This window comes from Somniosus microcephalus, chromosome 6, assembly GCF_052327205.1.
Source record: "Somniosus microcephalus isolate GS21.2 chromosome 6, FLI_Smic_1.0, whole genome shotgun sequence".
In the NCBI taxonomy this organism is placed as follows: domain Eukaryota; kingdom Metazoa; phylum Chordata; class Chondrichthyes; order Squaliformes; family Somniosidae; genus Somniosus; species Somniosus microcephalus.
In genome coordinates this window covers 282,328,141-282,437,533 of record NC_140992.1, presented here as the reverse complement: position 1 = coordinate 282,437,533, position 109,393 = coordinate 282,328,141, and the positions used below count along the sequence as shown (strand labels likewise).

General features: G+C 48.3%; 1 protein-coding gene across 2 annotated transcripts; it reads left to right on the top strand.

The window, feature by feature from the left end:
• Window positions 1–7,055: 7,055 nt before the first annotated feature.
• Window positions 7,056–73,733, top strand: LOC147116787 (aldo-keto reductase family 1 member B1). 2 transcript variants are annotated; one of them, XM_085991973.1, is made up of 10 exons: window positions 7,057–7,226; window positions 44,312–44,479; window positions 46,101–46,217; window positions 62,438–62,515; window positions 66,053–66,169; window positions 67,951–68,063; window positions 70,482–70,569; window positions 71,844–71,927; window positions 72,764–72,846; window positions 73,398–73,733. In XM_085991973.1, the coding sequence occupies exons 1-10, from the start codon at window positions 7,152–7,154 to the stop codon at window positions 73,435–73,437; spliced, it is 963 nt and encodes a 320-aa protein (XP_085848099.1). In that variant the 5' UTR covers window positions 7,057–7,151; the 3' UTR covers window positions 73,438–73,733. The 2 variants fall into 2 exon arrangements, with proteins under 2 accessions (XP_085848101.1, XP_085848099.1); XM_085991975.1 differs by lacking the exon at window positions 62,438–62,515 and having other exon boundaries at window positions 7,056–7,226.
• The last annotated feature ends 35,660 nt before the right edge of the window (window positions 73,734–109,393 follow it).

Below are 109,393 nucleotides of genomic sequence, written 5' to 3'. Positions count from 1 at the left end.
CCGTGAACACACAAGGGATCCCATATCCCACATCACAGGCTTCAACTATTCCCCATACTAAAAATCAACTGTTTTTGCTTAAAAATTTAATAAAATCAAACACAACTTAATGGGTTAACCCTTCAAATATCATTATAGGCCAATGACACCTCCAGGCTGAACTCTCAGGGTATACTCCACTCTCTCCTGGTCTTTCTCACCCTGCGGGCCTTGCGTGGATGGACTAATCACGCACCCGTAAGATCAAACATATACTTAACTTACACAGTAGCCCAACAGGAAAAAACATTCAATCAGAGACAGCAAATCAATGCGCTTTTGTAAGTAATTAATTAAGTTATTACTGAAAAAGAAAGACTTGCATCTATATAGCGCCTTTCACAACCACCATACGTCTCAAAGCACTTTACAGCCAATGAAGTACTTTTTGAAGCGTGGTCACTGTTGTAATGTAGAAAACGCGGCAGCCAATTTGCGCACAGCAAGCTCCCACAAACAGCAATGTGATAATGACCAGATAATCTGTTTTGTTATGTTGGTTGAGGGATAAATATTGGGCAGGACACTGGGGATAACTCCCTTGTTCTTCTTCGAAATAGCGCCATGGGATCTTTTATGTCCACCTGAGAGCGCAGACGGGGGTCTCGGTTTAACGTCTTATCTGAAAGACGGCACCTCCGACAGTGCAGCACTCCCTCAGCACGACACTGGGAGTGTCAGCCTAGATTTTTGTGCTCAAGTCCCTGGAGTGGGACTTGAACCCACAACCTTCTGACTCAGAGGCGAATGTGCTACCCACTGAGTCACAGCTGACATAGTGCCTCAAACTAGCCACAGGTAAGGGAGCAAATTAACAAGTTAAACAGTCACTGGTATTGAACAGATAAAACTAAACCAGTTTAATTCAAAATACAATAAAATGAACATCAACAACTCGTATTTATATAGTGCCTTTAACGTAGTAAAACGTCCCAAGGCGCTGCACAGGAATATTTTAAGACAAAAAAAATTGACACCGATCCACAAGAATAAATTAGGGTAGGTGACCAAAAGCTTGGTCAAAGAGGTAGGTTTTAAGGAGCATCTTAAAGGAGGAAAGAGAGGTAGCGAGGCGAACAGGTTTAGGCAGGGAATTCCAGAGCTTAGGGCCCAGGCAACAGAAGGCACGGCCACCAAAGGTTGAATGATTATAAATAGGGATCCTCAAGAGGGCAGAATTAGAGGAGCGCAGATATCTCGGAGGGTTGTGGGGCTGGAGGAGATTACAGAGATAGGAAGGGACAAGGCCATGGAGGGATTTGAAAACAAGGATGAGAATTTTTAAATGGTGCAAATAGGTACAAATGTCAGTACTCATGCTTCAATCACTGCCACTGAGGCTTAAACTCCACACTTTCCTGCTCTTCAACCCTCCACTGCCCCTCACGGCTCAAGATCTAATCTTTAGCTAAAGGCAAGGGAAATGGATGGTACCTGTGGAACGGGAACAGTTACCAAAGTTCGCTGGCATTTAACCAGGACGAGTACTCGCCTTATCCAAGGTCGGGTGGGGAGATCTGCAGAACACAAAATGGGCCTGATGGAACACTTGAGTTTGGAGGGGGAAGGGGGAAATGGGGATAGCGAGGAGGAGACGGGGAGAGCGAGGGGAGACGGGGCGAGCGAGGGGGAGACGGGGAGAGCGGGGGGGGAGACGGGGAGAGAGAGGGGGAGACGGGGAGAGCGAGGGGGGAGACGGGGAGAGCGAGGGGGGAGACGGGGAGAGCGAGGGGGGAGACGGGGAGAGCGAGGGGGGAGACGGGGAGAGCGAGGGGGGAGACGAGGGGAGACGGGGAGAGCGAGGGGGGAGACGGGGAGAGCGAGGGGGGAGACGGGGAGAGCGAGGGGGGAGACGGGGGGAGCGAGGGGCAGACGGGGAGAGCGAGGGGGGAGACGGGGGAGCGAGGGGGGAGCGAGGGGGAGACGGGGAAGCCGGGGAGAGCGAGGGGGAGACGGGGAGAGCGGGGGGGAGACGGGGAGAGCGGGGGGGAGACGGGGAGAGCGGGGGGGAGACGGGGAGAGCGGGGGGGAGACGGGGAGAGCGGGGGGGAGACGGGGAGAGCGAGGGGGAGACGGGGAGAGCGAGGGGGAGACGGGGAGAGCGAGGGGGGAGACGGGGGAGCGAGGGGGAGACGGGGGGGAGCGAGGGGGAGACGGGGGGAGCGAGGGGGAGACGGGGAGCGAGGGGGAGACGGGGGAGCGAGGGGGAGACGGGGGAGCGAGGGGGAGACGGGGGGAGCGAGGGGGAGACGGGGGGAGCGAGGGGGAGACGGGGGGAGCGAGGGGGAGACGGGGAGAGCGAGGGGAGTCAGGGAGAGCGAGGGGGGAGACGGGGAGAGCGAGGGGAGACAGGGAGAGCGAGGGGGGAGACAGGGAGAGCGAGGGGGAGACGGGGAGATCGAGGGGGGAGACGGGGAGAGCGAGGGGGGAGACGGGGAGAGCGAGGGGGGAGACGGGGAGAGCGAGGGGGGAGACGGGGAGAGCGAGGGGGAGACGGGGAGAGCGGGGGGGAGACGGGGAGACGGGGAGAGCGGGGGGGAGACGGGGAGAGCGGGGGGGAGACGGGGAGAGCGAGGGGGAGACGGGGAGAGCGAGGGGGAGACGGGGAGAGCGAGGGGGGAGACGGGGGAGCGAGGGGGAGACGGGGGAGCGAAGGGGAGACGGGGGAGCGAGGGGGAGACGGGGGGAGCGAGGGGGAGACGGGGAGCGAGGGGGAGACGGGGGAGCGAGGGGGAGACGGGGGGAGCGAGGGGGAGACGGGGGGAGCGAGGGGGGAGACGGGGGGAGCGAGGGGGAGACGGGGAGAGCGAGGGGAGTCAGGGAGAGCGAGGGGGGAGACGGGGAGAGCGAGGGGAGACAGGGAGAGCGAGGGGGGAGACAGGGAGAGCGAGGGGGGAGACGGGGAGATCGAGGGGGGAGACGGGGAGAGCGAGGGGGGAGACGGGGAGAGCGAGGGGGGAGACGGGGAGAGCGAGGGGGGAGCCGGGGGGGAGCGAGGGGGGAGACGGGGAGAGCGAGGGGGGAGACGGGGGGAGCGAGGGGGGAGACGGGGGGAGCGAGGGGGGAGACGGGGGGAGCGAGGGGGAGACGGGGGGGAGCGAGGGGGAGACGGGGGGAGCGAGGGGGAGACGGGGGGAGCGAGGGGGGAGACGGGGGGAGCGAGGGGGAGACGGGGAGAGCGAGGGAGACAGGGAGAGCGAGGGGAGACAGGGAGAGGTCTGAAATTGGAATAACAACAGAAAATGCTGGAAAAACTCAGCAGGTCAGCAACATCCGTGGAGAGAAATTTGAGTTGACGTTTCGGGTCGAACCCTTCTTCAAAACTGGAAAGAAAAGAAAATAGATCGAAGGCAGGGCTTCGATCGGACAAAAGAAGTGAAAGAAACAAAAGAGCTAGACGAGATGGTTGAGAGACTGGAGGAAGAAAGGATGGCTGGGAGTGAAAAGGGGAATTATAGAAACAAAGGAAAGGTGCTACTATGTGGGGAGCTAAATGCAAGGACCGGATGTGAACCTGACTTCATAGACCCACAGGGCAACAACCATGTGTTTGGCCAGACCCCTTTATATGTCACACCAGCCATCGCAAATCGGAACAACCTTGATTGTGAAATAAATAAAAGCGGTAGGGAGGTAGTGCAACTCTGCCGAGCCTTAGGCCTGTACATAGTTAACGATAGGTTCAGAGGGGACTCCTTAGGGAGACTCACATATTCCTCAACTCTTGGGTCTAGTGTAGTGGATTATACAATCACTGACCTGGACCCCTGCGATATCAACGCATTCACTGTCAGGCAGCAATCCCCCCTCTCAGACCATAACCAAATAAATGTGTACCTTAAACTTTCTGCCCAAACTACAGACACAAAAAAGGAACCCAGTAAGCTCCATAAAATAAACCAGACATACAGATGGGCCCCAGACAGTGGAGATAAATTCATCACAGCACTAAATTCACCTGATCTCACAAGTAAAATATCAAAATTTAAAGAAAATCTATATGAGATCACCAGAGATGGTGTAAACATGGCCATAGATGATATAAATATGATCTTCCATGAGGCAGCTGTAAAAGCCGACCTTGTGAAACAGAAGAGGAAACGTTACAAAAGACAAAATAAAAATGAGAAATGGTTTGACCACGAATGCAAAAATGCCAGAAAAGACCTGAGAAAAATATCAAACCAAAAGCATCGCCAACCAAACAATCCAGACCTACGTATTAGATACAATGAGACCCTCAAAAGATATAAACACACCATTAGGAACAAAACACAAAATTATACCCACAAAATACTCGAAGAAATTGAAAACTCCATTAATCCAAATCAATTCTGGGATATGTGGAATAACCTGAGTACAACACAATTGCAAGCATTACCAATCCAAGATGCCGACATCTGGAGAACACATTTTGAAAACCTCTACAAAGACATCCCAATAAACGAAACAAACCCAAGTCAACATCATGTCACAGAAAAACTCCACACATTAGAAGCAACAATTAAAGACAACCAAAACCCTCTAGACTCCCCAATCACATGGAAAGAACTGGCCACAAAAACAAAATCTCTCCACCTAAAGAAAGCCTGTGGTCCAGACAACATCAAAAATGAAATGCTCAAGTTCAGCAATATGGAGATGCAGGGTGCTGTACTCAAGTTATTCAACATCATATTACGTTCAGGGTGTTTTCCCGATATCTGGTGCCAAGGACTCATCTCTCCCATATATAAAAGTGGAAACAAATCAGACCCAAATAACTACCGCGGCATCTGTGTCAACAGTTGTCTAGGGAAGTTATTCTGCAGTATTCTAAATAGTAGATTACTGGATTTTCTTAACAAACATAATATCCTTAGAAAAAATCAAATAGGCTTTCTTCCAAAACACCGCACCACCGACCATATCTATACCCTTCACACTCTCATTGAAAAACATATACACCAAACAAAAAATGGGAAAATATTCGCTTGTTTCATTGACTTCAAGAAAGTCTTTGACTCTATCTGGCACGAAGGGCTCTATTATAAACTTCTTCAGTGTGGAATAGGGGGCAAAGTCTATGACCTTATTAAATCGATGTATCTGAAAAATAAATGCGGTGTCAAAATTGGAGACAAACGCACCGGTTTCTTCACCCAGAGAAGAGGCGTCCGGCAGGGCTGCAATTTGAGCCCGACCCTGTTCAACATATACATAAATGAATTAGCAGGCATGCTGGAGCAAAGCGAGTCACCGGGTCTCTGTCTCCTGGATGGAGAAGTGAAATCCCTGTTCTATGCGGACGACCTGGTTCTGCTGTCTCCCACAGAACAGGGATTACGGCAACAACTAGACCTACTCGACAAATACTGCCAAAATTGGGCCCTAACAGTAAATCTAAAGAAAACCAACATCATGATTTTTCAAAAAAGGCCCAGGTGTCAGGAAAACAAATACCAGTTTACTCTCAGTGATACCATCATAGGACACACTATGAGCTACACTTACCTTGGTCTAACCATTACAGCATCAGGGAGCTTCAGCATAGCAGTGAATGCACTAAAAGAAAAAGCCCGAAGAGCCCTATATGCAATAAAAAGAAAATTCTACAACATCCAAATCCCAATCAAAATCTGGCTCAAAATATTTGACAGCATAATCCTGCCCATTGCGCTGTACGGTAGTGAAGTATGGGGACCGCTCAATCACCATAGCTACACTAAATGGGAAAAACACACAATAGAAGCCCTACATGCAGAATTTTGCCGAAGCATTCTTCGCACCCAAAGGAAAACACCAACAAATGCATGCAGAGCCGAACTAGGCAGATACCCACTGATAATAAACATCCAAAAACGAGCACTAAACTTCCTAAATCACCTCAAATCTAGCTCCCCAGACACCCTTCATTTTAAAGCCTTCCAGGCCCAAGAGCAAAACCCAGAAAAGAGTCCCCTGAGTCAGCTGCTACTGAAACTAAGTACTCCTACTCAGCCGGACCCTGACCAGTCCCAGACCAACACTGCCGTCCAAACACCAATCCGAGTGAACCAAATCATTAAACAAAGCAAAGAAACCTACCTGGAACATTGGAACAAAATAACCAAAAGCCAAAGCAGATTAGAATGTTACCGGGCCCTAAAAAGAGAATATAAACTGGCAGACTATCTCTCGACCATCAGAGACACAAAACAGAGACAGACCCTCACCAGGTACAGACTAAGCGACCACCAACTGGCAATTGAAAAAGGAAGATACAAGAAATCCTGGCAGCCTAGAGAGAATAGAATATGTGATCAATGTCTGGCCGGCGAGGTTGAGACAGAGATGCATTTCCTCCTAAAATGCGAAAAATTCAACACAAGAAACATATTATTTGACAAGCTCAGCCAAACAACCCCAGATTTCAAAGAATTGGATGACCTGTCAAAATTAAGATTAGTCCTGGGAGAAGGAGACAGACCATACCTTGGTGCCAAATATGTAACAACATGTCACAACCTGAGGACTGTTTAAAATTAATACTGAATGTACCCAACGATGTACAACGACTGTTTAAATTAATATTGTTTAAAGTAATATTGTATGTACCCAACGAAGGTCAAAATTGTTTGACACCTACAGAACGTTGGAAAACTGTACTTTTTGTTATGTAAGCTTTGGCAATATGGTTCCCTGTAAACTTTCATGCCAATAAAGCATTTGAATTGAATTGAATTGATATTTCATGAAAGTACTTATTTCCCTGAAAGTGCGAGTCCATAAAGCTAAAAAAAAAAGGCAACAGCATTTGGTGTTTTATGGAGTAAAGATACATGTCCACAGGGCAGAAGGGAGAGAAACACCTCACCTCACCTGGGGCCTGGGGGCGGGGCCACTGTAGAGGGGCGGGGCTACTGTAGAGGGGCGGGGCTTGTGTAGAGGGGCGGGGCTTGTGCCGGGGCGGGGCCAGTGGAGGGGCGGGGCCCGTGTAGAGGGACGGGGCTTGTGCCGGGGCGGGGCCAGTGTAGAGCGGCTTGTGTCGGGGGCGGGGCCAGTGCAGAGCGGTTTGTGTCGGGGGCGCGGTCTCCCCGTGTCCCGGATCGGGCCGCTGGGCCTCGGTCTCCGGTGTTTTGCCGCCCGGTGAGATGCGGCCGGTCTCTGCCACTCGGCGGCTCAACAGCGGCTCCCGGATCCCGCTCCTGGGGCTCGGCACCTGGCAGGTAAAGGCGTGAGCTCCGGGGTGACTGCAGCTCCCCCGTTGTACAGGGGCCCGATTCACCCAACACCCATCCGTTGTTAGTGTGAAGAATCTGATGTGAATATAAAATGTGCGCGGTGTTGAATGGAATCAGCGAATGGTTACAGCACAGAAAGAGGCCATTCGGCCCCTCGAGCCCGTGCCGGCTCAGCCAGTCCCACTCCCCGCCCTTTCCCCACAGCCCTGCTAATGTTTCTCCTTCAGGTACTTCTCCAACTCCCTGCTAAAAACCACCATTGAATCTGCCTCCACCTCCCTGTCAGGCATAGCATTCCAGATCATAACCACTCGCTGGTAAAAAGGTTTTTTCCTCATGTCGCCTTTGGTTCTTCTGCCAATCACCTTAAATCTGTGTCCTCTGGTTCTGGAACCTTCCACCAATGGGAACAGTTTATCTGCTCTGCCCAGACCCCTCATGATTTTGCCTCTCTATGATCTTCGACCTTGACTCCACTTTCCTGCCCTATCCCCACATCCCTTTATTCCCTTAATATCCAAAAATCTATCGATCTCTGTCTTGAATATACTCAACGACTGAGCCTCCACAGCCCTCTGTGGTAGAGAATTCCAAAGATTCACCACCCTCTGAGTGAAGACATTTCTCCTCATCTCAGTCCTAAATAGCCGACCCCTTATTCTGAGGCTGTGACCCCTGGTTCTAGACTCCCCAGCCAGGGGAACATCCTCCCTCTATCTACTCTGTAAGAATTTTGTATGTTTCAAAGAGATCACCTCTCATCTAAACTCTAGAGACTCTAGGGGCTTCAACTATTTACAATCTATATTAATGACTTGGATGAAGGGACTGTGTGTACTGTAGCCAAATTTGCTGATGATACAAAGGTAGGCGGGAAAGCAAGTGAGGAGGACACAGAGTCTGCAAAGAGATATAGATAGGTTAAGTGAGTGGGCAAAAATGTGGCAGATGGAGTATAATGTGGGAAAATGTGAGGTTATCCACTTTGGTAGGAAAAACAAAAAAGCAAATTATGATTTAAATGGAGAGAGGCTACATAATGCTGCGGTACAGAGGGATCTGGGGTCCTTGTACATGAAAGACAAAAAGTTAGCATGCAGGTACAGCAAGTAATTAGGGAGGCAAATGGAGTGTTGGCCCTTATTGCAAGGTGGATGGAGTATAAAAGCTGCGTCAACTGTACAGGGCGCTGGTGAGACCACACCTGGAGTACTGCGTGTAGTTTTGGTCTCCTTATTTAAGGAGGGATATACTTGCATTGGAAGCAATTCAGAGAAGGTTCACTAGGTTAATTCCTGAGATGAAGCGGTTGTCTTATGAAGAAAGGTTGAGCACATTGGGCCTATACTCATTGGAGTTTAGAAGAATGAGAGGTGATCTTATTGAAACATATAAGATTCTGAGAGGGCTCGACAGGGTAGATGCAGGGAGAATGTTTCCCTTCGCGGGGATATCTAGAACTAGGGGACACAGTTTCAGGGTAAGGGGTCGCCCATTTAAAACGGAGATGAGGAGGAATTTCTTCTCTGAGGGTCATGAATTTTTAGAATTCTCTACCCCAGAGAGCTGTGGAGACGGAGTCATTGAATATACTCAAGGCGGAGATCGACATATATTTGAGCTACAGGGGAGTCGAGGGTTATGGGGAGCGGGCAGGAAAGTGGTGTTGAGGCTACGGACACAGCAATGGCACACCCAGCCCAGTCGACCCTGCAAAGTCCTCCTCACCAACATCTGGGTACTTGTGCCAAAATTGGGAGAGCTGTCCCACAGACTAGTCAATCAACAGCCTGACATAGTCATACTCACAGAATCATACCTTTCAGCCAATGTCCCAAACTCCTCCATTACCATCCCTGGGTATGTCCTGTCCCACCGGCAGGACAGACCCACCAGGGGTGGCGGCACAGTGGTATACAGTCAGGCAGGAGTGGCCCTGGGAGTCCTCAACATTCACTCTGGACCCCATGAAGTCTCATGGTTTCAGGTTAAGCGTGGACAAGGAAACCTCCTGCTGATTACCACCTACCGCCCTGTACTCCTCCATGTTGAACACCACTTGGAAGAAGCACAGAGTACCAAGGGCACAGAATGCACTCTGGCTGGGGGACTTTTTTTTATTCGTTTATGGGACGTGGGCGTCGCTGGCAAGGTCAGCATTTATTGCCCATCCCTAATTGCCCTCGAGAAGGTGCTGATGAGCCGCCGCCTTGAACTGCTGCAGTCCATGTGGTGGAAGTAGTCCCACAGTGCTATTAGGTAGGGAGTTCCAGGATTTTGACCCAGAGACAATGAATGATCGGCGATATACTTCTAAGTCAGGATGGTGTGTGACTTGGAGGGGAACGTGGAGGTGGTGCTGTTCCCATGGGCCTGCTGCCTTGTCCTTCTACGTAGCCGTGGTCTCGGGTTTGGGAGGTGCTGCAGTGCATCTTGTAGATGGCACACACTGCAGCCACGGTATGCCGGTGGTGGAGGGAGTGAATGTTTAAGGTGGTGGATGGGATGCCAATCAAGCGGGCTGCTTTGTCCTGGATGGTGTTGAGCTTCTTGTGTTGTTGGAGCTGCACTCATCCAGGCAAGTGGAGAGTATTCCAGCACACTCCTTACTTGTGCCTTGCAGATGGTGGAAAGGCTTTGGGGAGTCAGGAGGTGAGACACTCACCACAGAATACCTAGCCTCTGACCTGCTCTTGTAGCCACAGTATTTATGTGGCTGGTCCAGTTAAGTTTCTGGTCAATGGCGACCCTCAGGATGTTGATGGTGGGGGATTCGGCAATGGTAATGCTGTTGAATGTCATGGGGAGGTGGTTAGACTCTCGCTTGTTGGAGATTGTCATTGACTGGGACTTCTGTGGCGTGAATGTTACCTGTCACTTATCAGCCCAAACCTGAACGTCGTCCAGGCCTTGTTGCATGCAGGCATGGACTGCTTTATTATCTGAGGAGTTGTGAATGGCGCTGAACACTGTGCAGTCATCAGCGAATATCCCCATTTGTGACCTTTTGTTGGAGGGAAGAAACATAGAAACATAGTGTTGAGTCTGTGTGTCCCAGTTATGCTTATTATAAATCACTGGACACAGACAACAAGAATAACTTTAACAGGTCTTTACTATTCGGAGGTCAGGGCTGAACTGCCCAGCAAATCACTACACAACGTTTATATACCGGTGTGGTCACCACCGGTATTACAGTATACAGCAGCCAAGAGAAAGTAGTACATCTCTTAAGGTGGAACAGGTTACATACACCACACATAGAAGATAGGAGCAGGAGTAGGCCATTCAGTCCCTCGAGCCTGCTCCGCCATTTAATGAGATCATGGCTGATCATCCAAACTCAGTACCCTGTCCCTGATTTCTCCCCATGTCCCTTGATCCCTTTAGCCTTAAGAAATTTATCTAACTCCTTCTTGAATATATTTAATGAATTGGCCTCAACTGCCTTTTGTGGTAGAGAATTCCACAGGTTCACCACTCTGGGTGAAGAAATTCCTCCTCATCTCTGTCCTAAATGGATTACCCCTTATCTTTAGACTGTGACCCCTGGTTCTGGACTCTCCCGCCATCGGGAACATCCTTCCTGCACCTAGTCTGTCTAGTCCTGTTAGAATTTTATAAGTTTCAATGAGATCCCCTCTCATTCTTCTAAACTCCAGCGAGTACAAGCCCAATCGACCCAATTTCTCCTCGTACGTCATTCCTGCCATCCCAGGTATCAGTCTGGTGAATCTTCGCTGCACTCCCTCCATGGCAAGAACATCCTTCCTCAGATAAGGCGGATGTTCCTCCCTCTCATTAGACCCTATGTTCCCCGACATTTCTGGGAGGTTATTTGTGTCCTCCTTTGTGAAGACAGAACCAAAGTATGTATTTAGTTAGTCAGACATTTCTTTGTTCCCCATTATAAATTCCCCTGATTCTGACTGCAAAGGACCTACGCTTGACTTCACCAATCTTTTTATCTTCACATATCTATAGAAGCTTTTACAGTCAGTTTTTAATCTTCCCTGAAAGCTTACTCTCATACTCTATTTTCCCCCCTCTTAATTAATCCCTCTGTCCTCCTTTGCTGAATCCTAAACTGCTCCCAATCCTCAGGTTTGCTGCTTTTTCTGGCCAATTTATATGTCCTCTGCTTGGATCTTATGCTATCCCTAATTTCCCTTGTTAGCCACGGTTTCGCCACCTTTTTTGTTTTATTTTTATGCCAGACAGGGATGAACAAATTCTGTAGTTCATCCATGCGATATTTAAATGTTTGCCATTGCCTGTCCACCGTCAACCCTTTAAGTAACGTTCCCCAATCCATCCTAGCCAACTTGCGCCTCATACCATCATAGTTTCCTTTATTTATATTCAGGACCATGGTCTCTGAGTCAACTACTTGATTCTCCATCGTAATGAAGAATTCTACCATATTTTGATCGCTCCTCCCCAAGGGGCCTCACACAACAAGATTGCTAATCAATCCTTTCTCATTATATAATACCCAGTCTAAGATGGCCTGATCTCTAGTTGGTTCCTCGACATATTGGTCCAGGAAACCATCCCATATACACTCCAGGAATTCCTCCTCCACAGTATTGTTACTAATTTGGTTAGCCCAATCTATATGCAGATTAAAGTCACCCATGATAACTGCTTATTGCACGTGTCTCTAATTTCCTGTTTAATGCCATCCCCAACCTCAGCATTACTGTTTGGGGGTCTGTATACAACTCCCACTAACATTTTATGCCCCTTGGTATTTCTCAGCTCTACCCATACAGATTCCACATCATCAGAGCTAATATCCTTCCTTGCTATTGTGTTAATCTCTTTAACCAGCAATGCTACCCCACCTCTTTTTCCTTTTTGCCTATCTTTCCTGAATATTGAATACCCCTGGATGTTGAATTCCCAGCCTTGGTCACCCTGGAGCCATGTCTCCGTAATCTCAATTATATCGTATCCGTTTACATCTATTTGCGCAGCTAATTCATCCACCTTTATTACGAATGCTCCTCGCATTAAGACACAAAGCCTTCAGGATTGTTTTGTTAACACTCTTAATCCTTTTAGAATTATTATTTACTGCGGCCCTGTTTGATTTACACACTTGATTTCTCTGCCTTTCACGTTTGCTTTTCTCCTTCCTGTCTTTTGCTTCTAATCTTGCTTCCCTTTCCTCTGTCTCGCTGCACAGGTTCCCAACCCCCTGCCATTTTAGTTTAAACCCTCCCCAACAGCACTAGCAAACACTCCCCCTAGGACATCTGTCCCGGTCCTGCCCAGATGCAAACCGTCCAGTTTGTACTGGTCCCACCTCCCCCAGAACCGGTTCCAATATCCCAGGAATTTGAATCCCTCCCCCTTGCACCATTCCTCCAGCCACGTATTCATCTGAAATATCCTTCTATTTGTACTGTGCCTAGCATGTGGCACTGGTAGCAATCCTGAGATTACTACCTTTGAGGTCCTATTTTTTAATTTACCTCCTAACTCCCTATATTCAGCTTTTAGGACCTAATCCCGTTTTTTACCTATATGCAGTACGACAGCTGGCTGTTCACCCTCCCCCTCCAGAATGCCCTGCAGCCGCTCCGAGACGTCCTTGACCCTTGCACCAGGGAGGCAACATACCATCCTGGAGTCTCGTTTGCGGCCGCAGAAATGCCTATCTATTCCCCTTAAAATAGAATCCCCTATCACTATAGCTTTTCCGCTCTTTTTCCTCCTGTCCTGTGCAGCAGAACCACCCATGGTGCCAGGAAGTTGGCTACTGCTGCCTTCCCCCGATAAGCCATCTCCCCCAACAATATCCAAAGCAGTATATCTGTTTGAGAGGGGGATGGTCACAGGGGACCCCTGCACTACCTGCCTGCGCCTACTATTCTGCCTGGCGGTCACCCATTCCCTTCCTGCCTGTGCAGCCTTTACCTGCGGTGTGACCAACTCCCTAAACGTGCTATCCACGATGTCCTCAGCATCGCGAATGCTCCAGTATGTATCCATTCGCAGCTCCAGCGCTGCAATGTGGTCTGCCAGTAGCTGCAGCTGGATACACTTACCGCACACATGGTTGTCAGGGGCACAGGAAGTGTCCCTGATTTCCCACATAGTGCAGCAGGAGCATGCCACGGGGCCGAGCTGTGCTGCCATGACTTACCCTTTAATTAATTCAGATTAAATTAAATCAAATCAATACCACTAATTACACTACAATTAAATGATATACTCAAGGGCCCTTGTTTACTAGCACTCCCCGCTACACAACAGAGACCCTAGAAACTATAAACCACAAAAATTAAGTTTGGAAAAAAGCGAAAAAGAGAGAAATACTTACCTGCTTTCTGGTGACGTCACACTTCGATTACTTTTTACTCCCGCTCCTTAAATCCTCAGTCTCTGCACTCAGTCTTCACCCAGGGCCGTGCTCGCTGCTGCCGCCGGTGAGTCATTGATGAAGCAGCTGAAGATGGTTGGGCCTAGGACACTAGCCTGAGGAGCTCCTGCAGTGATGTCCTGGGGCTGTGATGATTGACCTTCAACCACCACTATCGTCCTTTGTGCTAGGTATGACTCCAGCCAGTGGAGCGTTTTCCCCCTGATTCCCATTGACTTCAGTTTTACTAGGGCTCCTTGATGCCACACTCAGTGAAATGCTGCCTTGATGTCAAGGGCAGTCACTCTCACCTCACCTCTGGAATTCAGCTCCTTTTCCATGTTTGGACCAAGGCTGTAATGACGTCAGGAGCTGAGTGGTCTTGTCGGAACCTAAACTGGGCATCAGTGAGCAGGTTATTGGTGAGTAAGTGCTGCTTGATAGCACTGTCGATGACACCTTCCATCACTTTGCTGATGATTGAGAGTAGACTGATGGGGCGTTAATTGGCCGGGTTGGATTTGTCCCTCTTTTTGTGGACAGGACATACCTGGGCAGTTTTCCACATCGTCGGATAGATGCCAGTGTTGCAGCTGTACTGGAACAGCTTAGTTAGAAGCGCGGCTAGTTCTGGAGCACAAGTCTTCAGCACAATAGCCGGAATTTTGTCAGGGCCCATAGCCTTTGCTGTATCCAGTGCGCTCAGCTATTTCTTGATATCACGTGGAGTGAATCGAATTGGCTGAAGACTGGCTTCTGTGATGGTGGGGACCTCGGGAGTAGGCCGATATGGATCGTCCACTTAGCACTTCTGGCTGAAGATGGTTGCAAACACTTCAGCCTTCTCTATTGCACTCACATGCTGGGCTCCACCATCATTGAGGATGGGGATATTCATGGAGCCTCCTCCTCCCGTTAGTTGTTTAATGGTCCACCACCATTCACGACTGGATGTGGCAGGACTGCAGAGCTTTGACCTAGCCCATTGATTGTGGATTCCTTAGCCCTGTCTATAGCATTCTGCTTTTGCTTTTTAACATGCATGTAGTCCTGTGTTGCAGCTTCCCCAGGTTGGCACCTCATTTTTAGGTATGCCTGGTGCTGCTCCTGGCATGCTCTTCTACATTCCTTATTGAACCAGGGTTGGTCCCCTGGCTTGATGGTAATGGTAGAGTGAGGGATATGCCAGGACATGAGGTTACAGATTGTGGTGGAGTACAATTCTGCTGCTGCTGATGGCCCACAGTGCCTCATGGATGCCCAGTTTTCAGCTGCTACATCTGTTCTGAATCTATCCCATTTAGTACGGTGTTAGTGCCACACAACAAGATGGAGGGTGTCCTCAGCGTGAAGACGGGACTTCGTCTCCACATTGACTGTGCGGTGGTCACTACTACCCATACTGTCATGGACAGATGCATCTGCGACCGGTAGATTGGTGAAGAAGAGGCCAAGTAGGTTTGTCCCTTGTGTTGGTTCTCTCACCACCTGTCGCAGGCCCAGATTGGCAGCTATGTCCTTCAGGACTCGGTCAGTAGTGGTGCTACTGAGCCACTCTTGGTGATGGACATTGAAGTCTCATGGCTTCAGGTCAAGCATGGGCAAGGAAACCTCCTGCTGATTACCACCTACCGCCCTCCCTCAGCTGATGAATCAGTCCTCCTCCGTGTTGGAAGAATGTACTCTGGGTGGGGGACTTTCATTACAGCCTTGGTCCAAACATGGACAAAGGAGCTGAATTCCAGAAGTGAGGTGAAAGTGACTGCCCTTGACATCAAGGCAGCATTTCACTGAGTGTAGCATCAAGGAGCCCTAGTAAAGCTGAAGTCAGTGGGAATTAGGGGGAAAACTCCACAGGCTGGAGTCATACCTAGCACAAAGGAAGATGGTTGTGGTGGTTGAAGGTCAATCATCACAGCCCCAGGACATCGCTGCAGGAGTTCCTCGGCACTGTCCTAAGCCCAACCATCTTCAACTGTTACATCAATGACCTTCCCTCCAACATAAGGTCAGAAATGGGGATGTTCGCTGATGACTGCACAGCATTCAGTGTCATTCACAACTCCTCAGATAATGAAGCAGTCAATGCTCGCATGCAACAAGACCTGGACGACGTTCAGGCTTGGGCAGGTAACATTCGCGCCACAGAAGTGCCAAGTAATGACTAGCTCCAACAAGTGAGAGTCTAACCACCACCCCTTGACATTCAACGGCATTACCATCGCTGAATCCCCCACCATCAACATCCTGGGGATCACCATTGACCAGAAACTTAACTGAAACAGCCACATAGATACTGTGGCAACAAGAGCAGTCAGAGGCTAGGTATTCTGCGGTGAGTGTCTCACCACCTGACTTCCCAAAGCCTTTCCACCATCTACAAGGCACAAGTAAGGAGTGTGATGGAATACTCTCCACTTGCCTGGATGAGTGCAGCTCCAACAACACTCAAGAAGCTCGACACCATCCAGGACAAAGCAGCCCGCTTGATTGGCACCCCATCCACCACCTTAAACATTCACTCCCTCCATCACCGGCGTACCGTGGCTGCAGTGTGTACCATCTACAAGATGCACTGCAGCAACTCGCCAAGGCTTCTTCGGCAGCACCTCCCAAAACCGCAACCTCTTCCACCTAGAAGAACAAGGGCAGCAGGCACGTGGGAACACCTCCAAGTCTCTCACCATCCTGACTTAGAAGTATATTGCCGATCCTTCATCGTCGCTAGGTGAAAATCCTGGAACACCCTACCCGACTGCAGCGGTTCAAGAAGGCGGCTCACCATTAGCTTCTCAAGGGCAATTAAGGATGGGCAATAAATGCTGGCCTTGCCAGCGATGCCCACATCTCATTAATGAATTTTAAAAAAGGACAATCCCCCCATCCCAGGAATCAGTCTGGTGAACCTTTGTTGCACTCCCTCTATGGCAAGTATATGCTTCCTTGGGTAAGGAGACCAAAACTGTGCACACTACTCCAGGTGTGGTCTCACCAGGGCCCTATATAATTGCAGTAAGACGTCTTTACTCTTATACTCAAATCCGCTTGTAATAAAGGCCAACATACCATTTGAACACCTTTATCAGATCTTCTCTCAACCTTCTATGCTCTAAGGAGAACAACCCCAACTTCTCTAGTCTATCCATGTAACTGATGTCCCTCATCCCTGGAATCATTCTCGTAAATCTTTTCTGCACCCTCTCTAAGGCCTTCACATCCTTCCTAAAGTGCGGTGCCCGGAATTGGACACAATACTCCAGTTGAGGCCGAACCAGTGTTTTGTAAAGGTTCATCATAATTTCCTTGCTTTTGTACTCTATGGCCTAGAAATTCAGTGGCCTGCGCCACCAGTTTGCGCCCAAAGAGGGCACTCAGTGGCTTTTGCGCCACTGGCCACACCTACCGCGATATTTAGCGGGGCGCTAATGGCGGCGTTAGCCTGTAGCGCTGCGCCGCCACCGATGACGTCATCGGTGTGCGCAGCGCCCCGCTATCGCCCCGATGGCCATATTTGGTCGCGCCCGCCTCTTCAGCGCCGGCCGCAAATAGCGACCGGTACACAGGGGCCTACCTGTGGCGGTAGTGGCGCTAGTTAAGGTGGAGGTGCGGCCGGCCGCTTTTTCGGCGCCCGCCTGCCCGCACCTCCATCCCCGGCCTCCTACACCCCGCCCCCCCCCCCCCCCCCCCGCGGCATTGCTGGCTGTTTCCCGAGAGCCCGGCACTTCTCCTTGGTGCTGGGCTCATTTGCCGGCACTCGCGAGCGGGGATCGCGCTGTTGCAGGCACCTCCCCCTTAACAGTGGGAGGAAGGCCTGCAGTACCGCAGCCTGCCGTGCCGCAGCGTGTGGCGCTGCGGCCCTTAGCGTGCCGATATTCTGTTTCAGCGCCCCAAGTTTCGGCGCGGGAAGCCTCGTTTAACGGCCCGCTTCCATTTGGGGCGCAGAAACTGAATATCCGGATGGCGCAAGTGGCTCCGCACGCAGCGGTAATTCCGGTGCCCAGGTGAGCTTGGCGCCCCAAACTGAATTTTTAGCCCTATGTCTCTATTTATGAAGCCCAGTATCCCGTATGCTTTTTTAGCCACTTTCTCAACCTGCCCTGCCAATTTCAACAATTTGTGCACATATATCCCCAGGTCCCTCTGTTCATGCACCCCCTTTAGAATTGTACCCTGTAGATTATATTGCCTCTCCTCGATCTTCCTACCAAAATGTATCACTTCGCACTTTTCTGCGTTAAATTTCATCTGCCACGTGTCCGCCCATTCCACCAGCCTGTCTATGTCTTCCTGAAGTCTATCACTCTCCTCACTGTTCACTATACCCCCAAGTTTTGTGTCATCTGCAAATTTTGAAATTATGCACTGTACACCTAAGTCCAAGTCATTAATATATATCAAGAAAAGCAGTGGTCCTAATAGTGACACCTGGGGAACACCACTCTCCTATACCTTTCTCCAGTCCGATAAACAACCGTTCGCCACTACTCTCTGTTTCCTGTCATTTAGCCAATTTTGTATCCATGCTGCCACTGTCCCTTTTATCCCATGGGCTTCAGCTTTGTTGGCAAGCCTATTATGTGACACTTCTCAAACACCTTTTGGAAGTCCATGTACACCACGTCAACCGCATTGCCCTCATCAACCCTCTCTGTTACCTCATCAAAAAAGTCGGACAAGTTGAGTTGATGATTTAAATTGCCTTTGTTCCAATGTATTGACTATTTGTCCAGTGTGTCCCTGTTGATTAGATTCAGTCCCCGACAATGATTTAGCAGATGGGCGGCACATTCCTAAATGTGCTTTTGTCTGCAGATCCTGGGCTGAAGTTGCTGTTGGTTTTGTAGGGCACCAGGTCAAGGCAGTGGGCCGGGAAGTGAGGCATGAAGCAGGAATCTAACATTCACAGTCGGGGTGAGTGCCCTGTTGCTGTTTGATGAGGAAAAAGTCAATGTTTACTGTGACTGTTGCAACAAGTCAGTGTCCCAACAGGAGTGGAAAGGGCTTCACACATGGAACCGTCAGTGGAAACTTACCGTAGGCAATCACAGGCGATCCATGCTCAAAACAATCCACTCAATGCTTTCAACATAACAAAATCCTTACTGTATTGACAGATATGTACCCTGCCTTTATACACACATATATACACCTCATAATTTAATCGTTGGAGTCCAGGTATCATTCTGGTAAACCTATGCTGCACTCCCTCCCAAGGCCAGTATATCCTTCCTATGATGTGGTGCTCAGAACTGAACACTGTACTCCAGGTGTGGTCTAACCAGGGCTTTGTATAGTTATACCGTAACTTCTACCCCCTTGTATTCTAGTCCTCGATATAAAGGCCAGCATTCCATTAGTCCTTTTGATTATTTTCTGTACCTGTCCATGACATTTTAATGATCTATGGATACCCTAAGTCTCTTTGGACCTCCACCGTTTCTAGCTTTTGACTATTTAGAAAGAACTCTGTTCTATCCTTTTTAGGTCCAAAGTGGATGACCTCACACTTGCCAATATTGAAATTCATTTGCCACAGTTTTGCCAATTCACTTAATCTATTAATATCTCTGTAATTTTATGTTTCCATCTATACTGCTTACAATGCCACCTATCTTTGCGTCATTGGCAAACTTGGATACGTGGCTCTGTATAGAATCATAGAATGATTACAGCACAGAAGGAGGCCATTCAGTCCATCGAGCCCTTGCTGGCTCGCTGCAAGAGCACTTCAGCTAGTCCCACTCCCCCGTCCTTTCCCCAGAGCCCTGCAAATTCTTTTCCTTCAGGGACTTACCCAATTCCCTTTTGAAAACCACCATTGAATCTTCCTCCGTCACCCTTTCAGGCAGTGAATTCCAGATCTTAACCACTCGCTGTGTAAAAAAGTTTTTCCTCATGTTGCTTTTGGTTCTTCTGCCAATCACCTTAAATTCACTGGTTCTCGACCCATCTGCCAATGGGAACAGTTTCTCTCTATCTACTCTGTCTAGACCCCTCAAATCTCCTCTCAACCTTCTCTGCTCTAAGGAGAACAACCCCAGCTTCTCCAGTCTATCCACGTAACTGAAGTCCCTCATCCCTGGAACCATTCTTGTAAATCTTTTCTGCACCCTCTCTAAGGCCTTCACATCCTCCCTAAAGTGTGGTGCCCAGAATTGGACACAATACTCCAGTTGAAGCCGAACCAGTGTTTTATAAAGATTCATCATAACTTCCTTGATTTTGTACTCTATGCCTCTGTTTTTGAAGCCCAGGATCCCATATGCTTTTTAACCGCTTTCTCAACCGGCCCTGCCACCTTCAACGATTTGTGTCTCTGTCCATGCACCCCCTTCAGGATTGTATCCTTAGTTTATATTGCCTCTCCTCGTTCTTCCTACCAAAATGTATCACTTCGCACTTTTCTATGTTAAATTTCATCTGCCACATGTCCGCCCATTCCACCAGCCTGTCTATGTCCTCACTGTTCACTATACTTCCAAGACCTGAGCAGGAACGGAGGCAGCAGCAGCAGCATAAAGGGAGAGGTGGAGAAGGCCCAGGACAGAGTGCGGACCTGAGCAGGAGCAGAGGCAGCATAAAGGGAGAGGTGGAGAAGGCCCAGGACAGAGGGCGGACCTGAGCGGGAGCGGAGGCAGCATAAAGGGAGAGGTGGAGAAGGCTCAGGACAGAGTGCGGACCTGAGCAGGAGCGGAGGCAGCATAAAGGGAGCTGAGCAGCAATTCATAAATAACACAAGGAGTGATGTCACAGGACAGCTGGTAACTGATTGGTTGGTAAAGGTCACACTGATTTTTTTCTCTTCAAGTTAGGGGCCAGGGTTAACTAGCTTGTTAGGAATAAAGCAGGAGCTTGGAGATTAGTACATAAGAAGCAGGAGTAGACCAATCGGCCCCTCGAGCCTGCTCCGCCATTCAATAAGATCATGGCTGATCCAATCTTATCCTCAACACCACTTTCCCGCTCTCTCCCCATACCTCTTGACTCCCTTGTAGTTCAATGTCTGTCAATCTCCGCCTTGAATATATTCACTGACTCCGCCTCCACAGCCCTCCGGGGTAGAGAATTCCAGAGATTCACGACCCTCTGAGAGAAGAAATTCCTTCTCATCTCCGTCTTAAACAGGCGACCCCTTCTTCTGAAACTATGCCCCCTAGTTCTAGATTACAGAGAAGGTTCACTCGGTTGATTCCTGGGATGAAGGCGTTGACGTATGATGAAAGGTTGAGCAGGTTGGGCCTATACTCATTGGAGTTTATAAAAATGGGAGGTGATCTTATTGAAACACTGAGAGGATGTTTCCCCTCGTGGGGGAATCTAGAACTAGGGGGCATAGTTTCAATTTATATTCACGATTTAGACTTTGGAATCAAAAACACAATTTCTAAATTTGCGGATGACACCAAATTGGGGGCGATAGTCAATACTGAGGAGGACTACAACAAATTACAGGAGGACATTAATAACAACAACAACTTGTATTTATATAGTGCCTTTAACGTAAAATGTCCCAAGGGGCTGCACAGCAGTATTACAAGACATTTGACACCGAGCCACATAAGGAGAAATTAGGGCAGGTGACCAAAAGCTTGGTCAAAGAGGTAGGTTTTAAGGAGCATCTTAAAGGAGGAAAGAGAGGTAGTGAGGCGGACAGGTTTAGGCAGGGAATTCCAGAGCTTAGGGCCTAGGCAACAGGAGGCACGGCCACCAATGGTTGAGCAATTATAATCAGGGATGCTGAAGAGGGCAGAATTGGAGGAGCGCAGATATCTGTGGGTGTGGGGGGGGCGGTTGTGGGACTGAAGGAGATTACAGAGATATGGAGGGGCAAGGTCATGGGGGGATTTGAAAACAAGGATGAATATTTTGAAATCGAGGCGCTACTTAACCGGGAGCCAATGTAGGTTAGCGCGCATGGGTGATGGGCGAACGGGACTTGGTGCGAGTTAGGACACGGTTTTGGATGACCTCAAGTTTACGTAGGGTGGAATGTGGGAGGCCAGCCAGGAGTGCGTTGGAATAGCCAAGTCTAGAGGTAACAAAGGCATGGATGAGGGTTTCAGCAGCGGATAAGCTGAGGCAAAGGCAGAGGCAGGCGATGTTATGGTGGTGGAGAACAGTGTAAACTTGCAGAATGGGCATATAATTGGCAAATGCAGTTCAGCACAGATAAATGTGAGGTATCACATTTTGGTAGGAAGAATAGGGAGGTCACTTATTACTTGGAGGGTGTGAGTCTAGGTGGGGTAGAGGAACAAAGGGATCTCGGAGTACAAATACACAAATCACTAAAAGTTGCGACACAGGTTAGCAAGGCCATAAAAAGGCAAACCAAGCACTTGGGTTTATTTCTAGAGGGATAGAATTGAAAAGTAGGGAAGTTATGCTAAACCTGTATCGAACCTTGGTTAGACCACACTTGGAGTACTGCGTACAGTTTCGGTCGCCATATAAAAAGGATATAGAGGCACTGGAGAGGGTGCAGAGAAGATTTACAAGGATGATACCAGAAATGCGAGGGTTTTCCTATCCGGAAAGGATGAACAGGCTGGGTCTCTTTTCTCTTTGAAAAAAGAAGGCTGAGGGGTGACCTAATAGAGGTCTTTAAAATTATGAAAGGTTTTGATCGAGTGGATACAGAGAGAATGTTTCCACTTGTGGGGAAGAGCATAACTAGAGGCCATCAATATAAGATAGTCACCCAGAAATCCAATAGGGAATTCAGAAGAAACTTCTTTACCCAGAGAGTGGTGAGAATGTGGAACTCGCTACCACAAGGAGTGGTTGAAGCGAATAGTACAGATACATTTAAGGGGAGGCTAGACACACATATGAGGGAGAAGGGAATCGAGGGTTATGCTGATAGATTTAGATGAGGAAAGACGGGAGGAGGCTTGAGTGGAGCATAAACGCCAGCATGGACTGGTTGGGCCGAATGGCCTGTTTCTGTGCCGTATATCCCACGTAATCCTATGGAATGCACATCCTGTGCCATGTGGGAACTCCAGGACGCTTCCTGTGTCCTGGACAACCACGTGTGCAGGCAGTGTCGTCAGCTGGAGGTGCTCGAGCTCTGGGTTTCAGAGCTTGAACAGCAGCTGGCGTCACTGCGTTGCATCCGCAAGGCTGAGAACTTCGTGGATAGCACGTTTTAGGAGGTGCTCACCGCGCAGCTAAGGATTGTGCAGGCAGAGAGGGAATGGGTAACCGCCATACAGAAGAGGAGGACCAGGCAGGTAGTGCAGGAGTCCCTGGAGTGCATCTCGCTCTCCAACCAGTATTCTGTTCTGAGTACTGGTGAGGGTGATGGTTCCTCTGGGGAGTACAGCCAGAGCCAAGTCCATGGCACCATGGGTGGCTCAGCTGTACAGGGAGGGTGGAGGAAGATAGGGTAAGCAATAGTGGTAGGGCATTCGATAGTTAGCAGAGCAGGCAGGTGTTTCTGCAGCCGTAGACTTGATTCCAAGATGGTATGTTGCCTCCTTGGTGCCAGGGTTAAGGATATCACCGAGCGGCTGCAGAACATTCTGAGGGGGGAGGGTGAACAGCCAGAGGTCATGGTCCATATCGGTGTCAACGACATAGGTAGAAAGAGGGTGAGGTCCTGCAGGCAGATTTCAGGGAGCTAGGAAAGAGATTAAAAAGCAGGACCTCCAAGGTAGTAATCTCTGGATTACTCCCGGTGCCACTAGTGAGTATAGAAATAGGAGGATAGAACAGATGAATGTGTGGCTGGCGAGATGGTGCAGGAGGGAGGGCTTCAGATTCCTGGGGCATTGGGACCGGTTCTGGGGGAGATGGGACCTGTACAGGCCGGATGGGTTGCACCTCCGCAGAGCCGGAGGGTTTAAACTAATTTGGCAGGGGTTGGGCACCAGGATGTAGCATTAGAAAGAAGAAACAAAGTGCACAAAGAATTGGGAGAGACGGATAGTACTAAAATAAGAAATAGTAAGGTATTAGGTGGGGTCAGACAAAGAGAACACAGGATGGTCTAAGATAGGTTTACAGGGCATGTATGTGAACGCACGAAGCGTAGTAAACAAGGTTGATGATCTGCAGGCACAAATAGCCACATGGGAATATGATGTTGTGGCAATAATGGAGACCTGGCTCAAAAAAGGGCAGGTTTGGGTATTAAATATTCCTGGATATAAGGTGTTCAGGAAAGATAGGAGGTGGTGTGGCAGTATTGGTTAAGGAGAATGTTACAGTGCTGGAGAGAGAGGATGTCCTGGAGGGGTCAAGGACAGAATCTGTATGGCTAGAGTTAAGAAATAATAGAGGTGCCATTACACTACTAGGTGTATTCTATAGACCACCAAATAGTGAGGAAAAATGTGGAGGAGCAAATTTTCAGAGAAATTACAGAGAGACGCAAGAACTATAGAGAAGTGATAATGGGGGAATTCAACTATCCTAATATAGACTGGGATAGTAATAGTGTAAAGGGCAGAGAAGGGGAAGAATTTCTGAAGTGTGTTCAGGAGAACTTTCTTGATCAGTATGTTTCCGGCCCAATGAGGAAGGAGGCATTGCTGGATCTGGTTCTGGGGAATTTGGTAGGGCAAGTGTCAGTAGGTGAACATTTAGGGAACAGTGATCATAGTATCATAAGGTTTAGATTAGCTATGGAAAAGGACGGGGAGCAATCAGGAGTAAAATTACTTAATTGGAGGAAGGCCAATTTTAGTGGGATGAGAACAGATCTGGCCTGGCTAAATTGGAATCAAAGATTGGCAGGCAAAACTGTAATGAAACAATGGACTGCCTTTAAAGAGGAAATAGTTCGGGTACAGTCGAAGTACATTCCCACTAGCGGGAAAGGTAGGGCAACTAAAGTCACAGCTCCCTGGATGATGAAAGAGATAGAGAGTAAGATGAAACAGAAAAAGAGCGCGTATGATAGATGTCAGGTCGAGAATATATCCGAGAATCAGGCTAAAGTAGATAAGTCACCAAGACTGGATGCGATGCATTCTAGGAGGGAAGTGAAGGAAGAAATCGCGGAGATACTGGCCATAATCTTCCGATCTTCCTTAGAAACGGGAGTGGTGCCAAAGGACTGGAGAATTGCAAAAAGGGTGTGAAGATAAACCCAGCAACTACAGGCCAGTTAGTTTAACCTTAGTAGTGGGGAAGCTTTTAGAAACTATAATCAGGGACAAAATTAGTGTGGATTAATTAAGGGAAGCCAGCACGGATTATGAAATTGGCTAAGTGACGGGAAACAGAGAGTAGTGGTGAATGATATAACAACAGAAAATGCTGGAAACACTCAACAGGTCAAGCAGCATCCGTGGAGCAAGAAACAGATTTAACGTTTCCGGTCTGTGAGCCTTTGTCACAGCACAGATGCTGCCTAACCTGCTGAGTGTTTCCAGCATTTTCTGTTATTTCAGATTTCCAGCATCCGCAGTATTTTGCTATTGTAGTAGTGGTGAATGATTGTTTTTCGGACTGGAGGAAGTTATACAGTGATCCCCAGGGGTCAGTTCTAGGACCACTGCTTCTCTTGATATATATTAATGACTTAGACTTGGGTGTACAGGGCACAATTTCAAAAATTGCAGATGACATAAAACATGGAAGTATAGTGAACAGTGAGGAGGATAGTGATAGACTTCAGGAAGACAAAGACAGACTGGTGGAATGGGCGGACACGTGGCAGATGAAATTTAATGCAGTAAAGTGTGAAGTGATACATTTTGCTAGAATGAACGAGGAGAGATAATATAAACTAAAGGGTACAATCCTAAAGGGGGTGCATGAACAGAGACACCTGGACGTATATGTGCACAAATTGTTGAAGGTGGCAGGGCAGATTGAGAAAGTGGCTAAAAAAACTTTATGGGAGCCTGGGCTTTATAAATAGAGGTATAGGGGGCAATTTTCCTAGCCACAAGGAGGCGGGACAGTTGGCAAAATGTCAAAAACTGGGGGTGGGTTTCGAACTCGCCTCCGCACAATTTTGCCAGAGGCGGGTTTGATGGGTGCGATTCGGTCCCGCCTCCATCAGTCGGGAGAGGTAGTTAAGACCCTTAAATAGCCGTTAAGGGCCTCTATAATCCTATTTTGACAGGCCTTCGTTATTTTGCCACATTTTCAGCATGTTGCACGACCCTCCTAAACCACGCCAGCTAATCCTGGCGGGTTGACAAGTGGGTGGCCTCCTCACAGCTGCAGCTCCACCATTAAAACGGAACTTTCATCAGGGAGCAGTTGCAGATGGCAGAACTTTTGTTCCAAAGGTCTTTTAGCAGGCCTACCGAAGTCCGAGGTGCTGCAGCTTCTATTTCTCAACTGTGGGACCTCCTTGGAAGACCCTCTCCCCACTTGGACTGAGTGCTTCCCCAACGGAGGTACCTGCCAGCAGCCTGGGAGCCATTTATTTCCTTTCACCATGGACCTCAGATTCGGATGAGCAGCAGCAGGAGCCCCAACCTCCTGCTCACCCACCTGATGCTGCACAGGGCAGAAGGCGCCGGCGCATGGAAGCACGTCGTGCAAGGAATGCACTCATCCTGGCCAGATTTGCATAGGTTGCCCATTGTGGCACATGTGCTTGGCTCCTTCTTAACACATGATAGACAATGGACATGACCCTCTGGCCTCCTTTCACTCTGACCACCAACCTGACCACGCAAGTGTCGCGGAGCCCGCAATGTGGAGCTGCCTAAGCCGAAATAACATGCCATCACCTAATTTTAATACATTCCCACAGCGATGGCATTTCATCAATAAACAAACATTCTCCCAATCTGCACACAGATCTGGAGGTTATATCCCTTGCCAGCTGGACCCGCACAGCCTTGGTTTCTTTGGGAGGCCTCTTCCTCCCAGATGAGGGGAAGAGCACCTCCCTGCTAGCTCTCACCCCCTCAACCAGCATACCTAGCGCCTCATCTTAGAACTTTGGGGAGGCTCTTGCCCTGGAGCTGGCCATTCTTCAAGGAGATAACAGCTTGGAGGTAGTGCAGCATCGACCAAAAACCAGTGGAATGAGCCAAGGCAGCAAGCAGCCCTTAAATGAAGTTGGATAAGTGACGTCAGCAGAGGTGAGTTTCAGTCCCAAAAGACTAACTGACCCAGGGGAGCCCACACCTCTGAAATCAACTGACCAATTAGGGGAAAATTGCAAATTCTTCCCACCTCTCAGTGGAGGCGGGTTTGGAACCCACCCAAACCGAAATCCGCCTCCATTGGGAAAATCAACCCCATAAAGTACAAAAGCGCAGAAATTATGATGAACCTGTATAAAACACTGGTTCAGCCTCAACTGGAGTATTGTGTCCTATTCTGGACACCACACTTTAGGAAGGATGTGAAGGCCTTGGAGAGGGTGCACGCTAGGTATTCTGCGGCGAGTGTCTCACCTCCTGACTCCACAAAGCCTTTCTACCATCTACAAGGCACAAGTAAGGAGTGTGATGGAATACTCTCCAGTTGCCTGGATGAGTGCAGCTCCAACAACACAAGAAGCTCAACACCATCCAGGACAAAGCAGCCCGCTTGATTGGCATCCCATCCACCACCTTAAACATTCACTCCCTCCACCACCGGCGAACCCTGGCTGCAGTGTGTACCATCTACAAGATGCACTGCAGCAACTCGCCAAGGCACCTACCAAACCCACGACCTCTACCACCTAGAAGGACAAGGGCAGCAGGCGCATAGGAACACCACCACCTCCAAGTTACCCTCCAAATCACAACCATCCTGACATAGAAGTATATCGCTGATCCTTCATCGTCACTGGGTCAAAATCCTGGAACTCCCTACCTAACAGCACTGTGAGAGTACCTTCAACCACCTTCTCAAGGGCAATTAGGGATGGGCAATAAATGCTGGCCTTGCCAGCGATGCCCACATCCCAAAAAACGAAAAAAAAGATTTACGAGAATGATTCCAGGGATGCGGGACTTCAGTTGCGTGGATAGACTGGAGAACCTGGGGTCATTCTCCTTAGAGCAGAGAAGATTCCGAGGAGATTTTGATCATGAGGGGTCTGGACAGAGTAGATAGAGAGAAACTGTTCCCACTGGCAGAAGGGTCGAGAACCAGAGGACACAGATTTAAGGTAATTGGCAGAAGAACCAAAGGCAACATGAGGGAAAACTTTTTTACTCAACGAGTGGTTAGGATCTGGAATGCACTGCCGGAAAGGGTGGCGGAGGCAAATTCAATCACGGCTTTCAAAAGGGAGTTGGATAATGAAGGAAAAAAATTTGCAGGGCTACGGGGAATGGTTGGGGGAGTGGGACTAGCTGAAGTGCTCTTGCAGAGAGCCGGCACGGGCTCAACAGGCCAAATGGCCGCCTTCCATGCTGTAACCATTCTATGATTCTATAAGTTTTGTTTCATCTGCAAATTTTGAAATTGTGCCTTGTACACCCAAATCTAAGTCATTAATATATATCAAGAAAAGCTGTGCTTCTAGTACCGACCCCTGGGGAACACCACTGTATATCTTCCTCCAGTCCGAAAAACAGATGCAAAGTACTCATTTAGTACCTCAGCCATGCCCTCTGGCTCCACGCGTAGGTCTCTATTTTGGTCCCTAATCGGCCCCACCCCCCCTCTTACGACCCGTTTACTATTTATATGCCAATAAAAGACGTAATCAATACTATATTCTCCTTAATTAATACTGCCACCCCACCTCCTATCTTTCCTTCCCTATCATAAGAACGTAAGAAATAGGAGCAGGAGTCGGCCATTCGGCCCTTCGAGCCTGCTCCACCATTCAATGAGATCATGGCTGATCTTCTGCCTCAACTCCATTCACCGGCCCTATCGCCATATCCCTTGATGTGTCCTTATTAGTCAGAAATCTATCGACTTCTGTCTTGAATATACCCAATGACTGAGCCTCCACAGCTCTCTGGGGTAGAGAATTCCAAAGATTCTCACCACCATTTGTGTGAAGAAATTTCTTCTCATCTCAGTCCTGAATGGCCTACCCTTTATCCTGAGGCTGTGGCCCCTGGTTCTGGACTCCCCAGCCAAGGGAAACATTCTCCCAGCATCCATCCTATCAAGCCCTGTAATAATTTTGTATGCTTCAATGAGATCCCCTCTCATTCTTCTGAATTCAAGAAAATACAGTCCTAGTTTACTCAATCTCTTCTCATACGACAGTCCCGCCATCCCAGGAATCAATCTCGTGAACCTTCGTTGCACTCCCTCTATGACAAGTATAAACTTCCTTAGGTAAGGAGACTAAAATTGTACACCGTACTCCAGGTGTGGTCTCACCAAGGCCCTATATAATTGGAGTAAGACTTCTTTACTCCTGTACTCAAATCCTATTGTAATGAAGGCCAGCATACCATTTGCCTTCCTAATGGCTTGCTGCACCTGCACATTCACTTTCAGTGACTCATGTACAAGGACACCCAGGTCCCTTTTAGCATCTGCATTCCCCAATCTTTCACCATTTAAAAAATACTCTGCCTTTGTTTTTTCTACCAAAGTGGATAACTTCACATTTATCCACATTATATTCTATCTGCCATGTTCTCGCCCACTAACTGAGCCTGTCGAGATCCCCTTGAAGCCTCTTCACAACTGACACTGCCACCTAGATTTGTGTATCATCAGCAAATTTGGAAATGTTACATTTAGTCCCCTCATCCAAATCATTGATATAGATTGTGAATAGCTGGGGCCCAAGCACCGATCCTTGTGGTACCCCACTATTCACAGCCTGCCATCCTGAAAAAGACTCGTTTATCCCTACTCTTTGATTTCTGTCTGTTAACCAATTCTCAATCCATGCTGGTATACTACCCACAATTCCATGTGCCCTAATTTTGTTCACCAACCTCGTGTGGGACCTTATCGAAGGCCTTCTGAAAATCCAGATACACCACATCTACTGCTTCCCCTTTGTCTACTCCACTAGTTACATACTCAAAGAACTTCAATAGGTTTGTCAAACAGGATTTCCCTTTCATAAATCCATGTTGACTCTGCCCTATCTTTCCTGAACACCTTATATCCAGGAATATTTAGTACCCAATGTTGCCCTTTTTTGAACCTGGTCTCCATTATCGCCACGACATCATATTCCCACGTGTCTATTAGCGCCTGCAGCGCACCAACCTTGATTACCACACTTCGTGCAGTCACACACATGCACTGTAAACCAAAAATAGACCACCTTGTATTCGCTCTTAGTCTGACCCCACCTAATACCATACTATTTCTTACTCTAGTGCTCTCTTTGTGCACCTTGTTTCTCCTTTCTAATGCTATATCCTGGTGCCCATCCCCCTGCCAAATTAGTTTAAACCCTCCCCAATGGCACTAGCAATCCCCCCCGCGAGGACATTGGTCCGAGCTCTGTTCAGATGCAACCCGTCTGGCCTGTACAGGTCCCACCTCCCCCAGAACCGGTCCCAATGTCCCAGGAATCTAAAGCCCTCTCTCCTGCACCATCTCTCCAGCCACGCATTCATCTGCTCTATCCTCCTATTTCTATACTCACTAGCTCGTGGCACCGGGAGTAATCCAGAGATTACTACTTTTGAGGTCCTGCTTTTTAATCTCTTTCCTAGCTCCCTAAAATCTGCCTGCAGGACCGCATCCCTCTTTCTACCCATGTCGCTGATACTGATATGGACCACGACCTCAATGTTCTGCATCTGCTCAGTGACATCCTTGACCCTGGCACCAGGGAGGCAACATACCATCCTCGAATCACGTCTGCGGCCACAGAAGTGCCTGTCTGTTCCCCTAACTATCGAATCTTCTATCACTATTGCTTTCCCTATCTTCCTCCTCCCCTCCCCTGTACAGCTGAGCCACCCGTGGTGTCATGGACTTGGCTCTAGCTGTACTCGACAGAGGAACCATCGCCCTCGCCTACTGGTTGGAAAGCTAGATGCACTCGGGGGCGGGGGTGGTGGTTCCTGCACTACCTGCCTGGTCCTCCTTGTCTGTCTGATGGTCACCCATTCCCTCTCTGCCTGCACACTCTTACGCTGAGGGGTGACCACCTCCTAAAACATGCTATCCACGTAGCTCTCAGCCTCACAGGTGCACCGCAGTGATGCCAGCTGCTGAGCTCCTCCAGCTGACGATACTTCCCAGTTAATAAATATGGTGAATAGTTGATGCCCCAACACAGAACCCTGCGGAGCACCACTAGTCACACCCTACCAATTAGAGTACTTGTCCATTATCCCTACTCTTTGTTTCCTGTCACTCAGCCAAATTCCTAACCAGGTCAATAATTTGCCTTCAATTCCATGAGCTTCAACTTTAGCTAACAGTCTCTTATGAAGGACTTTATTGAATGCTTTCTGGAAGTCCATATAAATAACACCCATAGATATTCCCCTGTCCACTATAGTCACTCCTTCAAAAAATTCAGTCAGGTTCCTCAAGCAAGACCTGCCCTTTACAAATCCATGCTGGCTCTCTCTGATCAGCTGAACTGTATCCTTAATTATAGACTCTGGTAAATTTCCCGGCAACAGATGTTAGGCTAGCTGGTCTATAATTTCCTGGTTTTCCCCTCCTCTTTCTTAAATAGCAGAGTGACATGTGCAATTTTCCAATCTAAAGGAACGGTTCCCAAATTGAGAGAAGTTTTTTAGATTATAGTTAAGGCATCGCAATGTTCTCACCAACTTCCTTTTATATCCTGGGATGGAAACCATCTAATCCTGGGGATTTGTCATTCCTTAGTGCCATTGTTTTCTTCATTGTTATTTTGCTTACGTTAATTTTATTGAGTCCAAGTCCCTGATTCAATATTAGTTTCCTTGGGATGCCCGGCATGCTATCCTCTTCCTCTACTATAAATACTGACGCAAATTATTCAACATGTCTGCCATTTCCTTATTTTATTTAGAATATCACATTTATAAGTTTTCAGGGGGTCCACATTGCTCCTGACCACCTTTTTTTTCCTAATATATATCCCTTGCAAGTTTCTTTTCATACTCCCTTTTTGTAGCTCTTACTATCTGTTTTGTCACCTTTTGTTCTTTGTATTTCTCCCAGTTGCCAGGATCTGTGCTATTTTTTGCATTTTTGTATGCTTTTTCCTTTTAGTTTTATGTTGTCCCTTACCTCAACAACAACAACTTGTATTTATATAGCGCCTTTAACATAGTAAAACATCCCAAGGCGGTGCACAGGAGTATTATCAGATAAAAAATTTGACATCGAGCCACATAAGGATAAATTAGGGCAGATGACCAAAAGCTTGGTCAAAGAGGTAGGTTTTAAGGAGCGTCTTCAAGGAGGAAATAGAGGTAGAGAGGTTTAGGGAGGGAATTCCAGAGCTTAGGGCCCAGACAACAGAAGGCATGGCCACCAAAGGTTGAGTGATTATAATCAGGGATGCTCAAGAGGGCAGAATTAGAGGATATCTCGGGGTGGGGGCGGGTTTGTGGGATGGAGGAGATTACAGAGATAGAGAGGGGTGAGGCCATGTAGGGATTTGAAAGCAAGAATCAGAATTTTGAAGTCGAGGCATTGCTTAACCGGGAGCCAATGTAGGTCAGCGAGCACAGGGGAGATGGGCGAACGGGACTTGGTACGAGTTAGGACACGGGCAGCCGAGTTTTGGATGATCTCATGTTTACGTAGGGTAGAACGTGGGAGGCCAGCCAGGACTGCATTGGAATAGTCAAGTCTAGAGGTAACAAAGGCATGGATGAGGGTTTCGGCGGCGGATGAGCTGAGGCAAGGGTGGAGAAGGGCAATGATACGGAGGTGGAAATAGGTGGTCTTAGTTATGCCACGGATATGTGGTCAGAAGCTCATTTCAGGGTCAAATATGTCACCAAGGTTGTGAACTGTGATTCTGCCTCAGACAGATGTTAAGGAGAGGATGGAGTCAGTGGGTAGGAAACTGAGTTTGTGGCGGGGACCGAAAACATGGCTTCGGTCTTCCCAATATTTAATTGGAGAAAATTTCTGCACATCCAGAACTGGATGTTGGACAAGCAGGCTAACAATTTAGAAACCGTGGAGGGGTCGAGAGAAACATAAGAAATAAGAGCAGGAGTAGGCCATACGGCCCCTCGAGCCTGCTCTGCCATTCAGTAAGATCATGGCTAATCATCGACCTCAACTCCACTTTCCTGCCCGATCGCCATACCCCTTGATTCCAAAAATCTATGTATCTCAGCCTTGAATATACTCAAAGACTCAGCATCCACAGCCCTCTGGGGCAGAGAATTCCAAAGATTCACAACCCTCTGAGTGAAGAAATTCCTCCTCATCTCAGTCTTAAATGGCCTACCCCTTATCCTGAGACTATGCCCCCTAGTTCTAGACACTCCAGCAAGGGGAAACAACCTCTCAGCATCTACCCTGTCAATCTCCTTCAGAATCTTGTGTGTTTCAATGAGATCATCTCTCATTCTTTTAAACTCCAGAGAGTATAGGCCCATTCTACACAATCTCTCATCATAGGACAGCCCTCTCATCCCAGGAATCAATCTAGTGAACCTTCGTTGCACCGCCTCCAAGGCAAGTATATCCTTCCTTAGACAAGGAGACCAAAACTGTGCACAGTACTCCAGGTGTGGTCTCACCAAGACCCTGTATAATTGTAGCAAGACTTCCTTACTCTTATACTCCAACCCCCTTGCAATAAAGGTCAACATGCCATTTGCCTTCCTTATTGCTTGCTGTACCTGCATGCTAGCATTCTGTGTTTCTTGCACGAGGACACCCAAATCTCTCTGAATACCAAGATTTGAAAGTTTCTCACCATTTTAAAGATATTGGGGGAAAAATTTGGTTGGTTTGTGCCTTAAGAGGGCGCTAAAGGGGCGCAAAGCAATAGCGCCCGGGCGCGGTGATGTTTGCGCCGCTCGCAAAATTGACCAGACATTTTGCGGCGGCGCTAAACACTACTGCCACGATCTCCTGCGCCCACAGATCGTGACATCAGTCGAGCGTGCAATGCCCTGGTAGCGCCCCGGAGCGGATATTGAGTGGCGCCCCCTGCCTTACCACCTGCCGCTAGCAACGACAGGTTGAGGGGAGCATTTTGCAGTCGGGAAGGGACTGGGGGAGCGCTATTTAAAGGCGACCGCTTCCTGCCTTTTTTTGTCAGCGACATTTTTGCATCACGCATTCTGAGTGAGAGAGAGAGAGAGAGAGAGAGAGAGAGACTTCTGGAGATATTCAACGCTGTTTTGAGGAGTTTTCGGTACTGAGCAGCACTTTGCAGGTTCATTTTGATTTGACCTTCCTTGCATCGATTTAGAAGAGACTATGGGGGCTGCACTCTGAGCTCTTTCCCTGGGGCTCTCCATTGTTCTTTCCAGCAGATTTGATGCACAGGTCTCTCCAGGCCGAGATTCAAGGCTGCAATGAGCAGGGTGCGGATGGAGACCAAGATCGACCCTCCCCTTTAAGAACTGGCCGGAGCCAGTGTGTCTGTGTTCCATTGCTGACTGACATCACATGAGCTTCGCCAGCGCTCTGAGGTAGCGCCTCGCTCCTCGGCCTTTGCGCTTTAAGACAGTTGTGAAGTGCCTGATTTAGCGCTCCAATCACCTCCAGGGGCGATAGAAGCCAAGTTTGCAGTCGGAGGCGATAATTAGTACCAGGTGCTAAACTTTGCGCCCAGCCGATAATTGCGCCCCAAACAGGGCGATGCCGAATTTCTCCCCCATTCTGTTTTTCTATTCTTCCTACCAAAGTGAATAACCTCACATTGCCCTACATTATGCTCCATCTGCCACCTTACTGCCCACTCACTTAGTCTATCTACAGGAAACTCTTTTTTATCCGGCATGGTGCCGGTTGATCAAAAAGTCCGGATTACAGAGAGGTATACTTATCAAGGTACGAGAGCCCTGTACACGGCCACAGGTGCAGGAACCCCGGTTACACGGCCACTAATATATAGTAAAACTTACCTGAACCTACTCCTGAATTTTGCCGGTTAAGAGAGATTTCTGGATATTTAGGTGCCAGTTAAAAGAGAGTTTCCTGTATATCCCTTTGCAGACTCTCTCTCTTCTCCTCATAGCTTACTGTCCTATCCAGCTTTGTATCATCAGCAAACTTGGATACATTACACTCGGTCCCTTCATCTAGGTCATTAATATAGATTGTAAATAGCGGAGGCCCCAACACTGATCCTTGCAGCACCCACTAGTTATAGCCTGCTAACCTGAAAAAGATCCGTTTATCCCTACTCTGTTTTCTGTTCGTTAACCAATCCTCTAGCCATGCTACTATATTACCCCCAACCTCATGAGTCCTTATCTTGTGTAATAAGCTTTTATGTGGCACCTTATCGAATGCCTTTTGGAAATCCAAATATACTACATTCACTGGTTCCCCTTTATCTACCCTGCTAGTTACATCCTCAAAAAACTCTAATAAATTTGTCAAACACGATTTCCCTTTCATAAAACCATGTTGACTCTGCCTAATCATGTTATGATTTTCTAAGTGACTTGATACCACTTCCTTAACAATGGATTCCAGCATTTTCCTGATGACTGATGTCAGGCTAACTGGCCTGTAGTTCCCTGTTTTTTTCTCTCCCTCTTTTCTTGAATAGCGGTGTTACATTTGTGACCTTCCAATCCGCTGGGACCATTCCAGAATCTAGGGAATTTTGAAAGATCAAAACCAATGCATCCACTATCTCTTCAGCCACCTCTTTTAGAACCCTAGGATGTAGGCCGTCAGGTCCAGGGGATTTGTTGGCTTTTAGTCCCATTAGTTTCTCTAGTATTTTTTCTCTACTTATATTAATTACATTACATTAAGTTCCTCATCCTCATTAGACCCTTGGTTCCCCACCATTTTTGGTATGCTTTTTGTAACTTCTACTGTGAAGACAGATACAAAATATTTGTTTAACGTTTCTGCCATTTCCTTATTCCCCATAATAATTTCTCCTGTCTCAGTCTCTAAGGGACCAATGTTTACTTTTGCTACTCTTTTCCTTTTTACGTACTTGTAGAAACTCTTACAATCTGCTTTTATATTTCTTGCTCGTTTTCTTTCATTTTTTTCCCCCTTTTTATCAATTTTTTTGGTCAACCTTTGCTGGTTTCTGAAACTCTCCCAATCCTCAGGCTTCCTATTATTCTTTGCAACATTATAAGCTTCTTCTTTCAATCTAATGCTGTCCTTAACTTCTTTAGTTAACTATGGTTGGATCACTTTTCCCATGGAGTTTTTGTTTCTCAATGGAATGTATTTTTGTTGAGAATTATGAAATATTTAACATAAGAACATAAGAAATAGGAGCAGGAGTAGGCCAATCGGCCCCTCGAGCCTGCTCCGCCATTCAATAAGATCATGGCTGATCTGATCCTAACTGCCAATCCACTATCACAGAACCATCTTCTGAATCTAACAGAATTAGACACACGAAATAGGAGCAGGATCAGGCTACACGGCCCCTGGACCCGCTCCGCTACCCACAGGGCCATGTCCGATCCGAACCTAGACTCATGTCCAAATTCCTGCCCGCTCCCCGTAACCCTTAATTCCCTTTACTTCTAGGAAACTGTCTATTTCTGTTTTAAATTTATGTAATGATGTAGCTTCTACAGCTTTTTGGGGCAGCATATTCCATGGACCTACCACCCTCTGAGTGAAGTAGTTCCTCCTCATCTCAGTTTTGAAAGAGCAGCCCCTTATTCTAAGACTATGCCCCCTAGTTCTAGTTTCACCCATCATCGGGAACATCTTCCCTGCATCCACCCGATCCAACCCCTTCACAATCTTATGTGTTTCAATAAGATCGCCCCTCATTCTTCTGAACTCCAATGAGTAGAGTCCCAATCTACTCAACCTCTCCTCATATGTCCATCCCCTCATCCCCGGGATTAACCGAGTGAACCTTCTTTGTACTGACTCGAGAGCAAGTATGTCCTTTCTTAAGTATGGACACCAAAACTGTACGCAGTATTCCAGGTGCGGTCTCACCAATACCTTGTACAACTGAAGCAATACCTCCCTATTTTTATATTCTATCCCCCTAGTAATGAAAGCCAACATTCCATTGGCCTTCTTAATCACTTGCTGCACCTGCATACTAACCTTTTGAGTTTCGTGCACCAGGACCCCCAGATCCCTTTGTACTTCAGTACTTTCTTTAAATGCTAGCCACTGCTTATCTACCGCCATACCTTTCAATCTATTTTTCCAATCTACCTTGGCCAACTCGCCCCTCACACCTATGTAATTGGCTTTATTTAAGTTTAAGACTCTGGTTTCGGACTTAGGCAAGTCACTCAGAATTTCACATTAATTTTATCATATTATGATCACTCTGCCACAGAGGATCCTTTATTATGAGATTGCTAATTAACCCTGTCTCATTACACAATACAAGATCTAAAATAGCCTGTTTCCTGGTTGGTTCCATGACATATTGTTCTAGGAAACTGTCCCGAATGCAATCCATGAACTCGTCCTCTAGACTACCTTTGCCAATTTGATTTGTCCAGCCTATATGAAGATTAAAGTCCCCCACGATTATTGCATTACCTTTGTGTAATGAAATCTGTTTGTCTTGATCCTGTATACGTTTTGCACTCATGTATATTACCCTCCCCCACTGTGTATAGTTTCACTTCCTCTTTCCCGACTAACCTGGGAGGTTCCAGGTCTTGGCTCTTGGCTCCGCCCCTGACTTCTCTTACATAAAGATCCCAGGATCTGTATGACTCATTCCTGTGAACCAGTCGGCGTGTTGAGATGTTAGCTCTGATCTTAGTGATTAAAAGCCAACTTGTTTAAGTCTATAACTTCTAGTTTAGTGGTTATTGAAGGCCCATCACTTTGTTGCAAGCTCCTACTATTTCTTGATTAATATTCTGTCCAACGGTATAGCTACTGTTAGGGGGCCTATATACTACTCCCACCAGTGTTTTCTGCCCCTTGTTATTCCTTATCTCCACCCATAATGATTCTGCTTCCTGATCTTCCGACCAGAGATCCTCTCTCTACTGTCCTTATGTCATCCTTTATTATCAGGGCTACGCCCCCTCCTTTTCCATTCTGCCTGTCTTTTTGAAACGTCAAGTACCCTGGAACATTTAGTTCCCAACCTTGGCCACCTTACAATTACGTCTCTGTAATGGCTATTAGATCAAACCCATTTATCTCTATTCGTGCCACTAGTTCGTCTATCTTGTTATGAATGCTTCGTGCATTCAGATAAAGAGCCTTTAATTTAATTTTTTTTTACCACTATTCCCTGCTTTGACATTATTCTCTGCTGCACTGCTACCGTTAAACTCTCTGGCCTAGAAATTCAGTATAACCACGTTCGGGGCGCTACAGTCGGGCGGCCGCTAAAGTTTGCGCCCGGCGCAAGTTCGCGCCACCTTCGCCGATATTCAGTCGCATCGCCCCAAGAGGTTGCTGCTGCGCTAAAACAGGCGATGCACGACTATCATTAGGCGCTAAGCCGGCGGTCCAGGGCGATACCCCCGAGGGCGGGCGCAGCGCAGGTGCGGCGAGTTGCTGATTGACGGCATACACTCTGGCGCCGGTCAGCTCTTAAAGGGGGAGGATGGACTTGTCTGGCTGCCATGCCCTGCGCACTGCAGCCCTGAAGCAAGGCCTGACCAATGCTGGTTCATCAGTTCTACGCCCTGGACCATGGGGAAGCCCGCTATTCTTCCAAATCCCATTGTACGCTCTTGCTGCTTGTCCAGGGTCATGGGGAAGGAGATGTACTGACGTCTCCTTCTGAAAAGGGCATTGTTCACCTGTCGGATGCAGCAATGTACCGCGAACTGGGAGATGTTGGCAATGTCCCCAGTAGCGGATTGGAAGGAGCCGGTGGCATAGAAGTTGAGAGCCACCGTCACCTTCACTGCCACCGACAGAGACGTCCTGCTCCTCAGCTGTGGCTGCAGATCTCTGCGAAGCAGGTGGCAGATCTCAGTGACCACCTCCCTTCTGAATCGCAGCCTCCGAACACACTGCTCCTCAGACATGTTCAGATATGAGAACTGCTGGCGGTATACCCTGGGTGGGTAAGGCCTCCTGTGCTGACACCTGTTGGCCCTTCTCCGTCTGGTCATGACTGGCACTCTCTCACGGCGTCTCTGATCCCTTTGAATGCAATGCAGAAAGCCAACGTTTCCACCCATTGTAGCCCCCATTACAGTATATGTGGCGACTCAAGGCTATGGCACTGAAAGTGAAATCCAAGTGCAAAGCTCTGGCCTGAAGCCAGAAGTACCTGTGCGAGCGCTGAGTCAAAGCAGAAAGCTCTCTGCCTTTGTCTCTCACACAGAAGGATTGGCACAAAATGGCTGTCACTTATAATGCAGGAGGAGTCCCCTTTAAATAGCGCCCCCCGCACCCCGCAGCGACTGGGAACCGTTCCCCTCTACCAGTCGCTGGGGGCGCCAGGCGCAAAGAAGGGCGGCGCCACTGAAGTTCCAGTTTGGGGCGCACAAAGGGCGTTGCACGATGAAATGACGTCAGGATCTGCGCGCGCAGCTGAGCGCACGCAAAGACTTTGCGCCGACGCTAAATCTCTAGTGAAGTTGGGGAGAGGCGCAGATCGTGCTGCGCCCGGCCGCTAGCCGCCTAGCGCCCAACATCTCCTCCTAAGGCGCTACCGGCTGGCGCAAGCAACTGAATTTCTAGGCCTCTGTCCCTTCCTGTCACACTGCTTATTTTTACCCAAATCTCTACACTGCTGTATTGCCTTGACCTTTCTCTTTAGATTTCTAAATTTCCCCTCACCTGACCCCTCCCCACCCCCCTTTTTTAGTTTAAAGCCCTATGAAGAGGCCATGAGGTAGAGCTGGGTGTCGTCAGCGTACATGTGGAAACTGACGCTGTGTTTTTGGATGATGTCGCCAAGCGGCAACATGTAGATGAGAAACAGGGGCCAAGGATAGATCCTTGAGGGACACCAGAGGTCATGATGCGGGAGTGGGAAGAGAAGCCATTGCAGGTGATTCTCTGGCTATGATTAGACAGATAAGAATGGGACCAGGAGGGTGCAGTCCCACCTCTTTTAGTCGCCCATGGCTGTTTCTTGTGGCAAGCAGAGCTCTTGCCTCCTAGGGGTAAAAACTGGTTCTGTCTACGTTCATCTTTAAACTGCACCCCAATTCTGGCATTTCTCCCCCTCTTTTGTGAACAATGTGGAATAATAACGGTTAAATTTCTCAGCCTTCGGACTCCACTCACTCGTTCTCAGTTTCGATGGTCCAATCCCTCCCCACATCTTTTGTTTACTTCTGATGTGTTGAAGATTGTTTTACTGTCCTGCTTTATGATTCCAGTTATGTTTTCTTTGTGATTCCTTGTCAGGTTCCTGGTATTCCCCAGCCTATATATAGAGATTTTCCTTTCCTAAACATTTTGTGTGGATTCTCTTTCTCCCAACGCCTTTCATGACTTGTTCCTAAGGCAGACTGGTCTGCCCCTGACCTGTTTCATGGTTAAATTCCTTTTGCATCTTAAAAACTATCCCGTTGAAACTATTCCACTTTCCTTCCACAGTTTACCTTTCCCATGATTCTCTCATACCCTTAAAATCAGCTTGTTTAAAATTTCGCTTTTTAATTGGATTGCTTTTGTTTTCTATATTTGTGTCCTCCCTGAACAGAAAGAAAGAACTTGAATTTCTATAGTGCCTTTCAGGATGTCCCAAAGCGCATTACAGCCAATGAAGTACTTTTGAAGTGTAGTCACTGTTGTAATGTAGGAAACGCGGTAGCCAGTTTTACACAGCAAGACCCCACAAACAGCAATGTGATAATGACCAGATAATCTGTTTTAGTGATGACGGTTATGGGATAAGATAAATATTAGCCAGGACACCAGAGAACTCTTTCTTAACATACTATTCTGCTTCCCCCCCCCCCCCGCCCCAACCCCCCAATGCTATACTAGTTTAAATCCACCCCTACTGCCTTCCTTTAAGCACATTGTGCCCCTCTGGGTCAGGTGAAGTCCGTCCCTCCTGAACAACTTCTCTCTGCCTCAGAACTGGCCCCAGTGTCCCAGAAATCTGAAACCCTCCCTCCTGCACCATCTCTCAAGCTACTTATTAATGGCCAAATCTGTCGTTGCCTAACCTACCCAGCGCATGGCACAGCAATTAATCCTGAGGTTACCACCCTTGGGATCTTGCTCTTCAGCCTTGACCCTAACTCTCACTGCCTTCGCACAACCTCCATACTACTCTCTCCTGCGTAACCAGTTCCTAAATAGAGCACAACTTCTGGCTGCTGTCTCTCCCTTTCCAAAGGTTATCCACCCGCTCCGCACTGTCCTTCACCCTGGCACCAAGGAGGTAACGCACCATGGTCACTGCTGCAAAAAGGCCGTCTATCCCTCTAATAAGTGAATCTCCCATCCCTGCCACTCACCTATTCTCCCCCTAAGTAACCATGTGCCACAGCAATGCTTCTAGCTCCCCTCCCTGCATCTCCAATCTTGTCCCATCACAGGCACTCAGCACTGAATATCCATTGGACAGTTTTAGATACACGGGGTTTCCTGACTCCTATCTGCCTGCGGGGTGACTGCTTCCTGAACTTATAGAGTCATAGAGTTTTACAGCACAGAAAGAGGCCCTTCGGCCCATTGTGTCTGCGCCGCCCAACCATCCCTGTCCAGTCTAATCCCATTTTCCAGCATTTGGTCCATAGCCTTGTATGCAATGGCATTTCAAGTGCTCATCCAAATGCTTCTTGAATGTTGTGAGGGTTCCTGCCTCTACCACCCTTTCAGGCAGTGAGTTCCAGACTCCAACCACCCTCTGGGTGAAAAAGTTCCTCCTCAAATCCCCTCTAAATCTCCTGCCCCTTACCCTGAATCTATGCCCCCTTGTTATTGACCCCCCCAGTAAGGGGAAAAGTTCCTCTTTATCTACCCTATCTATGCCCCTCATCATTTTGTACACCTCAATCAGGTCCCCCCTCAGCCTTCTCTGCTCCAAGGAAAACAACCCCAGCCTGTCCAGCCTCTCTTCATAGCTGAGGCGCTCCATCCCAGGTAACATCCTGGTGAATCTTCTCTGCACCCTCTCCAAAGCAATCACATCCTTCCTATAGTGAGGCGACCAGAACTGCACACAGTACTCCAGCTGTGGCCTCACCAGCGTTTTGTACAGCTCCATCATAACCTCCCTGCTCTTGCCTTCATTAGCCGAGGCATAGAATATAAGTATCCCATATGCCTTTTTAACCACCTTATCTACCTGCTCCGCTGCCTTCAGGGATCTATGTACATGTACACCAAGGTCCCTCTGACCCTCTGTACTTCCTAGGGTCCTACCACTCATTGTGTATTCCCTTGCCTTATTTGTCCGTCCAAAATGCATCACCTCGCACTTTTCAGGGTTAAATTCCATTTGCCACTTTTCCGCCCATCTGACCAACCCGTTTATATCGTCCTGTAGCCTGAGGCTTTCCTCCTCGCAATTTACCACCCCACCAATTTTCGTGTCATCTGCGGTTCCACAAACCTTTCCTCCTGTGGAGAGCAGCAGGCGGGGGGTCAGCAGACAGGGTCAGCCTCAGCTCAGCTGCTACTGAAACCCTCATCCATGCCTTTGTTACTTATAGACGTGACTAATCCAACGCACCCCTGGCCGGCCTCCCATCTTCCACCAGGCATCCAAGACTCGGCTGCCCCGTGTCCTAACTCGCACCAAGTCCCGTTCACCCATCACCCCTGTGCTCGCTGACCTACATTGGCTCCCGATTAAGCAGCGCCTTGATTTTAAAAATTCTCATCCTTGCTTTCAAATCCCCCCATGGCCTTGCCCCTCTCTATCTCTATAATCTCCTCCAGCCCCACAACCCTTCACGATCTCTGCCCTCCTCCAATTCTGGCCTCTTGAGCATCCCTGATTTTAATCGCTCCACCATTGGCGGCCGTGCCTTCTGTTACCGAGGCCCTATGATCTAGAATTCCCTAAACCTCTCCGCCTCCCTACCTCTCTTTCCTCCTTTTAAGACGTTTCTTAAAACCTACCTCTTTGACTAAGCTTTTGGTCACCTGCCCTAATATCTCCTTATGTGGCTCGGTATGAAATTTTATTTGATAACACTCTTGTGAAGCGTCTTGGGACGTTTTACTATGTTAATGGCGCTATATAAATTTTTGTTGTTGTTGGCGGGTGGGGTCAGCATGGTGCTCGAGCAACAACCTGCCAACACCTTAGTCTGTGTCTCCTCCTGCTGAGTATCTTGTGGATGCAGCAAGGCCCCATCATCACTTCACGCATATAACTAGCTTTTTAATTTCATTTCCCATTTTTCTAAATGTAACTCATCTACATTGGTTTCTTAATCTTGCCCAATCCTGAGATATTGCTGCATTATTTATAACATTAAAGAACCATTAATCCATTTACAGGCAGTGTAGAGGGAGCTTTACTCTGTATCTAACCCGTGCTGTACCTGCCCTGGGAGTGTTTGATGGGACAGTGTAGAGGGAGCTTTACTCTGTATCTAACCCGTGCTGTACCTGCCCTGGGAGTGTTTGATGGGACAGTGTAGAGGGAGCTTTACTCTGTATCTAACCCGTGCTGTACCTGCCCTGGGAGTGTTTGATGGGATAGTGTAGAGGGAGCTTTACTCTGTATCTAACCCGTGCTGTACCTGCCCTGGGAGTGTTTGATGGGACAGTGCAGAGGGAGCTTTACTCTGTATCTAACCCGTGCTGTACCTGCCCTGGGAGTGTTTGATGGGGCAGTGTAGAGGGAGCTTTACTCTGTATCGAACCCGTGCTGTACCTACCCTGGGAGTGTTTGATGGGACAGTGTAGAGGGTGCTTTACTCTGTATTTAACCCGTGCTGTACCTGCCCTGGGAGTGTTTAATGGGACAGTGTAGAGGGAGCTTTACTCTGTATCTAACCCGTGCTGTACCTGCCCTGGGAGTGTTTGATGGGACAGTGTAGAGGGAGCTTTACTCTGTATCTAACCCGTGCTGTACCTGCCCTGGGAGTGTTTGATGGGACAGTGTAGAGGGAGCTTTACTCTGTATCTAACCCGTGCTGTACCTGCCCTGGGAGTGTTTGATGGGACAGTGTAGAGGGAGCTTTACTCTGTATCTAACCCGTGCTGTACCTGCCCTGGGAGTGTTTGATGGGACAGTGTAGAGGGAGCTTTACTCTGTATCTAACCCGTGCTGTACCTGCCCTGGGAGTGTTTGATGGGACAGTGTAGAGGGAGCTTTACTCTGTATCCAACCCGTGCTGTACCTGCCCTGGGAGTATTTGATGGGACAGTGTAGAGGGAGCTTTACTCTGTATTTAACCCGTGCTGTACCTGCCCTGGGAGTATTTGATGGGACAGTGTAGAGGGAGCTTTACTCTGTATCTAACCCATGCTGTACCTGCCCTGGTGCCCCTCCAGTGATTGTTGTTTTGATGTCTTTCTCTGGCATGAAATGTGTGTGAGCACAAACAGTAAATGAACATACTTACCTGAGGATCTTATTGCCCTGACTTGTAACCAGGGGCCGGGTGGTAAATGCTGGTAAGGGCAGCCTGCTTGTTTCTGCAAGGGGAGTAATCCGGGTCAGGGTAGTGTTGGGGTCTTGGTCAGGGTAGCATGGTTAGGAGTTGGGGTTCCAGTGCCCTGTACCACGGCCACTGCCTCTCTGTCCTCCCCCATCTCCTGTTGGTTAGTTAATGCTTTGTCTTTTTTTTGCTAGTTTTGTGATGCCCATGCTGATTTCTGGAGTATTTGTTTTGTGCAGGCGGAGCCTGGAGTGGTGGGCGAGGCTGTTTCAGTCGCCATCGATGCTGGTTACCGGCACATTGATGGGGCTTATTCGTACAAGAATGAGGCAGAGGTGGGAGCTGCTGTGAAGAAGAAGATTGATGAAGGAGTGGTTACAAGAGAAAACCTCTTCATAGTCAGTAAAGTAAGTGTTGGTCGAATACTTGCGTATTTCAGTCCATTGATTTTAATAATGCTGCAGCTGACTATGTTATTTCAGTGTCTCAGTCGTCAGATGTTTCACCAGCAATCGTGAACAACGTGAGAAGCCGGGCCGTGTATGTGCATTGGGACTTCTTGTGTCACGCATCAGGAACCAAGCACTGAGTCAGCACTAGTTACAGTAACCTGGCGGTGACCAAGCACTGAGTCAGCATTAGTTACAGTAACCTGGCTGTGACCAAGCACTGAGTCAGCACTAGTTACAGTAACCTGGCGGTGACCAAGCACTGAGTCAGCATTAGTTACAGTAACCTGGCTGTGACCAAGCACTGAGTCAGCACTAGTTACAGTAACCTGGCGGTGACCAAGCACTGAGTCAGCATTAGTTACAGTAACCTGGTGGTGACCAAGCACTGAGTCAGCATTAGTTACAGTAACCTGGCGGTGACCAAGCACTGAGTCAGCACTAGTTACTGTAACCTGGCAGTGACCAAGCACTGAGTCAGCATTAGTTACAGTAACCTGGCGGTGACCAAGCACTGAGTCAGCATTAGTTACAGTAACCTGGCAGTGACCAAGCACTGAGTCAGCATTAGTTACAGGTAACCTGGCAGTGACCAAGCACTGAGTCAGCATTAGTTACAGTAACCTGGCGGTGACCAAGCACTGAGTCAGCATTAGTTACAGGTAACCTGGCAGTGACCAAGCACTGAGTCAGCATTAGTTACAGGTAACCTGGCAGTGACCAAGCACTGAGTCTGCACTAGTTACAGTAACCTGGCGGTGACCAAGCACTGAGTCAGCACTAGTTACAGGTAACCTGGTGGTGACCAAGCACTGAGTCAGCACTAGTTACAGTAACCTGGCGGTGACCAAGCACTGAGTCAGCACTAGTTAAAGTAACCTGGTGGTGACCAAGCACTGAGTCTGCACTAGTTACAGTAACCTGGTGGTGACCAAGCACTGAGTCAGCACTAGTTACAGGTAACCTGGTGGTGACCAAGCACTGAGTCAGCACTAGTTAAAGTAACCTGGTGGTGACCAAGCACTGAGTCTGCACTAGTTACAGTAACCTGGCGGTGACCAAGCACTGAGTCAGCACTAGTTACAGGTAACCTGGCGGTGACCAAGCACTGCGTCAGCACTAGTTACAGGTAACCTGGCGGTGACCAAGCACTGCGTCAGCACTAGTTACAGTAACCTGGCAGTGACCAAGCACTGAGTCAGCACTAGTTACTGTAACCTGGTGGTGACCAAGCACTGAGTCAGCACTAGTTACAGTAACCTGGTGGTGACCAAGCAGTGATACTGAATTTATTATAATCCAATATTGGTGGTAGTGCTTTGGGTCAGAAGTTGGGTTGGTGCCAGTGAAATGGGAATCCATTAAGGGACCGTCCATCTGCCTTTGGACAGGACAGTGAACGGAGCTGCTTTGTGTAAAACTTGAGTTATAAATAGTGCTGCCTTAAAACTGCCCCTTGTTCTTAAACTCCAAGTGAAACTTGTAGCTAGAATTCAGCAGGCCCTCACTCGGTTGCTCATGAGTTAATGTCCTGTGTGCACAGATCCAGATGTTCTATAAGCTGTGCTCTCTCTTCCAGCTGTGGTGCACATTCCATGCTCCAGAAGATGTGAAACCGAGTTTGATGGAAACACTCTCTGCCTTGCAGCTTACTTACCTGGACCTCTACCTCATCCACTTCCCTGTGGGATTCCAGGCAGGTGTAGTTACTGTCAAACCGCGGTACAATCATTCATTCGTAACCCAGGATATCTTAACCTTTCACCTCATTCTTAACCTAGGCTATCTTAACCTTTCACCTAGGAATCATAGAACAGTACAGCACAGAAGGAGGCCATTCGCCCCATCGACACTGCGCCGGCTCTTTTCGAAGAACAATCCAGTTAGTCTCACTCCCCGCTCTTTTCCCATATCCCTGCAATTTTTTCTCCTACAAGTCCAAAGATGTGCGGGGTTAGGTTGATTGGCCATGATAAAAATTGACCCTTAGTGTTAGGGGGATTAAATACGTGGGGTTACGGGGATAGGGTGGGATATGTGTTGGTGTAGGGGTTATGGGGATCGGGTGGGATATGTGTCGGTGCAGGCTCGATGGGCCGAAATGGCCTCTATCTGTACTGTGAGGTTTCTGTGATTTCTGTGATTTCTGAAGTATTTATCCAATTCCCTTTTGAAGGCGACTATTGAATCTGTATCCACCGCCCTATCAGGCAGTGCATTCCAAATCCTAACCACTCGTTGCGTAAAAAGTTTTTCCTCATGTCACCTCTGGTTCTTTTGCCAATCGCCTTAAATCTGCAGCCTCTGGTTATCGACCACCTCATTCTTAACCCAGGATATTGCCTTAATATTGATCTGTGCAGTGAGTCCTGTCCATCCCGTGACTGCCAGTCACAATGCCCATTTCCAAAGGGTAACAGCGCTGGCAGGTGGTGAGCAAGGGAACTGCAGCCCTGGCTTAGAACAACGTGCCTTCACTTTAAACCCTTCCTGAGACGCAAAACTCACTCAAATTTGCGAGGAACATTTAAATGAACTTTATGTTCTTAATCTTCATGATTCTTTCTTCAGATTAACAACAGGTTTGTGTGAAAATAAGTTTATTTAGTTAAATATATAACTGAGATTTACTGTCTAAACTGTCAGATAAAGATTAGCCCATTGGGCCCCTTGCACCCGAGGAACTGATCCCCCCAGGAATCAGCACCTTCAGGAAAGGATGGGGGGTGAGGGGAAGAAAATCATTAAAAAATATATACATTTAGCTTTTGTCACATCCAGCCTCAACTATTGCCATGCTCTCCTGGCCAGCCTTCCACCCTCCACACTCTTCAGCTCATCCAGAACTCGGCTACATACACACAAAAATTTGCAGGGCTACGGGGAAAGGGCGGGGGAGTGGGACTCGCTGAAGTGCTCTTGCAGAGAGCCAGCACAAGCTCGACGGGCCGAATGACCGCCTTCTGTGCTGTAACCATTCTATGATTCTATGATACACAGACATTACAAGGAAACAGGCCATTCAGCCCAACCAGTCCGTGACAGCCTTTCCCTTCCTGCGAGCAAATAGTTCTAATCACCTTTACCCGCCCTGTTCCCATCTCCCTTCATCCCCCTTTCCTTCACCCTCCTCTCCGATCCAAATCCTGAGTGTTGACAGTTTCTGCCTCAACCACTAACCCTGGGAGTGAATCCCACAGATTCACAACTGTGTGTGAGAAGAGGTTTCTCCTGCCCTCTGTTCTAAATCTCTGACATTTAGGGGGAAAAATGTGGTATCGCCCCATTTGGGGCGCCAATATTGGCGGTGCGCAAAGATTATCGCCTGGCGCTAATTATCGCCTATGACAGCAAACTTGGCTTTTATCGCCTCTGGAGGTGATTGGAGCGCTAAATCAGGCGCTTCACACCTGTCTTAAGGCGCAAAGGCCGAGGAGCGAGGCGCTACCTCAGAGCGCTGGCGAAGCGAGGAAGGGCAAATCAAAATAAACCTGCAAAGTGGACAAATGGGCAATGGGCGGGGGGGGAGCTAAACACGATTAAAATCACTAAGGAGATGGTACTCAGTAAAATAATGGGACTTAAGGTGGATAAATCCCCCGGACCTGATGGCCTACATCCTAGGGTCTTGAGAGAAGTGGCGGTAGGGATTGTGGATGCATTGGTGATTATTTTCCAGAACTCCCTGGACTCAGGAAAGGTCCCGGCAGATTGGAAAACTGCTAATGTAACACCCTTATTTAAGAAGGGAAGTAGACAGAAGGCTGGAAACTATAGACCGGTTAGCCTAACATCTGTGGTTGGCAAAATGTTGGAGTCCATTATTAAGGAAACAGTTGTAAGAAGTCACACAACACCAGGTTATAGTCCAACAGCTTTATTTGAAATCACAAGCTTTCGGAGCGCTGCTCCTTCTTCAGGTGAAGTGGAGAAATGCATAAAGACACAGCTTATATAGTCAGAGAATCATGTCAGATGTTTACAGGTAACCTTTCCAACTGCCATTTATCACACCTCGGCAGGGAGATAATCACAGCAGTCAAAGGCGTGAATGGTGTCCAAACAGGTCAGTCAGGGAAACATTACATCAAAGAACAATGAGGTGGGGTCACAAGGGGTCAAATATTGCAGATGCTGGGGTCTGTATGAAAAACAAAAAAAACACAAAAAACATTTTTTTTGGCTGGAAATCACAGCAGGTCCGGCCGCATCTGTGTAGAGAGAACAAGCCAATGTCGACTCGAGTCTGGATGACCCTGCATCAGGTGGGGTTACATGTAGCGTGACATGAACCCAAGATCTCGGTTGAGGCCGTCCTCATGTGTGCGGAACTTGGCTATCAGTTTCTGCTCGACGATTTTGCGTTGTCGTGTGTCTCGAAGGCCACCTTGAAGAATGCTTACCCGAATATCGGAGGCTGAATGTCCTTGACTGCTGAAGTGTTCCCCGACTGGGAGGGAACACTCCTGCCTGGTGATTGTTGCACGGTGTCCGTTCATCCGTTGTCGCAGTGTCTGCATGGTCTCGCCGATGTACCATGCTCCGGGGCATCCTTTCCTGCAACGTATGAGGTAGACAACGTTGGCCGAGTCACGAGAGTATGTACCATGTACCTGGTGGGTGGTGTCCTCACGTGTGATGATGGTATCTGTGTTGGTGATCTGGCATGTCTTGCAGAGGTTGCTGTGGCAGGGTTGTGTGGTGTCGTGGTCGCTGTTCTCCTGAAAGCTGGGTAATTTGCTGCGAACGATGGTCTGTTTGAGGTTAGGCGGCTGTTTGAAAGCAAGTAGTGGAGGCGTGGGGATGGCCTTAGCGAGGTGTTCGTCGTCATCGATGACATGTTGAAGGCTGCGAAGAACATGGCGTAGTTTCTCCGCTCCGGGGAAGTACTGGACGACGAAGGGTACTCTGTTGGTTGTGTCCCGTGTTTGTCTTCTGAGGAGGTCTATGCGATTTTTCGCTGTGGCCCGTCGGAACTGTCGATCGACGAGTCGAGCGTCATATCCCGTTCTTACAAGGGCGTCTTTCAGTGTCTGTAGGTGTCCATCGCGTTCCTCCTCGTCTGAGCAGATCCTGTGTATTCGCAGGGCTTGTCCATAGGGGATGGCTTCTTTAACGTGGTTAGGGTGGAAGCTGGAGAAGTGAAGCATCGTGAGGTTGTCCGTGGGCTTGCGGTAGAGTGAAGTGCTGAGGTGTCCGTCTTTGATGGAGATTCGTGTGTCCAGGAATGAGACTGATTCTGAGGAGTAGTCCATGGTGAGTTTGATGGTGGGATGGAACTTGTTGATGTTATCGTGTAGTCTTTTCAGTGATTCTTTGACGTGGGTCCATAGGAAGAAAATGTCGTCGATGTATCTGGTGTATAGCGTTGGTTGGAGATCCTGTGCAGCGAAGAAGTCTTGCTCGAACTTGTGCATGAAGATGTTTGCGTATTGGGGTGCGAATTTGGTCCCCATGGCTGTTCCGTGTGTTTGGGTAAAGAACTGGTTGTCGAAGGTGAAGACATTGTGGTCAAGGATGAAGCGGATGAGTTGTAGGATGGCGTCTGGAGATTGGCTGTTGTTGGTGTTGAGTACTGAGGCTGTCGCAGCGATGCCGTCATCGTGGGGGATACTGGTGTAGAGTGCCGAGACGTCCATCGTGGCGAGGAGTGTTCCTGGTTCAACTGGTCCGTGGGTGCTGAGCTTCTGTAAGAAGTCTGTAGTGTCGCGACAGAAGCTGGGGGTTCCCTGTACAATGGGTTTCAGGATGCCCTCGACATATCCAGAGAGGTTCTCACACAGGGTTCCGTTGCCTGATGCGATAGGACGTCCAGGTGTGTTGGCTTTGTGTATCTTTGGGAGGCAGTAGAAGTCTCCCACGCGGGGAGTACGTGGGATGAGAGCATGTAGGATGCTTTGAAGGTCTGGATCGAAGGTTTTGATCAGTCTGTTGAGTTGGCGGGTGTGTTCTTTGGTCGGATCTGCGGGTAACTGTCTGTAGTGTTCCTGGTTGTCCAGTTGTCGGTATACTTCTTTGCAATAGTCCGTTCTGTTCTGTATGACGATGGCACCTCCTTTGTCTGCTGGTTTGATGACGATGTTGCGGTTGGTCTTGAGAGCGTGGATGGCGTTGCGTTGTGCTCGGGTGACATTCTGGACTGTCTTGTGAATGCGGCTGATGAATCTGGCGTTGATGCATCTCCTGACAGCTTGAGCATACATGTCAAGCTTAGGGCAGCGACCCTCCGGAGGGGTCCAATTTGACTCTTTCTTCTTCGGTCGCTGCACTGCGGATCCCTCTGTCTGCTGTTCCGGATCATTGATTGTCTCATTGGGTTCGCTGCTGACATCTTGGGATTTGTGGAAGAATTCCCGGAGCCTCATTCTCCTGATGAATTCCTCTGTGTCTGCCGCGAGACCGATGGGGTCCATTTTGGTGGTGGGGCAGAAATTGAGCCCTCGGCTGAGAACTTCAATTTCGTCTGGTTGAAGGGTGTGGTCAGACAGGTTGACGATGGATTTCCCTGTGGTTTCAACCGTGGTACCGGGGGAGGCTTGGTTGCTGCTGCTGGTGATGCCAAGTTTCTCAAGCTTCCTGTTCTTGGTGTGCATGTAGGTAGCGTAGTTCCGTTGCCTTGTTTGTTTGGCGGTGTCTCATAGCTGGTCTGCTGCGTCCTGAGCACAGGCTGAGAACATGGACTCCATCTCGGTTTCGAGGTTGCGGCGTCTGCTGTAGAGCTGGTGTACGAGATGGTTGAGGAGTGTGCGAGAGGTACGACGGCAGAGTCTCTCAGCGTAGTCTGTGTTGTAGGTCGACTTGAGTGGGTTAGTGATCTGTAGTCCTTTCGGGATCTTGTCTGCTTTCTTGCATCTCTGTAGAAACTTGATGTCTGTGTCGATATGCGCGATCTTCTTGGAGATCCTCTCCACTTTGAGCCGGCAGTTTGTGGTGTCGATAGTAGCCATGGTGTGGAGATGCCGGAGTTGGACTGGGGTGGACAAATGTAAGAAGTCACACAACACCAGGTTATAGTCCAACAGCTTTATTTGAAATCACAAGCTTTCGGAGCGCTGCTCCTTCTTCAGGTGAAGTGGAGAAATGCATAAAGACACAGCTTATATAGTCAGAGAATCATGTCAGATGTTTACAGGTAACCTTTCCAACTGCCATTTATCACACCTCGGCAGGGAGATAATCACAGCAGTCAAAGGCGTGAATGGTGTCCAAACAGGTCAGTCAGGGAAACATTACATCAAAGAACAATGAGGTGGGGTCACAAGGGGTCAAATATTGCAGATGCTGGGGTCTGTATGAAAAACAAAAAAAAGACAAAAAACATTTTTTTTGGCTGGAAATCACAGCAGGTCCGGCCGCATCTGTGTAGAGAGAACAAGCCAATGTCGACTCGAGTCTGGATGACCCTGCATCAGGTGGGGTTACATGTAGCGTGACATGAACCCAAGATCTCGGTTGAGGCCGTCCTCATGTGTGCGGAACTTGGCTATCAGTTTCTGCTCGACGATTTTGTGTTGTCGTGTGTCTCGAAGGCCACCTTGGAGAATGCTTACCCGAAGATCGGAGGCTGAATGTCCTTGACTGCTGAAGTGTTCCCCGACTGGGAGGGAACACTCCTGCCTGGTGATTGTTGCACGGTGTCCGTTCATCCGTTGTCGCAGTGTCTGCATGGTCTCGCCGATGTACCATGCTCCGGGGCATCCTTTCCTGCAACGTATGAGGTAGACAACGTTGGCCGAGTCACATGAGTATGTACCATGTACCTGGTGGGTGGTGTCCTCACGTGTGATGATGGTATCTGTGTTGATGATCTGGCATGTCTTGCAGAGGTTGCTGTGGCAGGGTTGTGTGGTGTCGTGGTCGCTGTTCTCCTGAAAGCTGGGTAATTTGCTGCGAACGATGGTCTGTTTGAGGTTAGGCGGCTGTTTGAAAGCGAGTAGTGGAGGCGTGGGGATGGCCTTAGCGAGGTGTTCGTCGTCATCGATGACATGTTGAAGGCTGCGAAGAACATGGCGTAGTTTCTCCGCTCCGGGGAAGTACTGGATGACGAAGGGTACTCTGTTGGTTGTGTCCCGTGTTTGTCTTCTGAGGAGGTCTATGTGATTTTTCGCTGTGGCCCGTCGGAACTGTCGATCGACGAGTCGAGCGTCATATCCCGTTCTTACAAGGGCGTCTTTGCCCTTGTATTTGACCCCTTGTGACCCCACCTCATTGTTCTTTGATGTAATGTTTCCCTGACTGACCTGTTTGGACACCATTCACGCCTTTGACTGCTGTGATTATCTCCCTGCCGAGGTGTGATAAATGGCAGTTGGAAAGGTTACCTGTAAACATCTGACATGATTCTCTGACTATATAAGCTGTGTCTTTATGCATTTCTCCACTTCACCTGAAGAAGGAGCAGCGCTCCGAAAGCTTGTGATTTCAAATAAAGCTGTTGGACTATAACCTGGTGTCGTGTGACTTCTTACATTTGTCCACCCCAGTCCAACTCTGGCATCTCCACACTAAGGAAACAGTAACAGAGCATTTGGATAAACATAATTTAATAGGACAGAGTCAGCGTGGTTTTATGAAGGGGAAGTCATGTTTGACAAATTTGCTCAAATTCTTTGAGGATGTAACATACAGGGCGGATAAAGGGGAACCAGTGGATGTAGTGTATTTGGACTTCCAAAAGGCATTTGACAAGGTTCCACACAAAAGATTACTGATCAAGATAAGAAATCACGGGATTGGGGGTAATATACTGGCATGGGTGGAAGATTGGCTATCTAACAGAAAACAAAGAGTTGGGATAAATGGTTCATTCTCGGGCTGGCAATCAGTAACTAGTGGTGTTCCGCAGGGGTCAGTGCTGGGACCCCAACTCTTTACAATCTATGTTAACGATTTGGAGGAAGGGACCGAGTGCAACATATCCAAGTTTGCCGACGATACAAAGATGGGAGGGAAAGCAGTGACTGAGGAGGACATAAAAAACCTGCAAAAGGACATAGACAGGCTAAGTGAGTGGGCAGAGATTTGGCAGATGCAATATAATGTTGGAAAGTGTGAGGTTATGCACTTTGGCAGAAAAAATCAAAGAGCAAGTTATTATCTAAATGGAGAGAAACTGCAAAGTGCTACAGTACAAAGGGATCTGGGGGTCCTGGTGCATGAAACACAAAAAGTTAGTATGCAGGTGCAGCAGGTGATCAGGAAGGCCAATGGAATCTTGGCTTTTATTGCAAGGGGGATGGAGTATAAAAACAGGGAAGTCTTGCTGCAGTTATACAGGGTATTGGTGAGGCCACACCTGGAATACTGCGTGCAGTTTTGGTTTCCATATTTAAGAAAAGATATACTTGCTCTCGAGGTGGTTCAGAGAAGGTTCACTCGGTTGATTCCGGAGATGGTAGGGGATAGTATCATTAGGGGGATAGATAGAGTTCTTTGCAGCCGAGAGCGAGAGTCCCGAAGGCTGTGTTGCCTGCCCGGTGCCAGGGTTAAGGACATCTCCTCTGGGCTGGAGAGAAAGTGGGAGGGGGAGGATCCAGTTGTTGTGGTCCATGTTGGTACCAACGACATAGATAGGACAAGGAAGGAGGTTCTGCTGAGGGAGTTTGAGCAGCTAGGGGCCAAATTAAAAAGCAGAACCACAAGGGTAATAATCTCTGGATTACTACCTGAGCCACGTGCAAATTTGGCTAGGGTAAATAAAATTAGAGAGTTAAATGCGTGGCTCAAAGCCTGGTGTGGGAGAAATGGGTTTTGCTCCCTGGGACACTGGCATCAGTACTGGGACAGGAGAGAGCTGTTCCGTTGGGACGGACTTCACTTGGCCAGTGCTGGGACTAGAGTCCTGGCGAATCGAATAACTGGGGCTGTAGAGAGGGCTTTAAACTAATTAGTGGGGGGGAGGTTTTAAGAGAGCGAAAAATAAAAATGACAGCGGAGAAGGCAATAGAGCAAGGTAGCAGTGGGGGAATTAAAAACCAGAGCGTGTCAGGAAGGGACAGAATGTATAATGATAAAGGTAAAGTAGTAAAAGGGGTAAAAGCAGGAATAAATTCTCAGAAAACATATTTGAAAGTTCTTTATCTGAATGCACGCAGCATTCGTAACAAAATTGACGAGTTGACGGTACAAATAACTACACATGGGTATGATCTGGTGGCCATTACGGAAACATGGCTGCAAGATAATCATGACTGGGAACTAAACATACAAGGGTATTTGACAATTAGGAAAGACAGACGGGAAGGAAAGGGAGGTGGGGTTGCTATGTTAATCAAAGATGGAATCACTGCAATAGTCAGAAGTAGCGGTAGGGATTGTGGATGCATTGGTAATAATTTTCCAAAACTCACTGGACTCAGCAAAGGTCCCGGCAGATTGGAAAACTGCTAATGTAACACCCTTATTTAAAAAGGGTAGTAGGCAGAAGGCTGGAAACTATAGACCTGTTAGCCTAACATCTGTGGTTGGTAAAATGTTAGAGTCCATTATTAAGGAGACAGTAACGGGACATTTGGATAAACATAATTTAATAGGACAAACTCAGCATGGTTTCATGAAGGGGAAGTCATGTTTGACAAATTTGCTTGAGTTTTTTGAGGAAGTAACATACAGGGTGGATAAAGGGGAACCAGTGGATGTAGTGTATTTGGACTTCCAAAAGGCATTTGACAAGGTTCCACACAAAAGATTACTGATCAAGATTTTAAAAAAACACGGGATTGGGGGTAATATACTGGCATGGGCGGAAGATTGGCTATCTAACAGAAAACAAAGAGTTGGGATAAATGGTTCATTCTCAGGCTGGCAATCAGTAACTAGTGGTGTTCCGCAGGGGTCAGTGCTGGGACCCCAACTCTTTACAATCTATGTTAACGATTTGGAGGAAGGGACCGAGTGCAACATATCCAAGTTTGCCGACGATACAAAGATGGGAGGGAAAGCAGTGACTGAGGAGGACATAAAAAACCTGCAAAAGGACATAGACAGGCTAAGTGAGTGGGCAGAGATTTGGCAGATGCAATATAATGTTGGAAAGTGTGAGGTTATGCACTTTGGCAGAAAAAATCAAAGAGCAAGTTATTATCTAAATGGAGAGAAACTGCAAAGTGCTACAGTACAAAGGGATCTGGGGGTCCTGGTGCATGAAACACAAAAAGTTAGTATGCAGGTGCAGCAGGTGATCAGGAAGGCCAATGGAATCTTGGCTTTTATTGCAAGGGGGATGGAGTATAAAAACAGGGAAGTCTTGCTGCAGTTATACAGGGTATTGGTGAGGCCACACCTGGAATACTGCGTGCAGTTTTGGTTTCCATATTTAAGAAAAGATATACTTGCTCTCGAGGCGGTTCAGAGAAGGTTCACTCGGTTGATTCCGGAGATGAGGGGGTTGACGTATGAGGAAAGGTTGAGTAGGTTGGGACTCTACTCATTGGAGTTCAGAAGAATGAGAGGCGATCTTATCGAAACATATAAGATTGTGAGGGGGCTTGATCGGGTGGATGCGGTGAGGATGTTTCCACTGATGGGTGAGACTAGAACTAGGGGGCATAATCTAAGAATAAGGGGCTGCCCTTTCAAAACTGAGATGAGGAGAAACTTCTTCACTCAGGGTAGTAAAGCTATGGAATTTGCTACCCCAGAGAGCTGCGGAAGCTGCAACATTAAATAAATTTAAAATGGAGATAGACAGTTTCCTAGCAGATAAGGGAATTAGGGGTTACGGGGAGCGGGCAGGGAAGTGGACGTGAGTCTAGATTCGGATCAGCCATGATCCTATTGAATGGCGGAGCAGGCCCGAGGGGCCGTATGGCCTACTCCTACTTCTTATGTTCTTATGCTGCTCAGTACCCAAAACTCCTTCACACAGCGTTGAATCTCTCCAGAAGTCTCTCTCTCTCAGAATGCGTGGTGCAAAAATGTCACCGACAAAAAAAGGCAGGAAGCGGTCACCTTTAGATAGCGCTCCCCTAGTCCCTTTCTGACAGCATAACGCTCCCCTCAACCTGTCGTTGTTAGCGGCAGGCGGTAAGGCGGGGGGCGCCACTCAATATCCGGTCCGGGGCATTGCGCACTCGAATGACGTCATAATCTGCCAGCGCAGGAGACCGTGGTGGTAATGTTTAGCGCTGCCGCAAAATGTCTAGTTAATTTCGCAAGCGGCGCAAACATCACCGCGCCCGGCCTCTAGTTGCTTTGCGCCCCAATTGGCACCCTCTTAAGGTGCTAACGGGAGGCGCAAACAACTGAACTTTTCCCCCTTAATCTTCCATCTCTGGCCCCTTGTCCTAGACACTCAATTACTGCAAACAGCCTGCTTCTCTCTTCTCTGTCCCATCCTTTCATCATTTTAAACACCATCATATTTCCCCATAATCCGTGTTGTTCTAACAAAAATACCCCACTTTTCATAACCTAAGAAATAGGAGCGCAGTAGGACATTTGGTCCCTCGAGCCTGCTCTGCCATTTGATAAGATCATGGCTGATCTTGTCTTGGCCTCAACTCCAGTTTCCTGCCCACTCCCCATAACCCTTGACTCTCTTATCGTTCAAAAATTTGTCTATCTCTATCTTAAATATATTCACTGACTCCGCCTCCACAGCTCTCTGGGGTAGAGAATTCCAAAGATTCACAACCCTCTGAGAGAAGAAATACTTCTCCGTTTTAAATGGGCGACCCCTTATTCTGAAACTATGCCCCCTAGTTCTAGATTCCCCCATGAGGGGAAACATCCTCTCAGCATCTACCCTGTCGAGCCCCCCCAGTACTTTACATGTTTCAATAAGATCACCTCTCATTCTTCTAAACTCCATTGAGTATAAGGCCCAACCTGTTCAACCTTTCTTCATAAGACAACCCCTTCATCTCTGGAATTAACCTAGCGAACCTTCTCTGAACTGCCTCCAATGCAAGTATATCCCTCCTTAAAAAAGGAGACCAAAACTGTACGCAGTACTCCAGGTGTGGCCTCACCAAGGCCCTGTACAATTGTAACAGGACTTCCCTACTTTTATACTCCATTCCCTTTGCAATAAAGGCCACCACTCCATTTGCCTTCCTAATTACTTGCTGTACCTGCAGGCTAACTTTTTGTGATTCGTGTACAAGGACCCCCAGATCCCTCTGTACCGCAGCATTTTGTAGTCTCACTCCATTTAAATAATAATTTGCTTTTTTATTTTTCCTACCAAAGTGGATAACGTCACATTTTCCCACATTATACTCCATCTGCCAAATTTTTGCCCACTCACTTAACCTATCTATATCCCTTTGCAGGTTCTTTGGGCTAGAAATTCAGTAGGCTTTGCGCCCAGTTTTCGCCCAAAGAGGGCTTTTGCGCCACTTGCTGAGCTTTCGCCGATATTCAGCGCTGCGGTAATGGCAGCGTTAGCCAGTAGTGCTGCGCCGCCACCGATGACGTCATCGGTGTGCGCAGTGCCCCGCTACCGGCCCGACCGCCATATTGAGTTGCAGCCGCCTCTTCCGCAGCGGCCGCAAACAGCGATCAGAAAACGGGGCCGTACTGTAGCGTTAGTGGGGCGAGTTAAGGCGGATGTGCGGCCGGCCGCTTTTTCGGCGGCCGCCTGCCCGCACCTCCTTCCCCGGCCTCCTCCACCACCCCCCCCCCCCCCCCGCGGCATTGCCGGCTGTTTTCCGGGAGCCCGACACTTCTCCGTGGTGCCAGGCTCATTTGCCGGCACTAGCGAGCGGCGATCTCGCTGTTGCAGGCACCTCCCCCTTAAGAGAGGGAGGAAGGCCTGCAGTACCGCAGCCTGCCGCTCCGCAGCGGGTGGCGCTGCGGCACCTAGCGCGCCGATATTCAGTTTCAGCGCCCCAAGCGGGGGCGCCGAAACCCTTGAATAGCGGCCGGCTTCGACGTGGGGCGCTGAAACTGAATTTCCGGCGGGCGCAAGTGGCTCTGCGCGCAGCGGTAACTTCTGGGCGCAAGCGAGCTGGCGGGCCCAAACTGAATTTCTAGGCCTTTGTGTCCTCTTCACAACTTGCAACCCCACTATCTTTGTATCATCCCCAAATTTGGCTACATTACACTCAGTCCCTTCATTCAAGTCATTAATATAGATTGTAAACAGCTGAGGCCCCAGCACTGATCCCTGCGGCACCCCACTAGTTACAGTTTGCCAACCTGAAAATGACCCATTTATCAAGGGATATGGGGAGAAAACAGGGACAGGGTACTGAATTTGGATGATCAGCCATGATCTCATTCAATGGCGGAACAGGCTCGAAGGGCCGAATGGCCTACCTGCTCCTATCTTCTATGTTTCTATCCCAACTCTCTGTTTTCTGTTAGTTAGCCAATCCTCTACCCATGCTAATATATTACCCCCAACCCCGTGAGCTCTTATCTTATGCAGTAACCTTTTATGTGGCACCTTATCGAATACCTTCTGGAAATCCAAATACACCACATCTACTGGTTCCCTTTTATCCACCCTGCTCATTACATCCTCAAAGAACTCTAGCAAATTTGTGAAACATGATTTTCCTTTCATAAAACCATGTTAACTCTGCTTGACTGTATTATGATTTTCTAAATGTCCGGCTACTACTTCCTTAATAATGGACTCCAGCATTTTCCCAATGAGCGATGTTAGGCTAATTGGCCTATAGTTTCCTGCTTTCTGTCTCCCTCCTTTCTTGAATAGGGGTGTTACATTTGTGGTTTTCCAATCCACTGGGACCTCTCCAGAATCCAGGGAATTTTGGTAGATTACAACCAATGCATCCACTATCTCTGCAGCCACTTCTTTTAAGAACCTAGGATGCAGGCCATCAGGTTCAGGGGACTTGTCCACCTTTAGTCCCATTAGTTTTCCTAATACTTTTTCTCTAGTGATGGTGATTATTTTAGAAACATAGAAAAATAGGAGCAGGAGTAGGCCATTCGGCCCTTCGAGCCTGCTCCGCCATTCAATATGATCATGGCTGATCTTCTATCTCAATACCATATTCCTGCTCTCTCCCCATACTCCTTGATGCCTTTTGTGTCTGAAAATCTACCTATCTCCTTCTTAAATATATTTAGTGACTTGGCCTCCACAACCTTCTGATAGAGAATTCCACAGGTTCACTACCCTCTGAGTGAAGAAATTTCTCCTCATCTCAGTCCTAAATGTCCTACCCCATATCCTGAGACTGTGACCCCTCGTTCTAGACCCCCGAGCCAGGGGAAACATCCTCCCTGCATCCAGTCTGTCTAGCCCTGTCAGAATTTTATACGTTTCAATGAGATCCCCTCTCATTCTTCTAAACTCTAGTGAATACAGGCCTAGTCGACCCAATCTCTCCTCATACGACAGTCCTGCCATCCCAGGAATCAGTCTGGTGAATTTTCGCTGCACTCTCTCTGGCAAGTTCCGATACAAAATATTTGTTCAAAGTCTCTGCCATTTCCCTGTTTCCCATTATTAATTCCCCAGTCTCATCCTCTAAGGGACCAACGTTTACTGTAGTTACTCTCTTCCTTTTTATATACCTGTAGAAGCTCTTACTGTCTGTTTTTCTATTTCTTGCTAGTTTACTCTCATAATCTATTGGCTAAATAACAGAAAACAGAGTTGGGATAAATGGGTCATTTTCAGGTTGGCAAGCTGTAACTAGTGGGGTGCCGCAGGGATCAGTGCTGGGGCCTCAACTAGTTACAATCTATTAATGACTTGGATGAAGGGACCAAGTGTAATGTAGCCAAATTTGCTGATGATACAAATATAGGTGGGAAAGCAAATTGTGTGGAGGACGCAAAGAATCTCCAAAGGGATATAGACAGGTTAAGTGAGTGGGCAAAAATTTGGCAGATGGAGTATAATGTGGGAAAATGTGAGGTTATCCACTTTGGTAGGAAAAATAAAAAAGCAAATTATTATTTAAATGGAGGGAGACTACAAAATGCTGCGGTACAGAGGGATCTGGGGGTTCTTGTACATGAAAGACAAAAAGTTAGCATGCAGGTACAGCAAGTAATTAGGAAGGCAAATGGAGTGTTGGCCTTTATTGCAAAGGGAATGGAGTATAAAAGTAGGGAAGTCCTGTTACAACTGTACAGGGCATTGGTGAGACCACACCTGGAGTACTGTGTACAGTTTTGGTCTCCTTATTTAAGGAAGGATATACTTGCATTGGAGGCAGTTCAGAGAAGGTTCACGAGGTTGATTCCGGAGATGAAGGGGTTGTCTTATGAAGAAAGGTTGAGCAGGTTGGGCCTATACTCATTGGAGTTTAGAAGAATGAGAGGGGATCTTATTGAAACATATAAGATTCTGAAGGGGCTTGACAGGGTAGATGCAGAGAGGATGTTTCCCCTCGTGGGGGAATCTAAAACTAGGGGGCATAATTTCAGATTAAGGGGGCACCATTTTAAATCAGAAATGAGGAGGAATTTCTTCTCTGAGGGTTGTGAATCTTTTGGAATTCTCTTCCCCAGAGAGCTGTGGAGGCTGGGTCATTGAATATATTTAAGGTGGCGATAGACAGATTTTTGAAAGGTAAGGGAGTTATGGGGAGCGGGCAGGGAAGTGGAGTTGAGGCCAAGATCAGATCAGCCATGATCTTATGGAATGGCGGAGCAGGCTCGAGGGGCCAAATGGCGTACTCCTGCTCCTACGTCTTATGTTCTTGTCTTCTTATCTTCTCTCTCTTTACTTTTTTAGTCATCCTTTGCTGGTTTCTAAAAATTTCCCAATCCTCTGGCCTACCACTAATCTTCGCAGCACTGTTTTCAATTTGATACCATCCTTAATTTCTTTAGTTAGCCACGGATGGTTCATTCATCCCTTGGAGTCTCTCTTTCTCACTGGAATATATCTTTGCTGAGAGTTATGAAATAACTCTTTAAATGTCTGCCATTGCTTGTCTACCATCTTACCCTTTAATCTACTTTCCCAGTCCACTTTAGCCAACTCTGTCTTCATGCCTTTGTAATTGCCTTTATTTAAGTTCCGGACACTAGTTTGAGACCCAAGTTTCTCACCCTCAAACTGAATTTGAAATTCTAACATGCTATGATCACTTTTCCCTAGAGGATCCTTTACTATGAGATCATTAATTAATCCTGTCTCATTATACATTACCAGATCTAAAATAGCCTGCTCCCTGGTTGGTTCCACAACGTATTGTTCTAAGAAACCATCCCGAATACACTCTATGAACTCTTCCTCATTGCCAATTTGATTTGTCTAATCTGGATGAAGATTAAAATCGCCCATGATTATTGCAGTACCTTTCTTACAAGCCTCTATTATTTCTTGATTTATACTCTGTCCTATTGTGTAGCTACTGTTCAAGAGCCTGTAGACCACTCCCACCAGTGACTTCTTTCCCTTATTATTTCTTATCTCCACCCAAACTGATTCTACATCTTGATCTTCTGAGCCAGTATCATTTCTCACTACTGTACTGATCTCATCCTTTATTAACAGAACTACCCCACCTCCTTTTCCTTTCTGCCTATCCTTCCGAAATGTCAAATACCCCATAATATTCACCTTGCAACCATGTCTCTGTAATGGCTATCAGATCATACCCATTTATTTCTATTTGTGCCGTCAACTCATCTATCTTGTTACAAATGCTGCATGCATTCAGATAAAGAGCTTTTAATTTTGTTTTTTTCAATTCTTTTTTCATATTTGTACCCTCCCTAAAGCCTCAATATCCTTCCTATAGCGCGGAGCCCAGTTCCACACACGGTGCTCTCAGAAGCACTATAACACTGATATAAACCACACCCCTCACTAACACTGATACATCACATCCCTCACTAATGCTCTGATATCCCCCACACCCCTCACAGTAACGCTCTGATATACCCCTCACTGTAACACTGATCTACCCCACACCCCTCACAGTAATACTCTGATATACCTGTGTTATACACAATAAATCATTTTCTCTTGAACAGAAAGTGTTGGGTGAGCTGTTTCCTGCGTGCGACGGCAGCGTGCTGGTGAGTGAGATTGACTACGTGGACACGTGGAAGGTGAGTCTTGAGTGGAATATTATTGCAAATCGATTTGTTAACAACGAATCGACACCGAAGGCAGGACGCCTAGGATAGAAGCTGGGAATAACTGATTTTGGGAATCCTGTGGGTTCCCAGCTCCTTGGCATCACTGTTCTTCCTGAGACAGGTGCAGGATATGGGAAGTGCCAACTTGCCCCTGCTGCCTGTCTGGCCAAGATCGAGAACTTCTGCGGGGTCGAGTGTGCTCTATAGGGATGAGCTCTCTCGCTGTTCTATAAGAATGAGCGCACTCCCTGTTCTATAGGGTTGCACACGCAATCCCTGTTCTGTAGGGTTGCACGCTCACTCCCTGTTCTGTAGGGTTGAGCGCGCACTCCCTGTTCTATAGGGTTGAGCGCGCACTGCCTGTTCTATAGGGTTGAGCGCACTCCCTGTTCTATAGGGTTGAGCGCGCACTCCCTGTTCTATAGGGTTGAGCGCGCACTCCCTGTTCTATAGGGGTGAGCGTTCACTCCCTGTTCTCTAGGGTTGAGCGCGCACTCCCTGTTCTCTAGGGTTGAGCGCGCACTCCCTGTTCTATAGGGTTGAGCGCGCACTGCCTGTTCTATAGGGTTGAGCGCGCACTCCCTGTTCTCTAGGGTTGAGCGCGCACTCCCTGTTCTATAGGGGTGAGCGTTCACTCCCTGTTCTATAGGGTTGAGCGCACTGCCTGTTCTCTAGGGTTGAGCGCGCACTCCCTGTTCTCTAGGGTTGAGTGCGCACTCCCTGTTCACAGAAATCACAGAAACCTCACAGTACAGATAGAGGCCATTTCGGCCCATCAAGCCTGCACCGACACATATCCCACCCGATCCCCGTAACCCCTACACATATCCCACCCTATCCCCATAACCCCACGTATTTAATCCCCCTAACACTAAGGGTCAATTTTTATCATAGCCAATCAACCTAACCCCGCACATCTTTGGACTGTGGGAGGAAACCGGAGCACCCGGAGAAAACCCACGCAAACACGGGGAGAATGTGCAAACTCCACACAGACAGTCACCCGAGGCCGGATTCGAACCCGGGTCCCTGGCGCTGTGAGGCAACAGTGCTAACCACTATGCCACCCTTAGGGTGTTCTCTAGGGTTGAGCGCGCACTCCCTGTTCTCTAGGGTTGAGCGCGCACTCCCTGTTCTCTAGGGTTGAGCGCGCACTCCCTGTTCATAGGGTTGAGCGCACTGCCTGTTCTCTAGGGTTGAGCGCGCACTCCCTGTTCTATAGGGGTGAGCACTCACTCCCTGTTCTCTAGGGTTGAGCGCGCACTGCCTGTTCTCTAGGGTTGAGCGCGCACTGCCTGTTCTCTAGGGTTGAGAGCGCACTGCCTGTTCCATAGGGTTGAGGGTGCAGTCGCTGTTCTATAGGGGTGAGCGCTCACTCCCCGTTCTGCAGGGTTGAGCGCTCACTCCCCGTTCTGCAGGGTTGAGCGCGCACGCCCCGTTCTGCAGGGTTGAGCGCGCACGCCCCGTTCTGCAGGGTTGAGCGCGCACGCCCCGTTCTGCAGGGTTGAGCGCGCACGCCCCGTTCTGCAGGGTTGAGCGCGCACGCCCCGTTCTGCAGGGTTGAGCGCGCACGCCCCGTTCTGCAGGGTTGAGCGCGCACGCCCCGTTCTGCAGGGTTGAGCGCGCACGCCCCGTTCTGCAGGGTTGAGCGCGCACGCCCCGTTCTGCAGGGTTGAGCGCGCACGCCCCGTTCTGCAGGGTTGAGCGCGCACGCCCCGTTCTGCAGGGTTGAGCGCGCACGCCCCGTTCTGCAGGGTTGAGCGCGCACGCCCCGTTCTGCAGGGTTGAGCGCGCACGCCCCGTTCTGCAGGGTTGAGCGCGCACGCCCCGTTCTGCAGGGTTGAGCGCGCACGCCCCGTTCTGCAGGGTTGAGCGCGCACGCCCCGTTCTGCAGGGTTGAGCGCGCACGCCCCGTTCTGCAGGGTTGAGCGCGCACGCCCCGTTCTGCAGGGTTGAGCGCGCACGCCCCGTTCTGCAGGGTTGAGCGCGCACGCCCCGTTCTGCAGGGTTGAGCGCGCACGCCCCGTTCTGCAGGGTTGAGCGCGCACGCCCCGTTCTGCAGGGTTGAGCGCGCACGCCCCGTTCTGCAGGGTTGAGCGCGCACGCCCCGTTCTGCAGGGTTGAGCGCGCACGCCCCGTTCTGCAGGGTTGAGCGCGCACGCCCCGTTCTGCAGGGTTGAGCGCGCACGCCCCGTTCTGCAGGGTTGAGCGCGCACGCCCCGTTCTGCAGGGTTGAGCGCGCACGCCCCGTTCTGCAGGGTTGAGCGCGCACGCCCCGTTCTGCAGGGTTGAGCGCGCACGCCCCGTTCTGCAGGGTTGAGCGCGCACGCCCCGTTCTGCAGGGTTGAGCGCGCACGCCCCGTTCTGCAGGGTTGAGCGCGCACGCCCCGTTCTGCAGGGTTGAGCGCGCACGCCCCGTTCTGCAGGGTTGAGCGCGCACGCCCCGTTCTGCAGGGTTGAGCGCGCACGCCCCGTTCTGCAGGGTTGAGCGCGCACGCCCCGTTCTGCAGGGTTGAGCGCGCACGCCCCGTTCTGCAGGGTTGAGCGCGCACGCCCCGTTCTGCAGGGTTGAGCGCGCACGCCCCGTTCTGCAGGGTTGAGCGCGCACGCCCCGTTCTGCAGGGTTGAGCGCGCACGCCCCGTTCTGCAGGGTTGAGCGCGCACGCCCCGTTCTGCAGGGTTGAGCGCGCACGCCCCGTTCTGCAGGGTTGAGCGCGCACGCCCCGTTCTGCAGGGTTGAGCGCGCACGCCCCGTTCTGCAGGGTTGAGCGCGCACGCCCCGTTCTGCAGGGTTGAGCGCGCACGCCCCGTTCTGCAGGGTTGAGCGCGCACGCCCCGTTCTGCAGGGTTGAGCGCGCACGCCCCGTTCTGCAGGGTTGAGCGCGCACGCCCCGTTCTGCAGGGTTGAGCGCGCACGCCCCGTTCTGCAGGGTTGAGCGCGCACGCCCCGTTCTGCAGGGTTGAGCGCGCACGCCCCGTTCTGCAGGGTTGAGCGCGCACGCCCCGTTCTGCAGGGTTGAGCGCGCACGCCCCGTTCTGCAGGGTTGAGCGCGCACGCCCCGTTCTGCAGGGTTGAGCGCGCACGCCCCGTTCTGCAGGGTTGAGCGCGCACGCCCCGTTCTGCAGGGTTGAGCGCGCACGCCCCGTTCTGCAGGGTTGAGCGCGCACGCCCCGTTCTGCAGGGTTGAGCGCGCACGCCCCGTTCTGCAGGGTTGAGCGCGCACGCCCCGTTCTGCAGGGTTGAGCGCGCACGCCCCGTTCTGCAGGGTTGAGCGCGCACGCCCCGTTCTGCAGGGTTGAGCGCGCACGCCCCGTTCTGCAGGGTTGAGCGCGCACGCCCCGTTCTGCAGGGTTGAGCGCGCACGCCCCGTTCTGCAGGGTTGAGCACACTGCCTGTCACATGAGGCATGGTATAGATTTTGATTGCCAGTTCTAGATCTTTCTACAGGCCTTGCTGACATGGTGTGCCCTCACAGTACAGAAATGTTGCTTTCCTGTTACCAACAGGCGATGGAGGCTCTGGTGGATGAGGGGCTGGTGAAATCTATCGGTGTTTCCAATTTTAACATTTCTCAGCTGCAAAGACTCCTGTCAGTGGCTCGTATAACTCCTGCAGTCAATCAGGTAATTATCTTCACTACTGGATGGACTATGAAATCTCGTCAACGTCACCTTGTGAATTGATTTACAAAGCCCATATTGATCAACCTATTCCATCTATCTATGTCCTCCTGAACTCCCTTGCCATCCTCCTCGCCTGTATACCCCAGTCAGATCTCACGCACAAATAAATTTCCCAACACTGACCCTGGGGACTCCATTGTTTACATCCTTCCAGATATAAAACATCCGTTAACCACTACTCTGTGTTTCTATCCTTTAACCAACTTCCTATCCTCACTACCACACAACCTTTATATTTTTAATTATTTATTCACGGGATGTGGGCGTCGCTGGCAAGGCCGGCATTTGTTGCCCCTCGAGAAGGTGGTGGTGAGCCGCCGCCTTGAACCGCTGCAGTCCGTGTGGTGAAGGTGCTCCCACAGTGCTGTTAGGCAGGGAGATCTAGGATATTGACCCAGCGACGATGAAGGAACGGCGATATATGTCCAATAATTTTAATATTTTTAATAACATATTTTCAATATGTCTAACACCTTAATTTTATCAACAAGTCCCCGTGCGGTAGACACCTTCTGAAAATCCATATACAACAGGGACAGAGAGACCTGTGGGTTCATGTGCATAGATCTTTGAAGGTGGCAGGACATATTGAGAGAATAGTTAGCAAAGCATATGGGATCTTGGGCTTCATATGAGTACAAAAGCAGGGAAGTTGGGCCACAAATAGAGTATTGCATCCAGTTCTGGTCACCACACTTTAGGAAGGATGTGAAGGTCCTTGAGAGGGTGCAGAGGAGATTTATCAGAATGGTTCCAGGGATGAGGGATTTTAGCTGCAAGGTTAGGTTGGAGAAGCTGGGGTTGTTCTCCTTGGAGCTGATGGTACAAGGACTAGGGGACACAGATTTAAGGTTTTGGGCAAGAGATACAGGGGAGATGTGAGGAAGAACTTTTTTACGCAGCGAGTGGTGAGGACCTGGAACTCGCTGCCAACGAGGGTGGTGGAAGCGGAGACACTCAATGTTTTCAGAAGGAAATTGGATAGGCACTTGAGGGAAATAAACTTGCAGGGCTACGGGGATAGAGCGGGGGAATGGGACTGACTGGATTGCTCTACAGAGAGCCAGCATGGACTCGATGGGCCAAATGGCGGCCTCCTGTGCCGTAATGACTCTAACATCCTCCGCATTTCCTTTATCCATAATCTCTGTTCCAATAATTTGCTTCAGTATTTCTTCCTTATCTATAGTAACTCTATCCAATTGCGGCACCTCCACGGGTACTAATATGTGATAAAAACAGAAAATGCTGGAAATACTCAGCAGGTCAGGCAACATCTGTGGAGAGAGAGACAGAGTTAACGTTTCAGGTCGATGACCTTTCATCAGAACGGGATTTGTTGGCTTTTAGTTTCATTAGTTTCTCAAGTACTTTTTCTCTACTGCTATTAATTACTTTAAGTTCCTCACTCTTAGTTCTCCACCATTTTTGGTATGCTTTTTGTCTTTTCTACTGTGAAGACACATACAAAATATTTGCAAAGGGACATAGACAGACTAAATGAGTGGGCAAAGCTGGAGTTCAGTGTGGGGAAGTGTGAGAGCATCCATTTTGGATCTGAGAAAGATAAATCAGAATATTTTCTTAATGGAGGGAAACTAGAAACTGGAAGAGCAAAGAGCTTTAAGGGTCCAAGTACAGAAATGACCAAATGCCGGTGTGCAGTGTCAGGTGTCTCACGGGTCCTTTTTTTAGCTTCTTCATGTCAGTTTTATTTACAGGTGGAACTTCATCCGTACCTGACTCAGCCTGAGCTGGTGGAGTTCTGTTCGTCCAGAGACATCGTGGTGACAGCGTTTAGCCCACTCGGGTCTCCTGGTCGTACTCAGGCCAAGTGAGTATAATGAGACAGTAAGAAGCCCCACTGCTGGCATTGTCCTTTCAGTGTTCCATTGCAGCTCCCTAGATTTGACAATCTGTGATGACAGGACTGGAGGAAGTCAACTAAAGAGTATTGGACCAGACCTGATGTGATTTCCACAGGAGAGAGTTCACACTGTATCAATTTGCTCATTGAAGAGAGCTTGCTCAATATCTGAAATACAGAAAGTGATGGCGACGATTACGTGCTGTGCAAGACAATATTTATTCTGTGCTTCGGAGGCCTTGGGAATATCCACAAAATCAAAGATTGGGTTAATCTAGATTTGTGCTTTTGGTTTATTTTAGTTCAAAGCTTCATTTTTGAGAAGCTTCTTTTGTTTATTCAACTCTTCAGAGGGTTTGTTAAATGGGGAGGAGTCTGTGACCACAGATTACAGGCGCTCGCAAGAGCATTGGCTGTGTGTGTGTCTCAGTCTCTGTGTGTGCCTCATGTTGGCCTTTATTGCAAGGGGGTTGGAGTATAAGAGTAAGGAAGTCTTACAACAATTGTACAGGGCCTTGGTGAGACCGCACCTGGAGTACTGTGCACAATTTTGGTCTCCTTATCTAAGGAAGAATATACAGTACTTGCCTTGGAGGCGGTGCAACGAAGGTTCACTAGATTGATTCCTGGGATGAGAGGGCTGTCCTATGATGAGATTGTGTAGAATGGGCCGATACTCTCTGGAGTTTAGAAGAATGAAAGGTGATCTCACTGAAACATACAAGATTCTGAGGGGGATTGACAGGGTAGATGCTGAGAGGTTATTTCCCCTGGCTGGAGAGTCTAGAACTATGGGTCACAGTCTCAGGATAAGGGGTCGGCCATTTAGGACTGAGCTGAGGAGGAATTTCTTCACTCAGAGGGTTGTGAATCTTTGGAATTCTCTGCCCCAGAGGGCTGTGGAGGCTCAGTCATTGAGTATATTCAAGGCTGAGATCGATAGATTTTTGGAATCAAGGGATATGGAGATCGGGCAGGAAAGTGGAGTTGAGGTAGATGATCAGCCATGGTCTTATTGAATGGCGGAGCAGGCTCGAGGGGCCATATGTACTACTACTGTTCTTATTTCTTATGTTCCTATGTCTCTGTCTGTGTGATTAGATAAATGGTGAGCAGATTACAGTGGCTCGCACAAGCTCATTGGCTGTTCCATACTTTCCTTTAATATCCTCCCCCACCTTTCCTCCATCCTGATGGCAGTGTCTCGCGCCCAGAGCCCGCCCTCCATGTGCGAGTACAAGTCAGCATCACAGCTCAGCCCCTTCTGCCCTCGTCCTAAACCTGCCCACTGGACCTCTGGAGTGTTTGCATCCCTCTAGCCCAGTGCCTGGGATCATCCTCGTCAATGTGGGTCAGTACCATCCCAGGTTCGGCATTTATCTTCACACAACAATAACAACAAATTGCATTTCTATAGCGCCTTTAACATAGTAAAACGTCCCACAGTGCTTCCCAGGAGCGTAATCAAACATAATTTGACACCGATACTAGAGTAGATGACCAAAAGCTTGGTCAAAGAGGTAAGCTTTAAGGAGTGTCTTAAGGGAGGAGAGAGGCAGAGAGGTTTAGGGAGAGAATTCCAGAGCTTAGGGCCTAGGCAGCTAAATGCACGGCCACCAATGGTGGATGGATGAAAATCGGGGATGCTCAAGGCCAGAATTGGAGTAGCGCAGATATCTCGGACGGGTGTGGGGCTGGAGGAGTTTTTTTTTTACTCATTCATGGGATGTGGGCATCGCTGGCAAAGCCAGCATTTATTGCCCATCCCTAGTTGCCCTTGAGAAGGTGGTGGTGAGCCGCCGCCTTGAACCGCTGCAGTCCATGTGATGGTTACAGAGATGGGGAGGGGCGAGGACATGGAGATATTTGAAAACAAGGATGAGAACTTTAAAATTGAGGCGTTGTTTAACCGGGAGCCAGTGTAGGTCAGCGAGCACAGGGGTGATGTGTGACCAGGACTGGGTGCGAGTTAGGACACGAGCAGCCGAGTTTTGGATGACCTCAAGTTTACGGAGGGTAGACAGTGGGAGGCTGGCCAGGACAGCGTTGGAATAGTCAAGTCTAAAGGTAAAAAAGGCATGGATGAGGTTTTCAGCAGCAGATGAGCTGAGGAAGGGGTGGAGTCGGGCGATGTTACGGAGGTGGAACTAGGCGGTCTTAGTGATGGCACGGATATGTGGTCGGAAGCCCATCTCGGTCAAATATGACACCAAGGTTGCGAACAGCCTGGTTCCGCCTCAGACAGATGCCAGCCCTCAGGACGTCCTGGTGTCTGAAGCAAAGCTAGCACATGTCCCATGTCTTCAGTCAGGAGTTTGAGGAATTCTGCCAGAGACACAGGTTCATGGGCAGACTGATGAATTTATCAATAATTTCTTGTTACAGATTGAATGAGTCTGCTGATCCAAAGGACCTTCTCAAAGATCCAGTGGTGAAAGTTATTGCAGAGAAGCACAGGAAGAGCCCAGCCCAGGTGCGATGGATGTGGGACATTGATTAAAAAGCTTGTTTACAAATTCAGGATCGAGAAACGGAAGCAGTGTCTAATTGTGAAAACTCAGATTAAGACCTGAATGGTTGACAGCCAATGCTGTATCAATCCCAAACTAATTTCACTGCCCCGCTCTCCCCGTAGCCCTATATCAATCCCATGGCCTCTCTCCCTATAGCCCTGCATCAGTCCCAAACTAATTTCACTGCCCCGCTCTCCCCGTAGCCCTAATCAATCCCAAACTAATCTCACTGCCCTGCTCTCTTCCATAGCCTTGTATCAATCCCTAACTAATTGCACAGCCACGCTCTCTCCCTATAGCCCTGTATCAATCCCTAACTATTCCCACTGCACTGCTCTCTCCCCATAGTCCTGTATCAATCCCAAATTAATCCCACTGCCTGCACTCTCCCCATAGCCCTGTACCAATCCCAAACTAATCCCACTGACCCGCTCTCTCCCCATAGCCCTGTATCAATCCCAAATTAATCCCACTGCCTGCACTCTCCCCATAGCCCTGTACCAATCCCAAACTAATCCCACTGACCCGCTCTCTCCCCATAGCCCTGTATCTTACTCTGCTTCAAATAGTTATCCCATTTTTCCTTAATAAAATCCTGCCTCAACCACTCCGTGTCAAGATATTCCATGCTCCTGCATCCCTTTACGAAAAGTAATTTCTCCTAACCCTCTCCTCACTGTGTCTTTAATGTCCCTTCTATAATGAGGCACCTAAAACTGACCACAATCTCTAACAGTGACCTCACCAGTGTCACAAAAATTCATCACTTCTTTATTCTTGTACTCTCTGTCCCTGTTTATAAAACCAAAATACTTTTGTCCTTTTCATGGGTTTATCCATCTGCACTTGCACCTTCAGGTGATTCTGTTTCTGATCCTGGGGTCTCTCTCTCTTCACCACATTCTTCAGTGTGTTTCCATTGGCTTTTCACTCTCATTCTTTTTCCTCCCAAAATGTATTACCTCACACTTCTCCATGTTGAATTGCATCTTCCACCTGTCTGCCCATTCTGCCATCTGTCTATCTTCAGGAAGTCCTTCACTGTTCTTGTGGCTGTTTGCCAAACTTGCTTTATTTTGCTCATTTCTCTCCACAGTGCTCCAGTGAAGAGAGGCCTCATCCTCTGCCTGGGCAAGATTCAAACCCAGTCCCAGGATCGATTCTCATACATAGCCGCACTCTATGTCTGTTATATGCCTCTCCCTTGGAGCTAATTGTCCTTTGTCGTACACAGGTCTTGTTGCGTTTTCATGTCCAGAGAAATATAGCAACTATTCCAAAGAGTGTGTCACCAGCAAGGATCATGGAGAACGCTGAGGTAAATTTCTCACAGACAGCCCACCTGGTCGTTCGGCCAATGGGAGCAGCCCACCCGGTCACCTAATCAGAGGGTGGAAATAGTGGAATATGCTTTGACCCACTGGTGATGAGAGTAAAATGTTCAGCGGCCCTTTTGGAGTTTGATCTTTCCCCTGTATCCATACACTCTGTGTTGCTATGCTCAAGAGCAGCAGTGGGGTGGGGGGGGGCCTGGACCCTGCGGAAAGGGGGGGGGGGACTGGGGGGAGGCTAGACCCTGGGGATTGATTCATGGGCAGAGAAGGAAAGTATTTTTGATTCTACAGAACTGTTGTGATTCAGAAAACATTTCCTTTTACTGCACACTTAATACCTCAGTTACCCGTACCAGTCTTGCACCAGCACACAATCTGGGGGTTACAACCCAGAGGCCCCGTTACACGATCCTGTATTGCATGAGAGGGGCCGTCCCTCCAGGGCAAAGGTCACGATACTGCACATAAGGTGGACTAAATTAACCAATTCATGCCTAGGGACTCTGACTTCAAATAAAATCTCAACTCTCCGGGTAACGGGAAGCTTTGGTCACTGACCAGGTTTGATTTTTGGCAAACTGCAATTGTCCTCGGCATCCCAGGTCAAGAGAGGGGCCGGATGTGCAGGTTGAACTTGGGTCTTCCTGCCCCATCCCTCCTCCGGGACCTCGGCACAAAGTCCTGCCTCCAGGAGAGGGTGAAAAACATTGGCAGCAGCTGCCACAGCTGGTGAAGAGGCGAGGTATCTGCTGGGCCAGTGGGCACTCTTTTGTGAGGGTTTGTGAAGCTTCATCTTGACATTGACTTGTTTTTGATGCAGATTTTTGATTTTGAGCTGACCGAGGAGGAACTGCAGTCGCTGCTCGCATTAAACAAAAACTGGAGGGTTTGTCAGTTACCTGTGTAAGTCGGTCGAATGTGGCCTTATCTTCACCGCGGGGGCGGGGCACGGAGCGGGCAGGAGTGTGGGATTAGACTGGGTGGGATATTAAAGGGTATGGAGAGTGAGCAGGAGAGTGGGATTAGACTGGGCGGGATATTAAAGGGTATGGAGAGTGAGCAGGAGAGTGGGATTAGACTGGGCGGGATATTAAAGGGTGTGGGGGAGAGTGGGATTAGACTGGGCGGGATATTAAAGGGTGTGGGGAGTGAGGGGGAGAGTGGGATTAGACTGGGCGGGATATTAAAGGCTGCGGGGGATTAGACTGGGTGGGATATTAAAGGGTGCGGGGAGTGAGGGGGAGAGTGAAATTAGACTGGTGGGATATTAAAGGGTGCAGGGAGTGAGCGGGAGAGTGAGATTAGACTGAGTGGCTCGTGTGGAATAATATGGGCTGAGATGGATGGATTCCTGCCGATACAAAGTAGAGGATTTCACTTCCTACTCTTGACATATACAAATAAATCCTGGCGAATAAGGCGAATTAATTCGATGTTTCATTTGCTTCCTCCAGGTTGCAAGGTCACCGGTTTTATCCATTTAAGGATTCCTGATCAGCCTAGCTGAAAGTATCTCTGTGCAGACCCCAGCTTCCACAGATGCTGCCTCTTGCCTCTGGGTTTAGGGGTGCCTTCTTTAAAAACTATTGTTTGTGTAAAGAGGATAATTGTGAGGTTTCCCTGTTGGGCTAATTTCTTGCTCCTGCCCTTTCAGCAGGGGTTTGGGGTTGTTTTGAGGGTCGAGGCTGTTTTGGGGGTGGTGTCTGATGCCGGGTGTATCGCTTTTATCTGATCATTGTTCTTGGTAATTTGATGATTTAATTTGGAAAATAAACTTTCAAAAACTGTCAGCAATTTCACCTTTGATTTAATCGGTGACCCCGCCGCCCGCCCCATCTGTTTAATGACAGACCCCAACCTCTAGTGGGTGGGAACAGGAGGAGGCCATTCAGCCCCTCGATCCTGTTCCTCCATTCAATGCGATCATGGCTGATCTGTATCTTAACTCCGTCCACCCGCCCTGACTCCATATTCATTTATACCCTTGGCTGGCAAAAATATATCTATCTCCGATTTAACAACAACTTACATTTATATAGCACCTTTAACGTAGTAAAACATCCCAAGGCGCTTCACAAGAGCGATATAAAACAAAGTTTGACACTGAGCCACATGAGATGTTTGGGCAGGCGACCAAAAGCTTGGTCAAAGAGGTGGGTTTAAAGGAGCATCTTAAAGGAGGAAAGAGTTAGAGAGGCGGAGAGGTTTAGGGAGGGAATTCCAGAGCTTAGGGCCTAGGCAGCTGAAGGCACGACCGCCAATGGTGGAGCGATTAAAATCGGGATGCTCAAAAAGGCAGAATTAGAGGAGCGCAAATATCTTGGAGGGTTGTGGGGCTGGAGGAGATTAGAGAGATAGGGAGCGGTGAGGCCATGGAGGAGATTAGAGAGATAGGGAGCGGTGAGGCCATGGAGGGATTGGAAAACGAGGATGAGAATTTTAAAATTGCGGTGATGGTTAATTGAGCTAGCATCTACTGTTTTTTGTGGGAAAGAGTTCCACGCTTCCATCACACTTTGCTACCTTCTCTCCTGAATGGCCTGCCTCTGATTTTTAAGGTTATGTCCCGTTGTCCTAGACTCCCTCATAATAGAATCATATGGCAAAGGAGGCCGCCATTTGGCCCATCATGTCTGTGCCGGCTCTTTAGTAGAACTATCCAATTAGTCCCACTCCCTGCTCTTTCACCAGAGCCCTGTAATTATTTTCCCTTACGGGGAGGTTTGCTAGCACTGTTCGGGGGGGTTTAAACTAAAATGGCAGGGGGTTGGGAACCTGAGCAGGGAGACAGAGGAAAGGGAAACAGGGATAAAAGCAAAAGATAGGAAGGAGAAAAACAAAAGTGGCAGTCAGAGAAATCAACGGTTTAAATCAAACGTGGCCACAGTAAATAATAATTCTAATAGGTTGAAGAGCGTTAAAAAAACAAGCCTGAAGGCTTTTGTGTCTTAATGCGAGGAGCATTTGTAATAAGGTGGACGAATTGGCTGCGCAAATAGAGGTAAACGAATATGATTTGGTTGGGATTACGGAAACGTGGCTCAAGGATGGCCAAGACTGGGAACTCAACATCCAGGGGTATTCGATATTCAGGAAAGATAGGCCAAAAGGAAAGGGAGGTGGGGTAGCATTACTGGTTAAAGAAGGGATTAATACAATTGTAATGAAGGATATTAGCTCTGATGATGTGGAATCTGTATGGGTAGAATTGAGAAATACTAAGGGGAGAAAAACATTAGTGGGAGTGGTATATAGACCTCCAAACAGTAAGGAGGATGTTGGGGATGGCATTAAAAGGGAAATTAAAGAAGCGTGCAATAAGGGCAGAGCAGTCATCATGGGTGACTTTAATCTACATATAGATTGGGCCAACCAAATTAGTAACAATACTGTGGAGGAGGAATTCCTGGAGTGTTTACGGGATGGTTTCCTGGACCAATATGTCGAGGAACCAACCAGAGATCAGGCCATCTTAGACTGGGTATTATGTAATGAGAAAGGATTAATTAGCAATCTTGTTGTACGAGGCCCCTTGGGTCTGAGCGATCATAATATGATCGAATTCTTCATTAAGATGGAGAATGAAGTAGTTGACTCAGAGACTAGGGTCCTCAATTTAAATAAAGGAAACTACGATGGTCTGAGGAGCGAGTTGGGTAGGATTGATTGGGGAATGGCACTCAAAGGGTTGACGGTGGATAGGCAATGGCAAACATTCAAAGACCGAATGGATGAGCTACAGAATTTGTTCATCCCAGTTTGGCATAAAAATAAAACAAAAAAGGTGACTCAACCGTGGCTAACAAGGGAAATTAGGGATAGCATAAGATCCAAGGAGACGACATAAATTGGCCAGAAAAAGCAATAATCCTGAGGATTGGGAGCAGTTTAGGATTCAACAAAGGAGGACAAAGGGATTAATTAAGAAAGGGAAAATAGAATATGAGAGTAAGCTAGCAGGGAACATAAAAACTGACTGTAAAAGCTTTTATAGATATGTGAAGAGAAAAAGATTGGTGAAGTCAAGCGTAGGTCCCTTACAGTCAGAATCAGGGGAATTTATAATGGGAAACAAAGAAATGGCAGACCAACTAAATTCATAATTTTGGTTCTGTCTTCACAAAGGAGGACACAAATAACCTCCCAGAGATGCCGGGGAACGTAGGGCCTGATGAAAGGGTGGAACTGAAAGAAATCAGTATTTATAGGGAAATGGTGTTAGGAAAATTGATGGGACTGAAGGCCGATAAATCCCCAGGGCCTGATAATCTACATCCCAGGGTACTTAAGGAAGTGGCCCTAGAAATAGTAGATGCATTGCTGGTCATCTTCCAGAACTCGATAGACTCTGGAACAGTACCCATGGATTGGAGGGTAGCTAATGTTACCCCACTATTCAAAAAAGGTGGTAGAGAAAAAGCGGGGAATTATAGACCGGTAAGCCTGACATCAGTAGTGGGGAAATGATGCGCCATCAATTACTCAAAAGACTGAGGTTGAGCGAGTAACAATCAGGCTTTTATTAACTAAAGAATGAAGGTCTTGTCTCGAGTGGTCGACCCGTCCAGAATACTAAGGGACTGGGAGGTAGTCACTTATATACCTGGAATAGTGGGAGGAGTCAGCCGAGGCATGTCCAGACCTGTACCTAGTGGAATACACATACAGACACAGACAGGTATAACAGTGGTTTACCACAGGAAAATGCTAGAATCTATTATAAAAGATGTAATAGCAGAGCACTTGGTAAGCAGTGACAGGATCGGACAAAGTCAACATGGATTTACAAAAGGTAAATCGTGCTTGACTAATCTACTGGAATTTTTTGAGGATGTAACTAGTAAAATAGATAAGGGAGAACCAGTGGATGTGGTGTATTTGGACTTTCAGAAGGCTTTCGATAAGGTCCCACATAAGAGATTAGCGTGCAAAATTAAGGCACATGGGATTGGGGGCAAGGTATTGACTTGGATAGAGAACTGGTTGGCGGACAGAAAGCGAGTTGGAATAAACGGGTCGTTTTCCGAGTGGCAGGCAGTGACTAGTGGGGTACCGCAAGGATCGGTCCTAGGACCCCAGCTGTTCACAATATATATTAATGATCTGGACGAGGGAATTGGATGTAATATCTCCAAATTTGCAGACGACAAAGTTGGGTGGGAGGGTATGCTGTGAGGAGGATGTCGTGAAACTCCAGTACGATTTGGACAGATTGCGTGATTGGGCAGAAACATGGCAAATGCACTATAATGTGGATAAATGTGAGGTTATCCACTTTGGTGGCAAAAACAGGAAGGCAGATTATTATTTGAATGGCAATAGATTGGGAGAAGGGGAAGTGCAAAGAGACCTGGGTGTCCTTGTGCACCAGTCGCTGAAGGTAAGCATGCAGGTGCAGCAGGCAGTTAAGAAGGCAAATGGTATGTTGGCCTTCGTAGCAAGAGGGTTCGAGTACAGGAACAAGGATGTCTTGCTACAGTTGTACAGGGCCTTGGTGAGACCGCACCTTGAGTATTGTGTGCAGTTTTGGTCGCCTTACCTGAGGAAGGACGTTCTTGCCATGGAAGGAGTGCAACGAAGATTCACCAGGCTGATACCTGGGATGGCAGGAATGACGTATGAGGAGAGATTGTGTCGATTGGGCTTATACTCACTGGAGTTTAGAAGATTGAGAGGGGATCTCATCGAAACCTATAAAATTCTGTTAGGCCTGGACAGACTAGATGCAGGAAGGATGTTTATGATGGCCGGGGAGTCCAGAACCAGGGTCATAGTCTAAGGATAAGGGGTAAGCCATTTAGGACTGAGATGAGGAGGAATTTCTTCACCCAGAGAGTGGTGAACCTGTGGAATTCTCTGCCACAGAGGGCGGTGGAGGCCAGTTCATTAAATATATTCAAAAAAGAGTTGGATATATTTCTTAAGGCTAAAGGGACCAAGGGATATGGGGAGAAGGCAGGGACAGGGTACTGAATTTGGATGATCAGCCATGATCTCATTGAATGGCGGAGCAGGCTCGAAGGGCCGAATGGTCTACTCCTGCTCCTATCTTCTATGTTTCTAAGTATTTATCCTATTCTTGTTTGAATGTTACTATTGAATCTGCTTCCATCGCCCTTTCAGGCAGCGCATTCCAGATCACAACAACTCGCCGTATAAAAAAAAATGTTTCCTCATCTCGCCTTTGGTTCTTCTACAAATCACCTTAAATCTGTGTCCTCTGGTTTCCGACCTTTCTGACACTGGAAGCAGTTTCTCCTTAGTTACTCTTATCAAAACCATTCATGATTTTGAACACCTCAATTAAATCTCCCCTTAACCTTCTCTACTATAAGGAGAACAATCCCAGCTACTCCAGTCTCTCCACATAACTGAAGTCCATCATCCCTGGAACCATTCTAGTAAATCTCCTCTGCACCCTCTCCAGAGCCTTGACATCCTTCCGAAAGTGCGGTGCCCAGAATTGGACACAATACTCCAGCTGGGGCCTAACCAGTGTTTTGTGCACAAGGACACCCAGGTCTCGTTGCACTTCCCCTTCTCCCAATCTGTTGCCATTCAGATAATAATCTGCCTTCCTGTTTTTGACACCAAAGTGGATAACCTCGCATTTATCCACATTATATTGCATCTGCCATGCTTCTACCCAATCACCCAACTTGTCCAGATTACACAAATTAGGGTTATATTCCCTAGAATTTAGAAGGTGAGGGGGTGATCTGATTGAAGTTTTCAAGCTATTAAGGGGAACAGTTAGGGTAGATATAGAGAATTGTTTGGGGATTCTAGGACATAAGAACATATGCAATAGGAGCAGGAGTAGGCCGCATGGCCCCTCGAGCCTGCACCGCCATTCAATAAGATCATGGCTGATCATTGACCTCAACTCCACTTTCTCACCCAATCTCAATATCCCTTGATTCCCCTCGAGTCCAAATATCGATCTCAGCCTTGAATATACTCAAAGACTCAACATTCACAGCCCTCTGGGACAGTGAATTCCAAAGATTCACAACCCTCTGAGTGAAGAAATTCCTCCTCATCTTGGTCTTAAATGGCCGACCCCTTATCCTGAGACTATGTCCCCTAGTTCTAGACACTCCAGCCAGGGGAAACAAACTCTCAGTATCTACCATGTCAATCCGCTTCAGAATCTTATATGTTTCAATGAGATCAACTCCAGAGAGTATAGGCCCATTCTCTACAATCTCTCATCATAGGACAGCCCTCTCATCCCAGGAATCAATCTAGTGAACCTTCGTTGCACCGCCTCCAAGGCAAGTATATCCTTCCTTAGATAAGGAGACCAAAACTGTGCACAGTACTCCAGGTGTAGTCTCGCCAAGGCCCTGTACAATTGTAGCAAGACGTCCTTACTCTTATACTCCAACCCCCTTGCAATAAAGGCCAACATGCCATTTGCCTTCCTTATTGCTTGCTGTACCTGCATGCTAGCTTTCTGTGTTTCTTGCATGAGGACACCTAAATCTCTCTGAACACCAACATTTGCAAGATTCTCACCATTTAAAAAATATTCTGTTTTTCTATTCTTCCTACCAAAGTGAATAACCTCACATTTCCCTACATTATACTCCATCTGCCACCTTACTGCCCACTCACTTAGTCTATCTATATCCCTTTGCAGACTCTGTGTTCTCCTCACAGCTTACTGTCCCACCTAGCTTTGTATCATCAGCAAACTTGGATACGTTACACTCGGTCCCTTCATCTAGGTCATTAATATAGATTGTAAATAGCAGAAGCCCCAACACTGATCCTTGCGGCACCCCATTAGTTACTGCCTGCCAACCTGAAAAAGATCCGTTTATCCCTACTCTCTGTTTTCTGTCCATTAACCAATCCTCTATCCATGCTACTATATTACCCTCAACCCCATGAGCCCTAATCTTGTGTAATAACCTTTTATGTGGCACCATATCGAATGCCTTTTGGAAATCCAAAAATACTACATCCACTGGTTCCCCTTTATCTACCCTGCTAGTTACATGCTCAAAAAACTCTAAAATTTGTCAAACACTATTTCCCTTTCATAAAACCACGTTCATAAAACCTGCCTAATCATGTTATGATTTTCTAAGTGCCCTGATACCACTTCCTTAACAATGGATTCCAGCATTTTCCTGACGACTGATGTCAGGCTAACTGGCCTGTAGTTCCCTGTTTTTTCTCTCCATCTTTTCTTGAATAGCGGTGTTACATTTGTGACCTTCCAATCCGCTGGGACCATTCCAGAATCTAGGGAATTTTGGAAGATCAAAATCAATGCATCCATTATCTCTTCAGCCACCTCTTTTAGAACCCTAGGATGTAGGTCATCAGGTCCAGGGTTTTGTCGGCTTTTAGTCCCATTAGTTTCCCTAGTACTTTTTCTCTACTTATATTAATTATGTTGTTCCTCACCCTCATTAGACCCTTGGTTCCCCACCAATTTTGGTATGCTTTTTGTGTCTTCTACTTGCGACCGATATAAAATATTTGTTTAACATTTGTGCCATTTCCTTATTCCCCATAATAATTTCTCCTGTCTCGGCCTCTAAGGGACCAACGTTTACTTTTGCTACTCTCTTCCTTTTTACATACTTGTAGAAGCTCTTACGATCTGCTTTTATATTTCTTGCTAGTTTTCTCTCATTCTATTTTTACCCTTTTTATCAATTTTTTGGTCAACCTTTGCTGGTTTCTGAAACTCCCAATCCTCAGACTTACAATTATTCTTCGCAACATTATAAGCTTCTTCTTTCAATCTAATGCTATCCTTAACTTCTTTAGTTAGCCACGGTTGGATCACTTTTCCCGTGGAGTTTTTGTTTCTCAATGGAATGTATTTTTGTTGAGAATTATGAAATATTTCTTTAAATGTTAGCCACTGCTTAACTACCGCCATACCTTTTAATCTATTTTTCCAATCTCTTAACCAACTTGCCCCCCATACCTATGTAATTGACGTTATTTAAGTTTAAGACTCTAGTTTCGGACTTAGGCAAGTCACTCTCAAAATTAAGGTGACATGGGCCAAAGGCAGGCATATGGAGTTAGGTTGCAGATCAGCCATGATCTCATTGCATGGTGGAACAGGCTCGAGGGGATGAATGGCCTGCTTCTGTTCCTACGTTCCTATGTTGAAGCTCAGAAACTGGAGGCACTTTCTGCACACATGGTTATCCAGGACACACAAGCATACTGGAATTCCTGTAGGTCTCAGCTGTCCTATCATTTAGCTTAAAAAAATACCTTAAGAGTTAGGAGCAGGAGTCAGCCAGAAAACGCCTCAAACCTACTTTGCCATTCATTAAGATCATGCCTCAACTCCACTTTCCCGCCTTGATCTCCGTATCTCGATTCACTTCATGCTCAAAAATCTATCTATCTCAGCCTTGAACATACTCAACGACTCAGCATCCATAACCCTCTGGGGCAGAGAATTCCAAAGATTCACAACCCTCCAAGTGAATAAATTCCTCCTCATCTCAGTCTTAAATGGCCGACCCCTTATCCTGAGACTATACCCCATAGTTATAAACTCTCCAGCCCGTGGAAACAGCCTCTAAGCATCTACCCTGTAAATCCCCCTCAGTATCCTATATGTTTCAATGAGATCACCTCTCATTCTTTTAAACTCCATGGAATATAGGCCCAATCTACTGAATCTCTCCTCATAGGACAACCCTCTCATCCCAGGAATCAACCTAGTGAATCTTTGTTGCACTGTCTCCAAGGCAAGTATGGAGTTCCTCTCATAAGGAGACCAAAACAGTACTCCAGGTGTGGTCACACCAAAGCCCTGTACAATTGTAGTAAGACTTCCTTACTCTTGTACTACCAACTCCCTTGCAATAAAGGCCAATTTGCCATCCTAATTACTTGCTGTACCTGCATGCTAATTGTGGTGTATGTGCCTTTAAGAGCCCCAGGTGTGCGTAATGCCGGTAATTGCCACTTGGGCTATATAAGCCTGTGTATTGTGTATATCCTTTAGAACCCCCCCCCCACCCCCAGACTTGCTTAGTAAATACCTATGAACCAACTCCTGTCTTCAGTGTCTTTATCTACACACGGACACTACAGTGGCGACGAAGTGGAAACAGACTTACCTGCAATTCGGCAGCACCTCAAGAACATCGATTCCTCCGGCGTCCAGAAGACTCAAGGAAGTAAGAGAAACTGTGGTTTCACCAGCTGGCCAAGCTGGTGGCAGGTACTGCGCTAATCCTTCCTGGGCGTCAGGCTGGGGCTCCAGCGGCGGGCTCTACAGCTGAGACAGGCAGCGAAATCGGAGGCAAGCAATAACGGACTGGGAGGGAGCACTCTGGAGACGGCCGGCGCGGCAAGCAGGTCAGCGTTCAGACCTCCGGCGGGAATGAGTCTCCAACAGTGAATAAACGGAAACCGCAGTAAAACAGCGTTGTTATCGGCAGCAGCGGCGGGAAAGCGCCATATCTTTTCTGACATTCCTAAATCTGGTAATATTGATGCTTTTGATAGCGAAATAGAGGATTGGACCACATACGTGGAAAGAGTAGAGGTATATTGCACTGCAAATGGAATAGAAGATGAAAAAAAAGCTTCAGTACTTCTGAACTTAATGGGCGCGGAGACATACGGGCTGTTACGAAACTTAATCACTCCAGCCAAACCAAAGGACAAGAATTTTAAAGAAATTGTTGATACCCTGCAGGAGCACTTAAACCCAACACTGCTGCTGATAGCGGAACGATTCAAGTTCTTCAAGAGAAATCAACACAAGAATGAAAGTAACGCTGATTACCTAACCGAATTAAGAAAGCTATCAAAGTACTGCCAATTCGGGGCAGGACTATCGGATTATCTTCGAGACAAATTAGTTTGCGGTCTCTTAAGTGAAGGAACACAAAAAAGACTGCTTTCTGAAAAAGATTTAACATTGGACAAAGCTTTCAGTATGGCTGTATCATACGAAGCAGCAGCAAAAGGAGCTGCAGAGATACAACAAAAGACACAGGACTTCGGCACCCATGAAATGACACGGGTTCGGAAGATGTTATCGCTGCGGCAGATCTACCCATAACCAGAGGGACTGCTGGTTCAAGGACAAAGCATGCAGGCAATGCGGGAAGATTGGACACATTGCACGGGTTTGCCAATCTGGACAAAATAAACCCACTGACAGGGAAAAAAAAAAAATCAATAAAGAAAAGTACAGGAAGGTACAAATGATGACGGACAGTAGCTCCGAAGACCAGAAGAGCGATAGCGACTCCGGAAACAAGAGACTAAGCTGTCTCAAATTACATAATGTACTTGCCAAAGAGGATTACCAAACCATTTGGGTTACCCTCACAATAGCAGGGTCCCCAGTTAAAATGGAGCTAGATACAGGATCAGCTCTAACCGTAATAAATCGACGAGATTACGGGAGGCTATTTTCGCATATACCTCTAAAAGACACATCCATTATCTTAAAAACATATACGGGGCAGAAAGTATACCCCAAAGGAAAAATAAGGGTGCCTGTTGTATACAACAGCAAAGAAATACAAAAGTTGTATTTATACATTCTACAAGATGGTGGTCCACCGTTGTTGGGACGCGAATGGATCAGGAAGATACGTTTAGACTGGCACTCCATTCAGGCACTGACGGTGACCAGTAAGAAAAAAAACAATGATGACATCATACCTGAACAATTAAAAGACATCTTGGCCAACGCCAAAGAAGTGTTTCAAGAGAAACTAGGAACCTTGAAAGGCATCACCGCCTCAATAAAAGTGGAAGATGCAGCAATTCCCAAATTTTTTAAGGCAAGACCGGTGCCATACGCAATACGTCCAGCAGTCGAGGCAGAGCTGGAGAATTTGGAAAAAGCAGGTGTATTATCCAAAATAGATTGGAGCGAATGGGCAACACCCATCGTTCCAGTCATGAAAAAAGCATTGAAAAATAACTCTGAAGAACAGAGAAAAATTCGCATCTGTGGTGACTTCAAGGTGACTGTAAACCCGGTCCTTCACACAGTACAGTATCCTCTTCCGAGGATAGAAGATATTTTCGCCTCACTATCCGGAGGGAAACGTTTCACCAAAATTGACTTGGCACAGGCATATCTACAGATGGAGGTTGAGGACGCCTCTAAAAAGTATCTCACAATAAACACACACAAAGGCCTGTACCAGTACAATCGACTGGTTTTTGGAGTAGCATCAGCTCCAGCTATCTGGCAAAGAGCTATGGAGCAAGTCCTGCAAGGGATTCCGGGGACTCAATGCTACCTAGACGACATCCTTATAACAGGAGAAAACGACAACGAGCACCTTGCCAATTTGGAGCAGGTGCTCACTAGGCTGAAAGAACGGGGCCTACGAGCAAATCACCCCAAGTGCGAATTTTTCCAAAATCAGATATATTGTGGCCACATAATTAATAAGGAAGGGTTGCATAAGTCACCTGAAAAAATTGAAGCAGTTATAAAAGCCCCAGCACCTGAAAATGTTTCACAATTAAGGTCATTCCTGGGATTAGTAAATTACTATCATAAATTTTTACCGAACTTAGCAACTCTTCTACACCCTCTTAATGAACTTCTACAGACAGGAGTGATTTGGAAATGGAACGAAGACTGTAAACGTGCCTTCCATAAATGTAAAGACTTAATCACATCTGAAGAAGTTTTGGCTCATTACAACCCATCACTACCAATCAGACTGGCGTGCGATGCATCCCCTTACGGCATAGGAGCAGTATTATCCCATAAATTCCCTGATGGCTCAGAACGGCCGATAGCTTTTGCGTCACGCTCATTAAACTCAGCTGAGCGTAACTATGCCCAAATAGACAGGGAAGCACTCAGCCTGGTATGGGGAGTGAAGAAATTCAACCATTACCTACACGGACAAAAATTTACCTTGTTGACTGACCATCAACCCCTCATCTCCATATTCAACCCTAAAAAAGGTGTTCCCATTATGACAGCACAAAGGCTACAGAGGTGGTCCCTTTTTCTAGGGGCACACCAATACAACATAGAATACAAAGGGTCAAAACAGCATGGGAATGCTGACGGTTTATCGCGCCTACCGTTGCCAACGATAGAAGAGGCACCTACAGTAGACCCAGTAGAGATATTCCACTCTACCATAGTGGAATGTCTACCAGTGACAAATTCTGCCATTGAAAGGGAGACAAGAAATGACCCGACTCTCTCTCGGGTCTACGATTTAACAGTGAAGGGATGGCCAGCACATGGTGAACCACTGTTGCCAGCATTCTCGCAAAGAAGCGAACAGCTGTCAGTGTGCCGAGGAACCTTGATGTGTGGATCCAGAGTGGTGATTCCACCCAAACTCCAGGATAAAGTGCTAAAGGAGCTTCACGAGGGGCATCTGGGTGGAGTGAAAATGAAGAACCTAGCTAGGGCGTTTGTATGGTGGCCAGGTATCGATGGAGACATCGAAGACATGACCAAGAGCTGCCTAGGATGCCAGAAGGTCCAAAACGCTCCGCCACAGGCCCCTCTACATCCATGGGAGTGGCCCTCATCTCCCTGGCAAAGGGTGCACATCGACTTTGCTGGTCCATTTATGGACTCAATGTTCTTAATCGCGGTTGATGCACACTCCAAGTGGCCGGAGGTAATAAAGATGTCCTCCACCACCACGGAAAAAACCATCACAGTATTAAGGACCATATTTGCCAGGAATGGGCTGCCGGAACAGATATGTTCTGATAATGGACCGCAATTTGTGTCCGAAGAATTAAGAAAGTTCTTAAAGAACAATGGGGTAAAGCACTACACGTCCGCCCCATACCATCCCGCCACCAATGGATTGGCTGAAAGGTTTGTCCAGACCTTCAAGAAGGCCATCAAGGCCATGGGTAATGAAGACATAAAACTTCAGCACAAGGTGGATAACTTCTTATTCGCATACAGGAATGCAACACATATGGTTACCAACCAAACTCCCGCCATGATGTTCTTCAATAGAAACCTAAGATGCCGGCTGGATTTGGTCAAGCCCAACATCCGAAAGGACGTGGAGAACCGGCAGTTTCAAGGCATGAATGAAAGGCCAACTAGGGCCTTCCAGATAGGCCAACAGGTTTTGGCGCGGGACTACCGTACCGAGAAATGGCAGCCTGGAACTATCTGCACACGACTAGGACCACTGATGTATACCGTGGACATCGGAGAAAGCATAATAAGGCGCCATGCTGACCAAATCATAAAGTCATCCGAAAAGGGACAACCTACACCACCACTCTATACATCCAACGATGAAGTAGAGATACCCATATCTACCTCCGATCCGGTGATACTGGAACCCGATGAACCCGACACTGGCATTCAAGCCGAATCAGCTTTGTCAGAAGAACCTACTACACCACCAGAAACTACTACACCCCCGAGGCGTTATCCGGACCGAGTCAGGAAGCCTCCTGAGAGACTAACTTATAATTAATTAATTACAGCAATGTATATTATTTTGCATATAACATGTAATTAATAATTACTTAAAATATGATGTACTGGTTAGCTAAAAGGGGAGGAATTGTGGTGTATGTGCCTTTAAGAGCCCCAGGTGTGCGTAATGCCGGTAATTGCCACTTGGGCTATATAAGCCTGTGTATTGTGTATATCCTTTAGACCCCCCCCCCCCCCCGCCCCCAGACTTGCTTAGTAAATACCTATGAACCAACTCCTGTCTTCAGTGTCTTTATCTACACACGGACACTACACTAACTCTGTGTTTCCTGTACGAGGACACCTAAATCTCTCTGAACACCAACATTTAATAGTTTCTCACCGTTTAAAAAATTGTTTTTCTATTCTTCCTACCAAAGTGAATAACCTCACATTTCCCCACATTATACTTCATCTGCCACCTTATTCCCCACTCACTTAACCTGTCTATATCCCTTTGCAGGCTCTTTGTGTCCTCCTCGCAGCTTACTTTTCCACCTAGCTTTGTATCAACAACAAACTTGGATACATTACACTTGGTCCGTTCATCTAGGTCATTAAAATAGATTATTAATGGCCGAGGCCCAAGCACTGATCCTTGTAGCACCCCACTAGTTACAGTCTGTCAACCATCCACATAAGGTAACCAGAGTGTGGAGGCAGAAGGCATGGGTATGGTTCTTAATGAATACTTTGCGCCTGTTTTCACAAAAGAGAGGGACGATGAAGAAATTGCAATCGGAGGAGAAGTGTGAAATATTAGATGAAATAAACAGTGAAAGAGGAAGTATTAAGGGGTTTAGCATCTTTGAAAGTGGATAAATCCCCACAGAGGCACAAATAGCAGAGGCGGCTCTGACCATCATTTTCCAATCCTCTGGCTACAGGTGTGGTGCTGGAGGACTGCTAACGTGGTACCGTTGTTTAAAAAGGGAGAAAGGGATAGACCGAGTAATTACAGGCCAGTCAGCCTAACCTCGGTGGTGGGAAAATTATTGGAAAAATTGAGGGACAGAATAAATCTCCATTTAGAAAGACATGGATGAATCAGGGACAGTCAGCATGGATTTGTTAAGTGACGGTCATGTCTGACTAACTTGATTGAATTTTTTGAGGCGGTAACAAGGAAGGTCATAGAGTCCTACAGCACAGAAAGAGGCCCTTCGGCTCATTGTGTCCTCGCCGGCCATCAAGCCCTGTCTATTCTAATCCCATTTTCCAGCACTTGGTCTGTAGCCTTGTATGCTATGGCGTTTCAAGTGCTCATCTAAATGCTTTTTGAATGATGTGAGGGTTCCTGCCTCTACCACCCTTTCAGACAGTGAGTTCCAGATTCCAACCACCCTTTGGGTGAAAAAGTTTTTCCTCAAATCCCCTCTAAACCTCCTGCCCTTTACCTTGAAACTATGCCCCCTTGTTATTGACCCCTCTACCAAGGGGAAAAGTTCCTTTCTAGCTACCCTATCTATGTCCCTCATAATTTTGTACACCTCAATCAGGTCCCCCCCTCAGCCTTCTCTGCTCTAAGGAAAACAACCCCAGCCTGTCCAGTCTCTCTTCATAGCTGAAGCACTCCAGCCCAGGTAACATCCTCGTGAATCTCCTCTGCACCCTCTCCAATGCAATCACATCCTTCCTATAGTGTGGCGACCAGAACTGCACACAGTATTCCAGCTGTGGCCTAACTAACGTTTTGTACAGCTCCTTCATAACCTGCCTGCTCTTATATTCTATGCCTCAGCTAATGAAGGCAAGTATCCCATATACCTTATCTAAATGTCCTGCTGCCTTCAGGGATCTATGTACATGCACACCAAGGTCCAGCTGATCCTCTGTCCATCCTATGGTCCTACCATTCATTGTGTATTCCCTTCCCTTTTTAGTCCTCCCAAAATGCATCACCTCACACTTTTCAGGGTTAAATTCCATTTGCCACTGTTCTGCCCATCTAACCATCCCGTCTATATCGTCCTGTAGCCTGAGGCCTCCCTCCTTGCTATTTACCACTCCACCAATTTTCATGTCATCTGCGAACTTACTGATCATACCTCCTACATTCATATCTAAATTATTAATATATACACTACAAACAGCAAAGGACCCAGCACCGATCCCTGCGGTACACCACTGGACACAGGCTTCCAGTCACAAAAACAACCTTCGACCATCACCCTCTGCCTCCTGCCACTAAGTCAATTTTGGATCCAATGTGCCAAATTGTCCTAGATCCCATGGGGTCTTACCTTCTTGACCAGTCTCCCATGCTGGACTTTGTCAAAATCGTAACTGAAGTCCCTGTAGACTACATCAACTGCACTACCCTCATCCACACACCTAGTCATCCCCTCTCAAAATTCAATCAAATTGGTTAGACATGATCTCCCCCTGACAAAGCCATGCTGACTATCCCTGCCTCTCCAAGTGGAGACTAATTCTGCCCCACAGAATTTTTTCCCAATGATTTCCCTACCACTGATGTTAGGCTCACTGGCCTGAAATTTCCTGGTTTATCCCTACTACCCTTCTTGAATAATGGTACTACGTTAGCTGTTCTCCAGTCCTCTGGCACCTCCCCTGTGGCTAGATAGGTTTGAAAATTTGTGTCAGAGCCCCTGCAATCTCCTCCCTTGCCTCACACAGCAGCCTGGAATAGATCCCGTCAGGGCCTGGGGATTTATCCACTTTTAAGCCCGCTAAAACCGCTAGTACCTCCTCCCTCTCAATACTAATTTGTTCAAGTATATCACAATCCCCCTGCCTGATTTCTATGCCTACATCACCCTTCTCCATAGTGAACACAGATGCAAAATATTCATTTAAAACCTCACCTACATCTTCCGACTCTACACCCAGATTGCCACTTTGGTCCCTACTCTTTCCCTGGTTATCTTCTTGCCTTTAATATATTTATAAAACGCCTTGGGATTTTCCTTTATTTTGCCCACCAGTGTTTTTTCATGCCCCCTCTTCGCTCTCCTAATGTCTTTTTTAAGTACCCCCCTGCACTTTCTATACTCCTCTAGGGCTTCCACTGTTTTTAGTCCTTTGTATCTGCCAAAAGCCTCCCTTTTTTTCCTAATCCATTCTTGTATATCCCTTGACATCCAGGGTTCCCTGGGCTTGTTGGTCCCACCCTTGACCTTTACGGGAACATGTTGGCGTTGTACTCTCTCTATTTCCTTTCTGAAAGACTCCCATTGCTCTGATGTGGATTTTCCTACAAGTAGCTGATCCCAGTCCACTTTGGCCAGATCCTGCCTCATCATATTAAAATCGGCCTTCCCCCAATTTAGAACCTTTATTTACGGCCCATCTTTGACCTTTTCCATGACTACCTTAAATCTCACCGAATTATGGTCACTGTCACCAAAATGCTCTCCTACTGACACTTCTACCACTTGCCTGGCTACATTCCCTAGAATTAGGTCCACTACCACCCCCTCTCTTGTAGGACTTTCTACATGCTGGCTCAAAAAGCTCTCCTGGATGCACTTTTAAGAATTCCGCACCCTCTAAGCCTTTCACACTCGTGACTATCCCAGTTAATATTGGGGAAGTTGAAATCCCGTGCTATTATTACCCTATTATTTCTACACTTCTCTGAGATTTACCTACATATCTGTTCCTCTATCTCCCCCTGACTGTTTGGGGGCCTATAGTACACTCCCAGCAAAGTGCTTGCCCCCTTTTTGTTTTAAAGTTCTAACCATATGGCTTCATTAGAGGAACCTGCTAAGATATCATCCCTCCTTACAGCAGTAATTGACTCCTTGATTAATATTGTGAGACCCCCTCCTCTTTTACACTCCCCCCTGTCTCACCTGAAGATTCTACATCCCGGAATATTGAGCTGCCAGTCCTGCCCCTCCCTCAACCATGTCTCTGTGATAGCAACAATATCATACTCCCATGTGTTCATCAACACCTTCAATTCATCTACCTTACTCGTAAGATTCCTTGGCCTAGAAATTGGGTATAGCCCCGCTTGAAGCGTTAGAACTGGCGATGCGCAAAGTTTATAGCCAGACGAAACTTATCGCCGCCTGGCGCGATATTGGGTTGCATCGCCCCCAAAGGGGATTGAGGCGCTAAATCAGCCGTTGCACGGTGCTCTTAAGGCGCAAAAGGTCAGGTGCTACTCAATATCGACGCGGACGGGCGCAGCGCAGGTGAACTCAATTACGGGAAAGCACGAGACCTCCAGACGCCAGCCGGCTCTTAAAGGGGTGGGTCAGTCAGCCTGAGCTTCAACACCCAACACCCTGTAGGCCTCAGATTCGGCGCTCACCCTTGTCTGGCGGTACCAGCTTGTTCATCATGGAGAAGGTTAGACAGAGAGCAGGGAAATGAAATATCCTGAGCAATGCACAAAAAATAAAGCAAAGGAAAAACACAAGGACATAACACTAAAAAGTAACCCAGAGGTCCTCTACGTTGACTATACCACACACAAAGGGATTAAGACGAAGAACAACCTCATATTCTACACCGACTCCGTTCCCTCATGGAAGGAGACTTTACAAAAATACTACGCATACGTCTCCAGCGAAGGTATTGGCAGTGGAGGCAGACTGAAAATATGTAAAGATGGAAATCTAGATAAAGATGACCCCCTGCTAACCATAAGCTACTACAACAAAAAAGGAAAGATCATGATACAGGGGAATGTAGAAAATCTGGACTCCTTCGAAAAGGAATTCCCCCAGTTGAAAACTAAGGCAGACACAAATAGGACCAATGGACAGGAGGCAAAAGAGAGTCGAACAGAGGATGATGAGAGCCAAGCGGAGGAAGAAGAAGAGAGTCCAGCAGAGACACACACCTCCCTGACCATCTCCACCCCCCCCCCCACACCTCTCAACGAAAACAAAATGATGAAAGAGAATCTGGCCAAACTAGAACTTGATTTCAACGAATACAGAGAAACACTGGCCAAGAATTTGAAGGAGGAATTCAAACAGCTAAAAACGGAACACGAGTCCACCATCCACAAGCTGAGAAAGACCATAGAGGAGCAAAGAAATGAGATCAAAGAACTCCGTACTCAACTAAACAAAACGAAGGAGACCGTAGAAAGGCTCAGCAGGCAACACAAACCTCTTAAGGTCCAAAAACCTGAGGACACAAAAACAACACACACAAGGACACAGAACCCGCCGGATGCCACCCCACACGAAGACACACCGAAAGCCACAAACCCCGCTCCAACCAGCCCTCAGTCGAGTCATGCCCAGACTACTACTACCCAGTCCTCACACACAGGAACACAAAAACCGACAGATACCCCCCCAAATGAGGACACACCGAAAGCCCCAAACCCCGCTCCTGCCACACAACATATCCCAGAAACCCAGCCAACAACCAGCCACCAGACGAGTCCTACCCAGACTACTGTTACCCAGTCTGAAAAACCAGCCCCTCAGGCGGTCCTGCTGACCGACTCCAACGGAAAGTTTCTGGACCCCCAGAGGCTGTTCCCAGACCATCAAGTCCTGAAAAAATGGTGCAGCAACACAGACCAAGCAATGAAGATCCTGAACAAAGAATCCCTTGGAAGCCCCAAATGGATTGTGATCCACACAGGCACGAACGACCTACGCACCCTACAGGAAGGCACTGCTAGGGCGGTGAGCAGGATGGCGGAAAAGGCCAGCAGGGAATTCCCCGAGGCGCGGATCGTGATCTCCACACTACTGCCCAGAAAGGACACCCCAGCCTATATAATCCACAACACCAACAGGGAGATCGACACGAGATGTTCTGTCCTCCCCAACGTCTCCCTGGCCCATCATCCAAACATCAACACAAGGGACCTCTATGACGAAATACATCTACTCAAACAGCGGATGTGGGTCTTCGCAAGAAACCTCATAAACACTGCCAAAAGACGCAGCCCTCCCACCCCCTCCACCATTGGGAGCCCAAACAGGACCACCAATGTCCCCCACCCCCCTATACAAAACCAACAACAGAACCGTGCTTTTATACCTGACCCAAGACCCCCCTCTAGACCACAGACTGTAGACCAAGAACTGAGAAAGATCATGATGATGCTGAACAGCCTGATAGAAAGCTGGAGAAATTATTAATATTGTTATTTATCATTATCATTATTGTTATCTTATCAGTATTATTACTATTATTAGATAGATATATGTGCATGCCTCATGAAATTTATACTAAATCATCATTTAGCATTATAGAAAATAGTGTTTCCACACTCATCCCACAAAATAGGTCCATTTTATTTCGTTTTTTTGAACTATATAAATGCGTTCTTTCCACATAAGCTGCTGGAATATCCAGGGCCTCCGCTCCTCAACTTTTGGGATGAAGAGTACAGACCCTGAATTCCTAAAAGCTATAAAAGACATTGATATAATTGTGTTAACAGAAACATGGTGCCAAAAAGACGTGCCGACCCACTGTCCTCCAATGTACCATGAAATCATTGTGCCCTCAGTAAAGAACACTAAAACACGCAAGGGCAGAACCTCCGGGGGAATATTGGTGTGGTATAAGGGAGAACTGGACAAACACATCTCACCGGTAAAACAGGGAAAATCACACGTATGGCTAAAACTAGATAAAAATATAGGAATAGCAAAAAAAGATGTTTACTTATGTGCGATCTACATACCTCCAATAGAATCGCCATATTTCGAAGAGGAGTTATTTGATACTCTCCACATGGAAATCAGCCATTTCCAGGCCCAAGGAAAGGTGATAATATGTGGGGACCTAAATGCAAGGACTGGTTGTGAACCTGACTTCATAGACCCACAGGGAAACAACCATGTGTTTGGCCAGACCCCTTTAGATGTCACACCAGCCATCGCAAATCGGAACAACCTTGATCGTGAAATAAATAAAAGCGGTAGGGAGGTAGTGCAACTCTGCCGAGCCTTAGGCCTGTACATAGTTAACGGTAGGTTCAGAGGGGACTCCCTAGGGAGACTCACATACTCCTCAACGCTTGGGTCTAGTGTGGTGGACTATACAATCACTGACCTGGACCCCTGCGATATCAACTCATTCACTGTCAGGCAGCAATCCCCCCTCTCAGACCATAACCAAATAAATATGTACCTTAAACTTTCTGCCCAAACTACAGACACAAAAAAGGAACCCAGTAAGCTCCATAAAATAAACCAGACATACAGATGGGCCCCAGACAGTGGAGAAAAATTCATCACAGCACTAAAGTCACCTGATCTCACAAGTAAAATATCAAAATTTAAAGAAAACCCATACGAGATCACCAGAGATGGTGTAAACATGGCCATAGAGGATATAAATATAATCTTCCATGAGGCAGCTGTAAAAGCCGACCTTGTGAAACAGAAGAGGAAGCGTCACAAAAGACAAAATAAAAATAAGAAATGGTTTGACCACGAATGCAAAAATGCCAGAAAAGACCTGAGAAAAATATCAAACCAAAAGCATCGCCAACCAAACAATCCGGACCTACGTACTAGATACAATGAAACCCTCAAAAGATATAAACACACCATTAGGAACAAAACACAAAACTATACCCACAAAATACTCGAAGAAATTGAAAACTCCACCAATCCAAAACAATTCTGGGAAATGTGGAATAACCTGAGTACAACACAATTGCAAGCATTACCAATCCAAGATGGCGACATCTGGAGAACACATTTTGAAAACCTCTACAAAGACATCCCAATAAACGAAACAAACCCAAGTCAACATCAGGTCACAGAAAAACTCCACACATTAGAAGCAACAATTAAAGACAACCAAAACCCTCTAGACTCCCCAATCACATGGAAAGAACTGGCCACAAAAACAAAATCTCTCCACCTAAAGAAAGCCTGTGGCCCAGACAACATCAAAAATGAAATGCTCAAGTTCAGCAATATGGAGATGCAGGGTGCGGTACTCAAATTATTCAACATCATATTACGTTCAGGCTGTTTTCCCGATATCTGGTGCCAAGGACTAATCTCCCCCATATATAAAAGTGGAAACAAATCAGACCCAAATAACTACCGCGGCATCTGTGTCAACAGTTGTCTAGGGAAGTTATTCTGCAGTATTCTAAATAGTAGATTACTTGACTTTCTTAACAAACATAATATCCTCAGAAAAAACCAAATAGGCTTCCTTCCAAAACACCGCACCGCCGACCATATCTATACCCTTCACACCCTCATTGAAAAACATATACACCAAACAAAAAATGGGAAAATATTCGCCTGTTTCATCGACTTCAAGAAAGCCTTTGACTCTATATGGCACGAAGGGCTCTATTATAAACTTCTTCAGTGTGGAATAGGGGGCAAAGTCTATGACCTTATTAAATCAATGTATCTGAAAAACAAATGCGGGGTCAAAATTGGAGACAAACGCACCGATTTCTTCACCCAGAGAAGAGGCGTCCGGCAGGGCTGCAATTTGAGCCCAACCCTGTTCAACATATACATAAATGAATTAGCAGACATGCTGGAGCAAAGCGAGTCACCAGGTCTCCGTCTCCTGGATGGAGAAGTGAAATCCCTGTCCTATGCGGACGACCTGGTTCTGCTGTCTCCCACAGAACAGGGATTACAGCAACAACTAGACCTACTCGACAAATACTGCCAAAATTGGGCTCTAACAGTAAATCTAAAGAAAACCAACATCATGATTTTTCAAAAAAGGCCCAGATGTCAGGAAAACAAATACCAGTTTACCCTCAGTGATACCACTATAGGACACACTATGAGCTACACCTACCTTGGTCTAACTATTACAGCATCAGGGAGCTTCAGCATAGCAGTGAATGCACTAAAAGAAAAAGCCCGAAGAGCCCTATATGCAATAAAAAGAAAATTCTACAACATCCAAATCCCAATCAAAATCTGGCTCAAAATATTTGACAGCATAATCCTGCCCATTGCACTGTACGGTAGTGAAGTATGGGGCCCGCTAAATCACCAAAGCTACACTAAATGGGAAAAACACACAATAGAAGCCCTACATGCAGAATTCTGCCGAAGCATCCTTCGCTCCCAAAGAAAAACGCCAACAAATGCATGCAGAGCCGAACTAGGCAGATACCCACTGATAATAAACATCCAAAAACGAGCACTAAACTTCCTAAATCACCTCAAATCTAGCTCCCCAGACACCCTTCATTTCAAAGCCTTTCAGACCCAAGAGCTAAACCCAGAAAAGAGTCCCCTGAGTCAGCTGCTACTGAAACTAAGTACTCAGCCGGACCCTGACCAGCCCCAGACCAACACAGCCGTCCAAACACCAATCCGAGTGAACCAAATCATTAAACAATGCAAAGAAACCTACCTGGAACATTGGAACAAAATAACCAAAAGCCAAAGCAGATTAGAATGTTACCGGGCCCTAAAAAGAGAATATAAACTGGCAGACTACCTCACGACCATCAGAGACACAAAACAGAGACAGACCCTCACCAGGTACAGACTAAGCGACCACCAACTGGAAATTGAAAAAGGCAGATACAAGAAATCCTGGCAGCCTAGAGAGAATAGAATATGCGATCAATGTCTGGCCGGCGAGGTTGAAACAGAAATGCATTTCCTCCTAAAATGCGAAAAATTCAACACATCAAGAAACATATTATTCAACAAGCTAAGCCAAACAACCCCAGATTTCAAGGAATTGGATGACCTGTCAAAATTGAGATTAGTCCTAGGAGAAGGAGACAGACCATACCTTGGGGCCAAATATGTAACAACATGTCACAACCTGAGGACTGTTTAAAATTAAGACTGTTTAAAATTAATATTGAACGTACCAAATGAAGTACAAAGACTGTTTAAAATTAATATTGTTTAAAAGTAATATTGTATGTACCCAACAAATGTCAAATCGATTGACACCTACAGAATGTTGGAAAACTGTACCTTTTTGCTATGTAAGCTTTGGCAATATGGTTCTCTGTAAACTTTCATGCCAATAAAGCATTTGAATTGGAATTGGAATTGGAGCAGAGCGCTTCAGCACTGAGGCCCTGGACCACTTGGTGGCTGCAGTTGAACACCGTCGAGAGGTCCTGTATCCGGATAATGGCAAGAGGCCGAATCAGAAGGCTTACCGACGATCTTGGAGGGAGGTTGCTGTGAGGGTCAACTCCAGCAGCATGGCGACCAGGACCCCTGTTCAGTGCAGGAAGAAATTCAACGACCTCACACGGATCGTTAGGGTGAGTGATGGTTTACCAAACTTGTGCTTCCCTCCATCTGCAGCTGACTTCAGGCACCCTGTTGCCATGATGCCCCAATGGCCATCTGTCAGCAAGCACCCATGGCCCTTTCTGGCCACACACATGGACAGATGTCTCAAGGCCTCATGTAAGGGCTCTTGCACCATGGGGGGCATGCGATGAGGTCTCAAGGCATCATGTTACAGAACTTCCCCTTCTTTCCCCTGCAGTCCAAGCTGGCGATGATTCGAAAGGAGCAGCGTCGAACCGGTGGCGGACCTCCACAAGTGGTCACTCTCACGGATCTGGAGGAGAGAGTGCACCAGATACTTGGAGGACATCTGTCTGGTCCTGTGACCACTGCATCTGCTGACCCCATTACCGACAGCGAGGGTAAGACTCTCAGCTTTTTCACCTGTTGCCTTCCACTTGGTCCCCCTGCCAGCATGCATCCTCAGTGTGCAGCCATGTCAGAGCCTTGCCGCAATCTGGCATGCCTTTCAGCAAAGCTGTCCTTTTGCTAAAGCCACTCTTCCACCTCCCACTTTCAGATGAAGCAGCACCAAATCGGGCTCAACGCGCTGAAGCTGCCAGTGCCACCGGAGGCGAGGACCAGGAGGAATCCGGACCAGCCATTGCAGAATCCGGGGAGCTGACACATCTACAGACTGGGGATAGTAGTCCCCTGGAGGGGAGGGGGGGCGGCCTCTGAGGATGAACCAGTTGCCGGACCAAGCGGCATGCAGCCACGCACGGGGGATAGGCAAGTGCGGCCACCGTCTCCCCGCAGGGCAAGGCAGGTCGTAATGACTGCTGCACAGAGTGCAGATGAGGTCCGTCGCCTGGCTGAGATGAGCAAACAGGCCCGGCTCAGACACACGGAGCTGATGGCTGCAGTGGAGAAGATGCCTGAGTCAATAGATTCATTGGCTAGGAGTATGTTGGGCTTCGGGGCAACAATGGAGAGGACTCTGCAGGGCTTTGGGGCAATAATGGAGAGGACTCTCCAGGTGTTCGGGGAAACAATGGACAAGTCTATCCAAGGCTTCGGGGCAACAATGGACAGGACTATCCAGGGCTTCGGCCCAACAATGGAGAGGACTGTCCACGACTTTGAGTCAGCTATGGAAAGGACTGTTCAGGGCTTCGGACAATCCCTGGAAAGGTCTGTGCAGGGCTTGTCCGAGGCAGTGGAGCGGTCGGCACCTGGTTTGTCCAAAGCTATGGGAAGAACTGTCCAGGCCTTCTCCGAAGCACCGGCACCTGGCACACAGGTCCTCACTGTTGCCACGCAGTCACTTGCTGGGCTCCTCCACAGCCAGATTGACGCAACGCGATCTCTCACTGCAGCCACCCTCTCTGCATCAGACAGGATCACCCCGGGCCCTTCCACTCCCGTACAAGGCCAGGAATCAGTGGAGCATGCGATTGTGGTGGATGAGCCGAGCCGCTCCCCTCAGATAGCCAGTGCGTCATCCGACCATGGTGCAGGTGTCATCTCTCGGCAGGAGACCATTGCACATGCCAGCGCTGGGACGCCTGCATTGCAGCTGCCACCACCTGCAGGCCACATTGCTTCCAGCCATGGTCACAGCAAGCATCCTGCGTCCGCACCCTCCAAGCCCAGAGGTCGGCCAGGCCGTCCCTCAGGGGCTTCTGCGCTTCCAGACAGTCAGGAGGTGTCCCCCAGCCTTGAGCCCGCCACTGGGGTCCAATTACGTAGGAGCAGCAGGGAGGGAAGGGGCCGGGCGCGAAAGAGAAGTCGTTCTCCCTCAAGGGGCCAGTTGTAGAGGGAGGTGCTGAGACGTTTGTTTGTCCAAATTCAAGGACACCCTCACCTGCTGTTATATTTGCAGAAGGTTGGTTGAGTTTTGCGGCTTTGCCGAACAGTTCACAGTTTTTTTTGAAAGTTATGGTTTCTGCTGACATTACGTTGTTTAGCTGTAATGAAAGACTTTTGTGCCAATAAACAAAAGTTTCAATGTGGCATGGTGCATGTGACTACTTTCAGTGATGCTGGCATTCAGAGGCCCTCAAACATCCAAAGTGCGCATGAGTTAAGACTCTCATCATTCCGCCACAGGGGTGTCAACAGGAGTCCAGAGGAGCCTCTGACGTATGGCCCTTCCACTTTCAGCAGCCCTTCCATCTTCCTCCTCCTCCTCCTCCTGCTGCTTGTGCAGGGTTCGAGGGAAGGTAATGAATTGACGCGTTCGCCTATAAAGGGCATCTGTCCCTTGCCGGATGCAACAGTGGACTGCAGCCTGAGTGGCAGTCGCATTGTCCCCAATGGCTGACTGAAAGGATCCGTTGGCATAAAAATGGAGGCCATCAGTCAGTTTAGCCATCACGGACAGAGAGGTTCTGCAGCGTTCACGCGGCTGCAGATCCTGACCAAGCAGGTGGCACAGATCAGTAACAATGTCCCTCCAGATTCGGAGCCTTTCCAAACACTGCTCCTCCGACATGTCAAGGCTTGTCACCTGCTACCTAAAGACCCTCGCAGCATCCCGTCGGATTGGCGGACTTCCATTGCCCCTCCTCCTTCTGGCCAATCCCAGCCCTCTCTCCCGCCGTCTCTCTGCCCCTTCACAGTGTTGGGCGATGAGGCCGTGGCCCTCCAAACAAGCTCCCATTCCGATGCCAGTTGGTCAAAAGGCTTTTAGGTGTAGTGCTGCAAGTGCTTCGGACAGGGTTGAAGGTCCCAAGTACTGTAAAGCTAAATGCCCAGAACTCTGCTCCACATTAGCTCGCCAACTCTCTCTAGCAGCGATCGCAATGAGCAGGCCAAGTGGCAGAAGATTCTGCACTAGAGCTGTCCCCTTTAAATAGCGCCCCCCTACTCCGAGAAGGGCCTGTTAGCCCGCCCTCGAACTGTCACTAATAGCGCTGGGCGCTAAGGCTCCGGGCGCCACCCAATATGCGCTCAGGCGCTCCTAAAAGGCGTTGCACACTGAAATGACGTCATGAGCCGCTTGCGCTCACGCAAACACTTTGCGCAGGCGCTAAATGTATAGTCAATATCTGAGTTGGCGCTATCTTCATAGCGTCCGCCCCAACATAGGGCTTCGCCCCAATTCTAGGTCTCTTTAGGCGCTCAGCGCCGGCGCTACCAACCCAATTTCTAGGCCCTTGCATTAAAATAAATGCCATCCAGCCTTGCTAAACTCCCTTGTGCCAATGTGCCGTTACATATTTGCTTTATTTGGCTGTGCATCACCCACTATTATAGCTCCACTCCGTATCCCATTCCCCTGCCAAGTTAGTTTAAACCCCTCCCCCCCCCCAACAGTACTAGCAAACCTCCCCGCAAGGATGTTGGTCCTGTTCCGGTTCAGGTGCAACCCATCCGACTTGTACAAGTCCCACCTTTCCCAGAAGGCCCAGTGATCCAGGAAACTAAAGCCCTCCCTCCTGCACCAACTCTTTAGCCACGCATTCATCTGCTCTATCCTCCTATTCCTATACTCACTAGCACGTGGCACTGGGCGTAATCCAGAGATTACAACCTTTGAGGTCCTGCTTTTTAATCTGCTACCTAGCTCCCTAAATTCTTGTTGCAGGACCTCATCCCTCTTTCTACCCATGTCGTTGGTACCAATGTGAACCACGACCTCTGGCTGTTCGCCCTCCCCCTTCAGAATGCCCTGCAGCTGTTCAGTGATATCCTTGACCCTGGCACCAGGGAGGGAACATACCATCCTGGAGTCACGTCTGCAGCCACAGAAATGTCTTATCTGTTCCCCTTACGATAGAATCCCCTATCACTATTGCTCTCCCACTCTCTTTCCTCCCCTGCTGTGCAGCTGAGCCACTCGTAGTGCCACGGACTTGGCTCTTGATGCATTCCCCTGAGAAACCATCTCCCCCAGCAGTATCCAAAATGGAAAATCTGTTGGAGAGGGAGATGGACCCAGGGGACTCCTGCACTACCTTCCTAGTTCTTTTACTCTGTCTGGTGGTCACCCATTTCCTGTCTGCCTGTGCACTCTTTACCTGCGGTGTGACCACCTCGTTAAACGTGCTATCCACGAAGATCTCGGCTTCGCGGATGCTCCACAGTGGCTCCAGCCGCAGCTCCAGCTCTGAAACGCGGATTTCGCGTAGCTGCAGCTGGAGACACTTCCTGCACACGTGTTCACCCTGGACATCTAAAGTGTCCCTGACTTCCCACATTGCATAGGAGGAGCACTCCACGCAGCCGAGCTGCCCTGCCATGTCCTACCCTTAATTTAATCCCTTTAAATTAAAGAATATTAAATACACTAGGGACCTTACTTCCCTTTAAACACTACTCACTCTAAACTAGAGACCTTACTTTTACTTTAACGACTGGACTGTAGAAATACTCACCAGGTCCTACTTACCAATCAGCTCCTTCCCTGGTTGTGACATCACTTTAGCAGTTTCGCAGTTGTTGTTGTTTGACTGCTCCCGCTCTCGGACTCTTTCCTTGGTGCACAGGAAGAACAAATTCCTACAGGGTGAAAAGTTAGGAAAAACAAAGGCGCAGCAATGGAGCTCCTCCTTCCACTCTTCACTTAACTCCCTCGATGAGGGTAGTGCATTTGATGTAGTCTATATGGATTTTAGCAAGGCATTTGATAAGGACCCGCATGGCAGACTGGTCATGAATATAAAAGCCCATGGGATCCAAGGCAAAGTGGCAAGTTGGATCCAAAATTGGCTCAGAGGCAGGAAACAAAGGGTAATGGTCGAAGGGTGTTTTTGTGACTGGAAGGTTGTTTCCAGTGGAGTTCCGCAGGGGTCTTTGCTTTTTGTGGTATATATCAATGATTTGGACTTGAATGTAGGAAGTATGATTAAGAAGTTTGCAGATGATACAAAAATTGGCTGTGTGGTTGATAACGAAGAAGAAAGCTGTAGACTGCAGGAAGATATCAATGGACTGGTCAGGTGGGCAGAACAGTGGCAAATGGAATTCAATCCGGAGAAGTGTGAGGTAATGCACTTGGGGAGGGCTAACAGGCAAGGGAATACACTATAAATGGTAGGGCACTGAGAGATGCAGAGGATCAGAGGGACCTTGGCGTGCATGTCCACAGATCCCTGAAGGTAGGACAGGTAGATAAGGTGGTTAAGGAGGCATATGGGATACTTGCCTTTATTAGCCGAGGCATAGAATATAAGAGCAGGGGGGTTATGCTTGAACTGTATAAAACACTAGTTAGGCCGCAGCTAGAGTACTGGGTGCAGTTCTGGTCACCACATTTCAGGAAGGATGTGATTGCACTAGAGAGGGTGCAGATTTACGAGGATGTTGCCTGGGGTGGGGAATTTTAGCGATGAGGAAAGATTGAATAGGCTGGGGTTGTTTTTCTTTGGAACAGAGTTGGTTGAGGGGAGACCTAATTGAGGTGTATAAAATTATGAGGGGCCTAGATAGTGTGGATAGGAAGGATCTGTTTCTCTCAGCAGAGGGGTCGATAACCAGGGGGCACAGATTTAAAGTAATTAAGGTTTAGAGGGGGTTTGAGGAGAAATGTTTTCACCCAGAGTGTGGTGGGGGGTCTGTAACTCACTGCCTGAAAGGGTGGTAGAGGCAGAAACCCTCATCACATTTAAAAAGTACTTGGATATGCACTTGAAGTGCCGTAACCTAAAAGGCTACGGACCAAGTGCTGGAAAATGGGATTAGGCTGGATCTTCTTCTGCTTCTTAGGCAGTCCCTCAGAACCGAGGATGACTTGCTTCTGTGGCAGAGCCACCAAGGGACTCTTATATCGATGTACATAATTATCTGTAACAGAATGAATCTGTACCTGTATTCGTTTTACATGTAAATAGCGCGGTCTCTAAAGGGTTAAGACCAAACGCGATGATGTCACCACGTGGGTCACGTGACGTTCCCAACAGCGGGAAACGTGATGCTGTCATGACGTCAGAGGGAGGAGCCCTCTCTCTCAGTCCTTGTGGAGCCAGCATTCAGCATAGACCTGTTTGTTAGTTCTCCTGCGTTTGATTGTTGCTTCTGCAAAACAGTATTAAACTTAGTTTATTTAACAGACTGACTCGATCTCAGTCTTTTGATTAGGAACCTGACAATTCCTACACTTCCACATTAAAAATGAGTTTGCAGGTGACTGATGAGTCCAATGTGGGACCTACAGTCTCTGTCACAGGTGGGGCAGACGGTGGTTGAAGGGGTGGGTGGGTGGGGTGCTTGGGTTGACGTGCGCTCATTCCGCTGCCTGCGCTTGGATAGCTTTTTGTCGGCCGGCACGGACAAGCTGGGCCAAATGGCCTCCTTCTGTGCTGTAAATTTTTATGATTCTATGAAAATGACCCGTTTATCCCTAATCTCTGTTTTCTGTCCATTAACCAATCCTCTATCCACGCTAATACATTACCCTCCAATCCCATGTGCCCTTATCTTGCATAGCAACCTTTTATGTGGCACGTTATCTACCCTGCTAATTACATCCTCAAAAAACTCTGAAATTTGTTCAACACGATTTGCCTTTCATAAAATCATGTTGACCCTAATCATACGATGATTTTCTAAGTACCCTGTTACTACTTAATGGGTTCCAGCATTTTCCCGATGATTGATTCCTGTTTTCTTTCTCCCTCCTTTCTTGAATAACGGGGTTACATTTGCTACCTTCCAATCCGCGGGAACCGTTCCTGAATCTAGCGAATTTTGGAAGATCACAACCAATGCAGCCACCTCTTTTAGAATCCTAGGATGTATGCCATCAGGTCCAGGGGACTTGTCGGCTTCTAGTCCCATTAGTTTCTCGTACTTTTTCGCTCTCGTTAGCCACCCCGCTACTTTTGGCATACTTTGTGTGTCTTCTACTGTGAAGAGATACAAAATATTTGTTTAAAGCCTCTGCCATTTTCTTGTTCCCCAATATAATTGTCCCTCGCTTGGTTCTCTAACCCTGCGGCTGTTCTGTCCCCAGGCCTGGATGAACACGGGGAGCCAGTGAGCTGGCAGGCCTCGGGCTGGGCGGCGCAGATCCTCCAGCATGAAATAGACCATTTAAACGGATGGCTTTACATTGACAGGATGGAGAGCAGAACCTGCGAGATGCAAGAGACTGACTGAGTGCTTCACGTGGTGGGCAGAGGGACCCGGGGCTTCACCTGGACCACTGCATTACTGTAGCGCCGGTCCCAGCCAATGAAGCGCAGTCACTGTTGTGATGTAAAAACACAGCAAGATCCCACAAACAGCAATGTGATGATGACCCGATAATCTGTTTTAATGGTGTTGGTTGAAGGATAAATATTGGCCCAGACACCCAGAGAACTTTAAAATTTAGCCCATGGAGCCTGTGCTGGAGGACCGCGAGAATTACCGGCGTTTAGTTCTTATTGTAAAACATTCAGACACATTAAAGCCTCTCTGTGCAATTGAAATATTCACTGCAAGCTGTTTCTTCTATTGGGATGTGGACGACGCGGGCACATCCGAGGTTATTGTCCTTGCTTGGCAAGTTGCGGACTGTCCTCTGCAGTTTGTGTTGGGGCTGCACTGACCAGCCAGCGGAATTGTTAGTTCCATCGCACTCCTGACTGCAGCCTCGTAGATTGTGGAGAGGCTTTGAGGGGTCTCTGACCGGCTCTTGTCCCACGGTGTTGCTGCAGCTTGTCCAGTTACGCTGGTCATGGTGACCCCATCCAATATGTTGGAGCAGCCATTGAAGTTCAGGGGGAGGTGGAGATAGTTGATACCCAGCACATGTGTGGCATGAATGTTACCTTCCCTTTCTCAGCCAAGCGGGTCATTCAACAACTTGCATTTATACAGCGCCTTCAATGTAGCGAGGCCATGAATGGATCTGAACTCAAGGATGAGAATTCCATCGTGTCTGTGCAGGCACCTTGCTGGAGTAATCCAAAACCTGTCCTGCTGTCTCCCCATAGCCCTGCATCCGATATCTTCATCTCCTTCATTTATTTATTCAATTTTCTCCTAATAAATGCAATGTTTCTGGCCTAAACCACCCCTATAGTAAAGCCTTGCAAGCTCGAACCCTTTGTGTAAAGAAATTTCTCCTAACCAGTGATCTTTTGATGTGTATTGTCCCACTACTTGTTTTTTCTCCCAAATGTATTACCTCAGACTTAAATTGCACTTGTCCGCCCATTTCGTTAACCTGCCTGCCCAGTCTGCTAACCTGCCTATTTCTTCCCAAGATCTTTTACAGGCCTCCTCACTGTTCATAGAAACCCTCAGCACAGAAGGAGGCCATTCGGCCTGTCGTACTAATGCCGGCTCTTTGAAAGAACAGTCGTGCCCAGTCCCACACCCCGCTCCCTATCCATAACCCTGCAAGCTCTTCATCCTCACGCACCTGTCCAAAATTATTTATGGAATCAGCTTCCACCACCCTCTCCAGCAGAGTGCTCCAGATCCAGACACCCTCAGTGAAAATATCTCTCCCCATTGTCCCTCCAGATCCTCTGCCAATGACTCCAAATCTATGACCTCCGGTCACCAAACCACTCACCAGTGAATAGTTTCCATCTACTCTCATCAGCTTGAAAACCTCTATTAGGCCACGTCCCAACCTTCTCTTACAAGGAGAACAGTTCCAACCTCTCCTCATAACTGAAGTCCCTCATCCCTGGCAACATCCTGGCAAAACCCCTCGGCACCCCCAGCCCCCCAAAGTGCAGCACCCAGAACTCTGCAACACTCCATCTGAGGCCTAACCAGTGATTTAACCAGGGTCACTACTTTAAAGAATGTCAAACAGGACCTGCCTTTAACAAATCTGTAGTGGCTTTGATTAATCCGTGCATTTCGAAATGCTCACTACTTTTATCTTGAATTATGGATTCTAACAGTTTGCACACAGCTAACATTAGACTAACTTGTCTATAGTTACCTATTTTCTCCTCTCTCTTGAACAAGGGTGTTATATGGGCTGCTGCTTTTTAATCGGAGGAGTTACGAATGGAGCTGAATATGACCTGCTGGCCAGAGGTGGTATACAATTCTGCTGCACCAGATAATGCCCAGTTTTGGATTGCTAGATCTGCCAGTGTGCCCCACTTCTGCCACACTACATGATGGAGGATGTGCTCACTGATGCGGAGACATTTGTCTTGACAAGAACTGTGCAGTGGTCACTTCTTCCAATGCTATCTGCAACAGGTATTGCATAGCAGTTTTAACATGGGATCTTGCCATTCAAGACCAGCCAGACTGTTGGTGTTTATCCTCAATGGCAGTTGCTAATTATGTCCTCCAGGACTGGGCCAGTTCAGTCAATGCTGGATTACATTCTGCACCTCGGTTGTATTCTGTGCCCTTCCTTCCCTCAGTGCTTCCTCCAAGTGATATTCAACATGGAGAAGCACCGATTCATTATAAAGGGAAGGGGGGGCCAGTCTGTGAGGTTCGGAGTCAATGTTGAAGATTCTTGGGGCCACTCCCACCAACGGTATATCACTGCCCCCACATCTGGTGGGTGTATCCTACCGATGGGACATACGCAGGAAGATGATGGGAGTCTGGGATGTTGGCCGATAATGAATACGACAACAGGTTGTTGCTCACCTACTCTGTGATGCTTACATTGGGAAATGTCCCACTATGTGAACAGTGAAGCATACTCAATGGCTGGTCTGTATCAGTTAGTTACTGAGCAGCTCCACCCTGACTGCCAAAATCATGCCACAGCTGTTCTGACTAGAGCTTTTCTATCTGTCAATCTGATGTGCAGTTGAGATAATTATCACACAGAGAATTTACACAAACTCCTCCATGTGCAGTGGCGATGCTGAGAAACTACACTGCTTAGTAAAAGTTCAACAGAAACCAGTACTGGACCCTTTTGTGCTCCATACGGGGCATTCATTCCATTTAAGTATATTGTAAATAAACTAAGCAAAGCTGCTTTTGAAACAGCAGCACAGAAAGTAAATGAAAGCCAGCACCCGAGCGCTTAACCTGCCCCTCTACACCCCAGCGCTAAACCTGCCCCTCTACACCCCAGCGCTTAACCTGCCCCTCTACACCCCAGCGCTTAACCTGCCCCTCTACACCCCAGCGCTTAACCTGCCCCTCTACACCCCAGCGCTTAACCTGCCCCTCTACACCCCAGCGCTTAACCTGCCCCTCCACACCCCAGCGCTTAACCTGCCCCTCCACACCCCAGCGCTTAACCTGCCCCTCCACACCCCAGCGCTTAACCTGCCCCTCCACACCCCAGCGCTTAACCTGCCCCTCCACACCCCAGCGCTTAACCTGCCCCTCCACACCCCAGCGCTTAACCTGCCCCTCCACACCCCAGCGCTTAACCTGCCCCTCCACACCCCAGCGCTTAACCTGCCCCTCCACACCCCAGCGCTTAACCTGCCCCTCCACACCCCAGCGCTTAACCTGCCCCTCCACACCCCAGCGCTTAACCTGCCCCTCCACACCCCAGCGCTTAACCTGCCCCTCCACACCCCAGCGCTTAACCTGCCCCTCCACACCCCAGCGCTTAACCTGCCCCTCCACACCCCAGCGCTTAACCTGCCCCTCCACACCCCAGCGCTTAACCTGCCCCTCCACACCCCAGCGCTTAACCTGCCCCTCCACACCCCAGCGCTTAACCTGCCCCTCCACACCCCAGCGCTTAACCTGCCCCTCCACACCCCAGCGCTTAACCTGCCCCTCCACACCCCAGCGCTTAACCTGCCCCTCCACACCCCAGCGCTTAACCTGCCCCTCCACACCCCAGCGCTTAACCTGCCCCTCCACACCCCAGCGCTTAACCTGCCCCTCCACACCCCAGCGCTTAACCTGCCCCTCCACACCCCAGCGCTTAACCTGCCCCTCCACACCCCAGCGCTTAACCTGCCCCTCCACACCCCAGCGCTTAACCTGCCCCTCCACACCCCAGCGCTTAACCTGCCCCTCCACACCCCAGCGCTTAACCTGCCCCTCCACACCCCAGCGCTTAACCTGCCCCTCCACACCCCAGCGCTTAACCTGCCCCTCCACACCCCAGCGCTTAACCTGCCCCTCCACACCCCAGCGCTTAACCTGCCCCTCCACACCCCAGCGCTTAACCTGCCCCTCCACACCCCAGCGCTTAACCTGCCCCTCCACACCCCAGCGCTTAACCTGCCCCTCCACACCCCAGCGCTTAACCTGCCCCTCCACACCCCAGCGCTTAACCTGCCCCTCCACACCCCAGCGCTTAACCTGCCCCTCCACACCCCAGCGCTTAACCTGCCCCTCCACACCCCAGCGCTTAACCTGCCCCTCCACACCCCAGCGCTTAACCTGCCCCTCCACACCCCAGCGCTTAACCTGCCCCTCCACACCCCAGCGCTTAACCTGCCCCTCCACACCCCAGCGCTTATCCTGCCCCTCCACACCCCAGCGCTTAACCTGCCCCTCCACACCCCAGCGCTTAACCTGCCCCTCCACACCCCAGCGCTTAACCTGCCCCTCCACACCCCAGCGCTTAACCTGCCCCTCCACACCCCAGCGCTTAACCTGCCCCTCCACACCCCAGCGCTTAACCTGCCCCTCCACACCCCAGCGCTTAACCTGCCCCTCTACACCCCAGCGCTTAACCTGCCCCTCTACACCCCAGCGCTTAACCTGCCCCTCTACACCCCAGCGCTTAACCTGCCCCTCTACACCCCAGCGCTTAACCTGCCCCTCTACACCCCAGCGCTTAACCTGCCCCTCTACACCCCAGCGCTTAACCTGCCCCTCTACACCCCAGCGCTTAACCTGCCCCTCTACACCCCAGCGCTTAACCTGCCCCTCTACACCCCAGCGCTTAACCTGCCCCTCTACACCCCAGCGCTTAACCTGCCCCTCTACACCCCAGCGCTTAACCTGCCCCTCTACACCCCAGCGCTTAACCTGCCCCTCTACACCCCAGCGCTTAACCTGCCCCTCTACACCCCAGCGCTTAACCTGCCCCTCTACACCCCAGCGCTTAACCTGCCCCTCTACACCCCAGCGCTTAACCTGCCCCTCTACACCCCAGCGCTTAACCTGCCCCTCTACACCCCAGCGCTTAACCTGCCCCTCTACACCCCAGCGCTTAACCTGCCCCTCTACACCCCAGCGCTTAACCTGCCCCTCTACACCCCAGCGCTTAACCTGCCCCTCTACACCCCAGCGCTTAACCTGCCCCTCTACACCCCAGTGCTTAACCTGCCCCTCTACACCCCAGCGCTTAACCTGCCCCTCTACACCCCAGCGCTTAACCTGCCCCTCTACACCCCAGCGCTTAACCTGCCCCTCTACACCCCAGTGCTTAACCTGCCCCTCTACACCCCAGCGCTTAACCTGCCCCTCTACACCCACGCGCTTAACCTGCCTCTAGAGGCTGACACACCTGTTATGTACATTTCAAAAGGGATGTGTTTTATTCCAGTTTTCTTTTTATCACCAGCTCAGGTAAATGCACTTGAAGGCCAACTGTCTTGCAGTGCCATGTCATAGAATCTTACAGCACAGAAGGAGACCATTCAGCCCATCATGCCTGTGCCGGCTCTTTGAAAGAACTATCCCATTATTTGTACTCCCCTGCTCCTTCCCCATAGCCCTGCAAATTGTTCCCCTTCAAGTATTTATCCAATTCCCCTTTGAAAGTTACTACTGAATCTGCTTCCACCGGCCTTTCAGGCAGCGCATTCTAGATCACAACAACTCGCTGCGTAAGAAAATTCTCATCTCCCGTTTCTTTTGCCAATTACCTTAAATCTGAGTCCTCTGGTTCTCGACCCTTTGGCCACTGGAAACAGTTTCTGCTTATTTACTCTATCAAAATCTCTCATGATTTTGAACGCCTCTATCAAATTTCCCCTTA

Coding starts and splice junctions, on each gene's coding strand:
- LOC147116787 (XM_085991973.1), top strand. CDS start 7,152: ATGCGGCCGGTCTCTGCCACTCGGCGGCTCAACAGCGGCTCCCGGATC. Junction 66,170..67,950: donor TAACTCCTGCAGTCAATCAG/GTAATTATCTTC, acceptor TTTTATTTACAG/GTGGAACTTCATCCGTACCT. Junction 68,064..70,481: donor CCTGGTCGTACTCAGGCCAA/GTGAGTATAATG, acceptor TTCTTGTTACAG/ATTGAATGAGTCTGCTGATC.